The sequence below is a fragment of the Natator depressus genome, chromosome 11 (genome assembly GCF_965152275.1).
Source record: "Natator depressus isolate rNatDep1 chromosome 11, rNatDep2.hap1, whole genome shotgun sequence".
Taxonomy (NCBI): Eukaryota; Metazoa; Chordata; order Testudines; family Cheloniidae; genus Natator; species Natator depressus.
Window position 1 is genome coordinate 18,908,088 of NC_134244.1, and position 144,179 is coordinate 19,052,266.

General features: G+C 41.2%; 2 protein-coding genes and 1 long non-coding RNA gene across 3 annotated transcripts; all 3 read right to left on the reverse strand.

The window, feature by feature from the left end:
* Positions 1-1,071: 1,071 nt before the first annotated feature.
* Positions 1,072-69,164, reverse strand: DARS1 (aspartyl-tRNA synthetase 1). Its single transcript, XM_074967284.1, has 16 exons — positions 68,870-69,164; positions 67,241-67,298; positions 58,211-58,303; positions 50,174-50,276; positions 32,267-32,369; positions 30,820-30,900; positions 29,891-29,950; positions 12,557-12,668; positions 10,500-10,634; positions 9,340-9,487; positions 8,194-8,340; positions 7,129-7,171; positions 5,593-5,673; positions 4,752-4,863; positions 3,444-3,515; positions 1,072-1,707 (listed from the first exon to the last, which is right to left on the reverse strand). The coding sequence occupies exons 1-16, from the start codon at positions 68,933-68,935 to the stop codon at positions 1,616-1,618; spliced, it is 1,506 nt and encodes a 501-aa protein (XP_074823385.1). The 5' UTR covers positions 68,936-69,164; the 3' UTR covers positions 1,072-1,615.
* Positions 69,165-99,702: 30,538 nt separating this feature from the next.
* Positions 99,703-101,310, reverse strand: LOC141995657 (uncharacterized). The gene is made up of 3 exons (XR_012641382.1): positions 101,080-101,310; positions 99,842-99,963; positions 99,703-99,766 (listed from the first exon to the last, which is right to left on the reverse strand). It is a non-coding gene; the product is annotated as an uncharacterized LOC141995657 (long non-coding RNA).
* A 7,995-nt stretch (positions 101,311-109,305) lies between these two features.
* On the reverse strand, positions 109,306-116,372 carry LOC141995816 (uncharacterized). Its single transcript, XM_074967234.1, has 5 exons — positions 116,273-116,372; positions 115,768-116,176; positions 114,910-115,188; positions 110,069-110,120; positions 109,306-109,360 (listed from the first exon to the last, which is right to left on the reverse strand). Exons 1-5 carry the CDS (start codon positions 116,348-116,350, stop codon positions 109,306-109,308), a joined length of 873 nt encoding a protein of 290 aa, XP_074823335.1. The 5' UTR covers positions 116,351-116,372.
* Between the last annotated feature and the right edge of the window lie 27,807 nt (positions 116,373-144,179).

Below are 144,179 nucleotides of genomic sequence, written 5' to 3' on the forward strand. Positions count from 1 at the left end.
ATATAGTTTTTCAGTTCTATGTATCAGAGATGCAAAACAGTGGCGGAATGCTCAGTTCGTCCTGCTCATGGGAGTTATAATTAACAGAACACAATATTTATTGGCTCACATTATTCTCCTGTCTTAAAATGGTGTAAATATGTTAAAAACTTTCTCCCTCTTTTACTAACTATTCCATAAGGACCAGACACTAAGAAACCACCTCATGGGAATCTCTTTTTAAAATTCATTTTCTATGCATTCCTCTTGAAATGTTTTTGCTGATTTCTCCTCAGATATTCCTGTTTCGTATGTTGTCAGAGGCTTTACCTTTAGAGCACCCCTTTCTGGGTGCTTCTTTTGCCCCAACACCTTTCTCTTGCAGCAGGATTTGCTATAGTGTTGGTCCAAAGAGGGGGCTGTGTCCCCTGAGTTGTAAATATCAGGGAAGCAGTTCCTTCCTCCCTCCCTGTACAGTTCTGTAACTCACAAAAAGTCCAGCTTTGCCCTATTCTCCTTGCAAGGCAATGGGGTCAGTTGTCAGGGCTGGGTTTCTAACCCCTTGTCAGGCTGAGGGACCAGGCTGAGTTTCCTGGGCTCTAAGTAAAAGAAGAAAATAAACAAGGTAAACAAGGTCTATCTACTTATCCAGAGGGTCCAGGCAGCAGAGAATCTTAAACGTCTTTTCTAGTCAGCAGTCCCTGCTCTGTGGGTTTAGGGAGTTCTGTGAACTAGCTCTGCATCCCCCTTACTGGGTTTAGATACTCACTTTTAAGGAGCTGGCCTTCTCCTGGTGGAGCAGGCCTCACAGGTGTGTGGGGTTGGAGCTGACTGCCCAGAGTAGGTCTTTAACCCCTTCCTGACAGGGACGGGGCAGGTTCCTACCACATACATGGGTAATACACACACTATCTTAAAACCAAGAGTGGTCCCATTGTCTTTATATTACTTTCTGAAGGAGTTATATACAAAAAGAAAAAAAAATAAACCAGTTAAACTTCAGGTGGTTGTAGCATCTCTTTCCAAACAACTTCTGTATGCTCAGGATTATTTTATATTAACCCAAAGAAAAAAAGACAGATACGGTACAGATAATTTACTTTGAGTTTTACTGCAATCTATTTTTACAATTTAGTATGAACACTTTTAGTTAAGAAAGTTCAACTTTTCAAGGGCATTTCATAATACTCAGTTTATCATGCAAATTAGTTAGCAACTTGCTACTTTCTGCCTGCTTTTTAGGTTACCATTGTCTACAGTTATTGTTTAAACTTCAATCAAATACTGCACTATAGGATATACAGTCTTTTTGCTGTAAGTTAAAAATTCATATATTTGTAATCTTTATTGCACAAACAATTTATTAAAACTGAAGTGTTTAGAAACTTACTAAGTAATGCATTAGTATAACGTTAACTGAACGTAAGTATTACATAAAAAATGTACACACACCTATTGCAAAGAGTCCAGATTTATTAAAATACTTCCCTTTAAACAGATGGTAGTGAAGGATTCAAAATGTTATTGTCGTGGCACTTCAGTAGATTTGACTTCCTTATTTTAGTGCATATTACAAGTAGTCAGAGTATAGGCTGATCAATAGCAGGGGACTGGAGGAAGCTTTCAGACAGATGTCTTAAGGAGTTAGTCGTTTGGGATCCCGAGGGAACATGGAGGTTTGACGAACATTGCTCAGTCCCAGATAGAGCATAGTTACTCTTTCCAATCCTGCAAAAATTAAATCCAGTCTAGTCACTCATTAGTTTCTAACTCTTGACAACATGAACACACAGTTAACAATTCTAGCAAGCTTTATACACAGCAGAGTAAGGACCACCACACAATAGGGCATACAACTGCTCTGAGGTATCAGTATAACTGACTACAAAATGGAACTAGCACCAGAAAAAATGAAAGTTTCCCAACACCACACACATTCTGCCATGTGTTACTCTGCCTCATAAAATTAGTTACTGTGTACCTGGATTGGGCTATGCACACTAAGTAGGTGAGCACTAAAGGACAAAATGGAGCCCCAACTTCATTGGGAGCCTCTAGGTGCTACAATAAATAAATAAATAATAATAATAAAGATGGAGAAGAGAGAAAAAAAATGAGGAAGACAGGAGTGCTGTCTTAAGAACATAGTAGATGCCAGTACACATCTGAGCAGTCTCTGACAGTGTCTAGTACCAAATATTTCAGGGCAAAGTGTCAGAAACTTTAGTAGACAACTATGGAATAACCTATGCTGAGGGGAAGTTTCTTCCTTATACCGTAGTGGTTATAGGCAATTTAGAACTCATACCTACTACTGGATGTAGCTGAAATTATTATTCCTTCCAGTGTGCAGTATTGTGTATTTATAAACGCTGAATTTTATGTGCCATCATGCTGCCCATTCACCTAGCTTTTTTAGGTCTCTCTAAAGTTCCTCACAGTCTTCTCTAGAGATAATTATTATGTTGGTCAGGACATCAGCAAATGCTGCCACTTCACTGTTCAAGCTGCCTTTCCAGCTCACTGACAGCTGCATCTTACATAAAGCCCTCTCTGCAATGGGTTGCTTACAAATTTCTTATAAATCTAATTACTGAGGAAAATATCTAATTTAGAAATTTTTCTGAAAATTTGTTTAGAATTTTCTAAATTCATTTTACAAAGATAAGACACCCATGCAAAGAGAGACCGGAACAAAGAGCATTGGTTTCGGGCACTTATTGTGTTTAGGACACATATAGAACTCTATTTCAAAACGCATGAATAGGTTACACTTTGCTGCTGAGACCAGTGTGTGCAATTGCAAATTGCTGTGCTTAACATGCATTTTAAAATTTAATGCTATACACTTCGAAAAATTCTCTCATTTTTGTTCACTTTAATATTTAAAATGCTCACACATAGGAAGCCCCTAAACCTCAGTATCTTTGCTGAACAAGTAGCTGCAGCCAAAGCTGATCAATGAGATTCAGCTGAGTAACTTCACCATGAATAAAATAAAAGCAGTAACTGGTTTTTCCTGACTTCAGAATGGCTTCATCAAAAGCAATGAGGGGCCTAGAGCCTCCACTATCTTTATTCACTTTAAGTCAGTTATAATAAATCATACGAAGTAGAGTATTTCTTTATTAAAGTTGGAAATAAGAATGATCAATGTGACTAACAAGTGATTTATTCTTGTGCTCATGTTTCTTTGAACCTTGGCAGATTGTTCCCTCAATATTTTCCATTTTATGAAATTACTAATGCTCACAATTTAAGCTTTTTTCCTTAAATATTCTTAGATAAGGAGCTTACGACGTTGCTCACCAAGGCTACACCATACATCCAGGTTAACTTTTTGAATTTTATTCTGAACACTTGATTGATTACTGTAATCATAAATAAAGTTACTTGAGACTGACCATCTGAAGTTAAACTTGGGCTGGAATCTAGCAAAAATAAAATCAAGGCAGATACATTACCTATCCCACCACCTGCATGGGGAGGTGCACCATAACGGAAGGAATCAATGTAAGCCTTTATTTTCTCCAAGTCTAGAGAAGAAAATAATTTTTATTTTCATGCAGAACTAATGTTTTATCTTACTAATATACTCAAAGAAGCGCAAAGACTAAATGCTTGGATGTGTCTATAATGATTCTACAAAACAAAAACTGGGCAATGAAGCTGTGAAACCAGATGTCAGTCTGTAGCCATCAAACAGATGTAAATAATGAAGCACTGTCTGGAAGCTATGACTTTATATGGAATATTCTCTTTAATTTATGAAACTCCATGAAGTCCCCTGATGTGATTTACTTGGGGAATGCCTTTTATAGTGGAATGACAGCTAGGCCTCTAGTGTACATCATGGCGATCTTAACCCTTACAGAGCTGAGGAATATAATGGAACATTCATGCTGGTACACTATACTGAGGAGCTGAAGCTCAATGTACCCTCTTCAGCTTCTCTGTCTCCTCACAGCCACCAGCAGGAGACCTCTCCCAGCTGCTGTTCCTTACCTCCAAGATAGATGCACTACCACCCTACTTGCTACCCTTCACAAAGTAGCCCGACTCAATACTCACCTCACCTCTGCTGATTCACTTCTGTTTTCCATGCATTCTCTTCTGTCTCCCTCTATTATTCAGGCTGCATCCATGCTGATTCCCTCCCCAGTTCCACTGATGGATGTTCCCTACATGACCCATTTCCCCTCTTACTGGTTCAAAGCCCAAGGGTCACCAACAGTGGGGAGTTGCACTGAAAGTGGTATACCAGAAATCAGCATGACTTCACAGCTGCAGGTAACCATGCTAGGGTGGGACTTGCTCTGGTAAGAGTGCCCTGTCTGTTGCTGCAGAAGGCCTTCCTACTTCCTGTACTCTCTACAGCTCTTAGAAAATAGTTTATACGTTTTTCATAAGGATTAACAATATAATGGATTAAAAATGGTTAAATTAGAAATAAATTAGTTAATGTTGTGCAAGAGTCAGTATTACTATTGCAATATTGCACCAGATTATGATATCAAACTGTCCCAAAATCTTTCTTGAAAGGTATAAAAAAACATTCAGAACTCCCTTGATGCAAATGATTCAGACAAGGAGTATGCCTGTCATGCCTGAAACTAAAGACAGAAATAGAGAAAAAGGTTTTGATTTCATGCTTCAATTTTGAACTGTTCTCTCCCTCATTACCAATGCTTTGCACAGATTTTGGAAGTCATATGAAAAAACAAATTCTATCTCACAATTTATAATCTTTTGAAGTTTAAACATTTTATTACCAATGCCATGATGCTGGGCTCTTTCTGTCAGCAGCTGAGGATTGTGAATTCTCTGAGCCCCAGATAAAATCTCTTCCCCTCTCATGAACATATCATAGGAGTTGGAGTTTTTCTGGAAAGGAAAAGTTTGCATTTCATTAGTGATTGAAGTTGGAGAGAAGGGTGCATTTCCCACTGACACCTGCTCAGCCTGCAACCAGCCAACATGCACTTTTCAGTAACTTCACCTATGATACTTGATGCGGCGAGATGACGGTGTGAAGTACTGTGGGCTGCAGCAGCATCAGTAAGTAAATTCAGCTCTGCTTCCTGTCATCACATTCAGACAAACTTGATTTATGAACGTGAATTCTTCCACCTCCCTCTTTGCAGAATCACAACATTTATATCTGGAGTTTCAGCAAATGTAAATGTAAAAACGCAGAGCCCATTCTGGCAACAATTTGGGGACTCCATACAAAAACTAAAGAAAACATAGCTTCCTCTACAGCTTTTATTCCCCTGTAAGAATAGTTTTGCTCTCCATGCATTAGTGACTACAGAAACAGCAGTACTCTATTAGACAAGGACTCTGCTGGGAAGTTTTCTCCTACGGGTTTCTAATATTTACAGCTCTGTTTTCTTTCTGGCAGATTTTTACTAGTAAATGTAACTGTAATACATGTATAGCCCATCAGACATTGGTTTACTCCTAATACCAATGTGAATAACAAATCTTATTGGAACTGCAGATCACATAAGAAAAAGTTTTTAACTCAGCTGTGCTTTGTCAGATTAGGTTTTCATAGCTAGATTAAAACTTTGCTTTTTCACACTGACAACACTACACAACTTTACTTACGGGATTTCCTGGGTCCGGCATTGTATAGAAAGGCCTCACAGCCAGAGGATATTTGTCAAGAATATAGAAGTCTGTATCATACTGTAAGAAGACCAAATATTTTAATAAAGTGAATACTAGATCAAGTGGGGTGAGGTGAGGGTTACATAGAGGAAGCCACAATCAATGATTGTTTTAAATCTAAACAAAAGGTCTGTTAGTTTAAAACCTCATCTTTTTATTAACTTTTGCACAATTTAAGAAAAGGAGAAACAGTTGGTCCATTTATTTCACCATATCTTAGCTTGAAAAACAATAGTTAAAAAGGGGTACTACTATACTATCTTTACTAGATTTTTGGACACTGCATTTGTAATGAGCTCTAGCATTCTTGAATATAAAGTCCTTGTCCCAATAAATGTGGTGGTGTTTTTTTTAAATTTGCCAAACACAGATTTTCCCTTCTCCCACCATTCCTAATGGAAGCCAAACTAAAGGGCTATATTTTATTTATGTTCTTAGTGCACCAGGTTGAATATACTCAGAATGATGTTTGTCAGTGAACTAGTTACTGCAAAACTACCAGGAGAAACTCACATTGTGTTTTGGTTAGAGCAACTAAAAATCTTTTCTGGGAAGAGTAGTTTTTTAAAGCATTATCATTTTGGAATTTACAATCTATGAGATGGTAAAAAATAAATATTAAAAAAGCCAATAAAAAGATATTCAAATATTTACTTTATAGTTTGCTTTTAAGAACAATTATTCATGTGAAAGAAAATAAACTGTCAATAGATTGATGAATAGTAAAAAAAAAAACCCTCTCACACATATCTAGAACAGAGGTCCCCAAACTGTGGGGCGCACCCCCCCTCGAAAGGTGTGTAGAAACGTTTGGGGGGGGGCCACAGCAACCCCATGGGGGGGCAGGGAGGGAGCACCACCCAGCCCCAGCCCTGCACTGGCCCTATCCCCAGCTTTGGTGCGGCTCCACACCCAGCCGGGGGCTTGGCACCCCAGCTACAGCTCCACTCCTGGCCCCACCTCCGCCCCCAGCTGCAGCTCTCTTCCAGGCCGGGGCCAGGACCGGCGGTGCACCTGGCCGTGGATCAGGCTGCAGGCCCCCACCATGGCCAGCTGCAGCTCTACTCCCGCCCCTAGCCTCGGCCCCTTGCTGCAACTGTGTTCCCAACCTCACTCCTGGCCCCAGACCCACCCCCATCTGCGACTCCAACCTCAGCCCTCTTACCCCATCCACATTCCCACTCCCCCATCCAGACTTGCAGCCCCGCTCCCAGCCCCAAGGGGTACGGACAGGGGTAAGCGGGGGGCACGCCCCTCAAAAGTTTGGGGATGACTGATTAGAATAATCATTGAGGAAGTCTTATGTCAATCATAGAATGCTGCCCAAATGACTCTGGTCTGTTCTGAAAACAGCCTGAATTAGAGATGCAAAAAGCTGTTTTGTACAAAACAGACATTTCTCTCTAGTTTTCTATGTTGAGATTAACCTTCAGTTTTAATAAAGAGAGTAATTTATTCTGAAGTGATAGTTACCTTCTCTTTCACCAGACGACCCAGAAGCTTTTCATTTGGTGTGCTGAAAAGAAATATTCTCACCATCAGAATATATCAACTTAGACCTTTACCAGACATACACCTCAAAGAACTAAACAGATTTATATCTGATGGGTTCCCCCACACCCTCCTTTGGAAAACATACAAATAGTTCCTGAATATTTTTAGATCCTACAACTCAGAATTTTAAAAACATTAATCACATTTCTTTGTGTTCTTAAATGAAGTGTGGTAGTGTCCTACAACATCCCACTTTGCAGACATATAACCCCCCTGAATTAATATCTACATATGTGCTTGCTATTACCTTGCTAGTTCTTCTCACATTATTTTGATTAGTGAAAGACTATGGGCCTGATTCCCCACTGCCTTGCACCTTGCACAGTCATTGACACTTGTGTAAAATGGGTGTAAAATGCTACCACTTAGATATGGAAATAAGCATTTTGCAATATTGTGCCCTTAGACTGCAACCTTTTGGGGGCAGAGATCTGTTATTTTTATTTACCTGTAGAGTAACACACACCTCTATGTTGTTGTACATATGTGAAAGAACAGAAATGTTTTAATGTGGTAAATGTACTTGGAAGCTGTTGTGAACCCACAGGGCCTTTATCCAACTTCCACTGATATCAATGGGAATTAGATCAGGACCAACGTTAAACAGGAAAAAATGTATAGCCAATTTCCATGGTAGAAGGAGCGATCAATAAACAAGATTTTTGACTGGAGAGTTTTTGAACTAAAATCACGCACAGATTCCTGCCACTGCTACGCAGAAAAGTGTTTTATTCTTAAAAGGAGTTCCACCCTCTTCGTACTTTTAGTTTGTTTTGTGTTGGGTCCCAGGGCTTTCTAAGGTATAAAATCTACAGTAAAAAAAATAATTATTTTCACATTCAGTCACTTTAATTTTTTAACAGATATGGTCTAGTTTATTCTTCATTTCAAAACTTGTGATGTGCTCTCATGCTCTTTGGTCACACAATGCAAAATTGACACCTTAACAACAGATGGTGCTAGATGCCAACAATATGTATGTACCTTAGATCGTCTTCATCCCCCATCTCTACTCCAGCTTCCCTGAGCATAGCCAGAGCTTCACGGTACTCCAACCTCAGAGTTGGCTCCAAAAACTTAAATGGTTCACAAGGAAACTGTTTGTTCACTGTCAGAATTTCAGTTTGAAACCTGTATACATTGCGGAGGGAGGAGGGGCGGAGAGGAGAGGTATTTAATTTGCAGTGGAGCAATAAGCTTACAATTGCAGTGCATATTTTTGCCACAAGAAGTCACTCTTGCAACACACAAAAACTAATTTGAAACAGTTTCTAGGAGAGTTCTATATAATCAAAACTGAATGTTATCCAAGATAATGCAATCCCCATTTAAATATTACAGAAGTTAAATATTTTAACACTACTCTTGCTGCTTCATTCCTCTCTCAAGAAGTAACTGACTGACCAGATTATTCCTCATAATCATTGCTCTTAAAAAACAAAACAAAAAACCCAACCCTCTTTACTAGCTCTACTCCTTTGAAATTAAGTATTACGTAAATCCAACATTAAAAAAAACAGATTTCCTTTTGGTCAGGTAATAAGATCTGTGTTTCTGGCAGCAAGATACTGTATAATCTGGAAATGGATGTTAGATTTCCTCCCAGAACTTGATGAACTAGATTTGTCATGTGGGGTATGTAGCAAAAAATGGAATACACTGTTCTTGGCTTTCATAGCAGATAATGCTGACTACTACAATAAATAGGATTCTAAAAAAATTTCTATAAGAGCAACTATATAGCTCAACATCAAAATAAGGACAAAGAGTTTGTATGTGCACAAAAGTAAGGACATTTAAATTTGAGGACAGATAATTTCTGTTAGGAGGCCATTCCAATAGAAGAACAGTGAGTTTTCTTATAATGCCCTCTGACATACCCTAGGAATTACAGCCCCAGGTAGAAAAAGATCATTTCCTGTCCTGATTCTTCAGTGAATTCCAAAATCTAAGATGCATAGGGCAAGTCAAGCAGAGTAAGAGCTTTAATTCTGAAGCACTCTCGGTATAAATCAGGTTCCTAGCAGTTATTTGACAGAGCGAGGATGGAGCGCCCACTACTTTCCTGCGAGGACCCTAGAGATCTCAAGCAGACGAAGCTGTTCACAGAATGAAAAATGCTCTGTTTACCTTTCTTGAAGTCCCTTGAATATCTGTACTAAGGTGTCCGCAATCTCATCAACGACTTCATGATAGTGGTAATTAAAAGCCATTTCAATATCCAGACCAACAAACTCAGTTAGGTGTCTGTGTGTATTGGAGTCCTCAGCTCTAAACACTGTAAAATCAGAGTACAAATTCTGAATGATCTTGTATCCTAAAGAAAATGACTACAGTAGTATTTGATTTACAAAAAATAACTCAGACAATCACATCATGTCTTGCATCAATCATGCATTGCTGTATGTGAGCATGACAATTCCTTTTACCTAAAACCACATACAACTCTTCCTGTAGAAGCAGCTTAATTTTGCTTCTTTGCTCCTCTTCCTGTCCCCAGAGCTTAATTTTGGTAATGAGCAAGACTTATAACATTTGGTACCTTTAGAAATCTTTAGTTCTCTTACGTTAGAAGTTGTTCTGCCAATTTAGAAATAAATCACTAGTTACCAATTTTAAATGTACTAGTTTTACAGTTCTGAGAAAGATATATGTTAGTGCTCAGCAGACACGATTTCTGTTTTTCAAAAGCTTTTGAGGAAAGGGAGATTGGAAATCAAGGCCTAGGGTTCTTTGCTCTAAATCCAATTTACATTGGGGGTGTTGTTTAAATGAAGTTGTTGGTAGACATACAACACAGGATGGGTGCATTTTAGGAATTAAAATAAATTTAAAGAATGTAAAAAACTATGCATATTTTTAACTGCTTGGTATTGGACAAGTGAAGAATGTTCATCAAGAATCATCAGCTTCTGGCATCATAGAGTTAGTAGATACTTTGCTAGCTTGTTTTAGCTCATCATTGAATTACTGACTTCCATTCCAGTCCTCCCTCTTTTTCATCCCTGGGCCTGGAATATTACATAGCAACATCTGCTAGAGAACACCAGTGCTTTCTATCAATGCATCTGACTTGAGCATTGCACTTTTATTCCATCAGCTTACCCCTTAAACACTGTCATGATGTCAGTCCAATTAGTAGCCCTTCCTTGAAGCTTTTGTTCAGTATGTAGAGAAAGCAGCAAAAGGAATCAAACGTTCAGTGTGTGCACATCATCCCATTTGTCACAGGCTTGCTCTAAGCCATCACTGCAGCATGAAAAACTCTGATAAAACAAAGTTATTCTGACCTGGTCCAATGCAGAAAACCTTTTCGAAGTCAGCACAAATACACATCTGCTTGTACAGTTGTGGGGACTGAGCCAGGTAGGCACTGCTTTTGAAGTAGGATACAGTAAACACATTGGCTCCTCCTTCACTGGGAGCTGAAAAAGCAAGTGTTCACAGCAATTAAAATATAAACTTACAAAATCTGAGGTTGATCTATTCAAGTACCTTTGGGTTCGTATGTAAAGTTTAGGATGAGATATTTCAAAACCAATTAGGAGAATATACATACAGCAACCATTAATTTCAAAGGGAATTGTATGTCTAAATCCTTTACTCAGTTTAGGGGTGTAACACGCTGGGCATAACAAGTTATCCTGAGAAAGCAAGAGCGTGTGCACTAGCGTGCAAAGTCATAAGGAGCCAAGAACTCCTGCATTCTAATCCCACAACTGAAACCGACTCCCTTCTGTGCCCTCAGGTGAGTCACTTTACTGTTCTATTTCTCTGTCTATAATATGACAAAAATACTTTCCTACCTAGCTAACAAAGGATGTTGTGAGGAATTGTTAGCTAATGTTCTTAAAGAGTTTTGAAGATGAGAGAGTACTATGTAAATACTGAAAGATTACATCTCTTCCACGAAGATGAGCTTCTCTCTTTTACCAATACCCTCTCTCCTCAAACTCATGCACAAAAATTGTTATGCCATTTGAGTTGCAACACAACTTTCCCCCACAAAGATCTCAGATTTTCAGCAGCTATTTTTGCACATTCTCAGTAGAAATGGCTTAATTTAAGTAAATACGGTAACATAATTATTCTTGAGCATGGAGCAACAACTTTTGAAATCTCAAAGACTGAAAACAGCTAGGATATGAAAATTAGCATAGACTGTACCTACTTTACTTAACGATTTTGCATAAACATAACCTCACTGAAACAAATAGGATGTTTGCACTATTGGTATGCAACACAGTAAGAATGGCACACTTCCTGGTGGGTCATATGCAGAGAGACCCTGTGAGCCATTTGTACTACAGCATCATTTCATAGTTTTATAACACAGAGACATCTAACATGAAGGTGGTGAACTGTTGCATTCAGTGAGATTTTGTGTAGTAAGACAATTGCTTACATATATTAAGTTATAAAAAGGCTGCTGTTACAGTCTCAGCTGACAACTGGTTTCATAAAATGAGAATTACAAAATCCACTTCTAAGAAAGATGTCTGGGTAAGGCACATCCAAGAAAGAATACCACCACTAATACTTTGCCCTGATACAGCACCTTCCATCAGAGAACTGCCATATACCTTAGCAACATCACTGATGCCTCGCATACCTGACAGGCACATACCATCTCCCAATTTACAGATGGGAGAAGTGAGGCACTGAGCCGTTAACTGACTTGCTCAAAGTCACACAGCAAATCAGTGGCAGAGCCAGGAACAGAATCTACATTTCCCAGCTCCCAGTCATGTGCATTAGCCATTAGGCCATGCTTCTATGCAAAGCTATGTTAGCAGCTTCAAATAACCTTATTTTGCTCTCTATAGATCTGACAACTTGCAATATTTTCTACCATGGAATGATCTTATGTTCAGTATCAAGGGAGAGAAGACTCTTCTGTGGGGAAGCTGCATTTAAGTTAAGTTAGAAAACTACATACAAGTCTCCTCTTGTTTATGTAACCAGGTGCATCTGACTTTAGATTGGTGGAACCCAACATTCAAGAGTGTTCAGGTTCAAGAGCAATCTTTGTTTAACTTAACAGAATTTTTACATGCCCATGAGAGACTGCAAGTCAGCTAAGAATAATCCTTTCTTGTCAGGAGTACTAACACTAAAAGGTGCAAGCAATGGGCCAACTACTAACATCTAGGGATAGGAGAACAACAGAACACACTGTTTTTCCTTTCTAGAAGATGCTATTCTAAACTTAAAAGATAGTAATTTATTGCTTGTTAAAAAGAAAAAAAATCATCATTTTTCAGCCCCCCAAATAACAATCCAGTATCGCTGTGCTAAGTAAATGCCACCCCTCAGATTTGTAGTTGGTAATTAAACCACACAGTACCTGAGATGATTTTGGGAGTCTGAATTTCCACAAACCCCTTGTGAATGAGAGTTTCTCGAAAGAGCTGACAGATACCAGACTGAAGGTGGAATACAGCTTGACTAGTACAGGTCTATAAGAAAGGAAATAAAATAATGAATCCTGAATTAGTTTTACTTGCTGAACTTTATTACTTTTGTCATGACCATGGAATGTTTAAGCTATTCTCTCAGGAGTGCTTATCCCATATTCCCAATGGCCTGAAAAGAGAGAAGTCTGAACTGAGAATTACTGATTACCCGAAAACAGTAATAGCAAAGGTAACAAAAGTGAAACCCTTTTACTTCACTTTACAATGCATACAGTTACAAGAAGGCACTAATGTGAATTTTACGCCCTCTTAAAGAACCACTAAGTTGTGAGATACATCATGCTTCTCCAAGATGAGATTTACAGTACGATAACACTGTAAAAGCTATATCTACTAGGAAGCTTTCATTGCATTGAACCAAAACAGATGCAGAAATATATAATGAATTAGTTTTAAATGAATACAAGATAAAAACAATGACCTTGGTAAAACACATAAGGGAGAAAAAATTGTTTAGTCCTGTTAAAGAGATCACTGAAATACAGGGCCTTTGGAGGTGATATAAGATGTACGTATAGACATAAAACCCCCCAAAACGAGACATAAAAGCATTTAAAATTTCCCACAAACACTGGTCAAGTAAACTGCCTTTTGTTCAGTCTTTCCCATGTTTGCTGCAAAATGTAAATCACCTTTTAAAGTGAAAACCTTAAAAAAAACGGTTATAAGAATATTGCTTTTCATGTGTGCAACAGTTAACGCACTTGTACATCTAAGTGCACTAAATATTCCTGTAACGCTTTTTGGAGCTCTGGTGTGAAAAAAGTAAGTCAATGCTGAAAAATACTTCAATACGTCAACACTGAACCCACATCTGATTTCATGCATATACAGCATGAAACCTGACAGTTAGTGATCTACAGCTGTATATAAATATATCAGATCTTTCAGTTGCTTGCAGGAGTTAACATTTTTTTCAAAAAAATATGATCTGCGTCATAGCACTGTTTACTTCTTCTTTCTGCAATGTATCTGACTTTTCAGTTAGGTGAGGAGAGACTTGTGGTTTTTCACATGACATGCCACCAAACCACATATACCCATAAACCAATCAAAACAAATCACAATCATCCAAGTTTAGACAGACAGCATACTGAATGCTTGGAAACAAACCTAGGCTCAGCTCCATCGGAAGATGAAAATTTCACTCAACTCAAAAAGCAAAATAGAAAGCTATAAAATATTGTGGCCTTGTAATAAAATGCCAATAAACTCTAAATTATCAGTCTGATTACATGTTTTGGTGTATGAGTGAGACTCTCTTCATAGTTGCTGGAGTTTTCACAGACTGATGTCTTAACCACAACTGTACTCCCAATACTTTCAGAATGTGGAAACTAAGGTTTTGAACAACAGTTAAGAAATGAGTCCTCTCTACCTTTTTTCAACCCCTGCCCTGCTCAGTTTCCAAAATATATTCACTCCAAGAGGCAAGCACAGACGCCAAGACAACAAATTGACCCCAAGCCTTGTGGGCTTAGGCATTGCAGTATAGAGTGCTATATCCAGACCATGGGAATGATCCAGAGGGATATTTTTCTGTTTTGCAATTTAATACTGAAAAGTTGGAAGATATTGTCCACCAGATGATGACCATCCAAGCCATCAGATTTGGGACCTAAATTGTCAGTGCCTTATATCTGATTAGGAAGGAGATATGTGCTACTATATGATATGCCACTATCAAAATGCTCACAAAGGCAAGTTCCTAGAGTATTCCTTTTAGGTGGCAGAGTAATAATGCCTCTTCCATATGTTTGATGGACTACCATTAATTCTATGAGAGAGAGAATTCCTGGGCTACAAAATCATGAAAAAGAAAAAGAAATGGGATTTTGCTATACCTCTTCCTTCCCAATCTGAAAGCAATTATTTGTTCTGCAGCCTAAAGCTGTACACAGTAATACAGCCAGCTGAGATCTAACCACTCTCTTTTATAAGTAGTTTCCCCAAGAATTCCTCTTCTATTTCTTTAGCAAGAGCAAAGAGCAAAGACCATGGCTTCTTATTCCCACATACAGTACTAAGTTCTCTTTAAAAAAAAAAAAAAAAAAAAAAAAAAAAAAGTGAGTATTTGTGAAAGTTGTCAGATTGACAGGCCTAGAGATTGATGCTTTTATTTAGTTACATAATGGGTACAGCACAAGCAGTGACAATGCAACCCTCTCCAAAGTGCCTCAATGCTGACCTGATAGGACCACCTCCAAAGGTGATATGGTAGTTGATTTTCAATGCTCATTCAATCATTGGCTTCTCTGTGGAGACTGCCAAGAAGGGTACCTATTTAAAGTCCATTGTGATGTGGAAAACCTATTCAGCGGGAATTAGACAGGCCACCAACTCATTTCACACAGGCTGCTAAAGAGCCATCACTACCAATGTAAAACAAATTCAAACTGCTGACCTAGAAGTGAAAAGCTCTGTATCCTATTACCAGTTTCCTGAGCCAGCCAGTCCTGAACTGAAGATGTGACAGATTATTCCCTGTCAATATGAAGCAACACCTCTCTCATTTAAACATTTTCACTGCATTAAAATAAGCCTTAGGACAACACAGATCTAAACTGAACTGGCTAAAGAAAGGAATTCAAGCTGTCACCCTATCCTTAACTATCTCAGCTGATGTATCTAGTATTGTGGGGTTTTACAGTGGTATGCAATGCTGTTACCCATGTGCTACAATACCTAAGTACAAAAGACCAAATTAAACAGTTACAAGCTCTGACTGTGAATAATTTTTACTATTGCCTTTAAAAAAGTTACACCACCACTATTATTATTCCTACAACACAAAACCTTCCACTGATATATTGGCAAATTACGTTGTCCGTGTCCATTCCACTGTCTGTGAAGATTCCTTCACGGAATTAAACGGGAAATGGAAACAAACACATGCTACTTATATGTTATACCCATTGCAGTATTAATGTTCCAAGTAGGTCTTCTGATTTGGTTTCATATGCCAGCTCATCTGGCCTCTGTCACAAACAATGAAAGAAATACTGCTAACAATTTGAATCTTATGCTTTCTTGGTCATAATCTCTTCCCATTTTCAGCTATCAACTACTCTTTTTTGGCCATTTTAATAATACAAAGTAGAATTAAAAATAAGATACATTTTAAAGATATAATTAAGCTTGTAAATATATAGTGAGCACATTTCAGTCAAAAGGGGCTGTCTACAATAGAGTGACTGTAGCCATACAAAATACCTAGACAGAGAAAAAAGTCGTTCCAATGGAATTGAGGGCACTTAGCACCTTGCAGGACTGAGTTATAAGAGAGTAGCAATTTGAGCTCAGACGGGCAGAGCCAGGAACTATGAGTACAGCTAAGATTTTGTCATGGATATTTTTAGTAAAAGTCACGGACAGGTCACAGACAATAAAGAAAAATTCACAGAAGCCTGTGCCCTGTCCCTGACTTTTACAAAAACGAGCCATGATAAAATGGGAAGGGGCTGGGCAGCTGTGGGGTGGCTAAAAGCTCCAGGGCCCCCACCACCCATGGGGGCTCAGAGCTCCAGGGTCCCTCTGACCCCCATGGTGGCAGGGAGCTGCAGGGTCCCCCTGCCACATCCTCAGTGGCAGGGAGCTGCGGGGATCCCAACAATTGCTGAAGAGGTGTTTATGCTCAACCAAACTATTTTTTTTTAAATGGTGTGCAAAAGGAGTAAGCATTCTTTATATTTATTCTGCAATGAACGAAAAGTCAGTGCCTATTGCAGGCTCAGAACTATTAGTTTAAAGCATTTGTCACTAACGTGTGAAAGAATATTTTCATCCATGTAAAAACAGTTTCTTTGTATTACTAGTGAAGTAGTCAGAACAACCAGGTTTCAGAGTAGCAGTCGTGTTAGTCTGTATCCGCAAAAAGAACAGGAATACTTGTGGTACCTTAGAGACTAACAAATTTATTTGAGCATAAGTTTTCGTGAGCTACTGCATGCATCCGATGAAGTGAGCTGTAGCTCACGAAAGCTTATGCTCAAATAAATTGGTTAGTCTCTAAGGTGCCACAAGTACTCCTGTTCTTTTTTCAGAACTACCACTTACTTAAAAGTAGTACTCCATACATTTAAAATCGGCATCAACACACTGGAAATGGCCTTTGCTGGATATATGTATTAGGAATTTTGACAAATCCAAACTATTCATAACTTTAAAAGAAGACTAAATTTTTACATCTTGCTTTTTACAACCTATACCCATTTAAATATACACAGAAGCAGAAAACAATTCATAAAAGGAATTCTGAAGCATTTACTGCTGCTTTCTGCCTGCTATAACTGACTGACCCCCAACTATTACAAGAATCACTAAACAGCAAAATTAAAAAGGGAGAAATAATGCAATTTCTCATTCTCAACATCTAGATTAAAGTTTGCAATTTAAAGTTCTTGTCTGGTAATAAAACATGCTTTTAAAAATGCATCTGGTCTCAATCTCCAAAAAAGGTTTGAAATAAACTGTGTTATATTCAAATGTCAGTGTTATTTTATAGTAGCAATAATAAAATGTGAGTTTGAACTTTGTTTTCAAAATGCTAGAGACCGTATTACACTTTCCCTCCCAAATAATCTCCAGTAGGATAAAAGAAAATACACACCTGCTTCCTCATTCCTGCTTAAGAGTCACTTTCATGAAAACTTACAGCTATTTTCTGCAATAAGGAAACTGAATGCATCATATACTGAAGTCAGGCTTGAAGCCATTGAATATTTTGAAAGAACCATATTTAGATAGTGCACACTTTGGACTGTCAAATAATTTGTTCTAATGTTTATATCCTACTACAGGTTCCAAGCTTAATGGCTGTACACTGCTTTGAAAAAACCCCCCAAAAACACTAAAGTGTAATTGGTTCTGTGGATCAGACTTAATGCAGTTCTGCACAGGCACATTGTATGTGTGTGATCAGACCTAACTGCAGAAGCAGAGCTGATAAATGCTCTGCGTGATCTGAGCCAAATCTTTTGTTCAAGCAAGACTCCTGTTGAAGTTAATGGGAGTTTTGCCGGAGTAAGGACTCTAGGATTTAGTCCATCATTAAACTATGGTGAACTTGATTTGATATTCCATTCCCCAGACAGACACTCCAGGAAGCAAAACTCTGAATCTGTTTTTCATCTGTTTATACTCCTCTTTTTATTTAACCATTCTTGACATACGGCTGTGAAATACTGGGGAACAATTCAGACTAGTGGGGGGCTCTGTTATCCCTGCCCTGAAACTGTGGCTGCCTAATGCCTTGCTTAAGTAGCTCCTACCTGGGCTGCTCATAAACAGCCTTCCAGCATCCAAATCATGCCCTGAGTGTCTGTATGTAACTGGAGCCTGCCAGCTATACCCTGGCTCTCACCAGCCTTGATTATACTGCAGGGTGACCCAAAAACCCCCCACTCCTGGATCTTCCCCCAGAAATGCATGTCCTGTACTGCCCAGCCCACTCTGGGACCATACAAGTATATTAGTTCATTATTCTTTGAGGGAATGTCGTCATCTTATCTTAAATAGTTACCCAGACAGTTCAACTTAAATACACTGGATTAGATAAAACAGTACATAGTTAATAAACTTGAAGAGATAGATTTTGAGTATAAGTAATGAGGCATAACATTTGGAAATGGTTATAAGAAATAAAACGCTTACTAGTATCTACTTAAACTATCTTAGTTGCAAACTTCCTCACCACATGCTCCAGCAGATTACTGACCAAGCTTTCAGGTCAGGACCCTGCACTCCCACTCTGAGTCCAACAGCTATTTTCCTTTGTCTTCTTTGGTACGATGCCAGAAAGAGGAAAGGTGTCTGCCCCTTCTTTTTATAACTCTGTCCCCCACTTTGAGAAGCCATTTCAGCTATGAGCAAGGCAACACACAATCTAGTAAAAAAAGGAAACTCCAAGCTATTTCTTTGCTAAGAGCCTAGAGGTAGATTTTTGTCCCTGACCACTTCCTTGCCAAAGAATGGCCATCTAGCAGGTAATGGTCTATCAGCCTTGTTGACACCTGGCTGAGGTGTCAGCTTGCCCTTTGTCTCTGAGAAATTGACTTAGCCACTCCCCAGACTTATCTGGGAAACATGTTCATAACTTTACATATAATGTTGCTATGTGCATTTTAGCATGATATTACTGCTCAGCAATTTATGAATTTTTAAATGATACCTCACAAGGCATACCCTGTACACATTATTACAATAGTGTGTAGTTTCTGAACACAGGGGCATATTCTGTCACAATGCGCCTTTTGTTTTAGCAGTTTTGGCCATAATACTTATGAAAACAAAAGGCATGTATGTCTCTGAATAGCATATTTAAGTGCAAGCCTACAGGAGAGATACAGGGATGAAAAGGAAGGAAGAGTCCCTTACCAGCCTATTCTTCTGACTCCAATTCAGGAGTAGTGAACCAAATGTTGATTCGATATTTTGAATCCTATAATGGTAACACAAAATTGATACCTTTTGTATCAGTCCAACCTGGAATATATTGTTTCTCAATTCACCTCCCACTAGCCTTTCAAATGAATTTTATCGTGCTCAGAGCAGCTCATGGCTGTCTATGAAAGTGGATATTTTAGAAAGCAATGCCAGAATCTGAAGCTTTTAAATGATTTTCTTCCTTGATACACACCACAATTTTAAAATGATGAAAGTGGCAAAGCTGACATTTACAGAAAGCCAAGGATCATAATTTAAAAATAGTACCTAAGTTCACTGTTATCAAGGTCTTTTGCTACCTGTCCTGTTGCAGAGTCCATTTTGCCACACAGCACTTCCTGTTAATTTGTAAGAGAGAGTGCTTCATAGGATAATGTGCATGCTGAGTGCAGCATGTCAGACAGACCTCCAGAGATAGCACAAAGGAACTCAACTTTTTTTTTTTATTGTGCCGTCTAATCTTTCAAACTTCTTTTTCTGAACTAGACAAATGGTTTAAGTGTTGAACTGCTACATAGGGCTTTTGTTTTTTAAATAGAAAGACCCTGACCTCGTGGTTAACCTAAACTTCCTTTTTGCTGAACATATAGAAGAGATATCGTCAGCATCAGATTCACTGAGTTTTCTCTTATTAGCTGTGACCCATGAATGAAGGGAAGCCAAGGTAGGAGCAGAGGCAGTGGTTATAAAGAGTCCTGGGTCTGAAGATATCCCCCCAGCTATAGATTTTTCTCAGTCACTAGATCATATCGGAGATTAAGGCCTAGCAGAATCCTACTTAGATTATATGGTCGCTTAATCCTCCAAAGTAATTTTCCCCACACTCATATCTTTGTTCCCTAAGTAGCCTGGGCTGAACCTCTATTTATTTTGCTTATGTATCAGGGGTTTCATCCCCATCTGCTCTTTAAAAGAATCTTAAAAACCAAATGTTCATCCCTAGACTTCCATAAATTTAGAACAAACAAACATACATTTGAAATGTAAAAGGTCTAGGTGGTAATCTTAGTCTATTTATCCAGTGCACAATTGTTCTATACAATGTTTTCTACTGCTCAGTGTATTTTCAACTGCATCCAGGAATTTTTTTTGCCATTTAATTTAGGAGGCTATTCCTCACTACGATCTGACCGTCAAGATATTTTTCTCACAATATTTATCTTAAAATTTCTCTTCTGTAATTCTCTCTCATTATTCCTAATTATGCCTCTTGTATCATACCATGTCTCTCTCCTTGAATTTTTTATTCTTCAGAATATATACACTTCTGCCCTGCTTCCCCACTGGCCATGTCTACTCTGGGATTAAGACCTGGTTCTAAACACAGTTCAGAATAAATTCAGGCTAATTTGTTTTAGCATACCATTGTGGATGAGGCCAAACCGAGTTTGGAAACCACATTTCCCTAATCTAGAACGTAGTTTCTAGACTTCGTTTAAGTGTGATTTGGCTCCAGCCACACTGGCTGGTTAAATTGTGTTTAAAATGAGGTCACCTGTGCTAATATAAAGTAAATGTAGTTAAATGGTCAGCAAACACAATTTTAGACCTGGTGCAAGGACTATTTTAGTTGTGGTCTAGCCAAGCTGTATGTATTTAGTTCTTTCAGTCTTTCCTAATAAACCAACAGCTCCAGTTCCCTAATGATTTTTGTTGCTCATCTCTGAATTCTCCCATTCCTCTACATTTTTCCAATAATGAGGTACCCAGAATGAAATGCTATATTCTTGGTGTGATCTCACCACACCCTCATGGGGTGGGATTATGATTGTATCTTCATTAGGATTATTTTGCTAACATTTCCTGTCATTGCTATCAATGGTTCAGATTCATCAATAGGAGCAACAGTGGGACAGCTAGTGTAAAAAGGGCTTCAGCTGACTCCTGGCATTTTAAGCACCCTGCCATCTAACCCCTGCTCAGACCACATCTACATGAATAGAGCTCTTGAAACATTGGTGGCTGACTGGAGTCCTGTCTGTTCTAGCGCTCCCAACACTGCTACCACCAGAGAAACCAAACCATTGAAAGCAATGATACATTTTTTTAGGATGAAGTTGCTTAGTACAGACAAGGCCTATTGGTCTCTCTGCTCTGTAATGGGATTCCTCTACATAAAATCATATGCCTATACATAAACACACACTTAGACAAAAAGGCACCAGAGTGTGGGAAACTCTCTCTTCCACTCTCTGTATTCTGGAACAGAAATTCAGGGTCAGGTTCATGCATAGCCAATTTGGTATCCTCTGTTGTAAAGTGAAGCTCCTGCAGAACACTGAAAGCCAGCTTATGAATAGACATGAGCATGACGCAGTGTTTTTGTTCCGGAACACAGAGGGAAGTAGTGGTACTCAAAATGGCAACTGAAGGGGCAGGCAGAAAGGTGCAGAGTAGAGAGAAACTGCCCAAGTGTTAGGTGAAAGAAGGCCAAATAAGCACCTAACTTCAATCAACTGGAAGTTGAGGCCGGGTTGCTGATTACTGCAAGGGGTGTGGGTGGAGAAGAGATCAAAATTTAACCTCTGACCCTTCTGTCAGAATTCACTAAAATATTAAACAATCTTACCAGATTTCAGCTACTCTTCTGAACTACTCTCTTGAAACATCCATTTAAGATGAGCCAACACCATCTCTCCCTTTACACAACCACCAATTCTTCTTAACTAGCAGGGGAAAGGGAAGAACATGGCTTCTGTTAAAGACAGAGGTGGGATTTAGAAAGCAGTCAGATGGAAATTGGGAGCCCAAGAGTTTCTGTGGCATTTGGGGAATTGACAATAGCGAGGACATCTGAGGCGGAAAGAGATGCAAGAGAGTCCATCCTCCTGAAGATCACCAGTTGCATATCATGGGCATTAAGACAAGAAAATTGTCTGAAGTAACAGGCTAGTAGGATTTTCCCTAGAATTTTGAAGAATTTAACATGCCTCTAAGCTAGAGATGAGTGAGGTCACAGTTACTCCACACTAGGTTCACCTCATCTCTTTCATCTCTGTCCGTTATGTTTGTTTTGGCATTTCAGCCTTTCTGGTTTCTCTCTCACTGTGTAAGTCTGCTACAGGTTTTTTCTCCCCAGACGCATTAGCTTGCATTATGACCAAGTCCAATCTCAATTTGTTATTTCCTGCCAATATTTCTAACTTTAGGTACCTTCATATTATTTCTCCGTCCTCCTTGGAGTTCACAGCCATTTCCAGTATCTCCAGTGGATTTCATTAGCATGCTGCTTCGTCCCTCTGCCAGATCATCAAAAGATATTAAATAAAAATGGACTCCACAGTACTCCACCAGACTTCTGCTTACAATTTCACACACTGCCTTTACCACTACCCTTTTTTTTTTTTATAGTCTTTCAATCAACGTTCACATGACAGCATTAGTTCACAAGCAACCTAGTTTTGAGTAAGATTCTGAGACCCTATCAAATGCTTTATTAAAATAAGGTACTAATGAAGGGACTAATTCAATGAGATGCTGCTGAGTACCTCCAGAGAAGTGAGAGAGAGTGGAGGGTGCTCAGTATCCTACAGCAATTAATCTTGCTGCAAATAAAAACTCCTACTGTGATAATAATCCAAATTAATCTTAGTTGCTGAGAGGAGGAGATCCAGTGTTCATACAAATCTCCAATTAACTTGATACCAGCACTTTCAATGAAATGAATGACCACTGATTGTTGGCTTTCCATTCTCTCGCATTTGTTTATTGAGAACCTGTGTCATTATTACTTATTACATTAGCAGTTCCAAAGAGGGTGCTACACATCTCCCAACACAGATAAAAAGACACTATCCTTATCCTGAGGAGTTCATACAAATACAATTTCAGTGGGGAGTCTGGGAAAATAAAAGGGAGGAGCAGTGAAGGAAGAACAGGGCCATATCAGTAGATCACACTGTTACTTAGTAAAGGCAAATGCATGATGTGCAGCAGAACGGTGGCTGTGTTTTGTTTTGTTAAAGAGAGGTTAATAAAAACAGGTAGGTGATTTAGCCAGTCAATTTCTTAAAGCTGATATAGTAGTAGGTATTTGGGAGGAACCTGAATCATCAGAGGACAGCGGCTCTGTAGATTAGCTTGGGAAAGGTGTTATATGTGTGAGAAGAAAGCACAGGCAATGTTGTGGGAAAACTGGACAAACAGTGTCCTTAGGATGGCATTGCTACCTAATATAATGCTGCATGTGAGACATGTATTATAGTACCTAAATTATTCATCAAATTATGTGCCATATTCAAAGCTTCCGTCTTATATTTCAAAATTGAGGTCTTATTAAGCTTCTTGAGTTCAAAACATTATATGTGAAAGGAATGCTATTTTTTACATTCTCTGAGTTATCCCTATTCAGTCATCTTGGTATTTCATTAATAAAAAAGGGTCCTAGCTGTACATGGCCATTTTCCAGATCCTAAATGTTCACCTCCAAACTATTATTGCTCACCATTTTGTGAATTTCAGGAAGGGCCTGTACAATATCTAATTCCTGCTTTATTATTATTTATCTGTATACATGTAAATAAAGATGCCTCCCACACTCTCAAAATTGAAAAATAAGTTAATAGTTTTTCCTCTGGTTAGGAAACAGAGCTCTCATCAAGACCATTGCCACAGCTGCTTTGTCGATCAGTCAAAGACTGCTTCATCACCCCTTTAATTTTCATCTCACAACTGGTATTTTTTTTCTTTTCTTTTTTTTTTTCAGTAAATGAATGAATTTAGTACTCATGAATGAGAGATACTAATAGTTCTGCACAAAGACAAACATATAAAAGACAACAATCACTCTGCAAGTCCCCCCACAGAGCACTGCAAATGCACCTCAACCTTAACATGCAGCACCCTTATTATTCCAACACTGGCCTTCTTTTGAGAAGCTTATCAGCACCAAATTGCCTGATGGTGATATATACTACTAAAAATTAAGATACTAAACTATTTTCACTTGTGAATTAAAATAAATGCTAGAATTTGAATTTTATCTCAAAGTGAAAGTTTCATACTTTATTTTAGTTGTACAGTACTGATTACTTACAGTCAATTACAAGAACATAGAATCATAGAACTGGAACGGACCTTGGTCATCTAGTCCAGTCCCCTGCACTCAGGACACGACTAAGTATTATCTAGACCATTCCTGACAGGTATTTGTCTAACCTGCTCTTAAAAATCACCAATAATGGAGATTCCGCAACCCCCCTAGGCAATTTATTCCAGTGCTTAACCACCCTGATAGTTAGGAAGTTTTTCCTAATGTCCAACGTAAACCTCCCTTGCGGCAATTTAAGCCCATTGCTTCTTGTCCTATCCTCAGAGCTTAAGAAAAACAGTTTTTCTCCCTCCTCCTTGTAACAACCTTTTACGTACTTGAAAACTGGTATCATGTCCCCTCTCAGTCTTTTCTTTTCCAGACTATACAAACCCAGTTTTTTCCATCTTCCCTCCTAGGTCATGTTTTCTAGACCTTTAATCATTTTTGTAGCTCTTCTCTGGGCTCTCTCCAATTTGTCCACATCTTTCCTGAAATATGGTGCCCAGAACTGGACAAAATACTCCAGCTGAGGTCTAATCAGCGCGGAGTAGAGCAGACGAATTATCGTACATACTCGATCATAAACCGGTTCGTTTATAAGCCGACCCCCACAAGATGGATGAGTAAAAATGGAAAAATTTTATGACCCATTCATAAGCCGACCCTATAATTCAGGGGTCGGCAAACTTTGGCTCCCGGGCCATCAGGATAAGCCGCTGGCGGCCGAGATGGTTTGTTTACTCGAGCGTCCGCAGGCACGGAGGTAAACCTAAGTAAATAAAGTGTCCCGGCGTGCCAGCTGCTTACCCCGACGGGCCAGGACAGCAACTGGTGGGGAAATTTTTTTTGGGGGGGGGGGGGTGAGGGGAGAAGCTGGGGGTTAGGGGAGTAACCCCTGTGACCACCCCCCACATGACCCCACCCCTAGCCTGGGACCCCCTCACTCTTCCCATCCCATCCCTTCCCACCTTATCTGGGGAGGACCAGGGGAGGATGTGTCTGGCCTGGCTGGAGATGCTCCAGCACACTGGGCAGCGCGGCCAAAGTGTGCTCCGACAGGCTGGACCGGGCAGTGCGGCTGCAGCGTGTTCCAGCAGGCTGGGCCGGGCGGCACAGCCACAGCATGCTCCAGTGGGCGGGGCCAAGCGGCATGGCTGCAGCCTGCCAGCCCTGGCACTGCAGCTGCTTCGGAGGCTGGGGGGAGAGCAGCATGGCCAGAAGCAGAGAGACTCTGGCCCCGCCTCTTCCCTTCTGGCTCTGCTGCCTCTCCTTGCTCCTTCTGTTGGGGGGAGGGGCTGTGTCCCACCTCTCCTGCTCTATACCCGTTCATAAGCCGACCCCCTTCTCTGATGCTTCCCTTTTTTACTAAAAAAATTAGGTTTATGAACGAGTATATAAGGTACTTCTCGTGTCTTGCTTACAACGCTCCTGCTAATACATCCCAGAACAATGTTTGCCTTTTTTTGCAACAGTGTTACACTATTGACTCGTATTTAGCTTGTGGTACACTATGACTCCCAGATCCCTTTCTGCAGTACTCCTTCCCACGCAGTCATTTCCCATTTTGTTTGTGTGCAACTCATTGTTACTTCCTAAGTGGAGTACTTTGCATTTGTCCTTATTGAATTTCATCATATTTACTTTAGACCATTTCTCCAATTTGTCCAGATCACTTTGAATTATAATCCAATACTCCAAAGCAGTTGCAATCCATCCAAGCTTGGTATCATCCACAAACTTTATAAGTGTACTCTCTATGCCATTATCTAAATCACTGATAAATATATTGAACAGAACCAGACCCAGAACTGATGACTACGGGACCCCACTCATTATGCCCTTCCAGCATTACTGTGAGCCACTCATAACTACTCTCTGGGAACCGTTTTCCAACCAGTTATACCCCACCTTATAGTAGCTCCATCTAGGTTGTTTATCGGAAGGTCATGCTAGACAGTATCAAAAGTTTTACTAAAGTGAAGATACACCACGTCAACGCTTCCCCTCTATCCACAAGGCTTATTACCCTGTCAAAGACAGCTATCAGGTTGGTTTGACACAATTTGTTCTTGACAAATTCATGCTGACTGTTACTTATCACTAGGGCTGCCAATTACAGTTAATCGCAGTTTTAATCACACAGTTAAACAAGAGAATACCAATTGAAATTTATTAAATATTTTGGATGCTATTCTACATTTTCATATATCTTGTATTCTGTGTTGTAACTGAAATCAAAGTATATATTTTAATTACAAATATTTGCACAGTAAAAATGATAAACTGAAGAAATAGTATTTTTCAATTCACTTCATACAAGTATCGTAGTGCAATCTCTTTGTCCTGAAAGTGCTATTTAGAAATGTAGATTTTTTTTGTTACATAACTGCACTCAAAAACAAAACAATGTAAAACTTCATAGCCTACAAGTCAACTCAGTCCTACTTCTTGTTCAGCCAATCGCTAAAACAAACAAGTTTGTTTACATTTACAGGAGATAATGTTGTCCTCCTCTTATTTACAATGTCACCGCAAAGCGAGAACAGGCATTTGCATGGCACTTTTGTAGTCAGCACTGCAAGGTATTTACGTGCCAGATATGCTAAACATTCGTATGCCCCTTCATGCTTCACCCACCATTCCAGAGGACATGCTTCCATGCTGATGACGCTTGTTAAAAAAAATGTGCTAATTAAATTTGTGACTGAACTCCTTGGGGGAGAATTGTACATCCCCTGCTGTTTTACCCGCATTCTGTCATATATTTCATGTTATAGCAGTCTCGGATGATGACGCAGCACATGTTTTTCATTTTAAGAACACTTTACTGCAGATTTGACAAAACGCAAAGAAGGTACCAATGTGAGATTTCTAAAGATAGCTAACGCACTCGACCCAAGATTTAAGAATCTGAAGTGCCTTCCAAAATGTGATCGGGACTGGTGTGGAGCATGCTTTCAGAAGTCTTAAAAGAGCAACACTCCAATGCGGAAACTACAGAACCTAAACCACCAAAAGAGAAAAGCAACCTTCTGCTGGTGGCATATGACTCAAATAAAAAAAATGAACATGCGTCGGTCTGCACTGCTTTGGACTGTTATCGAGCAGAACCCGTCATCAGCATGGACGCATGTCCCCTGGAATGGTGGCTGAAGCATGAAGGGACATGTCAAGGTTCCTTCCCCACTCTGAACTCTAGGGTACAGATGTGGGGACCTGCATGAAATCCTCCTAAGCTTATTTTTACCAGCTTAGGTTAAAACTTCCCCAAGGTACAAACTATTTTACCTTTTGCCCTTGGACTTTATCGCTGCCACCACCAAACATCTAACAGGTATATAACTAGGAAAGAGTCCATTTGGAAACTTCTTTCCCCCCAAAATCCTCCCAAACCTTACACCCCCTTTCCTGGGGAAGGTTTGATAAAAATCCCCACCAATTTGCATAGGTGAACACAGACCCAAACCCTTGGATCTTAAGAACAATGAAAAAGCAATCAGATTCTTAAAAGAAGAATTTTAATAAAAGAAAAAGTAAAAAGAATCACGTCTGTAAAATCAGGATGGTAAACACCTTACAGGGTAATTAGATTAAAAACATAGAGAATCCCTTCAGGCAAAACCTTAAGTTACAAAAAGACACAAAAACAGGAATCTACATTCCATTCAGCACAGCTTATTTTATCAGCCATTTAAAGAAATCAGAATCTAACGCATATCTAGCTGGATTATTTACTAAGTTCTAAGACTCCATTCCTGTTCTGTCCCCGGCAAAAGCATCACACAGACAGAGAGAGAGAGGCTTTGTTCCTCCCTCCCCCCCAGCTTTTGAAAGTATCTTGTCTCCTCATTGGTCATTTTGGTCAGGTGCCAGCGAGGTTATCCTAGCTTCTTAACCCTTTACAGGTGAAAGGGTTTTTCCTCTGACCAGGAGGGATTTTAAAGGTGTTTACCCTTCCCTTTATATTTATGACAGGACATATGAACCTTTAGCACATCTGGCACATAAAAATCTTTAGCGCATCTAGCAAGTAAATGGCCGGCTACAACAGTGCCATGAGAATGCCTGTTCTCACTTTCAGGTGACATTGTAAACAAGAAATGGGCAGCATTATCTCCTGCAAACGTAAACAAACTAGTTTGTCTGAGCAATTGGCTGAACAAGAAGTAGGACTGAGTGGACTTGCAAGCTCTAAAATTTTACAGTTTTATTTTTGAATGCAGTTTTTTTGTACATAATTCTATATTTGTAAGTTCAACTTTCATGATAAAGAGATTGCATTACAGTACTTGTATTAGGTGAATTGAAAAATACTATTTCTTTTGTCTTTTTACAGTGCAAACACTGGTAATCAAAATAAATATAAAGTGAGCACTGTATACTTTGTATTGTGTTGTAACTGAAATCAATATATTTGAAAATGTAGAAAACATCCAAAAATATTTAAATAAATGGTATTCTATTATTAACAGTGTGATTAATCACGATTAATATTTCTGATCCCTTGACAGCCCTATTTATCAATTTATCATCTTCTAGATGTTTGCAAATTGATTGCTTAATTATTTGTTCCATTATCTTTCCGGGTACAGAAGTTAAGCTGACTGGTTTGTAATTCCCTGGGTTGTCCTTATTTCCCTTTTTACCGATGGGCATTATATTTGCCCTTTTCCAGTCTTCTGGAAATCTCTCCCATCTTCCATGATTTTTCAAAGATAATTGCTGATGGCTCAGATGTCAACTCCTTGAGTATTCTAGGATGCATTTCATCAGGCCCTGGTGACCTGAAGACATCTAATTCATCTAAGTAATTTTTAACTTGTTCTTTCCCTATTTTAGCCTCTTCTGATCCAACCTCATTTTCACGTCCAATCACTGCCAACCCTCCTGGTGAAAACCAAAACAAAAAAGTCATTAAGCACCTCTGCCATTTCCACATTTTCTGTTATTGTTTCCCCCCCTTCATGGTGTTTGTCTCAAAGACTGTATAATCTAAATAACTACCATCATTTTTTTCTTGGACTGTTTGTAAACAAAAGCCATCGGCTCTTCAGAGCAAAACTTTGCATTTGAGTTCTGTTTGACCTTAAGGGTTTCTTAGAAAATTTTACATGGGATCCTGGTCACTTAAATGATGTAACAAACAGGAATGACAATTTTTCTGAAGGAGCACTGATGAATATATAGTACAATTCTCAGAGGTTTGTGCTTTTTCTATTTCCAGTATGGCTGCCCATGCTTTTCAGACATATACAATTGAGGATTAGTTGCACAATGGATCTAACCTTTCATGTCTGGGAGCTTGAATTCAAATCTTGACCAAGAACTCAAATTAAAATGAGCTCACTGAGCCAAATACATCTCTGACTTACATCCCAAAAAGCTTTTGAGTCCTTATTGTGTCATCTAGTATCTCTCTCCTGTATCCATAGAGCACTTTTTTACCTGAATCCTTGGAATTCTACGTCAATCAGACATCTAAGAGGACATGGACACTGTTTAAAATCTATGTACCTTTATATCATGAAATACTGAAATCTTGGTAGGAGTTCAATTCAAGTGCATATGTTTAGCACAATTATTACTAGTGCAATATTTTTTTCCCCAATGTTATTTATAATGATCAGTTAACATGAGCTCAAAACCATTAACTCAAATCCTGGGGTTCTCATGGATATTTAAGCTCTAAATTGCTGCAGTTAACCATGTAACATAACCAGTTCCTTACCCTCAGATCAATTACTCTGTTGTCCAGCCGTGTATCTTGGTTTACAGTAGCTCTTCCCTCCTAAACAGTTGTACAAAACATATGTAATGAAAACATATACACACAAAGAAATACATTCCATAGAGTTCAGAGTAGCAGCCGTATTAGTCTGTATCCGCAAAAAGAAAAGAATACTTGTGGCACCTTAGAGACTAACAAATATATTTGAGCATAAGCTTTCGTGAGCTACAGCTCACTTCATCGGATGCACTTTAAGGTGCCACAAGTACTCGATTTCTTATTCCATAGAGTGAAACACACTTTGGTTATAAAACATTTGCAAATTCAGTGGAAGGACTTCTAATACTATTTTGAGGGGCTTAGTAGAACAATTCAAAAAAGGATTGTGGTGGATTCTCCATCTCTGGCAATTTTTTAAATCAAGATTGAATTTTTTTAAATTATATGCTCTAGTTCAAAAGCCATTATTTTGGGGGAACTTCCATGACCGTTGTGATACAGGAGGTGAGATTAGATTATCACAATGTTCCCTTCTGGCCTTGCAATCTATGACCAGTTCTTTGTTCCTCCAATGTGATCATAAGCGTTTAAAATGTGGCCTTTCACAATGGATACAACGCATAAACTAGCCTTGAGGACTGCCAAAAACCTGAAACATGCACAAGTACTTGTTTCAGAATGAAGTCCTGTAACACTAATTGGTACAACAGAACAGTATCTGCAAATTATGTAGCTCTGACTATCCACTGTACCACAGCAAGTATCACATAGATGAGAAGGTTTCAGGGAACACACACAATCTGGATGTAAAGGAAGTTAAATAAAAGTCAAAAAGCAAAAATCACTGCATAAAGAAGTGCTTTCAAGTTTTTACTCAACTACAAATACAATGAAAATTCACAGGTGTGTTAAGGACAAAAAGTTTTCACCTCCTCTCCTTCCACCTCAGCTCGAACAGCATCATCCAGCTGCAAAGGCAGTCGAGGCTCAGCCAAACTGATCACATAGATCTGAAAGTGAGACAGTAACAGAAATAGCATAAAACCCAGCTCAGAACAAAAGGGTGATTTACAAAAAGGTATTTCTGGCATAACCATGAAACAGTGTTTGCATAAATCGTTAACTGGAAGCATGCGATTTTACTCAAAAAGTCAAAAGAGGGAGATGTTTATTTGGCTTTATTCTCATGGCTGTACTGGGAACACTTAGTATCATTTCTTTCCTCCACAAAATCAAGAAACAATGCATTTTATATCTTTTTTGGAATAAGCACATCAAGGAGACACAGCCTGAAGGTGCCAGCCTAATGATTCATAACTGGGCTTTTGGAACCTAAGAGATCACATCAGTCCTTTTCCCTTCTGAGGAAGATAAACAGAAGTCCATGTGGTATTAAAGTATTATTATATTGACAATATGGTAGTATCTAGAAGCCCTGATTAAGAGCCCGTTGGGCTAGAAGCTGCACAAACACAGATTAAAAGACAGTCCCTTAGCTTACTCTCTAAATGTACGGTGAGGCATGTGTGGACACTTTCATAAAAATCTACAGCCTGCCTGATTTGCATGATTATTAAAACAAATTTCATGGAACTTTGAGTAAGTCTAGGGGCTTTCCTCAATATCCTTGGCTAAAATATACCTCCCCTCTACACCTGTGTAATGTGTTATACATTGGCTGGCTACTGAACTCCACCCCCAAGATGACTACATATCAGTAGTTTGTACGGGTATAGTTTGTGAAGTGTTTAAGCGTCCTTTTGGTGAAAGACGCCATATAAATGTTAAATACTAATTGTATCAAACTGCACTTCCCCAGCCCCAATATACAAACTATGGGGAATTTATGTACTCTCTTAAATGTATTTCACAGAACTTTAGAGGGGACACATATTATGCATAGCTCCTCTGCATCATAGTGAAGACATATGCATCTTTCTGTACTAAAACAAACATCTAAAAAAATTCTTGGCTTCTGAGTACAAAGAAAGAGGCAGATCTGTATGGACAGAATTTGCTATTGACAAGAATCAGAACTGGAATTAAAAGCCAATCCTAGCCAAAGCGTTCCAGCTATTAACTTCAAAATACGGTTCCGAATGAGGAATTTATTTATTTATTTATTTATTTTTTAAAAGAGTAGATGGAAACCACAAATTCCTAAAATTGCATGTGTGCGTGAGTACAAAACCAAATCCAAAACCCACAAAAGTGCTTCATGTTTACTGTATTAAACATTTAAGTTTGTGTTTTAATGAGGTTTACTGTAAGACCAGTCTACAAATCTTATGAACTTTTACTGAAAACATAAATCTGTATAAAAAAGGGTGTCAGAAATAATTACCCAGGTGCACTATTTGCTTAAAAACACGTTACCCTTTGAACGTGCAGCTCAACATCTTGCTGAGTACAGCCTCCAATTTTCTGATGTACTTTCCTCACAACGCCTTCAACATCCACAATGCTCTCTTTGTTGATGCTGTCAATAGAGATAGCCAGTTTAATAATTTCAACACACTTAAGTACTAATTTGGATATCACCCACCGAGAAGACTATGTTTTGCACGTAATGCAGGAACAATATAACAGACTAGAGCATTTTAGGTAAAGTCATTGTTTATTTATATACAAGTATTGAGCTAGCGAGAGGTCTTTGCTAAAAAAAATGTCACAGCTGCAATAAATGAACATTGGGGTGAAGGATTGGGTAGAAAAGTGGTAATAATTAAAGAAATTTCTTCAACATTTCAGATTTGATTATTACTACTTCTGTCTGGGAATTTCTTTTTCTTTCTTTCTTTCAACACAAAAAAGAAAAAGGTTGCTCTGTGTATTTGCAACTGAATGAGGTAGTAACAGAGTACAGAGTCAAACATCTTTTAGGAACAGATTTCAAGGGAGGGTGCACTTTTTGCAGGCTGTGGAGTCTAAAATAGTGGTCCCTCAAATTACAGGAACACTAAGGTGAGAACTAAATCAATCACCTGCAGGTTTGTTTGTGTTTTGCTGGTGAGCTCCAACAGGAAGCTCATTTAAGCTACAACTTAAGATACAAATCCATGTTAATATTATGGTTGTGTGTGTGTACTTTTGGTAAAAAAATTAAATTTATACACAGATAGGGAGGCAGATACTAGCCTTCAGAGTAAAAAATTGGGGTACTCAAAAGAAGCTAGTTTGCCAAGCCGATAAGTGCATTCTTCATCTCTAGATTTCTTGGTCTGCCTTTCGTTGCTTCTGTGATCACCTTCCCTCTGTTATAGATGATAGATAACATATATTCTTGTGCTATAACTGGCCTATTTTCAGGTACAGGTAAGCTGTGCTAAATGCTCATTTAAATCCAAAGACACACACCTTTGCTTAAATTGTTTGTATTTGTCTTTTTTTACTACTGTAATGCCCGCGCCAAGAAAAAAATATACTCTTCCTTTCCTTCCAATGCCTGTCCTAGATTAAATAAACTTGTCTCAGAAAGGAAGGTAGTTTAGATCCAATTGGGCTATAGTAATTTATCTGCCATTTAATTGGAAGAATCATCTCAAATTGCCAGTTCACTTTTTTCCTGGGGTGTAGGCCAACAGTTCTGTTTTTATTCTGTTCAGTGCTGGTTCTCATCAGCAATATAACTTAAATCTAACCAGAAGTTTCTGGATCAATACAAGATGATGGTTCCATTTGCTTCAGAAGAGATGTAGCTAAATTTTATATTACCTAAGTGGCTTCTAAGAAGTCTACCAAAAGAGGGGATTCAGAACTAGGAAAATATACAGATATTTCCTAGTTAGTTCTCTGAAGTTCAGATTCTTCATCTTTATTTTCTAGTGTCATCATACTATGGACAAGTATACTTACAATATTTAATAAACCATATCCAAAAGGATAACTAATTCCACTCTACACACCAAATAATATACAATGGGTAATGTGGAAAACAGGTTCTCTGCCATCTAAAAGAACCTGACAATTACCAATTAAAACAACTCAACCTTGAAAAACACATGCCCTCCCCTTATACCTGCCAAACTACTCCACACAATAAACAAACAAAATATTTCTTAATGTTCTCTGCTGGTTGTCAGTATTTTAAAGTCAGTGGTATAGAACAGGAGACAGCAAAATGCCTTGTTTTCTTTTTCATGTGTCTTTAAAAAGAAACAACACCACCACCAACCAAAAAGCAGCATTAAGCCATATAGAAAATAAATCCACAGCACTTGGTAGCAGTACTCATGGCCATTTCTTAGTCACTTTATATAGACTACTGTAGGTTTTGTCTCGTCCATCCAGTTCTTCAGCTATTTGTGGCAGCAATGGATGTAAAAAGCAAAGCAAGACCAATGCTGAGCTTTTTTAAACATTCCACCCTATACATTTTTTTTTTTATAACTTTTTTCTAAAACTGAAGCCCAGCTGCTGAGGAGAAGAGAAATTAAGAATACACAAAGAAATTACCTATTCAGATGAGATTTTACATGAGATGAACCATCCATGAAGAGATGACAGATTCAGAAAGACTGTTGTAAAGAACAGGAGCAACAAAAGAGAAAAGGCTTTTCCACTGGGGTGGCAAGAGTATGTAGAAGAACAGAAGTCAATGCTAGATGAACAGAAGGAGCAGGGAGGAAATAAAGAATGAGGAGCAGGGTGAGATATGCTGAAGAAAATCTATGGAGATTACATAGACCAGGAGAGCAATTTTAAATGGGATACTTAAATGAATGGGAAGTCAATGGTGTTTTTACAGGCTGAGAGAGTAATTTTTCTTTCTACATGGGAGAAGGGAGGCAGTAACATTCTGGACATGCTAGAGTTTTACGAGCTGTGATTTGAGGAGAATGCTACAACACAGTCAAACTGAAAGGAAAGAGATGAAGACACAAATGAGGATTCAGAAGGTCTACCCACAGAAAAGGCTGTAGATGAAATGACAGACCTGTAAATTTGCCCAGATGGCAGAAGGGAGGGAGAAATGAGCAAATTTAGAGATATATAATGGAAGCAAATGGATGGTCTGAGTAGAGATATGGGAGGGATATGGAGTTATATTAGGCATCTCCTCTTGCCCAAGAAAAGTACTTCTGTGTTGGAGTCATTTAAATGGAGGAAACTGAGATGAAGTCACAAGTTTGCTTCGGCAACACAAGCAGAGAATGTGGATATGGAGAAGTCATTAAAGAGAACTAAAAAATCCCTGGTCCTTGTATTTCTACTCCTCCCTTTTTGAAATATCGTTTTACAAAGCACAAAACACACTTGTTACTAGAGCCAGGTATATGTGGGCATCTCAATGACATCAGACACAAGCAAGTTTATTTTAATGAACAAAAAGGCCTAGCTTTTATGTTACCATAAACATTCACATTATATAAATGAGTATTCATGGTTTCAATTGAAGGCTTCAATACATATAATGTGGATTCCAGTCAAGACTGGAATTACACAGAATCTGAATATTTTAAACTCAAACTTAATATAGTTGAAAAATCAAACAGCTAACAGTTGTGTTTCAGGTGACATGAATGACAAATTAGAGAGTGTGATTAATGTCTGAATTCTTGGCTGTCCGTTGAACCATCTTCTGTGTAAATTAAAGATTACCATTAAGATCCTTTCTTATCTAAATGAATCAGTCATTTCTTGGTCTGAGAGAGTCCAGGTGACGCAGACATTCAGTAAGTTTCCATCAAAGCACTATCTATTTTAATGTTGTATAGAATTAAGTTCAAGATTAAAGAAACAGTCAAAGATTTCTTTTAAACAGACTAATTAAAAACTCCTCAATTTTCTAACCGCATCCCCAGACATTTTTAAAATTCCTTTTTTATAACGTTTTACACAGATCATTCTTTACGTTTTTGTTGATATGACTGTTTCAAGCAGGGGAGCAAGAGCCGGTCTGAAACTCAAACACGTCCAGCCTCACGCCTCCACTCTTTCCACAACCTACTGCTGAGGCATCTTCCCTGTTAACTTTCATTCAGCATTCCAACATGCTACTTTCCAACTCCCTATGGATGAAGCTGGGAAGGGGATTGCCACTGTTCTTCTGAGCTCAAGCACTGCTGCAGAGAGAGCCACACCAGAGATGGGGAATCCCCACTGCCTTTCAGCTCTCTAGAAGTGGAGACTCTCTCTTGGCTTCCTGGCTCCTGAGACAGGAGATACAACTGCTATCCAGGTCCCACACTTCTCCTGACCCTACTTCTATGGAGGCATCTGGTGAGTTGAACAGAGGACTCCCTCCAGGATCTTGCACCTCTTGGCTCTGCTCCACTTCTAGCTCTATGGAGGAAAAGGGGGAAGAGGCTGGTTGACCCTTGGCTCTTTTGGTCCTATTTTGGGGGAGGGCATCCTTTCGCTCTCTCGGTCTCTCTTTCCCCCCCAATGGTTTGTTTGTCCCTGCTGCCACCAGGTGTTTTCTGTTCTGTGGCCTGCAGAGTGAAGAAGTTGGATCCCATGCTCATGGTGCTCCTCAAGCCAGTGAAAGGGCTCCCACAGCCTCAACATCAGACTCCCAGTGCTCCCTGACACACATAGAACCAGAGAAATGAAAGGGAGACTAGTTCCAATTCCCCCACTCCTAATGCTGCACCTCAGATTTGTTGAGAGGCCCAGAGAAAAGGAGTCACTCTGGACCCAAAATCACATACAGCAGCAGCTGTACTGCTGTGTTACTGGTAACACACTTGCAGAGCCTGGGATCTACCCTCAGAACAAAAGTACAAGGGTCTCATGCTAGTGCATGAAACAGGAAGTTCACCTGACCATTAGGAGAACAGTGAAATGGACCACCCACAAAGTGGTGTCAAATGCACAAAGTTAATATAGAGAAAGGACCAATAAATATTTTTTTATTTCTTTCATTTTTTGCAATATTAGGGATTACTTGTAACAAGAGTAGGTATAATTTTTTCATACAAGTATGATTTTCAAATTTGACTTTTTAACAGCTGTCAAACTAAAATTTAAAATGGAGGATAACTAAATAATGTAAAATTATTACTTCCATTTGAATTTATCACTCCAGAATACTTTTTAAAGCAACAAATCTAGAAGGAGAAGGGGAAGGAAGAGGGGAACAGGAAAGAATGGGGCACACAGGACTCCTGGTTATGGGAGAGATTGGGGGATCCTGGTATGGCAGAAGAGGGGTGCACACAGCCTCTAATAGGAGGGAGGGAGGGAAGGGGGAGTCCCTATTTAGATCGAAGATCTTAATATTTTGCCATCATTAGCAGATATCCAGTTTGCACTGGTGTATCTGCCACACATAGCAGCTGATGCAATAGTCTGAAGATTAACTCTAACCAACAGAATAACAAACTGAAGGAAAGTCCATTAGCTGGTAAGGAAAAACAAAACTGACTGAACTTGTTTAAACTGCATGACTTGTTACTGAAAGAGGGAACATGCTTGTGATTCATTAGCAAAACAACACAAACTGCAACCTAACTCCTTTCACTGAAAGTCAATAAAAGATATATTGTATAGCTTTGTAACATTTTGAACATTTCTCAACAATATGACCTAAAGCATGTGTGTTATCAGCAATCAAAGCTCTGAGGTGAAGAACAATAATGAAAGAGACACTGGTGAACATGACAATTAACTTATCTAAATAATTATCTCATATAGTAGATTTTACAATAATAATTTCACCCATCTAGTTATATGGACATTTTATACAATTTACCTCTGATGCAATGTAAAGCTGAGATAAATTTTCACTCTGTGTACCATTGCTAGCTAGCTGATAGAAGGTGACGGATTGGGAAGGGTGGTTTTTTCATGTTTCTGTCCTATGAAAGTATAAACAGTGCAACTATTACAACTAATGTTATTTTGTACTAATCACAACTTCCTTCAAGGATCTAAAGGCTAGTCTACAATACAAAGGCTATACAACTATATTGGCAAAAACTCCTTGTGACTATAGTGTACACCAGTAAGACGAGTTCTTTTTGTAGTATAGTTAAACCATCTCCATGAATGACATAGGCTATACCTACAAAAGAACTGTTTTTGCCTGTATAAGCTGCACCTACGTGTGTGGGAGGGGGCTGCAGGCAAAGCTATGTGAGTTAGGGATGTGGTTTTTTTCACACTACTGAACAACACAGCTATGCCAGCAAAACTTTGTAGTGAAGATCTGGTTTTCAAACACTTTACAAACATTATTTAAGGTAAGCCTCACAAACGCTTGTTAAGTAGGTAAGCAGTTGCCCCATTATTCAGATGCAGAAACTGACAGGTGAAAGTCACTTAGCTCAACAGAAGAGCTGGGAATAGAACCCACAAGTCCTGGCTCTCAGGTCTTTCCTCTTTCAATTAAACCAACACATGAATCCCATAGGAATTAAAAGTTAATCTTCATATGCACCCATATTTGTTTAAAAAATCATCATTCCCTTGTATTGTTTATTTAATGAGGGCACTCCTATTTAAATAGTGCAGTCTGCCCTTTTGATTAGCATGGAATTGGAAGATACTGTTGCAGAGAAAGGTTGTGTTCTGTACTCCACATGCAACTTACTTCACACTCAGGTTGGTCCATTGTGGTTTTACGTAAAAGCGATAAATTCTATGAAAAACTAATGACTGCAAAGTAACACTGGCAAGTTCCAGCATTATAATTCTCCAAGCTTAAGGTTAGCATCAAAAGAATTACAACTAGCTAAAGGCAAAAATGGGTCAGTTTTAACATCTTAGTTAATTATATGACTTAATTAATAATGATACACAAGAACAGCCATACACTGGGTCAGACCAATGGTCCATCTAGCCCAGGATCCTGTCTTCCGACAGAGGCCAAGGCCAGGTTCTTCAAATGGAATGAACAGAACAGGCAATCATTGAATGAGCAATCACCTTTTGTCCACTCCCAGCTTCTGGCAGTCTGAAACTAGGGACACCCAGAGCATGGGGTTGCATCCCCGGCCATCTTGGCTAACAGCCATTGATGGACCTATCCTCCAGGAACTTATCTAGTTCTTTTTTGAACCCCATTATAGTTCTGGCCCTCACAACATCCCCTGGTGATGAGTTCCACATGTTGACTCTGCATTGAGTGAAGTAGTACTTTCCTTTTGTTTTAAGCCTGCTGCCTAATAACCTCATTGGGTGACCGACCCCTGGTTCTTGTGTTATGTGAAGGAGTAAATAACACTTCCTTATTCATTTTCTCAATATCATTTGTGATTTTATAGACCTCTAGCATAACCACCCCCTTAGCAGACTCTTTCCCAAGCTGAAAAGTCCCAGTCTTTTAACCTCCCCTCATATGAAAGCTATTCCATAGGCTTAATAATTTTTGTTGCCCCTCTCCGTACCTTTAATTCTTTTTTTTTTTTTTTTTTTTTTTTTTTAAGATGGAGCAACCAGTATTCAAGGTGTGAGCATACCATGGATTTAATATAGTAGCATTCTGATATTTTCTGTCTTCTGATTTATCCCCTTCCTAATGGTTCCTAACATTCTATAGCTTTTTTGACTGCCACTGCACATTTACCAAATGTTTTTAGAGAACTATCCGCAATGACTCCAAGATCTTTCATGAGTGGCAACAGCTAATTTAAATCCCATCATTTTGTATATATTTAGTTGGGACTAATATGTCAAGGTGACAAAGAACTCTAATCGTAACCCAACATAGCACTGTCCATGCCAGTGCTTTTGTCTGTGAAACTTATGTCGGTCACGTGTACGTTTTTTTCACACCCAACCGACAAAAGTTTTGACGACAAAAGTGCTAGTGTAGACAAAGCCTTAGCAAATGTACAATAATTCCAATTATTCTTTATTGAAATTAAATGTATATGCACACACATGAATTTCTATATGTATAATAAATTATTTTTGTAACCTATGATACCAGTTGATTCTCACTTAGTACATACATAAGTAACACCACAGTATAGAATTTGAATGAAAAATACCTAGCATTGGATGTACCACTAAGGCAGCAAACATCAATATTTAAGAGTTTGGAAACTCCAAGAGTGAGGTTTACTGACCACATTGTACATCCTCTACATTTCATGCTTTGTATTAACAATAATGTCTAAATACAGGTTAAAAGGAAAATATTTATAGAATATATGTGAAATACAACCAATTTAACATTTAATTGGTTGGTTTTTTAGCTCTAATGTTGCTTTTTAGCTATTTACCTAGCACAACTTACAAACTCTGCAGTCTGATAAAAGAGTTTGCAGGTTCCTTGCTGTGAACAAATGGTTAGTTACAAAAGTGCTGTAAAGCTTCTTAGTTTGGAGCCACTTTAAAAGCTCCACTACCCATTACTTTAAAGCCATTAAGTCTGTCAATCCTACAGTCTCCTTCTGCTTTAGCAGCTTTGCTCTAACCCAACAGCTGTGCAATTAACCGGGTGTGCATACAGAGGCACCACATCCATCAAGCTTAATGGAGTTTTCTCCTGCATGTGCTCAGCCTTTCATTTACAAATGTTCATAACTTACTTTAAAATCAATTTACTTTTGTAACTACAAATCATGTTCTTATTCATTTATGCCAGACTTCAAATCTAGCATGCAAGTAAAAACTCAGGTCCTGAGCTGCGGCTGAGTTGTACTCAGCACAGTTGAGGAGGGAATGGATCAAAGATGACTTTAAGGCCTGGTCTACACTAAAAGTTAGGTTGTGAGAAATCCACATCCTTGAGCAATGTAGTTAAGCCAACCTACCCCCCAAGTTAAATGGTAGGTTGACTGAAAAATTCTTCCATCCACCTAGCTACTCCCTCTCGTAAAGGTGGATTACCTATGCCAATCAGAGAACCCCTCATGTTGACGCATGTAGTGTCTACACTGAAGTGTGACAGCATTTCAAGTGTAGACAAGTCCCATGTTATTTCTCTGATCTGGGGTTGTGTGACACACAGTGCCAATTAGAACAATCTCAAAGAGGCTCTATTTTAAGAGTGTTGCTAAAAGTCCCAATGGGCAGTTCCAGCATGCAGAGATCACTGTTCAATAGAAATAGCTATAGTTTAAGTTAAACAGGTATCAGTATGTTTAATTAACAAATGTGGTATTACTACTGAAAGCAGCTTAAAACTTGTCTATGGCAGAGGTCCCCCTGATCAGGTGGGAACTTTTTGGTAAAATTCCTTAGTATGCACACTGCTTACCTGAATCAGCTACACAAACACTGACCAAAACTGTAACTACTTCTATTAAACCCAACAATATTTATGCACATTACATCAGCAGTTAATTCAGTTAAGTTACAAGATGTGAGAGCATCTGAACTAGAATACAAAGCAAAACACTGATTTACACAGGATTCACAATCTTTAGTCTTTATGTCTATATAAAGCTGTTCTACAGATAACAGGACCTCTGTATGACAACCTACTCCCTTACTCTACACCAGTGGCTCTCAACCTTTCATACCTCTTTCTGGATTCTGATTTGTCTTGCGTACCCCCAAGTTACATCTCACTTAAAAACTACTTGGTTACAAAATCAGGCACAAAAATACAAAAGTGTCACAGCACACAATTACTGAATAATTGCTTACTTTCTCATTTTACCATATAATTATAAAATAAATCAACTGGAATATAAATACTGTACTTACATTTCAGTGTATAGTATATAGAGCAGTATAAACAAGTCATTGGCTGTATGAAATTTTAGTTTGTACTGACTTCATTTCTGCTGTAGACTGTTGTAAAACTAGGCAAATATCTAGATGAGTTGATGTACCCCCAGGAAGACCTCTGCGTACCCCTGGTTGAGAACCACTGCTCTACACTGTAACTTTCTTTCCTCAAAGCTGACAAAGTTGAGTTGCTACAATGGCCACTAAATGTCTTAGATTTCTCTTTGTTATCTGTACGTCTATTAATCTATACTTTCTATTTTAACCACATGACTGCATTATGGCAGTCACTGCATGATAACATCTTTCACCAATAGCTTGAGATGGCAAGCAAAAACCCACAATAGCCACTTCGCAGTGAATCACTTTCTCTTAGCTGCTGTTTTGAACAATGGTCTCGTGAACTAACTGTAAGAAGCTAGTTTACTGAATAGTTTACTTTAGATAGAAAACAAAATATTTTTAAATGTAAATATTTATATATACTTATATATTGTTCTGTTCCTTTGTTTCCATCACTACCAAAACTATTGTGTTTAGTGTAAAGTGGTTGGGAAAACTAGATATTTGAATTATTATTTACTAAATTATAAAAATATAAAAGTCCACCTTTAAATTAGACCCAAGAAAATGCAATTGAGATATTTAAAACTGTCATGTACCTGACTGTTAGTGATGATTCAAAGATACAGTTCATTTGCAGGATAGATGTGTTCAATATACAGTGCACATTTTAACCAGTTGAAAGTATGAAAATTTCTTCACCCAATAAAATATTGGCTAATCGCAAGAATAAAATGATGTAAAATGGATTTATAAACTATTTGCTATGTTCAGACATTGCACAAATACAATTTTTAACCATAGCTGAGCCTCTGAATCCAAGTTTAGCAGGAAAGTTCATTCAGATTCTCAGGATTTTAAGGCCGAAGGGGCCATTATAATAGTCTCATCTGATCTGCATAACACAGGCCACAGAATTTCACCAAGTATTTCCTGCATCAAGCCCACAACTTCTTAGTAAAACAGAGCATATCTTTTACAGTCATCTGATCTAGTTTTAAAGACTTCAAATGAATCAACCACATCCATAGGTAAGTTGTTCCAATGGTTAATAACTCTCACTATTAAAATTTGCACCTTATTTCTAGTCTGAATTTGTTTAGCTTAGCTTCCCATCATTGCATATACTATCAAAAATCTTCTCCCCATGTAGGTACTAACAGAGCATGATAAAGTCACCTCTTACCATCCTTTTGGATAAACTAGACTGAGCTTCTTTAGTCTGTCACTGTATGACAGGCTTTCCAGACATTAAATCATTCTTGTAGCTCTTTTCTGAATTTTCTAATTTGTCAGTGTCCTTTTTGAAATGCAAACACCAAAACTAGACATAACAGTATTCCAGGAATAATCTCACCAATGCCATTTACAGTGGTAATACCACCTCCCTAATTCTACTCAGTGGTCCCTTGCTTATAAATCCAAGGTTTGTGTTAGCTTTCTTAGTCACTACATTGCACTGGAAACGCATGTTCAGCTGGTTATTTGTCATGACCCCAAGTCCCTTTCAGAGTCACTGCTCTCCTGGACACAATCCCTGATCCTATATGTGTGACCTACATTCTTTGTTCCTGGATGTATGACCTTGCATTTGACAGTGCTCAAGTAAGCCAGTTTACCATGTGGTCCACACTGCTCTGTAAAACTGACCTGTCCTTATTACTTATCACTACAATTTTTGTGTCATCTGCAAACTTTACCAGCAATTTTATATTTTCTTCCAGCGCATTGATAAAGATATTGAATATCAGTGAGCCAAGAACAGATCCCTGCAGGACCTAACAAGAAACATGCTAGTCAGATGATGGTTCCCCATAAATAATTACTTTAAGAGGTCTAGCAGTTAGCTAATTTTTAACTCATTTAATATGTACTGCATTAATTTGTTAATATCAGCCTCATGGAAAGAAGTATGAACTATTCCATAAAGAAAAACTATACTATAGTTAAGGTTTCGATCTTAAGGGCATTCTAAAATCAAAAAGTGGCAAAGTTAAAGTTGCACACACATCATTAACTATGTATGTTCTTTCCCTATTACCACCTTTATTTAAATGATCAGATAGAGTATAGTTTTTTTCTACAAACTGATATACGAACTTATATAATGTATTTTTTTATTCTTTCTGCTTTAACAAATTTCATTGTCATAATGGTCCAGACTAATTTTAATGACTTAATATTTTATATGAGGACTTCTTTTCTCTATGTTATTTACTTTAATATTTTATTAGCATCCACAAATTGTATATTTTCATTTCCGTTATCACCTTTGATGCAATTTAGGCAATGGGGAAAAACACTACTAAGTTAATTTCCCTGAACACATTAGGTACAATTCAAGGAGTGAAAGTTAATTATGCTTAATTAACATACATAAATACATACGTGGTCTGTGAATGCCAGCAGATTTTCACTCCATATTTTTACTTAATTTTCAGCATTTTTAAAGTATTGGGTATTTTCCATTTAGCTGACTTTTATAGATTCACTTTGTCTTCTATACACAATAATAGTGTATTGCACACTTGCAAAATACAATTTTCAGAGATTTATAAATCACACAATCAGGGACCAATGTAACTCCCACTGAAGTCAACAGGAGTCTTTTCATTGACTTTAATGGAAACTGAATCAAGTCTATAATATTCAAGGAGAGTTTTCACTGGAACACTCAAAAGACATTTTTGCTCAGTGAGGACTCTTCCTAGGCCACATTTAAATTGTATTTCTAGCCACTTCAGAGCTACAGATATTCAAAATAAAGTTGCAAGAATTTTCTGTGAAATGTTTTCACCCCATTCTAATCATATTCAAAACAACCAAACTGTTGTTGCTCAGATGTGGAAAAAAATTGACCTTCAGGGAGAGGCCAATCCTGGAAATTTTCAGCAAATTACACGTGGCTGAACATGGTATTAGAATGGAAATTCTTATGCAACCTTAACTATATTTGTTCCTGATGGCCTGCTATAATACTAAACTACAATTTACAATAACCAAATCTAACCAACTTTCCTGGAATTGGAGTCAATACCTCATTTATGATAAGGCAGCAGTAAATGCTGATACAGAACCTTTGATTGCGATGCCACTGAGGATTGCTGCACCATCAGTTTTAATCATGCTGATAAAGTCAGAGGGGAAAAATAGTCATCACCAGTAGTTTTATACTCTCATTAGCTCATTCAAACATGCAAGGTGTGCAACCCTTTCATTATGATGGATAGAGCACAACCAAATTCACAGTCCATTTTGGTCAATTTCACGGTCATACGATCTTAAAAATAGTACATTTCAGGATTTCAGATATTTAAATCTGAAATTTCAAGGTGTTGTAATTGTAGGGGTCCTGATCCAAAAAGGAGTTGGGGGGGGGGGTTCCCACAACGTTATCAGGGGGAGGGGAGGGGTTGCAGTACTGCTACCCCTACTTCTGCACTGCTGCTGGTGGCACTGCCGTCAGAGCTGGGCAACCGGAGAGCGGCATCAGCTGGCCAGAAGCCCAGCTCTGAAGGCAGTGCCACCACCAGCAGCAGTAGGGATGGCATAGTATGGTTGTGACACTACGCCCCATATTCTTCATAGAGATATTATGATGATATGATTATGGCATAACTATGATGCATTTTATGCAAGATAGATCATGTGAGATATTGAAAAGGTTATGATTTACTGAATATGATTATCCTATTTGTATGCATGTATCATTTTGGTATCTGAAGTTAGGAATATTGTCTATGCATCTATTACAAATGTGTTTACACCTGGGGAACGCCGACTAGGCAGAATGTCATCAGTCTAGAAAGCTGGCTGGAATGTCATCAGTCTAGAAAGCATTAGAGAGAACAATAGGTCTTAGAAGAAGATAATCTCCCACCGGGGAGCCTACCTGAGAATGCTACAAAGAGCCTTCAAGTCATGGCTGCTGTGACCCTACAGGGATATGTGACCAAGTCACCTGGTACTGGACTCCATCTTGGAATACCAGGGTTTTTCCACTGACCAGGCATGGGAACCAAGCTTGGACACAAAAGGTTCCCGCCATATGCGAAAGCTATTTAAGGCAGGGGAGTGACCTCATCGTGGTTCTTCACTGACTCCCCGCCCACAGAGACTCTGGGAAAGAGCAGAGGAACAAGGACTGAACTGGGAGAAAGTGCTGGACCCAGACTAGTGGGGGATGGCCTGTGAAAGGAATACCTGGGGTTTTTAAGCTGCAAGCAACGGAAGCTGGCCCCTTAAGAATCTCTGCAACTGGCTTAAATCATCATTTAGGGTAAGAAGTTGCTATTCATATCCAATCTCTTTAGTATATTAAGCTCAGATTGCATTTTTATTTATTTGCTAGGTAATCTGCTTTGATCTGTTTGCTATCCCTTATAATCACTTAAAATCTATCTTTTGTAGTTAATAAATTTGTTTTTGCTTTATCACAAACCAGTGTGTGGGAGTTATAACTTGGGGCAAAAAGCTGTTGTATATTCCCTCTCCACATTGAGGGAGGGTGCGAATTTCATGAGTGTACGCTTTACAGATCACTGTGCAGCACAAGACTGTATAATTTTGGGTTTACTCTCCAGAGCAGGGTGTTTGTTCACTTGAGTAGCTGGGCAGTTCCTTAGCTGAAGCCTTCCCATGCAGAACTGTTCTCAGCATCTCTACATAGCTGCAGCTGGGTGTGTCCCTACCTGTATGTGTGCTGGAGGGAGCTTGAGGGCCTGTCACATCAGTGCAGTGTAAAGGGAGCCCAGGCTGGTGGGTCAGGCGGGCTCAGTGGTACCCCAGTTCCAAGTGGCACCTTGGGGGAAACCCATCACAATGGTATTTCCACCCTTATTTCTGCGCTGCTGCCTTCAGAGCTGGGCCTTGGTCAGCAGTCACCACCTCTGGCCGCCCAGCTCTGAAGGCAGCAATGCAGAAGTATGGGTGGCATAGTATGCTATTGCCACCCTTACTTCTGCACTGCTGCTGGCTGGGCGCCCGGCCAACAGCCACTGCTCTCCAGCTGCCTAGCTCCGAAGGCAGCACAGAGGTAAGGCTGGCAATACTGTGACCTCCTTAAAATAACCTTGTGACCGCCCTGCAATTCACTTTTGGGTCAGGACCCCCAATTTGAGAAACACTGGTCTCCCCCATGAAATCTGTATAGTATAGGGTAAAAGCACACAAAAGACCAGATTTCACAGGCCATGACATGTTTTTCATGGCCATGAACTTGGTGGGGCCTTAATGATGGACATAGGAGCAATGCTGAAGAAGAGACCTTTCCCCTGTAGTGGTCAAAGAATAGATGATAATGAATGATGTAAAATGTTTCTAATTCCATTTTGAATGCATGTGATTTATTTACCCAGCTAAACTCAGCTCAGTTGCATCATTTAATTCCCAGCAAGATTTTTTTTAACCCATTTTTCTGGCTGGTTGACTGAAACAGAGGGGAGCCAACTTACTTGACCAGGGTTACACCAGGTCAGTAGCTCATTTTAAAATTAGAACCTAGAGTCTTTTTTATTTCCCCACTGCTAGACCACATGGCCTCCTGTGGTACAAACTGAGAAGTAGGGAAAAGCCCAGCAAAGGATTAAAACAAAACAAACAAAAAAATCACCACCACCTCCTACACCCTATACCTTCTGGGAAAAATAATTCGCAAAATATTTTGACTACAAATTTTAACAAATTACTAATTGCACTGGTTAACACCCTTGTTGGCAGCAAGAAGCTTCTAATGGAAATGGCAAGGAGACAAGTACCCTCCTTCTACAGAGGGTCCACTCCAGAAATGGACTAAGTCTTTTTGGTGGGGAAGTTAGGGGAAGCTTGAACTGATATTGCCCATGGCACTGTGTATTCTCTGGACTTCAATTCCAGGGCTGTTAATCCAGCATCTTTTACAGACACTACATTGTTTTAGCAATTTGTTTATTTTTTAAAAAAATTAAAAGCAGAAGTGTATCATAGCTCAATTTACAGTTGTTCAATCTCTTTTCAAAAGCGAAGATTAGATAGTCTCTCTCTAAACCAAGGGAATAATACTGCATGAAAGCTGAAGCATTTAGAATATATTATATTAACAGTATGTTAACACTGTTAGACCACAGCAGATTACAAAAGTTCTCATTTTTCACATGTCAATACCAAAAAGAGGAACTAGTATGTTTACTGCTTGTGAGAATTTTTACAAGAATCTCGTTAATCTGATATTAGATTATTTTTGTAAACCACAGATGTATCGTGTCACCAGATGTTTAAAACAGTTCTTGGACATATGCAAGCTTGCAGACACGGGACGCAAGGCAACTCAGAGTCAAGAGTTATGGGTATTCTTTCATATATGTGAAAGTACTACATGAATGCTGAGGTCTACATGCTGCCACAGGGGAAAAGGTCAATTTAAATCTTAAATATTTTATGAGGTAAAAGACATTTCCTCAATTCATATTTGGGTAGGATGAGACAAGTTGAAGGGAAGGAAAAAGACATCAAGAAAGGCAAGGAAGCAATATCATTATTATTAATAACGATACATGTACATTTGCAAAAGGTAATGGTCACTGGCCCAAAACAATCTTAGCTGGCACAAGACAATGAAAACAACAGTTGAAGTAAGGTAAGATAAAAAGGGATTACTGGGAGGAGAGCAAGGTATGAAGGAGTCCTGGAATGAGTTTAGCAGGGCTTGTGGGAAGGAGACTAGGAGTAGAAATGGGGATTGGAATTGATGGAGAGGAAATGGCAGACTCTTTGAAGCATAGGGAGCAGTATGAATGAAGAAGACGACAAAACAATAAGCAACAAGGAGCAGGTAGAGCATAGGAAGAAATTAATAAAGTGATGACGGTAAGATTATGTATGACCTTGAAGGTGAGGAAAGGTGCTTGAATTTCGTGTGGGAAGGCTGTGTGGGATTAAAGAGATGAGAGGAGAACAGTAAGAAAGTTACACCAATCAAAACAAGTGACTGCCAGGGCATAGGTAAAATGGTTTTGAACATAGGGATAGTGAGGAAAATGCAGACAGTGCTAAGAGGAAGAAGTGTCAGGATTTAGCATGAGAATGCACACGGGGGAAGGAGTAGAGTGAAAAATCAAAAATGATACAGCATTCTGAGCCTGGGCAATGGTAAGAATAGTGGAGCTGTATCTATGGTGATTAGAAAGAAGAGGAAGACAAAAATTGGGAGGAAAATAAGAAATTCAGTTTTATAAAGACTGAATATGAGATAATAGCAGGACATCCAACCGGAGATGCCTGAGACAGAGCTGAAGATGCTGGGCTAGAAGGGTTCATGCAGGATTCATTGGCATAAAGTAAGCCACGGAGTGGAGATGATTATATAGACAGAATGCAGGAGAGAAAGCCCTTTTTCTTTCAAAGTATCTATTAAGTACTGGGAAGAAACTAAACACAGACTGTCACATGGAGACACAGAACACTTCACTTTGGCTCCTCAACACCTGTAAACATCATGTATCCTGCTGGTAGTGCCAACACTAAGTGCCGCCAAACAACAAACACTGCTGGCTCTGTTTTCCCGTTGCCTTGCATCTAATCACCAGAAGCACTGTTCTAACCTTCTAACTCTGCTTCTGGGAGTCTATGGTATAACGAATCCCCCTCCCCCCTTTCCCTAACACATCAAAGGCTTTCACACTCTTACAGCTAATTACTGGGGGCTACATTCCCAGTCACATGGGTAGTGCCAAGAACTGAACAGAAGCACCTCAAGTGCCACATGTTAAACATATTACTGATTGGTTCTATATCTTAACCTGTGGACATTCAGCTAAAAGACTTGTAAGTTCAAAAACTTCCATTATAAAATCACCTTTTCCACACAGACATATAAAGTAGCAGATGACCCAAAACTTGAAAGTCCAGTCAGGCTTAAGAAAGGAGTGCAAGGAGAAAAGACCCCTTTAACTCACATTCATCATTTTAGCCTTAATATACAAGCCAAATAACTAAATGTAAACAGCTATAACATACTTGTTAATTGGAAACAAGTCTAATCATTGCCAAAAAAATTTAAAAAAATTAAAAGCACAGCTTGAAAGGGACAACAATAAAGAGTAAATTAGACCAATTAGGTTCATAAAAGCAACTCTCAACTTCCGCCTACTCACTAATCAATTTGCAACATGGAATTTCTTCCAAATAAAATGTAATTCAGAGCTTATATTTATTCTAGTTAAAAAACATTCTACTAGGCTGCAGATCTGCTACTTAAGGAAGATAAAGACTGAGCATGTGTGCACATCCCTGCCCCTCCCCCACAACACAACATAAAAAAAGTGACCCACTATGCTAACCCTGGCAGGCTTTTTGTTAGCTGGCTTGGAAGTAAACGTAGGTTGTCTGTGAAGAAAGAATGCTGCTTCAGCAGTTCAGAATGAATTTCAAGCCTCTGTTCTATTTTATCTTTTGTAAGTGTAATGTATTCAACGCAATAGTGAACTGACAATTTAAATAACTACATTTTAAAACAAACGAAGCATTGATGTTAATGTGTGAAAATGGTCCCAACCCCTTGGAGTCATGGTTCCCACCATTGTTTACTTTGACAACAGGATATAATTGCTTACTTACTTGGCAGCAAACTTTACCATCTGCTTGCTTGCATGGTCTCCCACAGCCACAAGAGCCTGGACATTAAACTGCTGCTGACGTAGGACTAAAAAACACTGCTTCCCTGAATAAAAGGAGAAAAAAAATGCAGGTGTATTAAGGCCAAGTTACTCAGGATCTTTGTGAATGAGAAATGTTTTACTACTTTAAAATTAAGCTTGAGTTTTAAACACAAACAAAACAAGGTACATATGCACGTGCATCCGAAATTTCAGATAAGACAGAATGATCTTATCTCTAATGGATGAAAAAAAAATGTTTTTTCTATAAATAACAATCTTTTTTTAAAGCAACTTGAGTAAGATCACTGATATTTATACAAGATAGAAAGCTGGGACTGAAAACTACAAAACACGAGGTCAGAATGGGGTTGTATGAATAACTACAGAGCATATCAGTATTCACTGATCTTTGATAAAGTTACCCTTTTTAATTTTCTGACACTTTCCAAACAATTTATTTGTGAGAATGGTCCTACTGTTACAGTTGCAGCTGTCTTTTGACACTGCTTCTAAATCTTAATTATTTTTAAATACTACAAGTTTATTCATAAGTTTTACTTTTCCTGAAGTTTCTCCCACTTTTATTCCCCAAGATTTCACTTTACATGAACTGCAGATAAACCAGGAGTCTTCTCTAATCTATATCACTTTAGAATAAGTCAGTCAGCCAAACAGTCTCTCTGTCCCTCCCCTCATCCTAAATTTATTCAGTTACTGCCAAAATTAAAGAATAAATGAAGTGAAAGGCATCTAGGTCACTACAGACTTGCTCTGACAATCACTGAGAGCAAAAAAGTCTTGATTTTACATCATAGGGACTAAACATCAGCGTGTACACACACACACACACAAAACGAGAAACAATATTGATTCTGGAGGCGGACAAGAACCTAAACAGTTAAAAACCTGAGGGAAATTCCAGAAGATCAATTTATTAAATCTGTAATTTAGGGAATAGATAGCAAGACAATGGTAGTCGTTTTCACAGAGTACAACAATGCAGTTTGTTGACTTCTGAAATATCTCTCTCTCACTCAGTGAGGTGAACCCCACCTCAAACCTATTTAATTGACAGTTACAACAACCTGGCATTTCTTTTCACACTTCTAATGAAAATTTACTGAATTTAATTTGCAGCAAAGTTTATGATTTTAATTGCATTTTGTTCAGACAGAGTGTTAATAACATACATTCCATTGTTTTAACATCCCTTGACAAGATGCGTCAACGCCCTTTTAATATTCAGCTCTGATTCATAATGATACAGCAATATTTCCATTAAATTGTTAAGAGTGCACCTGCAAAAAGCCAGATGCTTCCCTAAAAATTATCATTGTCCAGTTTGTTAGTTGCCTACACTGCAGAACACTAAAATCAACACATTGTCTATATGTAAGGGGGTTTTATGGTTTGCTGTATCCCTAAGGGCAGCTAATCAACAATAGGAACCCTTACCGGTGTCCCTCTGCTTTCGCCACCGTAGGTTTCAACTGTCTGGATTCTTAGCCGCTAACTGGTGGTGCTTTCACCTAACTGTTTATGATAGTCCAGAACCTACCTTACTTTCCTGTATGGTTTCAACTATCTCCAACCAGGTACTTATCCCTATGACTAGTCTGATACCTGGTGAATACACTATTCTGACACCTCCGTCACGGATGAACCCACAATCAAGGTACACTTTATTTACAAGGGGAAATAGAGGAAGCATATAAACGGAAGGGGAAGACTGATTTGAAGTGGGTACATCTGATTTGCATTGCATACTCCAATATTCTCAGTTCAAATTATGCATTAAAGGACTTCAGAATTAGAACTGCAGATTTAATTTGCAATAACGTAGCTCTGACATGCAGCTGCAGACAATTTAAACAAGTCTCAATAGATAAATGGAGAGCATCTGATACACATTTTGTTTGAAAGAAACAAAGCAGACAATGCAAATATGAAAATGAAACGAGCACCAAACAGTACTTAAAAAGTTAACATCGCAATGATGTGAACACTAAAGACGTTTTATCCTGTTAGGTTGACCACAGAAGTTCTACTCAACGTACTTGAGATTTTCAGAAAACAGATCACAAAAAAATTCCATACCTCAGTGACAGGAGGCGAAAACAAAGGAGACAAGTAGGTATGTAGGGATGAGCTTACGCAAACAACATTAAGAGACTGATGTAAATTAAAGTTTTCACAGCTTTACAGTTAAACAGAGCACTGCAGAGGTAAATGTACTGTAGTTTTTGTTTATAACATATGCCTCCGCAAACTAACAGTACAAAGACAAATCTGCTTCTTTTCAGTGATATATCTATTAAAGATAATCTTCCACAGATAAATTATCCTTATCCCACATCCATCAAATATCAGTGTTTTGTAAGTGTTAATTTTTAGTAAAAAAAAGAACACACCAATATGGAGTTGCAAACAAAGAAAGGTGATCAGATAGAACAGATATTGAGCAATGCTGTTTTCGGGTTTAAGAAAAACACACAATTCAGAACGGATATATAGTAATCATACTAGTAAATATTCGAGGAGAAGATGGCAAACTAAATAGGAGGACATTGATTTGCACAAGTTAGAAACAAAAATTTAGCAGTTTTACTAAAATCAAAAGTGAAAAGTTGTTTGCTACAGACTGATGGGAGGCTGCATTACAAAATGATTCCAATATTTTTGTCACAAGTAATGTTGGTTTGGCTTGTTCTTATACTCCACAAAATGTTCTCTTTTCTCATATCAACTATTTCTAATCATGCAAATGATAAGTGATCAAACAAATTTCATGCTGGGGATTATTAAAACAGCACAGTTAAGAGAAAATAGGAAAAATCTGAACTTCTTCCAAAGGACTAAACCGTGTGAAACAAAATATCAAAGAGGAGCCGTGATCATATCTAGTTCAAGATTAGATGCCTTTTGAGATGAGACAAAGGGAAAAGGAAAGCACCAGGATGCAAGAAAAATATTTAGGTTTATAGTTCTTTTCATGTATCAAAATCTTTTGATGTTCCTTAAAACTTAGAGCTTTAACAACCTACATTCAATCACTTTCACATGTCAAAATAAGGTTTGTCCCATAATAAGAAAGTCAGTGTTCAAATCGGATACTGTTATAGCCAAGAAAAAGCCTCACTAAAAATATGGGTAAAAAATAATACAGGGAAGCCCAGTGCAAGAGATCCTACACAAGGAAAAAGGTTTGTTTTGAACACTTGTTAGTTGGTTGCAGGAGGGGAGAGCTTAGGATTTACCTCAGCTAGCTAAAACCTATTACCTGCCCTGTCTACACTAGGATTTTAAAACATGTTAAAAACATATCTTTTTTCCTAGTGAAAATAAGGCCTTAATATCTAAGCTTTTTCCCATGTAAGATGTCTTGCAATAAGCTGCGCCAAAAAATCTGGTTTCAATCTTCTAAGGTGTCATATTTTCTTATAAGCTTCTATATAATTATTGCATCTATCAAAATAGAACAAGGGCTGCAAAAAAAAATTAAATATTTTCTATTAAAAAAACTGAATTTTTGTTTGTTTAATGTCCACCCTACCCATTCTCCATTGGGGGAAAAAATGAGAAAAGGAAGGGGGAAGCAGAACCAAAAGAATTGACAACTGACAATTTTTAATTTTGTTTTGATGAAAAATTTCAGACAATTTCCACGTTGTTCGAAAAGCCATTTTTCTTTTTAAAAAAGCTTTTTGATTATAAAAATTTGACCAACTCTAAATGTAACATTGTATTCATTTGTGGATATAAAAAGACAAATAATAAATTATTCTTCTTTTCACTTGTGTTCTTCAACTTTAAGGACCCAGGACTAAGGGGACAGTTATGTCGGTGTAGCGAAGTTGGCATAACCCCATAATGTAGATGCAGCCAACACCAATGGAATGGGTTTTTCTGTTAGTATAGGAACTCTACATCCCTAAGCGAAGTTAGCTATGTTGACATACTACATCTACACTGGGGGTTAGGTGGCAATGTTATCATGGTCAGGCATGTGTTTTCACACCCCTGACTGACATAGCTATATTGACTTAAATTTTAAGTATGAACACTTGATTTGCCTGATATTCTGTGCCACTGGTAGCTCTTACAGCTTTAAGATGGCTTCAAAGTGAGGCTCAGAAGAAGGCCTGAGCACTTGATTTTTAGAACAGCTCACAGACTCCCCCAAACACCTCTGTTCTTCACACATCCTCGGCATTTCACCTCATTTCCATCAAGCCACTTGGATGACTCCTTACTGTGTGAAGGATGTGGTTTCTGAAACCATTCCTCCAAGACATTCAGTTGTCAAAACAACAAAACAGGGCTGGATAGAGGAATTGTCACTTATATAAGTATCAAACCCAAGCTTCAGAGAAAAAAATTAAGCTATTTATTGTAACATTCTCCTGCTTTGCGACATGGTAGGAATAATGCCCCCATAAGAATGAGAAGGTTTCATGTTACACTTTACTGACAAAAGCTAGCTCTTCTCATAACCCTCCCTCTTCTCCAAAAGCCTAGGTAAATGAATGAGCCTCACAGCATGCCTTGTAAGTCAATAAATTGTTACCATTTCAGATCCAAGGGGAAGAGGAAGAGAAGATTAAGCTCCAACATTGAGAGCACTTCCTGGTAAAAACCCTACTGGCAATTCCTGCTTGTGTGACAGTCCTGCCAAGAAGCATTCTCTTTTCATCTAGCCAACAATGATCTTGCCTGAGGTAAAAGGTGAAGGAAGGGAAAGAACAAACAACCAATTCTACATATATTGGGGAGTCAGACATGCACTCTTGAACAAAGTACCACCATGCATACATTAAAGAAACTCTTGAATCATCGTAATAGACTGAAATACACAAGAATAGAGTTTGACCCTTTTTATTTCATATTACAGAACTCTGTATTTGCATTCTCCTTGCCCACAACACCTCCTTTGTGTTTCCAATTTAAATTAGCTAATTGCCCAGTTAACACCTCATTAAGATGCACACCTACACACTGATCAAAAGTTCTCTGAGGACTCCTATTTTTAACTTTTGGATAAAATGTTGGTAATAATAATAAATAAAGATAATAAGAGCAGCCCTCTATCTCACATTGGTACTTTGGGGCTTAATGTTCGTAAATCCTACCAGCAATCTGAATTTACCCTCCCATTTGTAAAGTCATTGCCTATGCAGTATCTATCCTGTGAATAAAATTTTAATAAAGAATAATAACTTACATATATAATGTCTTCTGTCTGAGGAGCTCACAGTGGTGCACAAATCATGAGGTCACCCTCAATACATGTTTTTTTTGAGATAGGCAGTATCCCAGTGTCCTATATGTAAAAATCTACATACTGAGAGGCTAAATAACTCCTACGCAAGAAGTCTGTGGCAAAGCCAATTACTACTCCTAGGGAAATTCTGCACCATTGTGCATGCGCAGAATTCATGTCCCCAGCAGATTTCTTTGCTTTCCTGTCAGAAAGTCATTTTTCTGCAGGGAAGCTGCAAGAGCAGTCATGCACCACTCACTGGCTGAACAGGTACATTGTTTCAGGCACCTGGAGCAGCTGGCAGAGAGGTAAATCACCACAGGGCTGGGGACACCCCAGCCAGTGGCTCCTACCTGGAGCGAGAATCAGCCACTAGTCCCAGCTGGGCTGGAGAGGGCGGGACTTCCCCTTCCCCTGCAAGGAGTGGCTGGGGCTGCGTCAGACCCACCCCCAGAAACCTCCCCCAACTGAAGGAAGCTCAGCATCCTTCCCTGCTTCCTGCCCCCATCACTCCTCAGCTGCAGGGGGGAGGAGGTCACTGTACAGGGAACTGCTCCCCTATCTGCCCAACCCCCATGCATCCGGAACTCCCATACCCACTCCAAGCCTCACCCTGTACACCCAGAACCACCCTCACCCTCCATACCCGAACCCCACTGCACTGAACCTCAACCCCTGCATCTGGAGCCCCCTGCACACAGACCCCCTGCCTCCAGACCCCTCCCTTGCACCCAAACCACCCCCCACTGAGCTCCCTGGACTCAAACCCCCCATTCTGACAAGCTCCAGCCCCTTGCACCACCCTGATCCCCCACATCCAGACCCCCCTATGCCACTGACTCCAATTAGCTGCACCCGGACCCCCAACCCACCAAGCCCCACTCCCCCAGCACCCAGATCCCCCTCTGAGACCTCCACCGAGCCCCAACCACTTTCACCTAGAAGCCCCTAAAGAGTTCCATTGCTCCTGCACCAGGAACCCCTCTAACGAGCCTATGCATCCAGATCCTCCCACACCTAGACCCAGCACTGAGCTGTCTGCACCCAGACTGTCCCGCACAGAACCCTCTCACCCCACACCTGGATCCCTCCACACTGGGCCCCTCCACACTTGGATCCTCCCTGGTTGAGCCTGCCTGCCCCACACCTGATATACCTGACGCAGAGCCCCAGGGTGTTATGGGGCAGGCCCAGGCCTTGTGCTGTATCAGAGTTGGGTGCAGCCTCACCGCTGAGTCCATGTCCAGGGGGTGGGGAGGCTGCAAGGTGATCTCCCACCTGCATGCAGCCCTTCCCCATTGCCATGCTGAAGCCTCTGCATTTATTTATTGACAAATAAAACTTGCAGAATTTTAAAATATCGTGTGCAGAAATTTCAATTTTTTGTTGCAGAAGGCACTCAGGAGTACAATTACAGAACTCAAGACAGATCTCCCTAAATTTAACGTTTTTAAATGAGAACAAATTAAAACTTTTAAAAATTATATAAAGAGAGTAATTGTCTTAAGGTTATTTTCTGATCTGAGGGTAGGAATCTGACAAAGCAAGAGGGATTTTCTATTGGAAAACAATAGAACAAGAACAAGCTCTCTCTCCCATTCTCTCTCGCTCTCCTTTTTTTTTTATCTCCACAGAAAGATTAACTAAACTGGTTTCTCAGGGAATTTCTTGGACTGAACTCTTCTCCCCTCTTTGCCTTCTGCATTTTTTCCTGTTCTCAGATTACTATCATGTGTAATTTCTGAGGACCATTTTCTTTATGTTCTTTTCTCCCGAAATCTGGGGAGGACTATCAACTCTCAACAGAATAGACAAAAACAACTGAAATCGGCCCAACAGTTGTCAGTGTCTGATGTAACCTGAAAGGCCAAAGCCTATTTCAGCTTGCACATTGCAAACGGATCTCAAGGGAGAACTTCTGGTTCCAGTGAAGAAAAATGGCTGTCAGCCTTGTATAAAAGCCCACAGTCCTCAGGACCTATAGAGGACTTTCCCTGTCTCTCAGTTGAGAAAGGTGCTTTTTTCGTTTTAATTTGAAGTTTTTTGGTAATCAAACTAAAATGGTTTTGTTTCCTTTACAGGACAAGATGGCAACAAAAACTAAGCCACAAGTTAATTATTCAGCTTGCAGAGTGATTTTGGTCTGTCCAGCGATTTGGAATGCGATTCAGTTTTACTTAGAAATCTGAATGTTTATGTAGCCGTGAAAGTATGCTTTAAAACAAACCTCTAAAGTTCAACTAGAATAGAATGACTAAGATTGTCTTTTTTTAAAACTCTTGGATACCTTTTGCCTATGAAGTAAAATAGTAAAAGCAATGCTACATTCACAAAATGTGTTATTTCAACACAGATTCCAGTTTAACAAAGAACAACCTCAGAGTCTCTCTTCTCCCAAAGATTATACAGAGGGGTGGTGAGGGGGAGAGGGAGAGAGAGGGAGAGACTGCTACTGTCTCAAATTATCACACATGGCAGCAAGATGGCAGCTCCAATACTCTAATTTGTATTGTTTTTACGATAACTAAAATTTAATTGTGAAATAAATGCCAGTAATTGTTTTGAAAAAGGATAGTGAAATTCTGGAAGTAAACTGGTATTTTCTTGTGACACACACATAAGTAGTGGAACTTTTATAATGTTGCTTCTCTCTGGTGAAGGACACATTGTAAGAAAAATACAAAATACTCAGTTTATTGTAATATCAAAACAAGAAAAAACTTGAATGCATCTCACCTTTAGCTCTGCTTGTATGAATCCTGCCACGAACCCAAACCACTTCATCAGCTTTCTCTACTGTCAAGTCATTTATTCGAACCAAAACTCGATCTGTATCAAATGAAAGTTATTTTGGTATGTTGATCTTAATATAAATATTTTTTGTCATTGCATTCTAAACACTGTACTTCTCTACAGCACTTGTACATCTTTGTATGATAAAACCAAAACCATTACTAATTATTTACAGCATACTGGGTTTAAAAAGCATTAAAAATACCACAATCCCATTTGCAACATGCTATGAATTGTTTTGATCAACTAGCTTTAAGCTGGTTCAGGCTAGTTTATAGGTTGACTTGTAATTGTCACTGGGGACAAGGTCTAAATGAGTTTAGAGATTAGAAGTAATGTAGGTAGAAAGTCATGCTGGACATCAGTTTCTAAACTCTGTTAATTAATTAATGCATTTACAGCCCTTTGGAGACATAAAACCTTATAAGAGGTAAATCATTTTGCAGGTAGGTGTACCTGCAAAAAAGCATGAACCAGAAACACTACAGAGCTATGGATCCATAAAAAATTCTACATGAGCAAATCCAACCTTATATAACTCCATACTGACACAGAGGGCCTAAATAACTTTAAAAATATGGTCCAGGGTGCTGTGGAAGAACAGGGCTTATGCTTTGAAAGTGCAATCTCTGTGTAACAGACAGTCTTTTACAGGTCTGACAATGATTGCTTTGAGTCAGAATTCCCACATTATACTTTGGGAGTTAGTCTCTTGGTCCTTTCGAAAACCCCACTAGACATGTTTCTGCATCTTTAGCTGCTTAAGTATCCAAGGAGGCTGGATTTTTAAAGGTATGTCTACACAGCCCATGGGAGTGAGCCTCCAAGCCTAGGCTGACAGACTTGAGCTAGCATGGCTAATGCTTGCACTGTAAAAATAGCTGTATAGACAGCACTTTGAAGTTGCAGCTCAGGCTCTTGAGCCTAAGGAAGGGGTGGGCTTCAGAGCCAGAGCGTCAGCGCAAACCACACATTCAAAGCACTGAATGTACAGCTATTTTTACAGTGCTAGCCAACCTGAGCTCGCTCCCATAGGCTGTGCAGACATAACCTCCAAGCCTAGAAATTTGTATACCATCTTTGGGCTGGTACTGAAGTGCCATGTTATATTAACTATAGCCAAATGGAGACTGGGAAATAGAAAGGAAAAAATTCCAAGAATGAAGGAAGTGACACTAGAAAACCAAAAGCCATTCTGAAAATAAGGCTTCGTCTAGATTAGGATATAAAGATGTGGTGTTAGATCATGTTAGCAAACATATGCTAACTAACATTATAAAAGTCCAAGTTCCTCCTAGGCTTTACCAGCTTGCTAAGTGCTATACAGTGCACTGTCTACACTAGACTTCATAATGTATTCACTAACGTGGTCTAACGATACAAAGGACATTTATAAAGATAGTGGTTTAAGTGTCTTGATTAAAGTGCAATTTTGGAAGCAATGAATATTGCTTTTAAGTTTTAAGACATCACTAATTTGGAATGAAGAATGGAAAGTCAGTTAAGAATGAGAACTTCACTTACTACATGCTTCTGTGCATCTCAAAAATCTAAAGACCACATTTATTTATTTTTTAAATTCCTATAAATGGGAAATATGTGTGGCCAGTCAAGGGCAGAATATGGCCCATAAAGTAGTATATTAAAGCATTGGAGAAAATATTTGTAAAATAAGTCCACAGTTAAAGGGATTAACTAACCAGACAACTGACATTTCACACTGTTGCTAACAGTTAATACGGTAACTCCACGAGAGTAGATTTATTTCTACCTGTCTCCTCAATTGCACTTCTTCCTAATTTCTTGGCTGTAATTTTTCTGAATATTGAGCACTCACTTTTATTTTTAAACAGTATCTAATGTTCAGTTACAGTATAAGTAACATTTTATAACCCACAAATTCTAGCAACATCTAATCATTCATAGTTGATATGTGGTGAAACCACTACTCATTAAAAGGAATAATATTTTTTTCTTTACAAGAGATATGTAATACCGGCAATCTAAGGTAACACAGAGCTCCATCCCTGCGTCTAGGCTTCTCCATTCAGTGGGATCCACCTTTTCCAAATACCAAATTTAATTTCCCCGACTAGAAACCCGATCACCCCTACTCCGAGCTTCCCTTTCCATCAAAACTCTCCCAAAGCTTGCCCACTCCAGATTACCGTCTGCCATTCTGAACTCCTTTCTGCCTTTGAATGCCTTTCAAATCTTGCCCTGCAATGGTATTATTCTCTATTGGGTTGGGATTTAATTTCTGGGAATTTAGTTTTTGGTTTGGAAAATTCTTTTTTCTTTTTGACAACGACGTGAGTACATTAAGATAGTTCTGGGTAATACATCCATCATTTCACCCAAAATTCTGTTAGCAACACATTCATAGTTGATTTGCAATTAGCACTACTCCTCCAAATAGGAAAGAGCTAGTCATTCCTTTGCAAATAACAGACACTAGAAACAAAAAGCTACAAAATGGAAGTACGCAGAAGACTCAAACAAAAAAATCTACCCAACTGGAAAGGGTGATATCCGACAACAGCTCCCTATCTTCGAATTTCAGCATTGCTATTGCAAATATGCAAATGGTACAACCTCTAGTTTCCAGCAGCTCTAAAAGTTCGATATTTAGGCAGAACTAGAATTACCTTAATTTAAAACTGCAATGTTTCAAAGCTACAAATTTTTCCAGGGGCTAACGAAGACAGACTGATGTGTCACTCTTTTTACGAATCTCTAACGCATTAGACATGACCAGCAATCTGCATTAAATTAACATTTCTAAAAGTTTACTGTACACAATGGTCCAGCTTTCATCAGACAACTCACATTTTGCTATGAATTTTTATAAAATTCAAATTTCTTTTTAAACTATTTCACCTTACATAGAAAGGGTAATAAAAGCAGCTCCAAAGAGAGGAATAATAAATAAAACTATTTTTCCAGAAGTAAACAGCTACTTTTGTAGCTTGTTGCTTCTCTAACATTTCTAAAATTCATCCTTCTGTCCTCTCTCTGCTGACATGCTGATTGTTCATGCCAAGATTTGTTCTTGCCTTGAACGACTGTAACCCTGACCCTCATCTCTCTTCAAGGCACCCAACAAGTTGCAGCTAAAACAATCCTCCCTTCATGCTGTTCCAACTATGTCCCCTCTCCCAGGAGTCCCTTTAATGGCTATCTTTTCCCAGATCAAACTCAAGCTCCAAGTCCTCACCTTCAAGGTGCTACCCATTTTTGCTTCTGCCTACATGTCAACCTTTATTTCTATCTACTGTCCTGTTCACTACGTAAGTTGTGCCCATTCTTTTCACCTTGTTGTTCCCTCTGTCTCTTCCTCCCACTTGTGCATCTATACCTTTTTTCTTTACTGTGCACTACACCCAAAACAGCCACTTCCTTTTAGGGTGACAAAAATCCTCACCTGCTGTTCAAAACACACTATTAAATTACCTATTATCCACTAACTCCACTCCAGCTTCTCTTGTGCCTGACCTTATTCTAAACAAGGAAAAATTTAACCAATAAAACAAGCTGTATCAACTGTACAAGTCAATCTTTATTGTAAACCAAGCTCTTTCATTCCCTCCCCTAAATCTTTGTCTTTATCAGTGTTTGTCCAATTTCGATTGTACATTCCTCGAGGCAGGGTCTCTGCCTTCTGATATTCCTATGGTGCTGCATAAATAAAAAAGGCAGATGACTTATGTAGGTTGAGCAAAAAGAGCTGAAACTCAAAAGCTGTAAAGATGCAAATAGTTACAGCAAGGGGAAATGGGCTAAAAGGAGGGAAAGTCAATTGGGGTTTAATTAGCAATCACAGCCTGAAGCAGACAGGAAAGATTCTAAAGACATGATTTAATGGGACGTGAGAACATCAGGGTTGCCAACATTAGCAGAAGAGAGACTGAATTTATAGTTACAAACAGGCCATGACTGAAGGAGGAAATGGGTTTGAAATCAGTGTAGTAGGGAGGAGTACCTATGAAAATGTTGTGTGAAGTAGCCCAACAATTTTGACTTAGGTTTGGGGAGAAACAGGAATCCATGAATATAGTGGGATGATAATGGTCCTGCTTCGTAGACTGGGAGAATAAATTGGCTGTATTATTCTGTACTTTTCAGCCTAATTATCAAGTGACTAATGATTTTGGGTACTCAACTAAGATGTCTCAAAATGTGGGCACTAAAAAACTGAAGTATTCAAAATCACTAATCAGTTCTGAAAATTTATGCTACTAAATTTGAGAAGCAATTTCATTAAACAAGTTGCGAAGTGACTGAGGATCAAAGAAGGATGTCTTCTAGCAATGTTCCAAGATAAGGAACAAATTTAGAGATGCAATATGGGGAAAAAATACGTTTGGGGTCAAGGGAGCTAAGTAAAAATCCCAGTCACAAACATCCAAAGACACAAGCCAAAAAGGACTTTTTATCCAGGTGAACAGACAGTTAGTTTCAAAAGCTAAAGTTGGAGTGGGAAGTTAGTGTGGAGTTAGAAGCCAATGGATAATACAGACAAAAAGAAAGGACTTCACCTAAAAGTGATAAGTCAAGGTTAAAGATGACACCACCCCCTCAAGAGGAGATGGCCAATTTATTTGGATCTTGACATCAACCTAAAGGCACTTCATAGGGAAAAGTGAAATGAGAGACAGTAGAAAGCAAGTATTCAAAGAGGAATGTGCTGGATAAATAGCATGAGCAACAGTATTCAATTACACATCCTACTTGATCTCAGTATGACAAGACTAATCCATAATGAGAGGCAATGAGATGTTTTTATCCTGTGAACTTTCGACACACAGTGATCACCACTTTCTTTAAAGTACAAAAGCTTTTAGCAGGGAAGTGACTATATGGTTAGACTGTAGGGAGAATACAGCAACTACAATTGTAAGGACTTGTGAGAAGATCTGAGCAGCAGAACATGTAGACAAGAAAGTACTTTTCCACTGTTTTTCTTTTAAACTAATATTGTTTCTCCTTATAAATCCCAACTTTTCTCAGGCATGTTGGTTCTGTGGACCTTGTAATCTGAAGAAAACATTTTCAGATAAGTATAGAGAAAATGTCTTATTTTTCAGTAAGGCAAAATCCACAAATCCTCAGACTGGGATTTTAAAAGTAAGAGAATTTCTGGGGGTGAGGGTGTTAATTTTGATGAACTAAACAAAGTTTTCTTTTTTCCTTCTTGAACTCACCTATTGAAGAACTACAGCACCGGGCACTCTCCTGCCAAAGCATGGGTTGATAACCATATGGCCCAATTACAGATGGGTCTGTTAGACTCTTTTGGGCAAGAACATGGCTATTGACCTTAAGGAGTTTGCTCTAATTTATGACAGAGGAACCCTATTACATGGTTTGTATGTCTTCAATATACATCATTTAATCCACCTGGAAATTGATGGTTTTGCAACTCTTGTCACTCTCTGAAGGATCATATAGGAAATCTAGGTTTATGGGTCTGCAATCTCTTCTTGTGTAATGTAGGACAATCTGTCCCTTATGTCACGCTTTGTTTATTATGATCCCTGAAAAATCTGTTTCTCTGTAGAACAGTCTATACTTCTTCCTGTGCTGTCCAGTCATCATCTTTTTTTTTTCTTTGCTTCTGTTAGTGTGCTGCCACAATTTTACCCAATTTCTAGAAGCTGTTGAGAACTCTATGATGATTTTCCACATGTAAATCCACATGTGCCTACATATAGCATGTTGTAATTCATGACTCTGGTTGAGAAGGGGAGTGTGTCCATATGGACGTCAGAGAAGAACAGTTAATATAAACTTTTTCCAGAAGGACGCACCCAAATTATGGACTCTCTTGTCTTGAGTGGTAGTTCCTCCAAGACTGTCAATCCAAGCAGGATACCTTGGGGTAGATATTGCTGATGCTGTTAGGGACAAACCAAACTCATAATTTCCTTTAAGCAATAAGACCATTCTTCTGTCAGTGGAGTCCTTTGGTAAGAGGCCTCCTTTCCTATGTTGCCACACACTCAATTAAGAATGAGAAAGTGGCATCTACCTTGGTCTTAGATTTGTGTACCTGCCCCCAGTATCCATGCTCCCCAGCTGCCACCCTGCCCACATCCCCTACTCCCCACCGAAAACCTGGGCATCCAGGTTCCAGTTCCCTATCCGCAGGCAGTTTTGCAGGGCCTTCAGCCAGGGAAGGCACATCCCAGCACTTCTTTCCCTGGCTGCAGCCCCACAAACCTGCCTTCTCTTATTGGCAACTGCTGCACAATGGCAACTTTTTGCTAGTAACCAAGAGGTTGCTAATAAGCAGAATCTATTGAATTTCCCACGGCTGATGCACTTTCCCCCTTCACAGCATTTCTGGTGGCGTTTCTTTGGATTTGAGATCTCTGGTGCAGGGTCCTCCCTGATAGGCAAAGAAGAAGGGTACTGCGCTTTATCAAGATAAGGAGGTCCACAGGGCTGCTTGGTGGAAGGTCTGAAACTAGCAGAAGGGAACTGTTCTTGGGACTCCACTGTGGTGCAAATCTCCAAACCAAGAAGTTCTGGAACACCAGATCTGCTTGCTGGGGTAGTCAGTGTCCCCTTGGAGAAAGGCATAGGGGGAAAAGCACCTTGGGCAACCCTTGAAGAATGGAAAGGAGGGTTAGATGAACAGTCTGCGGTTGGCCCATAAACGCATATCATATTTTCTTTGTTAGTACATCTTGACATGTCAGTTCCTTATCCTTCTGTGGCCCGATATAGTTTGTGCAGAGCTGCAATCACCAGTAATGGCTATGGATGTAGTATCCAGCAGCTTCCTACAGCCTTTAGATTCTCTGGCCTGTAAACAGCAGCAGCACAGGTTAGCCACCCCCAGTACGCACCCACGGGTTTCAGGCAGGTTTGTACATGGGATGATTAGCCTGTGCTGCTGCTCCTACTTCCTGTTGTACTGCAGCTACAGTATTATTTTTATTGTGCTAGTTCAGATGAGAGCTAGCGCAAGCATGTGTACACAAGCTGCGAGTCAACCTCCCAGCTCATAATGTAGATGAAGCCATTCATCTATTTTAGGGAGGCACTGCTTTCTGCTACTCCTGTGCCTCTTTCTCCTCCTCCCCTCATTTGCTTGCCTTGCTCTGCATTTCCCTGAGGAGAACCCACACAATCCCTTTCTTGGAGAGGCAGCAACTGCCAAGTCTTGGTCTTCTTGCAGAAGAGGCAGAGATCTCCCTTTACACATTCCATTATGGAGGATGCGTAAAAGGGGCAGGTTTTTCCTTTAGTTTTACTATTTTCTGCCATGGTTTCTTGCTTCTAAGGCTATGAGCAGAGACTAGTCCAGTGGTTAAGGTGCTGGATCACAGGAGACCTGGGTTCAATTCCTCATTCTGTCACAGACTTTGTGACACCTTGGGCAAGTCACTTAGTCTCTTTGTACTTCAGAACCGAATCTGTAAAATGTGAATACTTCCCCATTTCACAGTGAGGATAAAAATCCATGTTTGTTAGGTGTTCATGTACTGCGATGAGAGCCATAAGTACATATATAGTTACATGGCTAGACAGCTGCTGCAATATCTCAGAGTGCTTACTCCAAACCAAGGGAACAAATGCTTTCCATGTCCTAGGACTTGCTGAACTAATTTAAATGTTAGTAAATCAGTTTTAGAACGGTAACATTGTACATGGCAACTTTATTTTAATCCTGAGAAAGAGTCAAGCCTGCAGTGGGGGACAAAGACAAAACTCTTGGTTCTTCAGGGGACATTTAGGTCGCTTCAGTGACTGAAAGGTCTGTCTCTACTTCCAGTACTGCCAACAAGCTGAAGAGGCAGCGTGAGGAACTGTAGATCTTTCCCAGCTGAAGAATGAATATTTTAACAAATTAGGCCATGTCTACACTGCAGGGACAATAGCAGCATAGCTATGGTGCTGTAGCTCTGCAAACATAACCCTGTAGCACAGGGGTGGGCAAACTTTTTGGCCCGAGGGCCACATCGGGGTTGCGAAACTCTATGGAGGGCTGGGTAGGGAAGGCTGTGCCTCCCCAAACAGCCTGCCCTTCCCGCCCTGACTGCCCCCCTCAGAACTGCTGACCCATCCAACCCCATTGCTCCTTGTCCCCTGACTGCCCCCTCCCAGGATCCCACGCCCCTAACGGCCCCCTGGGACCTCACCACATTCCCCTGACTGCCCCTCCAGAACCTCTGCCCCTTATCCAACCCCCCCCCCCCCCCCACACACACACACACACACACTCCCTTCCCCCTTACCATGCCGCTCAGAGCAGCAAGACTGGCAGCCGCACCACCTGGCCGGAGCCAGCCGCGCTGCCTGCATGGCGGCGTGGCTGCAGGGGAGTGGGGACAGCAGGGAAGGGGCCAGGGGCTAGCCTCCCCAGCCAGGAGCTCAAGGGCCGGGCAGGACAGTCCCGCGGGCCGGATGTGACCCATGGGCCGTAGTTTGCCCACCTCTGCTGTAGCAGATGCAGCCTGCAGTAATGGAAAGGGTTTTTCTATTTCTGCAGGAACACCATGTCCCTGAGTGATAGAAGCTAGGTCGACAGAAGCATTCTTCCATCAACCTAGCTGCATCTACACCAAGGATTAGGTCAGCATAGCTTCAGCACTTGGGATTGGATTTTTTCATACCCCTGAGCGTTGTAGCTATGTTGACCTACATTTTAAGTGTAGATCTGGCCTAAGTGACATCCATATTTTATTGCCTAATATTTCATCAGCTGTCTTTGCAGATCAATGCAAATGCTTTCAGAGCCTTTAAACATTTCAAAGCAGTAATTCTGGAGTAACAATTAGAATTAATTTTTTTTTCAAACACCTGTGATCTAGTAGTATAAATGGACACAGATAGGGAGACAAGTAGTGACAAGGGAGACAGAAAAACAGTCTAGCAAAGAAGTGTTCTAGATCAAAACTGGAACCACAAGTATCCAACATAGTATAAATTGTTTTAGAAGTTTGTTTTGTTTTTGTAACTGACCTGATTTCTCTTGTGATTGTATCAGTGGTAACACGCCATATCTCTCCTTAGCATAATCCTAAAAGGTGTTGGAAGGGACAAACAAAAATTATTTTTGTCAAAGAAATCTATACAAAAGCACGGAAAAAATAATTACGTAGTCAACTGGCCCATGTCAGGACAACAGGGTAATCTAAAATAATTATAGCATTATTCCCTATAAGCTTCCCTATGTGTTACTACGATAGCCAAGACGAGCTGATGTATCATTGACAACTGCTACAAGATTAAATGCACGGGAACAGGGCATTATAAATGGAGGGATCCCAATCCTTGAATCCATTTTCTCTCTTAGTCCCCTGGAGCCCAAGTCTGCAGTGAACAAAGTAAAGTTCATCAATTTACTCAGGTGTGTGCCTGACAAGTGAACAGATTTGGCATTTTTCTTATTCTATTAGAATATTTTGGCAGTTGTGTACATTTACTGGCAGCTAATAGAGGCTTACCAGTTTCTATTATTTTTAGTGAAGCCATCTCTGCCCAGAATTAATTATGAAGGGTTCATTTTTCACATTTTAAAATTAAACAAGTCCGCTCCCTGGGCACGTGTTATTGATGTTTGTTCCACACGCCATTACTAAGGCTATGTCTACACTACTGCGGTAAGTTGACCTACACTACACAACTTCACCTTCCTGAATAACGTAGCTGGAGTAGATGTATCTTAGGTCGCGTTACCGTGGGGTCTACACCGCGGGGCGGGGGGGTTGACAGGAGACTTTCTCACATCGACTTTTGTGGGGAGCGGGGGGGTGTAGAATACAGGGGTAAACTGGAGAGTGATCTGCTGTCAGCTTGGCCGGTCTTCACTAGACCCACTAAAGCGGCCACCGGTGGATAGATCTCAGAGCCTGGATCCGGCTGTAGTGTAGATAGAAAAGGAGTACTTGTGGCAGCTTAGAGACTAACCAATTTATTTGAGCATAAGCTTTCATGAGCTACAGCTCACGTAACCTAAGGTAATGTTTTCTTTATCTGCAAAAAGACTTCGGTTTTCCACTTTTTCAGCTTTGACCTGTGATCTCAAAGTGTAAGACACAGACGCTTCCCAGGCCACCAGTTATACTCAGGCCGTAACTCCTATTTCGGCGCAGTGACGCTGAGGTGTTGATCTGGCACCTGACTGCCCCATGAGAATAACTGGAGTGTTTCTCATTGCTCGTGTGGGGACCCCGGTCGCGCACACACCTACGACACAACCCCACGAAGGATAAAACGCCATTAGTTTCTTGGGGGCTCAGACACGAGACTGAGAGGGGCCGCATCAGCACAGATATGGCCACACAGAGGTGCAGCTGCCCCCTTTGGGAGAGGGGGGAGGAGCCCCTGTGACAGGCCAACTCCCGAGGCTGGGCACAGGTCCTCTGGGAGCCCGGGGGAGCGGGACGCGAGCACGAAGCCATCTCCCGTGGTGTGGGCACTGCCTCCCTCTGCCCTGCCCTGGGGGGGAACCTTAGGGACACCTGCCTCCCCTCCCCCAGGGCCTCCTCTCCAGCCAGCAGCCCCCGAAGGCCCGCCCGTCCCTCGCGGCAGCCCACACACCCCTCCACCCGGTCCCGGTGCTTTCTCCCTCACACCGCCCGGACCCACATCGGCAGGCGGCGGCTCCATGCTAGCTCGGTCGCGCTCCTGGCTCTTGCGGGCGGCGCTGGGCATCTGGCCGGTTCCTGCAGCGGCGTCTGCCCCTCGGCGGCTCCCGTACAGGACGTGGCGAACCCGCTCCCTCCCCCAACTCCTCGGCTCTAGCCGCACACACTACTCAGTCCGCTGTGCCGCGTGGCCGCACAGCTTCCGGGCGCGCAACGCTCGCGAGAGTGGCTGTCGGCAACGGGAGAACATCTATCGGTGGCCGTGCCCGCCTGGGCAGACGCGCAGAGAGGTCCGTTCTCTCGCGAGAAGTGGCCAGCCTGCTCGCGGCGTTCCTTTTCCCCCGTCCCCACAATGGCATCTCCTCTCGCTCAGGCTCCTCCCCGCCCCCTGGGAGACTGGGGAGCACCCGCCCCCCGGCACGAGCTGGGGCCTTGTCCAGCGGCCTGGCTCTGGGCGTCCAGCCCCGCTCCCCAGCCCCCGCCTGTGTACCCGGTGCCTGGGGAATAGCACGCGCTGAGGCAAACCCAGGTGCTTCCGCCTGTATAGGTGCCAGCGCCCAGCTGATGCCAGAAGGGGAGGTTGTGCCCAGCTGCTTGGTGCCGTGGCTGCTTCTCCTCCCCTGCCCCCCAAGACTGGGGGGGGGGGCTGGTTAGCACAAGAGTCCAGCTTAAATTGGAGTTTCGAGTGTCTGCGTTTGGCCTCACAAATCTCTTGCTGTATGACTGGCGTTCCCCACTCCCTGCCCTGCTGTGTAGTATTCTGTGCTGGCTCTAGTCCAGCTTCGCGGCCTGCTCGAGTCCCTGTGGTAATTTCCCCTTCTAGCTCCATCTCATAGAGCTATGCACTGTAGCAGCCATGGACTCACATACATCACGCAAGACAAAACCTCTTCCTCGCCCCCTGAATTGCAGCATGCAGTTGGAAGGCATCAGCAAAAGGCACAAAATCTGCTTTGTATGCAGTGTTGCTGTAGCCCTGTTGGTTCCAGGATATTAGAAAGATACGGTGGGTGGGGTCATATCTTTTACTGGAGCAATTTCTGTTGGTGAAAGAGCCAAGTTTTCAAGCTACACTGTCCTCTTCTTCAGGTCTGGGAAAGGTACTGAGCGTCATAGCTAAATGCAAGGGGAAACAGATTGTTTAGCATAAGCAGGTTTCGGAGTAGCAACTGTGTTAGTCTGTATTCGCAAAAAGAAAAGGAGTACTTGTGGCACCTTAGAGACTAACCAATTTATTTGAGCATAAGCTTTCATGAGCTACAGCTCACTTCATTGGATGTATTCAATGGAAAATACAGTGAGGAGATTTATATACACACAGAACATGAAAAAATGGGTGTTTATCATGCACACTGTAAGGAGAGTGATCACTTAAGATTGACAGAGCCAGAAGAGTACCCAGAAGTCACCTACTACAGGACAGGCCCAACAAAGAAAATAACAGAACGCCACTAGCCGTCACCTTCAGCCCCCAACTAAAACCTCTCCAACACATCATCAAGGATCTACAACCTATCCTGAAGGACGACCCATCACTCTCACAGACCTTGGGAGACAGGCCAGTCCTTGCTTACAGACAGCCCCCCAACCTGAAGCAAATACTCACCAGCAGCCACACACCACACAACAGAACCACTAACCCAGGAACCTATCCTTGCAACAAAGCCCGTTGCCAACTGTGTCCACATATCTATTCAGGGGACACCATCATAGGGCCTAATCACATCAGCCACACTATCAGAGGCTCGTTCACCTGCACATCTACCAATGTGATATATGCCATCATGTGCCAGCAATGCCCCTCTGCCATGTACATTGGTCAAACTGGACAGTCTCTACGTAAAAGAATAAATGGACACAAATCAGATATCAAGAATTATAACATTCGTAAACCAGTCGGAGAACACTTCAATCTCTCTGGTCACTCAATTTCTGACCTAAAAGTGGCAATTCTTCAACAAAAAGACTTCAAAAACAGACTCCAATGAGAGACTGCTGAATTGGAATTAATTTGCAAACTGGATACAATTAACTTAGGGTTGAATAAAGACTGGGAGTGGCTGAGTCATTACACAAAGTAAAACTATTTCCCCTTGTTTATTCTTCCCCCGCCCCCGTTCCTCAGACGTTCTTGTTAACTGCTGGAAATGGCCCACCTTGATTATCACTACAAAGGGTTTTCTCTCCCCACCCCCCACTCTCCTGCTGGTAATAGCTCATCTTAAGTGATCACTCTCCTTGCAGTGTGCATGATAAACACCCATTTTTTCATGTTCTGTGTGTATATAAATCTCCTCACTGTATTTTCCACTGAATGCATCCGATGAAGTGAGCTGTAGCTCACGAAAGCTTATGCTCAAATAAATTGGTTAGTCTCTAAGGTGCCACAAGTACTCCTTTTCTTTTAGCATAAGCACTTACCACACGTTCTAAGACCTGAAGAAGAGCTTGAAAGCTTGTCTCTCTCACCAACAGAAGATGGTCTAATAAAAGAGATTACCTCACCCATCTTGTCTCTAAAATCCGGTTTGAGAGCAATGTTCCCTCTAATTTTTTACAGGTTTCAGAGTAGCAGCCGTGTTAGTCTGTATTCGCAAAAAGAAAAGGAGTACTTGTGGCACCTTAGAGACTAACCAATTTATTTGAGCATAAGCTTTCGTGAGCTACAGCTCACTTCCTCGGATGCATTCAGTGGAACAGCCACGTGCGGAATGAATTTTGTTATGAGCACCAATATGGAGGTGATGTTTGGCAGGGGTGGGGCTGAGGGGTTCAGAGTGTGGGAGAGGGCTCAGGGTTGGGGCAGAGGATTGGGTGTGAGGGCTCTGGCTGGGGGTGCAGGCTCTGGGGTGGGGTTGGGAATGAGGGGTTTGGGGTGTAGGCTGCGGCAGGGAGAGAGGACACCCCCCAGCCCTCTCTCGCCGCATCGGGCCAGGGGAGAAGTGCCTCTTCCCGGCCACGGCAGTTCCTATGCCAGGGAAGAGGCGTCTCTCCCCCGGCGACGGCAGCTCTGCCGGAGCAGAGGCACATCTCCCCCGGCCACAGCCCTTAGTCTGCTGCACAGACGTGCAACTTAGAGGGAACGTAGTTTGAGAGTCTTTGTGATACCTCTCCAGCACACAGAGGAAAGTAAGTTTAGATAGCATATTGATAGTTGTATTATTATTTAACAGTAATATAAGAGCATCAAAAAAAATTAGGCTTTCAAGAGGTGTCAGATTTCTCTTTCCTAGTTCTTACTGCTGCACTTAATGACAGCAAATGCAAATCCTGTGCCTCACCACTAGATAAAAGGTGCATTTGCTGCTATACTGGAAAGGCTCATTGCTCTCTGGAATTCCACTACCACTAAATTTGCTGCAGAATTGGCTTTTTCATTTAAAAAAAAAAAAAGTTTTTGTGACAGAACCTTCCAAATACAAACTGATGCAGTGATGTTTGCCTATGTCTGCAAACAGCTTGAAGCAATAGCTCTAAGTGAACTACCTTATTAAACAGGATAGTAACTCTGAATCCTAACGGTGGGGGTTTAAAGAGCAGCATTAACTGTTTCATTGCTGGTCCATTTACAAAAAACATCTATCTAATGTGCTTTTTCCACAGTCCAAACCACATCTCATGCCTCCCCATGTGTCATGATCTCCAACTATCCAAAAATCTCATCTTCCCCATGCAATACAGAAGTGCATTTTCAGTACAGAATTAGACAGCACACTGAAAATAAAAAAATCATAAATTAAAATATGACAACTGTACTAATTGTATTTATTCTTATATTTGATTAAATACAAAACTCAATTTTATGTGTATTTAAAGCTGCTGTAGGATTTCCAAGCAGTTGCCCCAGAGTGCCGCAGAGTCCAGGCCCCTTGGCACAAAATTCAGGTCAAGCTTGCTGAAGAGTAGAAGGGGCATTGTTTAAAGGTAAACAATAGCTCATCTGCTGCACCTTCTGTTATGAAAAATGGTTGACATTCATTGAGGCAATTTTATTGAAAACCATTTAATTCACCTGCAGTGAACCCAAGAGTGATGAGTAGGAGTAAACCTGTTATTAGGCACAGACCTGTAAAAAAGGCGCTAAGAACTCTGCCTAGAATGGGCTGGCTATTCCCTGTGGATTCTCTCGGGATTACCAAATGGGGATAACATCACCAGCAGCCAATCAGACGGTCCTCTTGAGTATACATGGATGAAAGGCATATTACACTTAAGTAACAAGACATGACAGACCATGTGTCAGTGCTAAATAATTTATGCCTCAGTCACATAATTAACCACAAAGCCAAGATGAGACCTGGTCAGCAATTTGGGGTTTAAATTAAAACTAGCTTCTCTGTCTGAAAGATAGTTAGCAAGTGTTATGATTAGAAGTGCAATGTAGAATTCCCAGTTGCTCTGTTTAGAAAAGACAGGCCCAGGTTTGGTTTGGTTTTTCTGGCAGACATTTAACCATTTTACAGTTCTGTCCTACCAACATTTTTTTCATTGACTCCATTGCATTTCTGTGGTGCTAAAGGTACATCCCTTATTTATATGTCTCTGTGTCCCTATGGAAAGGTTTAACATTTATTTAATGGACTTCAGTTTTTAAAGTCAGCATTCCATATTACAGACAGAGTTGATCTTTAGGCATAAATGCTAGTGTTTAGATGTTGATATTCTTGATATTTAAAATACTAGCATTTTCATCCTCAGCGCATAGCTGACGCATAGCATAGGTCAAGTGCCCCACCAGATTTCTGCTTGGCCTGCCGAGGGGGGAGGGAGAGGGGCTCTATCCTTCTCCCGCTGCATCTATCCCCTGGCATGATTGGCTCCTGTCCCTGGCAGTCGGGCCCAGGTGGGGAGTGGAAGGGGCAGGACCAACCACTTTTCACGCTGACTGCTCCGGGTCACTGCTTTGTGCAGTGCGGCATGTTGGGCCCCTGCCCCTGGCAGCTGTGCCCAGGGCACAGAGCAGGATGGAGCCGCTTCTCATGCAGCTGAGGGGACAGGGGCTGAGTGAGCCAGAGTACCCCCTCGCTCCCGGCACATTTCCGGCTCGTTCGGCCCCTGTGCCCAGCAGCTGGGCTTGGGTGGGGAGCGGAGAGGGCAGGCTGCCGCTGCCACCTCTCCAGCTGAGCTCTCTCTCAGGCAGCTGCCGCGCTGCATGAGAAGCGGCTCTATCCTGCTCCATGCCCTGGGCACAGCTGTCAGGGGCCGAACTTGCCGGGAGGAAGCACACCAGGAGAAGGACAGAGCTCCCACCCCATTGGCAGGTAACTCTTGGGGTGGGAAGAGCATGGCAGGCCCCGGGCTGGGCGCAGGATAGGAAGGTGCCAGAAGCAGGTTCCCTGGCCTCTGCTCAGCCAGGGCTGAAGCTGGCCCCAGCTGGGCCCAGAAGCACATGCTTCCCACTCCTGTGGTCTCATCCCCCCAGGAGCTGGAGGGATTGGCTGCCCTGGCCCAGGGAGGTGAGGCTGGAAGTTTCTCCCAGAGGAGACACATGGCACAATCCTGCGTCCTCCCCTTTACATTGTACCCCCTTTCCCCAGTATTAGGAGGCATAAATGGTCTATGTGGGAGGCTGGCCTAATGCTCATGTTGATATCAATATCACAAAAACTATTAAAATACAGTGCTGATTGTACTTAAGAGCTTGATCCAGCAAGATGTGGAGCAGTCACATAGCCCATTGAAGTCAGGATGATTTGAGGGTGCTTAGCACTTCACATGATCAATCCCTGTCTATGTAACAATCTATAAAACTGTATCAGATACCCTATAATCTCCCAACATGCACTTCAATTAATCAGAAATGGAGAGTTAAATATAAAATGTGGTTTGGGGAAGGAGCTTAGGCATTTGATTTTAAATCCGTTTAGGATCAAAAATCAAAAAGTCATCTGATTTGTGATATAGGGGTTCCCAGTATACATCTCCCCTTATCCGCTGTTTTGGATATCCATCACTCATCAGTAAGGGAACGTGTTCCAATTTATGTTGTTCCTGATCCACATATCCGTCGTTTGCACGGATCGGGATTGACGTGAATTGGAACACGTTTCCCTATTGTACGGTACAGTACTGTACTTGCATCCGCTGGCCACATTCAAGACTTATTACCTAGAAAGGACATTCTCCATGCTGATTAAGGAGACTGCAGGTGAAGGAAAGCCTAGTGTAAAGGAGTTTTGGAAGTCCTACAACATCTTGAACGGCGTGGAAAACATTGATATGTCGTGGGAAGAGGTCACTTCGCAACGTATGAATGACATTTGGCGCCGTACATGGCCAAATGCTGTCCACAGCTTCGTGGGATTTGATGCTGTTCCTGCTCTCGAGCAAGAAATTGTCAAGTTCGTGAAGTATGTCAGCTTCGAGGAGGTGGAGGAGGAGGATGTACAGGAGTTCTTGGAGTCTCACACTGAGACTAACAAAGGATATCCAAAGAAAGCAAGGATGATGATGACAATGACATAGGGCAGGAAGTCAGGAGTCTGACAACAAAGAACCTCTCCCGTTTCTTTGGATTGCTGGATGAGATGATGGCAATCATACAGAGTGGTGATCCTTTTCATGAACGGTCTGCCAAAGTCTCCAGGGCTATCAGTGATGCAGTGGCTTGCTACAGGGAGCTCGATCATTCACAGATTCATGCAGGAGAGCAAATGCTGATAAAACCTTTTTTTAAGACTTCCGCAACCAAAAAGCCAGCCATGGAAAAGCCAGCCCAAGAAAACCCATCCCTACCTAAGTTTAGTGTAATTTACACTGTTTTGTACTGTATTACTGTACTGTATTTACTGAATTAAAGTGTTTGAACGGTGTTAGTAGGGTTCTACATTACTTTATTCAATGTTTTATGTGTAAAACGTGTAGTGTATAACCTGTCATAAAAAGGTACACTGTTTAGGCGAAAAATTCCCCAGTATACTTTGGTTCGGTATCCATGGACCTTTTCAAGAATGCAACCCCAATGTATGCTCTGACTACAAAGAGACTATGATTTTAGCTAATCATATCTTGGAAGTTTTTGAACTCATGTACAGAATTAAAATGTATTTGTGAAAGAACAAAAATTGGGGTGGCTCGGAAAGGCCTCAGAGAGCTCAACTTTATTGCCAACTAGTGCACTTTTTAGTGTGCAATTACTGTTTGTCAAGGAAAGGGATTTTAAAGTGTTTCTCCTATTTTGCATACTGCAGAACGTGTTTCAATGGGGTAAAAAGTTGCATTTGTATTTTTCTCCCAAAATTCATCTATCTAGATACTATACTTATATGACCCACATCAGCTCAGTGCCTGAGTGCTCCTACAAGTAATTAAAAGCAACCAAATACAAACATAAATTCTCCCTGCAGCACCTGTAAAAGAAAACTTGAAATAGTATTTGATTAAAAAAAAAAAGAGTTCAGAGTGTGTGTGTGTGTGTGTGTGAGAGAGAGAGAGAGAGAGAGGCATAGAGAGAAAGCTAAGTTATTTTTATAACTTTCAAATTTTGGCAAGTATGTAGTTTGTAATTTATCAAAAAAATTCACAAACTTCTGTAAAATGAATAACAAAGGCTTTGCATCCAAATTTGAGTAGGAACTGGATTTGGCAAATCCAAATCCTTCCTGGATTCTCCCAACTCCACTTCCTTTAGGAAGTTTTTAGTCAATGGGAAACAAAGCCTTATTCAAAGGATTAAAGCCACAACTATTCTCTTTGTTTTACAGCTTCAGTCATGGTTTTCCTCTAACAAACAACATTTGCAATTAATAAAACTTCTACAAAACAGGAACTTTGGAGACATACGTGCTTAGATAAGAAGCAAGGGGTATTTCTTTTAACAGAACCTCATACCACGTTTTGTGACCTTTTTTCATTAAGATGTTGATAATTGAGTTTCTCAATTAGTTTTGGAACAGTTCTTAATAATAAAACAACATGTACTGTGATCTGTGATGGATGGTACATTAAACAGGAGAAAAATCTTGTTGGCACTTCATCTGTAATGGGTCCCAGGGTGATTTCAAATAGCTGAGAGGAAACAACTCAAATTTCATATGATGCATAGTTAATCACTGCTTATAACAGTGAAAAAACTGCTGCCAACTGGGATTTAATACTTCACAGTTTTACAAAAATGTGGTTCTGTATTACTTCTGTCATACAGATATTTGAAGTTGAATTCAGATTCTGTAATTATCAGTGCTTTTGTAAAAAAAATTCAGAATATCTTATCCTAATATTTTACCCCCATTGTTTTTATGCCAAGAGATATTTGATGGATACTTTCATATTTACATCCATTGTGTTTTTCTCATTGGTTTTATGTACTGAGTCCTAATTAATTATCTATTGCTACAGATACATCGAGGGCTGTATTGTGGCTTTTAACTACAGCCCTCTGTTGAGGGCAGGGAGAAGCTGCACAAACTCAGCAGGCTTGACCAGTGACCCCATGGCCTGATCCTATGGAGATTATGAGGCAAGATTAATTTATATATCAGTGACAATAATACTGTTAGTACTTATAAGTGATTTACATATAGTTGAAATAGAAGTAGAGAAACACATAAAATAGTAAATAGTATCAAGATAAGATTTAGGGTTGACAATTTTGGTTAGACATATTCCGGGAGGTTTCATCACATGACATACTTTTTAATTAAAGATTAATCTTTAATTCCTAGAGACTTCAGGACAATTCTGGAGAGTTGGCAACCCTAATAAGGTTGGCAAAAGGTTGAGGCCTGAGGCTTAGTAATTATTGGACTTAACACAAGTGCTTCACGTAAGGTCATAAGATTTAGCTGAAACTCATCAAAGAGGGTCCCAAACGTGTGGGGATAGACTGGGAAAAGTTGTGTAAAGACAGTGTTTGCCTAACCTTAGTTGGACACAACAGGATTGACTAGGCTGGTGTAAACTGGAACGTCGCCTCTCACTTATGGTGTACTCCACTGACTACCTTCTTCTATCTGTGTTTTCCACAGTCTCCAGGAGTTTGTGAGTATGACAGCACTAGGGACTTTTCTGTTGTATGTATCTGTTTTTGGTTCAGTTGCATTAATGCTCGTATTTATTTGGATTTTAAATAAAGTTTTCATGTCTATGTGATTATACTTATGTCATTCACCAAACTTGTTTATTATAGTTTATGTAGCTGCTGAGTGGGTGGGTGAGATTCTGTGGCCTGCGTTGTGCAGGAGGTCAGACTAGACGATCATAATGGTCCCTTCTGACCTTAAAGTCTATGATTCTATGAAAAACTTGTTATCTGTGACAGGTGGATTTGCACCCTGAATTAATTCTAAGGCTACAGCAGGATTACTGGAAGGCATTGTGCCTCAGAGAGCCTTCCAGTTTGCAGGAAGAGCACTACCACGGTGTACCCCCTGGCTTCCTCCCCCCTCCTGCCTGTTTTGGGGTGGCTTGTGTCTAATAGGGTGCTGGCAGGAAGCAGTCCAGAAAACAAAGAGTCTGAACTGTGTTAGGGTTGCCAGCCCTCCAGGAATTAAAGATCAATTTTTAATTAAAGATTATGTCATGTGATGAAATCTCCAGGAATACATCCAACCAAAACTGGCAACCCTAAACTGTGGCAGGCCCTTTCGTGGGGATAGAGAGGGTGCAGTTACTAGAAAGATCCCTTGAAATTTTCCCCTGTGTGCACTTCTTGTAGGGATTGCTTACTGTAATTAAAGTTTCCATTATTTGCGCTTTTATCAGTGCTTCAGTAGTTTGTATAAGTATCTCTGAAAGCATACAACACATTATATGACAGGAATACCTCATTTATGCATATAGATCTGTATCTTTTTTTAATTGTGTGCTTATTATAAAACATGAAACATATATCAATAAAAACTGTATTTGCTCACTTACTAAATTATTATTTATAAATGCAAAGACTTTGTTTATAAATCTGTGTGCTTTTTTGAGCTGGTTTCCAAACCCATTGCCTTCTCCTCTTTTAAATCCTTCCTGAAGACCCACTTTCATAAAGCATACAACAAATTTGTTGATTAGGTCTTCTACTTATTCAGACTATTTATTTTATCGTCTTAAAAAAATTCTCTGCTCCATCCTGCCGTGCACTAGCCTTCGCTGAACAACCATGTAATCTTACTGATGTGAATGCTGTTCTTTCTCCATTGTGCATTGTGACAATTTTTGTTGTGTCATGTCTGAAATTAGTTTTTTAAGATCTGCACTGCAGTGATCCTGTCTTATTTTTTTCTGTACTGAGTAGTACTTTGTATATTTTTGGGCCGCATCAATCAGGATCCTGTACCCTAGGAAGATAGTTCTGATGTAGATGATCTAATACTTTATCTTTATAATTGTTTCCAAACAGCAAAGACAACTGTTGTCCATTTTAGACTAATTGAAAACACAGTGTTATTTAAAAATGCCATTTCTGAGTTATAGAAACATAACAAGCATCTTAAGTCACCTTCTATTTATTTTTTTAATACTTGTAACCCAGATATAGATATAGATTTATTTTCTTTTAGATTTTGGCAGCTAAATTTGCTTTTGCCTTGAGACTTTGTCTGCTAAATTTCAACCTGGAATAAACTTTTTCAGTCAAGTTATAAACCCCTTGAAATAGAAGGTTACAATGGAAATGCTGAATCAAGCCTCAGGTACAGTGGCAGGAAAATTGTTACTCTGTTAGTAAAATATGAGTCAGGAACCAACACTAAATGTGATCCTTGAGCTCATCCATTAAGAGTAAATGTTCTTTGTCCCTGTCTAAAATAAGCAAGGCACTCAGAAGAGTAAGTGATTATATGTAATAAAAAGGATTTAATATACAGTTCTTACATTTTTCTACAGAAATGATACGACTTATCTGTAAACAAAGTCTGCTATTAATTAAGGGAACTACAACAGACCTTTTTACATGTACACATTGAATCAGACCCCAAGATGTTAGTCACACAGTGGAAGTGTGGAAGTGGACTGAGTGATTCCTAGAGGAAATAAACGCTAGCATGAGAACAACAGCTGAACTAAAATCCCATAAGCCAGGAAAAACAGCTACACAATTACACTAACAGGTGGTTGGTTTCAAAACAAATTTCAAGGTCTGACAGCTCAATGCACCTGCTTTAGGCTGATTTCTTTTAAGGGTGTGTGTTTGGCATGAACTATTGATAAAAACTGTAATTATTTGTGCTTTAGAAAAGTCATTATTACCATATAGTGAAGATAAACTACTAGAGCTTGCAAGAAGCAGTACTTAGCCATCAGGTAATATGATTCATTCTGCAATCTCTTTCATTACATTTGAAACCTTTCAGTGCCAGACCTAGTCAGACAAATACACCTGGGGCCAAAATCATCTTGGTGTGAACAAGGTTACTCAACTGAGTTCACTAGATTAATGCCACTTATACCAGAGCTCAATTTGGTCCCTGGTCTTCCCGATGATCAGAGAATAAAATCTCATCTCATCTGATCTCATCTCATCTCAATAGATAAAGTTGAACAATATTTTTTATGTTAAATGTCCTTATGACTTTGTTAAATTTTTATCTTTTGGGATAAAGCTCATGAACAATTATTTTTAAGTTTGAGCAAAAAAAGGTTAGCCATCAAGGAGTGTGGAAATACGTACTTTTACCCTTCAAATTTGAATGCTTGTGACCTTTCTTTGAACAGCTCCAGTGTTTTAGCAGTACATGTTATAAACTTGAAATTTGACAGAGACATAATCCCCGTTCAGATGTCTGCCTTTTGGTGGTCTAGTGAAAATTGGTTTTGATTTGATCAGTTTACAGGGTTTAGGGTAAAATTTTCAAAGAAACCTAAGTGATTTTGAAATTCAAGTCCCACTAACTTTTAATTGAAGTCAGTGGGACTACTTGCAATGCATAAAGTTAACCATGTATTTAAGCCTTTGTAGGATCTGCACCTTAATTTGGACAGTTCTTGGTTTTTGAATGCTTTCACCTTGCAACCTTAATGTATTTTTATTTAGTATTTTGTATGCAGTAATTTTGTAGTTTTGTAGATGTTCCTGGTATCGTCTGAAGGGAACACAAAGACAGTGACACAATTTACAGTATCATATTTTAACTCTATTCAGAAAACTTGAATGATTAAATAATATGTTTAGTAATCATACACAGTCTGTACATAGACTGGGAGGATAACTTTGACAAACACATAAGTGGTAACACACACTATGTATTGCCTTAGTTAAAACATTGCAAACTGAACATTAGGTGCTTGCTTTTCAAGTACCACAGGAAAGATTTCATTCTTTAAAATTGGCCTCTGCTGTACCATGAAAGTAACTCTGCAAATATCAGGAAATTTATAATCTATATTTCTAGTCTAACTCTTTAGAGATTTTGTACTATTATGGGTTTTTGAATGAGACTTTAAAAAAAAAAGATTTTGTCTGCAAATCTTAAATATTCCATGGCACTTTTTGTAGCAACAAGAGTTTTCCCTGTTGTCTTTAGTTAAATTCCCCTTCATCCAGTTGTACTGGTTGGTTTCTACCACTTTCCCAGAGATGGCAGCATTTCAGTAGGACTGTATGTATATAATTTGCAAAGTGCCTTTGGATCCCAAGAGTATTATTGTTATTAGTTGTAATACTATAGGGAACCATCAATGCTGAAATATATGAAACACCAGACTGGGGGTTGTGCTGTGTGTCAGATTCATTGCTCCCTAGGCCATTGAGGTTGAGAGCATGTACATAACTTTTGTGGGAAGGTGAGCACTTTGTGAAGTGACTCCATTCCCTCCTCAGATCAACACACAAGCATCATTCAGATTTCCTCTGCTGGAGAATTAGCTTTCTTGATACAAAGTGCTGGAGGGGAGAGTGGGGTAAATAAACTGAGCAAACGGGGAACAGGGATCCCAGGGAAACTTATGCAAGATGTATGCCTGATACCACAGAGAGCAGCTGCTTCCTAATGCTACCCCTTCTGTCCCCCCAGTTGCTGTAGAGCACCATCCACAGGCATTTGAAACCTCTGCACTGTTTGGTGTTCTAGGGAGCATATGGTGAGTTGCTGGTTTTATTCTTCATCAACACTATGCTTCCCTCTACAGCAGATAAAAAAGATGAGGTTGTGGCCCAATGTCTGTAGTAGGGAAACTAAGTTGAACCGAATGTAACTGATTATCATTTAATCAATTTTTTCACAAATGAAACTATATAAATGCTACACTACCCTTTTTTTGTTGTTGCTCTTTCAGATTTAGTAAATTCTTTACCTGACCACAGTGTTGCTTGTAGAAACTTGTGCACGCCACACATTAGAATGACATCTTTTTTTGATTCATTGCGGACATTCCTGCTAATTCACTATGCATGGCTTCTCTGTCTGAATTAACCATGGAGGATATGGAACAGTAAATCAATGAATATTTCTTTACTAAATATGTTCTTATGATTACTTTTCAGCCCCTCTATGCTCTCTGGATTTGAACCCTCTCTAATTGCAAAAAGTGGATGAGAATAATGTCATGGAGGATATTTAAATAAAGTATATCTTTCCTGCTTTGTTGGAAGCTGTCAATTATCCAAACATTTAATTCATTAATTTAAAATCTTACTGTTTGTTTCTGTAAAACACAAGTCTAATTAATCTATCTTTCTGTGCTATATGCAAATGATTTGCATTCCATACATTTACAGAAATGTTTGTTGGTCAGTGTGACAACTGACTCATGAAGAGCTGGGTTTTTATAATGTCTTAGAGGGCCAAGTGGGGTTTTTTTGTTTGTTTGTTTTCTTGAATTTAGTGATTGTGAAAAGTGCTGTCTCATCAGTTCTGGTGACTGACGTCCTGTATTTAGTCATACAACTTGTGTTTCCCCTACTCTGTCCTACCTACATGACTCAATCTTGATCAGTCTTCATGCCCTTTTAGTCCTTGGCCTTTTACAGTGAAACTATGATTAAAGATGCCAATAACATGCAGTAAGGACCACTTTCTCCTCTTTTTGAAATTGAGCAATTGTTCTTTAAATTAAATTGTCCTTTAAATTTAAAAAAATCATATAACTTTACTTGCTTCCTGAAGAATTTAGATTATGCAATGGTATAACGCAAGAGCCTGTGCTACTGCCGGAGAAAACCATCATATCGCAAAACCCACTATTCACAATTGGCAGTCTCAGGGGAGAAGGCATGGATTGAATGGACATGTGGATTGAACTACCCTCCTGCTACCCACTAAAGACAGAATAGTTCCACTTAAGACAGTGTTGTTCCTTGAATGCATGAGTGAGGCACATTGGTGGGGCAACACAGAGAAGCTTGTACTGCCACTGTGCTGTACCTACTCAGTCAATGTAGAGAGGATGCCAGTTTCCTAGGTTACCAATTTAACATTGTTACCAGCTCTAAATGAATTAAACCAAAATCTCAGTTGTATTCCTCTGGAATAAAACATATCATAAAGCTCAAAACTAACTGCATGAAATCCAGGGACAAAGTGTTCTCAGTCAAGGGGATCCAGCAGTGAAATGAACTTCCAGAGAAGATAAGATGAATCAAAAAGTCTGAGCACCTTTAGGAATATCTGCTAAAGCTTCCCCTTTGGTAAAACGTCCCCCTATTAGCAGAAAACATTCACAACTATTTTCATCCTATGTCACTTTACTCCTAAAGTAAATGATCCAAAGCCGAACTTCCTGTGCAAAACAAAACAAGAAAACAAATAAGCAAACAAAACCTGTGAAAAGGGAGAAATCCACTTGGAGCTTTGCTATTGCCAATCTTATTAATGTGGAAATGCTCAAATATTACAGGGTGGGGCACAGAATCTCAAGATAGATGGTTAGAGATAAATTTCTGTTCTATAAAACAAGTTCTTGAGAAAGTATATCTTCCAGGAGATGCTAAATGTCTAGTAGACAGGCAAGAGTAGTCAAAAGGTAACTTTTCAAAAACATACAGCTTATATTTTGGTGTATAAACAGCAACATGAAAAATCCTTCAAACTAACCTTTGATCTGTTATCATAATTTTTTAAGGATTTTATGTTGTTCCTGTCACATGGCCTCTAAACACCAAATGAAACTAGATATCTATCAATTACTTTTGAAGAGTCAGATTTAAATAAAACAATGGGAGTGTAAATGTAATTGGGAAATGACATATTTTCAGCCTCTTAAGGAGTATAAGCCAAATTTACCCCGGTGTAACCACATTCACTTAACTGGTGTTACTCACTGAGTTAATTTCAGAAGATTTGGATCTCGCTGAGTTTCTGTGCCCAGGTGGACCAGAACTCTATTAGCTATAGCTATGTTGTTGCTAGTAGAACTCTAGCAGAATCTCCCTTTCCAAGGTGGACAGAGTTTTTTGTCTGAAGACTGATTGAGAGTTATGTTGTAAAATGACTGTGTAGAGTACATCTGAGGGGAAGGGAAGTAGGGCCTAGTTCTGCTCTCACACCAGTGTCAATCAGGAATAATCTACTAAAGTCAGTGGAGGTACTCCAGTGTAAAACCAATGTAAGTCAGCAGAGACTCAGGGCTTGCCTCCACTACCAGTGGGATTGATGCTGCGGCAATTGATCCACCGGGGGTTGATTTAGCAAATCTAGTGAAGACCCGCTAAATCGACCACCGATCACTCTCCCATTGACTCCAGTACTCCACTGAAATGAGAAGAGTTAACCGGAGAGTTTCTCCCGTCCACCCAGCACGGTGTGGACCCTGCAGTAAGTAGATCTAAGTTATGTTGACTTGAGTTACGCTACTAATGTAACTCAAATTGCATAGTTTAGATCGACCTTTTCCTGTAGTGTAGACCTGCCCTCAGGGCTGTAACATTTGGTTGGCTAGCTGAGTTTTCAGAAAAATATTCTTGTCACCCTGATCAGGGAAACTGTGCTAGAACTTTGCCATTCAAATATGGTTGTAGCAAGCTAATATCTGATCCCAACATAAACAGAGTTTTAGTTTTCAGTTTGCTGTGATTTATAGATTCTAAGGCCAGATGGTACCACTGTGGTCATCTAGTCTGACCTCCTGTATAACACAAGCCACAGAACTTTTCTAAAACGATTCCTGTTCGAACTAGAGCATATCTTACAGAAAAACATCCAATTCTGATTTTAAAATTGCTGATGGAGAATCAACCACAACCCTTGGTTAATTGTTCCAATAATAAATTGCCCTCACTGTTAAAAATGTTCACCTTATTTCCAGTCTGAATTTGTCTAGCTTTAACTTCCAGCCTTTGGGTCTTACACTTTTGTCTGTGGGATTGAAGAGCCCGTTATCAGATGGGCCTACACCAATACATTTGAATCTGGATTTGAACTTTCTAAAAGTTTAACAGGTTACATGTTCAGACTTGGCTTTGAGTTTAGGTCCACCTCTATTCAGATTGCTTACATTTTATATGGAATGATATGGCCTGGTTTGGAAAGGAAGTAGAATAAATAGAACTGGAAGTGGCAAGGTCACCTTTAATAGCATATGAACTACTTCTTAACAAGCTTTACAATTGCTTTGTTTCTTCCTCCTCTAGTGCTATAAACAGGCATAGTCAAAGAAAGCCCTTTAAAAACAACATAAGGAAGCTGCGAAAGATGTTAAGAAAGCACAAGAGCTGCCAGACTGGTTAGTATTAAACACAACATTGTCCAACAATTGTATTGTGTCACAGTGTCCAGAAGGCGAAAACTTTTTTTTTTTTTGAGGAAGGACTTATATTGTCCTGAATTCCTGTGTTGTAAATAAGACATAAACAGCATTAGAGTTGGAGGATTTCACTGATATGTGGTGTGTATCCAGTTTGTGGTTTTCATTGGTACATTTGCTGTTGCCTTTAAATAACACATTTTGGTTGAATGGCATAGGTTTATAAACTGTAAGCCTGATCCTGCAGACTTTGCTCATATGCATAGTCCCACTGGCTTAAATGGCTGGAGGACCAGCCAATGTGACTTTTCAGAAGTATCATTACAGTTGTGCAAAATATAATGGAAATGTTTAACAATGAGTGAAAAGTGAATGGATCTAAGTTTTAAGTATAGGTACTTGAAAATTTCTCTCAGTGTGAAAGTGTTTAAGGAGCCTCACTCTTTATGTCTGATGACAATATACTATTTATACCCTGCACTGCTATAGCACCTTTCATCTGAGGATCTCAAAGCATTTTACAGACCAGTAACTAATTGCGATTTGCCTCCGTGTTCCATGCCTTTGTCACCTTAAGACTATACTACAGCAATGAGATTCTTCATTATAGCCTTCCCAGAAACTAGTTTGTGCAGAATGCAACAGCCAACCTGTTAAGGAGCACATCTGTCCAGGAACACAGGACACCAGTGCTCCATGTGTTGACTGCCTGTGGATTTTTATATGGAGTATAAGGGGTTGATTTTGACTTTTTAAACCCTAAATAATTTAAGATTTGTCTGCTTGAGAAACTGCCTCTCCCCCTGCAGTTGCAATCAGTAGAGGCACTCAGTGTGGAATTAGCTCATTTTAAAAACTCCTTGCAGGACATTTTCTGTGAGGGGCCTTGCTCCCTGCCCTAGTCCAAAGTAGCCTGAATTTCTTACCTTCAGAGGAACCTGAAAACTTCATATATTTTTGTGGGCTCAGGAGGATGTAGAGATACGAGGGCTGGTACACGTGAATGGTGTGGGGTATTGTTTGGGTTTGATTTTCATTTTTTATTGCTTATTTTCCACATTTGGAGATGAGGAGAGGCTTCTGGGGTTTTTTTCTGTGTCGTGTTTTAACATGCAAAAAACACTTGGATCCTTCGATAGGAATTTTTTTATATTATAAACTGAAAAGTAAATTAATTAATTATTGTTTATTTTAACTTTACAGTATCTCTGTGAGGGTGAGAAGCATTATTCAATTGCACAGATGAGAAATTTGAGGCACAAAGACTTTAAGTGATTTGCTCAATGCCATGGAGCAAGTGAGTAGCATATCCAGGAACAGAACTCTGCCCATTCTCTTGCTCTAACCACTGCACATGCTTTCTCTTTGGCCTTAACTGATAATAATGGTTTGATATCCAGTGATATCTTTGCACCAGTTGAGGCCTGTAATTTTTGGTGGATGTAATAGCTGTGCTTTGTCCTTTTCCTTCCAATGTTAATGTCTCATGTTATTAAGAGATCAGCCACTATGTAGGTTGGTAGAAGTTATTTTTTCCTGAAACTTTCTCATTAGCATAAGTATCTACAATGACTATGTACTTTGAAATTCCTGAGTCCGAAGACAATAGTCATACACAGAATAAGAGGAAAATATGGCACAGTACATCACTGATTACGTGTGAACTATTGCTAGTCCTGTTTTTCAAAACCACAAACCCTGACAAAATGCTGTTAGTGGGAGCTATTCAATTGGTCATCTGAATAGTTCTTGCAAGAGATCTAAAACACTGCCTTCTTTTTAGAATAAAAAGACATTTAAATTAGCGTGCCTCTGAAAAAGCCATGAGAGGCAATGAAGTAGAGGAACTACGCAAAACGGATGCTCAGTGGGCAGTTACTACCACCTGCTGCAGTTTAGTCACTTTTTTCACAATTACTGTATTGATTTGTGGCACTACAGACAATGTGGATCTGATTTACCCTTGGGCACAAATTGTGGCACATAGTTAGTACTGTTTTGTGATTAAATACTTCCATAATGGCACCTCATATCAAACAATTGTGATTTCTAGTAACTATTCCAAACCCCCACAACTTTGTTTAAAATACCAATTTAAGTTCCTCCCTGACAAGAATGCATTTACATGCAATATACAAAATCATAGAATTGTGGGCTGGAAGGGACCTCAAGAAGTCATCAAGTCCAGCCTCCTGTGCTGAGGCAGGAACAAATAAACCTAGACCACACCTGACAGGTGTTTATCCAACCTGTTCCTAAAAACCTCCAGTCATGGGAATTCCACACCTCCCTTGGAAGTCTATTCCAGAGCTTACCTACCCTTATAGTTAGATAGTTTTTCCTAATATATAACCTAATCGCCCTTGCTGCAGATTAAGCCCATTACTTCTTGTCCTACCTTCAGTGAACATGGAGAACAATTAATGACAGTTGTCTTTATAAGAGCCCGTAACATATTTGAAGACTGTTTCTGGGTCCTCCCCCTGCTTTCTTTTCTTTTCTCAATACTAAACATGCCCAGATTTTTTAACCTTTCTGCATTGATCAGGTTTTGTTGACCTTTTATCACTTTTGTTGCTCTCATAGACTCATAAATATTAAGGTCAGAAGGGACCATTATGATCATCTAGTCTGACCTCCTGCACAATGCAGGCCACAGAATCTCACCCACCCACTTCTGCGATAAACCTCTCACCTATGTCTGAGCTATTGAAGTCCCCAAATCATGGTTTAAAGACTTCAAGTGCAGAGAATCCTCCAGCAAGTGACCCATGCGCCATGCTACAGAGGAAGGCGAAAAACCCCCAGGGCCTCTTCCAATCTGCCCTGGAGGAAAATTCCTTCCCAACCCCAAATATGGTGATCAGCTGAACCCTGAGCATGTGGGCAAGATTCACCAGCCAGATACCCAGGAAAGAATTCTCTGTAGTAACTCAGATCCCACCCCATCTGACATCCCATCACAGGCTATTGGGCCTATTTACCATGAATATTTAAAGATCAATTAATTGCCAAAATCATGTTATCCCATCATACCATCTCCCCCATAAACTTATCGAGTTTAATCTTGAAGCCAGATAGGTCTTTTGCCCCCACTGCTTCCCTTGGAAAGCTATTCCAGAACTTCACTCCTCTGATGGTTAGAAACCTTCGTCTAATTTCAAGTCTAAACTTCCCGATGGCCAGTTTATATCCATTTGTTCTTGTGTCCACATTGGTACTGAGCTTAAATAATTCCTCTCCCTCTCCGGTATTTATCCCTCTGATATATTTATAGAGAGCAATCATATCTCCCCTCAACGTTCTTTTGGTTAGGCTAAACAAGCCAAGCTCCTTGAGTCTCCTTTCATAAGACAGGTTTTCCATTCCTCGGATCATCCTAGTAGCCCTTCTCTATACGTGTTCCAGTTTGAATTCATCCTTCTTAAACATGGGAGACCAGAACTGCACACAGTATTCAAGATGAGGTCTCACCAGTGCCTTGTATAAGGGTACTAACACCTCCTTCTCTCTACTGGAAATACCTCGCCTGATGCATCCCAAGACCGCATTAGCTTTTTTCACGGCCATATCACATTGGCGGCTCATAGTCATCCTGTGGTCAACCAATACTCCAAGGTCCTTCTCCTCCTCCGTTACTTCTAATTGATGCGTCCCCAGCTTGTAACTAAAATTCTTGTTATTAACCCCTAAATGCCTGACTCTTTCCAGTTTGTCCACCTCTTTCTTAAAGTATGATGCCCAAAACTGGATACAGTACTCCAGGTGAGGCCTCCAGTGCTGAGTAGAGTGGGACAGTTACCTCCTGTGTCTTACATACAACAGTCCTGTTAATACACCGCAGAATGACATTAATTTTTTTCCCACCTGCATCACACTGATGCTCATATTCAATTTGTGACCCACTATAACCACCAGATGCTTTTCAGCAGTACTACCACCTAGCCCGTTATTCCCCATTTTGTAGTTGTGAATTTGATTTTTCCTTCCTAAATGAAGTATTTTGCACTTGTCTTTATTGAATTTCATCTTGCTGATTTCAGACCAATTCTCTAATTTGTCAAGATCATTTTGAATTCTAATCCTGTCCTCCAAAGTGCTTGCAACACTTCCCACCTTGGTGTCATCCACAAATTTTATAAGCATATTCTCTACTCCATTATCAAGCTATTAATGAAAACATTGAATAGAACAGGACCAAAGACTGGCCCCTGTGAAACCCCACTAGATACATCCTCCCAGTTTGATAGTGAACCATTGATAACTAGTCTTTGAGTGTGGTCTTTCAATTGAAGTCTATGGCAAAAAAATAAAACTCCCATTAAAATCAATAGGAACAGGATTGGATCCCAAATTACCCACAACAAAAATCATTAATACATTTGGTTAATTACAACATACTTACTTTACACAGAGACAGTGCATGAGTTGTCTAGGAGATTCAAGTATGTGTAAAGTTTGAAGGTGGTGTAACAAACCATTTTTGAGTGACATAGAAACATTAGACAAAAGATACAATTTCAAATCAGAGTAATTTTTAATGACCTGTAGTAGAAAAGAGGTTTGACCACACTTTCTCCCCTCCCCCAAGAATTCTTTTGCATTCAGAGTAAATCTGGAAATTTGCAGGCCAAAGCAAATTTTCCAAACCATTTATAAAGGAGCTAAACTGGGGTTTAATAACAGAAGCTGGTTACAGCTTTAACTGTTGAGAGGGAACCATTTCACAGTTGTCTTGGATCACATACTTCTGGGAAGCAGGTACAGGGCACTTGGCTACTGGTGTGAGAGCAGCTTTTGCTTTATTTAAATACTGTGCAATAGGGGGTTAGGTTAGGTTCTGTTTGCTTGTCTTCCTAAATCCTTGCTGCATGGATAGTTGCTTTTCAGAGACTATTGAATAGAAAGGTTGAAGGTGAAAGGAATGGTTGAATACATCTTTCTTCAGTAAGAGAATATTTAGCTACATGGGCTTCAGTTTAAGGGACCTACAGCCATTTACTCAGCCTGGCAGCATAGAAGTTCACAAGATAGGAAGTGCTTAGGAAGGTGGGTGTATAACTGGTTGAAAAACCAAAGAACAGTTATCAGTGGTTCACAGTAATGCTGGAAGGGCATAATGACTGGGGTCCCGCAATGATCAGTGCTGGGTCCAGTTCTGTTCAATATATTCATCAATGATTTACATAATGGTATAGAGTGTACACTTATAAAGTTTGCAGACAATACCAAGCTGGGAGGGGTTGCAAGTGCATTGGAGGATCGGATTATAATTCAAAATGATCTGGACAAACTGGAGAAATGGTCTGAAGTAAATAGGATGAAATTCAATAAGGACAAATGCAAAGTACTCCACTTAGGAAGAAACAATCAGTTACACACATACAAATTGGAAAATGACTGCCTAGTACTGTACTGTACTGTAGAAAGGGATCTGGGGGTCATAGTGGACCACAAGCTAAATATGAGTCAACAGTGTAACACTGTTGCAAAAAAAGCAAACATCATTCTGGGATGTATTAGCAGGCATGTTGTAAGCATGACACGAGAAGTAATTCATCTGCTCTACTCCGCACTGATTAGGCCTCAACTGGAGAATTGTGTCCAGTTCTGGGTGCCACATTTCAGGAAAGATATGGACAAATTGAAGAAAGTCCAGAAAAGAGCAACAAATATGATTAAAGGTCTAGAAAATGTGACCCTATGAGGGAAGATTGAAAAAATTGGGTTTGTTTAGTCTGGAGAAGAGAAGACTGAGGGGGGACATGATAGCAGTTTTCAAGTACATAAAAGGTTGTTACAAGCAGGAGGGAGAAAAATTGTTCTTCCTCACCTTTAAGGATAGGACAAGAAGCAATGGGCTTAAATTGCAGCAAGGGAGGTTTAGGCTGGACATTAGGAAAAACTTCCTAACTGTCAGAGTGGTTAAGCACTGGAATAAATTGCCTTGGGAGGTTGTGGAATATCTATCATTGGAGATTTTAAGAGCAGGTTAGACAAACACCTGTCAGAGATGGTCTAGATAATACTTAGTCCTGCCGTGAGTGCAGGGGACTGGACTAGATGACCTCTCGAGGTCCCTTCCAGTCCTATGATTCTATGATTTTAAATTAAATAACTTATTTAGGTATTGGAGTTCTCAGCTATATCAGATGATTTTGCACTGTCCTTAGTTTTCTACCAATAGATGGCCCAGATGTTTTATTGCCGGCTGCACTGGATGTGTTCACTGTAGATGCTGCATTAATGAAGTGGTATTGCTAGAGCTCCTTGTGTAGCCACTTGGTACAGCTGAACTGGAGGATAGAAAGCATATTACACAACAAACATTTGTTTAAATCAAGGCACTGAAAACTTAAGATCAGGTAAAACCTCCTGTGTGTATCTAACAAACCCCACTCCACCCTTTTTAGCTTGTAAGATCTGAAATGATCTCGGGGCAAGTTTGTATGGTTGATAAATGCAGGCGGGCCCATATATATATTTAAAAATATATACCAGGTATTTTTAAGGCATTTATCACTATTGTATGTAATCTCTCATTGAAGTCTGTGAGACAGCATTGATGTAACTGAAGGCACCAATTCATCCTAAATAAGGACTTTCGCGGCCTAGTCTCCCCCCATGAGATATGGGTAATTCCCATCAGTGGGAGTTATTTGTCTCCTGCCTGGAGAGAAGCCTACCCCATGAATTGGTCCATAGATTTTAGGTTACTGAACTATATCTCACATCCTACAATTCATTGTATTTCTCTGGAAACATCCCATCAACTTTGTAAATTTGGGGACAGGAGGAAGGCTTGCCAGAATATTGTTACTGATTAAATGAGGCAAGCTGCAGCTTACAGTTACTCATGTAGGTAGGTTAATGGAGTTGCTTTTTAAAGAATTTTCAGGTGAGAGTGTTAGGATTTATTTTTTTAAAAATCTAAGTTCCATTTAAATACTTTGATTAAATGAGGGTGGTTTTTTAAATCTAGTCTACCCATTAAAGCATTTTGTATGAGACTCGAGAGAAGTGTAAATTCTGATAGGATCTGAGCTGGTACCAAATGAGGTGGAACTAGATGTCACATGCATGCACAGCAGGAATTAAAGGAAGTAATTCCATATGAAAGACTCTAGCAAATGTAAGGAGCAGAGGAGGATGGGTCTTCTGCAAGGTGAATGAGTTGGGGAAACTTATGAGGAGAAAACAAATAAATAACAAAGGGATAAGAAGATAAAACTAGTTATACTCGCTGTACTGAACTGGTTAAAATTATCTTTGTAACTTCTGTTCTACTGTCCTTAGGCTCTTATTCAAAGTACATTAAAAATAAAGAGGGGAAAATGCTTAATCAACCAATCCTGACTATGGAAGTCTGAGCTGTAAAATGTCTTTGTTTCATGTACTATTTGTTTTTTGATACAATCATGAAGTGTTGACTGATTTCTTCCTGCAGAACACCCATTTGCTATGACAAAAGGGAAGGCTACCGCACTCAGTCTTTTGACTTTTAAGTCAGTATGTAAACTGTGAAGGTAAAAGGGACAGATTGCCCACTTTATTGATCTGACCATCCAAGTGGTTATGAACTTCTGCATCAGACTGTCTGCCTTTATGGTAAGTCAGAGGTGCCAAGCTGAATTAAGTTTGTAATTAGTGCCTGTGGGTCAAAATTAAGGCTATAAACCACCATTGAGATAGAGCAGAATTGTACCCCTATGCTGCTCTAACTCACTCTAGGGTTGGCAGAGGTTGGCCCACAGAATAGGGGAGCCATAACCAATTGCTTGATGGTCCCCCCACTCTCTTGTGATGAGCAGCTCTTGGTGCAGGAGAGAATTGGTCCCAGTGCTGCATTTCACCAGCTGATTAGGACAGGTCCAACTGTAGGTTGCTGTCTACAGGTTCCCAGACATCTCTGGAACTTCAAAAACCCTAACTGTTCAAAACCCAGACATTTCTCCCCTACCAAGATATGGCTCTGGAGGCTTCTGGCCCCATCTGATTCCAGGCGATCTTCTCTGTGAAATAAATTGAAAACTGCACAGTGAGAAGCCCTCGAGTCCATAAACGAATGGAGACAACTAGACTGTTCACCATCCAGATTAACATAGATCAGAACTCTGTGGATGCTAAGGTGGAGAAACCTTCTATGGCCTCCACCACAGTCATGGTATAAAATAGAGAGTTTCCTATATGTTTCTCCCTGTCATGGTGTCCACTCACTGCTTGGACAGCTCCTCCTGGCTGCTTTGGGGATTAATTAGGTCCTTCCAGGTCTGACACCCACTTCTGATACTTGTTCAATCACACCCTGCCGCCTCTCTCTGTCTCTGTGACTCAGGGAACTCTTTCTTCACCTCTTGCTCTTTGTGGCTTGGCTATTTGCTCTTTGTGATTTAGCCCTCCTGCAAGGGCATTATGTGTTTTTCCCCTTCTGGGGTATCAAAGTGTCTACATACAAATGGTCTCAGGGAGTCTTCCTATTCACTGCCCAGACAGGGCCACTTCCCCACTGGCTGGTAGGGTAACTTGGGCCCGCCCTGGACTCCAGGAGTTCCAGCTCAGGGACCCTCTGATCCAGGGGTGGCCAACCTGTGGCTCCGGAGCCACATGCGGTTCTTCAGAAGTTAATATGTGGCTCCTTGTATAGGCACCAACGCCAGAGCTGGAGCTACAAGCGCCAACTTTCCAGTGTGCCAGGGGGTGCTCACTGCTCAACCCCTGGCTCTGCCACAGACCCTTCCCACCCCCTCCCATCAGCCTGCAGTGCCCTCGCTCCTCCCCCCGCCACACACACATAGAGCCTCCTGCATGCCACAAAACAGCTGATCTGGAGGTGTGGGGAGAGAGGGGGAGGTGCTGATCTGCGGGGCTGCTTGTGGGTGGGAGGCGCTGGGGTGGGGGGAGCTAATGGGGGACTCCTGACGTATTACTTCGGCTCTTTGGCAATGTACATTGATACATTCTGGCTCCTTCTCAGGCTCAGGTTAGCCACCCCTGCTCTAATCAGCAGCCAAGTTCTGCACCATCTTAAACCTTGCTACCATTTCCCTGGGCCTTTTCCTACCTATGTTTCCTTCCTTCCCTCTCCAATGTCCAGAGAGTGGCTATAGGCTCCCTAACTTCAGTCCTCTTCTGCTGCCAATTTCTTGGTTTTATACTAGCTCCGCCTAGTCCATCTCACCTGGGCTCCATCAACATTCAGGGATTACCTAGGCTACCCAATTCTCTTCAGCTGTAACCTGTCCAGTTCATTGGCCCCTTCTCCTCCTCACTAATCTCTTGTAGGCTAGTGTGGGGTGAATACCCCATCACACTTCCATTCCCATATGTTTCTCCCATTTGATTTAACTCAGAACAGGATTTCCACCATCAACACTCTTGCCTCCTTTTCTGTTTCATTTGTCACAAGTTGCTATACTCTAAGGTGACTGGTGAAGATAATGCAGTGGATGAAGATGTTTAGGGGCTGTGTTTCACTAGCTGAAGATGAAGTATAATAATGTCCAACTAGACATAACATAAGAACGGCCATACTGGGTAAGACCAAAGGTCCATTTAGCCCAGTATCCTGTCTTCCGACAGTGGTCAATGCCAGTTGCCCCAGAGGGAATGAACAGAACAGGTAATCATCAATGATCCATCCCCTGTCACCGTTCCCAGCTTCTAGCAAACAGAGGCTAGGGACACCACCCCTGTCCATCCTGGCTAATATCTACTGATGGACCTATCCTCCATGAGCTTATCTAGTTCTTTTTAGAACCATGTTATAGTCTTGGCCTTCACAACATCCTCTGGCAAGGAGTTCCACAGGTTGAATTGTGTTGTGTGAAAAAATACTTCCTTTTGTTTGTTTAAAACCGGCTGCCTATTAATTTCATTTGATGACCCCGAGTTCTTGTGTTATGAAACCACTGATAGAGTAGTCCACCAGCTGAACAGAGTCCTGCCTGGAGCCACCTGAAACCCTACTGCTCCCAGTAATCTTTGAGGTGGTCCAATAAAATAGATCCTGTGCTCCAAGGGGAGCAAAGGAGAGTCCTGACTCCAGATTAGAGGAGAAATTGGTCTCTCCATGCCAATGGATTCATCTTGATGCCCCTCCATCCAAAACCAACCTGAAACCAAGATCTAGATTGTGTCTAAGATTTAAGTTAGCTATTGCACTCAGTGTTTCATTTAACTATATTTTCCATTCACTGGCAAACATGTATGTGGAGCACTTAAAGACCCACCCTTTCCCCTTTTTTCTCTTTCTCCATTTTGGTCTCTTCAGTGTCTCTTTTTTCTGTCATGTTTATTTTTCCTTTCTCCTTTTTGCTCTTTGTCAGCGCTGCCCTTTCTTGTTTTTCTGCTTTTCCACCTTCCTGAATGTTTGGTCTTTGAGGCAGCAAAAATCCTTGACTCTATGGAGTGAAACTGACTAGCATTCTTCCAGTCATTTTCCCTAATAGACCCTTTCCTGTTTAAAGAGCAACTCCATCAACAATAGAGGGCTAGAGAAATTTTGTTTTTAATATACCAGCAACCTCAGTTAAATCAGTGGAGCTGTACAGGTGTAACTGATGGCAGAAGTGGGCCGCAGAAAGAAATTGACTAGGATCATGTAATTCATCTTCAAGTAGTGTACCCACATCTAAAGGATGTGGGCTGAAGAAACAACCCTCTGACCCCTCTCACAAAGGTAAGGAGAGAGCAGGAGGTCCCCAGAGTGAGCCTCAAGATAGCCATAAACGCTCTCTGGCATGCTCGATATCCTCAGTACCATCGGCACTGAGACCTTCTCAGATCAGTACCCATGGCTCATGGAAATCTTCAGTAGCAGGTACCATTGACAAGCTCATGGACCCGATGGGCACTGGCACCGAGTCATCGGCAGCGAGTGACAAGGACAAGAGTAAGCACTCTCCTAAAACTATATTTCCGGTAACTGATCCTATATCGGTACCATCATCGACACCTCATTCGGCCCCAGAGCGACTGGTATGGACAAGATCTCCAGTCCCCCCAGTAGCGCCAATGAGATCGAGTTGGTCGGTACCTACAGAGTTCCAATACTCTTGGGACCTCTGTGTATCGGAGGTACCAGAGTCCCCTCTTTTTGGTACCAGAACCTCTGCACTGAGTCTTCGATTAGCATGGGAGTCTTCCCGGCTGCCCTGTCATGCTCCCCTGCTCTCCAGTGAGGGCTCAGTTAGTGAACCTGAGGAGGTGGCATCAAGTACTCCTCCCAGTCTCCTTACAGTGGGAGGAATACTTGATGTCTTACCCTGCCCAATATCAGCAGGGTCCTCGAGCATAGCCTCAAATGGCTCCACCGCCACCATCTTGGTACGGCCATCCATGGGCACCACTACCAACCTCTATGCCACCACCACTCCAGTGGCCATACTGGGGCCATAGAGCTGCATATCAGCACCATGCCTCTCATGCTTCTAGCCCCACCCAAGAACCCTCAAGGCACACCCCTTTGGCCATGGCTTTCCGAATTTCAGAACCTCTGGAAGAAATCATGGAGGAACATGAGGGTGCTGTTGAGGAAGAAGTGACCCCAAGGACCATATCCTCCTCCTCCCCCGCCCCAGATGAGGCCATCTTGCCTCCACTGTCGTCTCTCGTGGATGACTTTCCCCTCTTCCAGGACATCCCGAAGAGAGTCCAAATACTTTCCAAATACCACTAGAGGAAGTCAAGGACACCCACCATTGTCTCCTTGACAGACTCCACTCATCCTCTTCCTCAAAGATTGCCCTACTAATTAACAAGGCCACTCTGGACCTGGCAAGAACCATCTGGCAGACCCCAGCATCGGTGGCACCTACCAGCAAGTGGGAAGACAAAAAATATAATGTCTCAGTATGGGAGACTGAGTTCCTCTTCTCCCACACTCCACCCAAGTCCATCATGATGGATGCTGTTAATTCCTGCAGCCATCAACAACGGCTGAAGTCCACTCCATATGCTAGGGAGTAGAAGTGTTTGGACCTTTTTGTGAGGAAGGCATAACTCCTCAGCTACACTTCAGTTTTGAATCACCAACTATCAAGCCCTGATGGCAAAATACGACTATATAAATCATTCAAAACTGCATGAGTTTATTGAGCAACTGCTTGAGTCACATCATGACCAATTCAAGGCCATTATTCAGGAGGGACAGTCAATAGCAAAAACAGCGCTACAATCTGCCCTGGACGCAGTCAACATAGTGGCCAGGTCCATCTCCATGGCAGCAGTGATGCAACAGGTGTCATGGCTCCATCTCTTGGGCTTCCCGAAGGAGGTACAGTCAACCATCAAAGACCTTCCTTTTAAAGGCACTAAACTCTTCATGGAAAAGACTGATGCCTCTCTTCACACCCTGAAGAATTCTCTAGCCACTCTCCATTTGCTGGGCATCTACACACCAAGACAAAAGAGGAAGGTTAGCCCACAGCCCCAGCACAAACCACGCACCTCCCTATATCCAGCTCACAAGCCACAGAGGAAAAGTAATAAATTTTCAAGGCATAAACCATCTGGCCTGCAACCTTCCTCAGCCCAGCTGTCTTCCAGTTTTGATGTGTTGGCTGAGGCGCCAATAGACGACTCCCCCAACTGCTACAGCTGATCACAGCTATCCACCCATTTGGCTGCTGGTTGGCAGCATTCTGCAGCACCTGGAAATGCATAACATCAGACCAATGGGTCCTAGAGATCATTTGCAATGGGTACTCTATCCATTTAACCTCTCTAATCCCTCCACAACAACCTTCCCCATCTCTCTTCAGGGACCCTTCTCACGAGAGTTTACTATGACAAGAAGTAGATTATCTCCTCCAGGTAGGAGCCAGAGAACCAGTACCTCAACTTCTATGAGGCAAAGGGTTCTACTCTTGCTATTTCCTAATACCCAAGAGGAGGGTAGGTTGGAGACCCATACTGGACCTCAGAGCTCTCAGCAAGTTTGTCAAAGCTCCAAAATTAGAGATGGTCACTCTAGCAATGATCATTCCAGCTTTGGAACAGGGAGACTGATTTTCGGTCCTCGACCTTCAGGACACCTATTTTCATATTTCAGTCCTACTGACTCTCAGATGATTTCTCAGATTCACTTTAGGACAAGACCACTACCAGTACAGGGTGCTGCCCTTCGAGCTATCATCAGCCCCAAGAGTATTTTCCAAGGTTCTCTCAGTAATGGCCACACTTCTGCGCTCCCAAGGGATCATGATTTACCCTTATCTGGATGATTGCCTCCTCAGAGCCCAATCTCTCCAAGAGGCTCACCACGTCACCAAAGCTGCAATGCACATGTTTACAGACCTGGGCCTACAGATCAACACCCAGAAATCAACCCTCGCTCCAGTGCAACATCTAAAATTCATAGGGGCCGACCTCGACTCAGTACAGGCCAGAGCTCTCCTACCTCAACACAGATTTCTCTCCCTGGCCACACTCATAGAGACCATTCAAAATAGCCCACATATATCAGACACTGCCTCCAACTCTTGGGGCATATGGCATCAGGCACAGTAGTAATACATGCCAGGCTTTAATTGCGATGCCTCCAGATGTGGTTCAGCTCAGTTTACAGACCAAACAGGGACAGACTAGACAAACCTCTCTCCCTACCCACCAGGATCAAGAACTCCTTAGACTGGTGGAAAAAGACCCAGCCAATGTTTGCAAAGGGATCCCCTTTTGCAAACCCCAGACCCCACGTCGTTGCTTCTCACTACCAACGCATCGCTCATAGGATGGAGGGCACATCTAAACGACCTCACTACACAAGGCAAGTGGTCACCCAAAGAGATATCTCTTCACAACAACTTCCTGGAGCTAAAGGCTGCCAGGAATGCATGCATGTGCCCACTTCCTCCCACTGATCAAAGGATCGCACACAAGAGTCCTAATAGACAACGTAGCCTATATGTACTACATAAATTGACAAGGAGGAGCCAGGTCGCTTTCCCTCTCTGCAGAGGCAATAAGACTATGGAACTGGTACATCTCCCACAACATCACACTGTCAGCAGTTTATCTCCCAGGCACACAAAACCCCATAGTGGACAGTCTCAGTCACAAATTCCCATACGACCATGAGTGGGAGCTAGATCCACTAGTACTTCACAATCTATTCAGACAGTGCGGGACACTGACCACAGACCTGTTTGCCACTTACCTGAACAAGAAATGTCCATGCTACTGCTCCAAAGCAGGGATAGGACAACATTCCCTGGCCAATGCTCTCCTCCTCCCCTCTTGGGATGGGGATCTCTGTGCCTTTTTCCCCTTTCCCCTACTGTCAAAAGTGCTGCTGAAAATAAAAAGAGATGGAACACACATCATATTGATCACTCTCACTTAGCCAAGACAAACCTGGTATCCTTACCTGGCACAGCTCACAACGTGCCCGCTGATCTTCCAGTCACTCATATCTCTTCTCAGAGAACAGAGGTCATACCCTACATCCCAACATGGAATCTCTCCTTCTTGGTTCCAACACCTAGAAACCTGTTTGACAGAAGTGCAAGAAGTATTATTACACAGTAGAAATTCCTTGACAAGTATATTTACCTGCAAAAAATGGTCCAGGTTTTGGATTTGGCGTACTTCCCAACAAATCTCCCCGACATCGGCAACTCTTCCACACATCTTAGCCTATACACTGACCCTAAAAAGATCGGGACTCTCTCTAAGCTCTCTCAGAGTCCACCTAGCAGCTATAACAGCCATCAACCAACCGGTAGGGGGTACTCAATGGTGTCACACATGACCACTAAAAGATTCCTCAAGGGTATAGTAAACCTCTTCCCACAACCTCGACTTTCTACTCCCACATGGGACCTAAACCTGGTACTGAAAGGACTGACTAGGTCTCCCTTCGAACCCACGGCCACCTGTTCACTTACATACCTTTCAATGAAAACAGTCTTCCTGGTAGTGATTACCTCAGCTAGGATAATAGGAGAAATAGCGGCTCTGATGGCACATCCCTCTTACACGGTATTCTTTCAGGACAAAATTACTCTCAGACAACACCCAAAATTCACTCCCATGGTAACCTCCCCATTTCATATGAATCAATTGATTCACCTTCCAACCTTTTACTCAAGCCTCATTGAGACAACAGGAAGGCTATACTACACGCTTTAGATGTCAGGAGAGCCCTAGCCTTCTACCTGGACAGGACAAAGGTTTTCACAAAATCCCCGAGACTTTTCCTCTCCATTGCAGAAAGATCCAAGGGCTCAGCAATATCAGCCCAGAGACTCTCCAAGTGGGTCTCGAATTGCATTAGCTGATGTTATCAAGTTCGCAGTATAAAACCCCCCTCCCCGATACTGTTCGTACATACTGCACAAGGTTGCTCTCTTCATCCGTCACCTTTTTCAAGAATGGCCCTGTCTTGGAGATCTGTGGAGCAGCAACATGAACATCAGTCCACACTTTCCCAGAACATTATGCAATCACTGGGGACTCCACTTCCGATGTCATATTTGGCTCCATGGTGCTGTCATCTCTAACTGACCTGACTCCAAAGTTCTGGCTCTCCAGTGGGGATATTGCTTGGGAGACACTTACAATGGAGCACCCATAGGGACATTACTTAAAGAAAAAATTACTTACTTGTGCAGTAAGGAAGGTTCTTTGAGATGTGTGTTCCATGGGTGCTCCACAACTCACCCTCCTCTCCTCTTCTTCAGAGTCCTTGTCAATGATTCTGTGGTAGAGAAGGAACTGAGGGAGGCTAGCCTCCTGGTGGGGCACAAGGGGAGACAGCGCATGTGCGGGCCAGACAGACATTGCTACCGAAGTTCTCCAATCAGCAGCACAGGGATGCAAGCACACCTACAGTGGAACACCCATAGGGACACACATCTCAAAGAGCCATCATTGCTCTACTGAATGCATAACTTCTTCTTCTGGTCTGTTTCCCTTTCCAGAAGCAACGAGCTAGGTACCGAAGGAAACTAATGAATCTTAGTTTCCCTCTAAGTGCCGAGCTATTTAAACATGTATTGAACAAGAGGAATGGGCTAGGATTAGTCTGTTTCCCTTTGAAGACAGCTGCATGTTCCCAGTGCAAAAGAACTGGAGCATTATTTCACTTGCTGCTTGCTGGCAGTGGGCCAAATTGTAGTGTCATCTTAAATTGATGCAGGAGCCAGAGGAATCCATAAACTAGGATGAATCTGACAGTGGGCCAGGAGTTCAATATCCATGTGATAGATTGTTTTGTGCCTTTGCAGATAAAGGTCTGTTTGGTAAAGGAGCACAGGAATTATATTCAGTGGTATCGCCAACCCCAGTATCAACTTCTGGAGTTCTTTCTTTTATTTTATTTTTTAAGGTTAACTACAAATGGGATAGGCAATTAGACTTCATTGCAAGAATCAGATTGTGTATTTTGTTATTGTTGTTGTTGTCTTAGTGTTACTGGTCTGTGTTTTTGAGAGGATAGACTTCCATGCCATTCCACCGGGTATGATGTGTGTGAAGCTTGAGGTACTGTGCAATGCCAAATGATATATATGTGAGACACATGCAAATACTAATATTTTGCGTTCAAATAGCATCTTTCATTCCAGAGGATCCCAAAACACTTCATAAACTATATGTTGACTTCACAGTCCTAGACTGAACACCATGGTTTCTTGCTTCTCACAATAGCAGGAACAGAAGTCACATTATTTGCTCCAAAAGAACAGGACCCTACCACTTTAGCTACTTTGCTAGCAGTATAAGAACAGTGGCACACAGATGAGCAATTCTGATTGTGTTCAGTAGAAGACAATGGTATACAAATGCACTCTTTGCAATGTGTACACTTTTAACTGATACACAGCATGCCCTATAATCAATATGGGGAAAAGTTGGAAATTCTGGCTGGGACCCCACCTCTTACATAAAGCTCTATGGGATCTTTAATATGTGTATGAAGCATACAGGGCCTTACCTAACTGCATTGTCTCTGTGGATTACAGTTGTCTTGGAGAGTTGTGCATGAAGATTCTTGATTGTGTCTGAGGTAGCCATGTGCGAACTCATTTCGGGACTTGTAGGTTAGGACTGGGACTTCAAACTTGGTATAAAAGTGAAAGGTGAGTCAGTGGAATGCACATAGCATTGCAGCAATATTGGACTGCTTCATGCCCTGTAGCTTTCTCTCTGTCCACATGCATCGCCGGTAGAGTGAGCCTGCTGCAATCTGTAATGGAGGTGACAGCAGCATGGATTACACAGCATTTACCATCAGCAACCCACATATTAAAATCATACCAATAAAAGAATGTACGGAACCAATGCAGAACTGGGCCTTTAAAATAATTTTTTTTATGATACTCTTGTCTCTAATAGGAAGTGAGGGATTATGGGATATGGAATAGAGATGAGTTCAAACTAGAAAATCTGGACCCAGATATCCCTGAACTTTGAGAAGGTTTGGCAAACATCTCTAAATGGATGGACACAATGTTGACTTCTCCTGGGGCTGGGGAAAATCCTGCTGGCTGTTCTTTGTCTTGGGGAAGACATGATGAAAGGAGAGAAAGTGAGGGAGACTATGCTTGCATGCCTGAAAAGGCACCATGGTAATAAAAACAGGAGAAAAAGAATCAGGTAGGAAAAGATTATGAATGAATGGCTGTGGGAATTTACATGCAAAGTTATCCTTAACTGAGAGTTAAGAGAAAGCTTAACAGATCTCCATAAGTACTATTATTTCAGCCAAAAGCTAACAGAAAATTGGCAGGGATCTGCAATGCACAATGAACAGTTCCAAATGCATGCGAGCGGACTAATCGTGCGTGACTTCTGGGGGCCCTGGGTTGCAAGAGGATTCACCCAATCAGGAGAGTGGGGGGAAAACAAACAAACAAAAATAATGCAAATAATTCAATACTCCCTCTCCCGCCACATTTGGAGATGTCCCCTTTTGTACTTAATACAAGGGAGGCAGAAATTAGGCCACAGCATCACTGGAACAGACGGCCACACTCTGTCTGTGCAAGGGCAGCATGCGCTCTCTTTCAGAGAGTTGCTTGGCAACGGAATGCTGTCTGCCCAAGTAACTGCAGGAGCCCATTGAAATTGACAGAGGGAGAGAAAGGGAAAAGGAAAGGGAGGGAGAGAGTGAGCTCACCAATTTAGAAATTTCTGGCCGCTGAGCAGGGACGCTAAGGAAGAAAGAGAAAGGAACTGAAGGAAAATGGGAAAAATACAGCTATATAAGGAGAAATGTCTTTATAGATAGAGGACTAGATTCTGATCTCAGACTTGTTGTACATAGGTGTAATACCCTTGACTTTGTTAAAAATTAAAAGAGGATCAGGTCCACAGGATTTATTAATTTGTTTGATGTGGAACATGCACTCTTTTGAAAAGCTTAGGGTGCCATGTGAAACACACACAACTGTACCACGTCTTTTGAAGTGGATAACAAAGGCCATTTCCATATAGCAAACTTTTCCCTTAATTACTCTCAGGGTGAGATAAAAGATGTGCTTTCTGTGATGCAGGCCAATAAATTCAGGCCAGGCCTACACTACAAAGTTTTGCCGGCATAGCTACATCAGTTAGCAGTGTGAAAAAAATCACACCTCTAATCAACATAGTTATGCTGGCAAGCAAAGCTCTCTGTGTAGACACAGCTTATACCAGAAAAGAGGCCTTTTGTTGGTATAGCTTATGCTTTTGTTGTTCAGTGAAGTGGTTTAACTGCAGTGACAAAATAACTCTTTTTGCCAGTATACACTGGATCTCCACTAGGGGTCTTTGTTGATAGTGTAGACTAGTCCTCAGCCTATGTCAGCTCAACAGAGTGAGTAAGCTCCTTAGCATGGCGTCATTAAGTGCTGTGTTGACTGGATGTCTGCACTAAAGAGATCAACAACTAAATAGGTAATAGTAGCATCAGCGTGCTGAGTGACTATTTTCTATTAATATAGATGTTTGCATTTCTCTCAAGGAAATTCAGTGGGACCTGAGCACCAAACTCTTAGGCTGGAATTTTCAAAAAGCCTAAACTATTATTTATTGTACAACTCCCGTCTTTTTCATTTGATGCAAATGAGGTATCCATACTTTCATGAAAATTTTTCGTTTACAGAACATTCAGTTATTTGCATCTTTGAAACTCACAGACCTTACTCCTACGGAATAACTTCTCAAATGAAACTAACCACACCAGATAAACAACATTAGCTGGATATTTCTACTAAATGATCATTAAATAAAAGTTACTAATGCTGACATAATGTCTGGTTTCAGAGTTAGCTGCTCACTGAGATGAATGAGGTTAGTAACCTCAACTCTTTTAGAGCTGATGTTCCGGTTTGTGAGTCTACAGATTCAGGAAGAGAGCAGTGAATCAGTTTACATTGAGAAGGTTTTGTTTTGGCCAATCAGAGAGGCTAGAGGAACATAAATTTGTAAATGAAAGCTTAATTTCAGCAGAAAATATTGTGACAACCAAAAATCCCAGGAGAACTCTAAAAAGGAGATACTATCACAGATCAGACCATGGTCCATCTAGCTCAGTATCCTGTCTTTGACAGTAATTAGTACCAGAGGAAGATGAAATCAACCCCATCCTGAATAATTATGGAATAACCTAACAAACAGGAGCAGCATATGGGAGTTTTGCGAGGGTGTTCTCCGGGTGAAGGAAGAGAGACTATGTGACCCTTGGGGAGAGTTTGTCTGTTTGTTTGTTGTGTGCTTGCTTGTTTGCTGTGTGCTTGCTTGATTAAAGTGTATAGTGTGGTCTGTTATGGGGGCTCTGTACTGAGCCAAGCAGTCTGCCAGGCTAGGCTGAGAGCTTACTAATGAGGCTGTACCCTGCTATTCTTTGATTGTTAACCCCATTAGGATCCTTTGACAAGAGGGTGGGGCACTCAGGAAGAACAGGGTTTTAAAGAGCCAGCTCCTAAGTGACCAGAGGAGCTAGCAAACAAGAGCAGCACACAGGAGAGTTTAGAGAGGGAGTGTAAGAGGCAGATACACCTAACAATCACACTCTAAACTTAGGCCTAAACTCCCCTCCCACTCTCCAAACCAAAAACTAACAGCCAATTTTTGTAAAGTACATGAAAAGCAGGAAATCTGCCAAACAGTCAGTGGGGCCACTGGATGATCAAGATGCTAAAGGAGCACTCAAGGAAGACAAGGCTGTTGTTGAGAAGCTAAATTAATTCTGTGCCTCGGTTTTCACTGCAGACGATATGGGAGAGATTCTCACACTCAAGACATTCTTTTTAGATGACAAATCTGAGGAACTGCCCCAGATTGAGGTGTCAGTAGCGGGGTCTTGGAACAAATTGATAAACTAAACAGAAATAAGTTAGCAGAACCAGATAATATTCACCAAAGTGTTCTGAAGGAACTCAGATACGAAATTGCAGAACTACTGACTATGGTATAACCTATTGCTCAGAGGTGGGCAAACTTCGGCCTGCGGGCCACATCCGGCCTGCGGGACCCTCCTGCCCAGCCCCTGAGCTCCTGGCCCAGGAGGCTCGCCCCTGGCTCCTCTCCTGCTGTTCCCTCTCCCCCGCAGCCTCAGCGCACCACACTGCGCCACATTCTGGGCAGCCGGGCAGCGCAGTTGCAGAGCCACGGCCTGACCCGCTGCTCTGGGCAGCGCAACTGTAGTGCTGCCAGCCACCAGTGCTCCAGGCAGCCCGGTAAAAGGGCAGGGGGGGTTGGATAGAGGGCAGGAGAGTTTGGGGTGTGGTCAGAGGTCGGGGGTGTGGATAGGGGTCGGGGAGAGTCAGAGGGTGGGGAACAGGGGGGTTGGATGGGGCAGGGGTCCCGGGGAGGCAGTCAGGAATGACAGGGGGGGTTTTGGATGGGGCGGCAGGGGGCAGTCAGGGGTGGGGGAGTCCGGGGGTCGTCAGGGGACAGGGAGCAGGGCTGGTGGATGGGGCAGGAGTCCCGGGGGAGCCATCAGAAGGCGAGAAGTGGGGGGTTGGATAGGAGGCGGGGGCCAGGCCACACCTGGCTGTTTGGGGAGACACAGCCTCCCCTAACCGGCCCTCCATACAGTTTTGGAAACCTGATGTGGCCCTCAGGCCAAAAAGTTTGCCTGCCCCTGCTATTGCTTCTTAACTCATCCTATGTATCAGATGACTGGAGGGTAGCTAATGTAACACTGATTTTTTTAAAAAGGCTCCAGAAGCAATCATGGCTGGTAAGCCTAACTTCAAATTGTTTGAAACTGTAGTAAAGAACAGAATTATCAGACACACAGATGAATGTGATGTGTTGGGGAAGAGTCAACATGGCTTTTGTAAAGGGAAATCATGCCTCACCAATCTATTAGAATTCTGTGAGGGAGTGAACAACTTTGTGGACAAGGGTGATCCAGTCAATATAGTTTACTTGGACTTTCAAAAAGCCATGGGTGCTGTGTATCATAGGCTGGGGGAGGCTGTGCTTCCCCAAACAGCCTGGCATGCCCCCGTCCACACTGCGCCTCCAGGGCCCCTGCAGTTTCTGGTGCTCTGCCCTGGCCCAGGCTGGCTGGGGCTGGGGTGGGAGCTGGCTGGCCTGCCGCGGGGACTCAGGGTGCCTTGTGCTGGGGCCATGCTGCCCGCCCAGCACTTGGACTGTGTCACCCAGTGCACCAGGGCTGGGGGCCGCGGTGTGGGTGCTCTGGGCTCCTGAGCGAGGAGGAGAAAGGAAGGGGGAAGGGTGGGGCCTCGGGCAGAAGGGGAGGAGCTGGGGGCTAGCCTCCCCCAACACCCGGGTCACCGGTCGCCCATGCAAAAAACCTTTGACAGGGTCCCTTACCAAAGGCTCTTAAGCAAAGTAAGCAGTCATGGGATAAGAGATAATATCCTTGCATGGATCGGTAACTGATTAAAAGATAGGAAACAGGGTAAGAATAAATGGTAATTTTTCACAGTGGAGAGAGGTAAATAGTGGGATCCCCCAAGGATCTGTAGTGGGATCTGTGCTGTTCAACATATTCATAAATCAGGAGTTCTCAGGGGATCATGAGGTTATTACTTGGGGATCGCGAGGTGTCAGCCTCCACCCCAAATACCACTTCGCCGCCAGCATTTATAATAGGGTTAAATATAAAACAATGTATTTTTAATTTATAAGGGGGGGTCACACTCAGAGGCTTGCTGTGTGAAAGGGGTCACCAATACAAAAGTTTGAGAATCACTGTCATAAATGATCTGGGAAAAGGGATGAACAGTGTGGTGGCAAAGTCTGTAAATGGTACAAAATTACTCAAGATAGTTAAACCCAAAGCTGACTGTGAAGAGTTACAAAGGGATCTCACTAAACTGGGTGACAAAATGGCAGATGAAATTCAATGTTGATCAGTGCAAAGTAATGCACATTGGAAAAAATAATCCCAACTATGCATACAAAATCATGGGGTCTAAATTAGCTGCTACACTCAAGAAAGAGATCTTGGAGTCATCATGGATAGTTCTATGAAAATATCTGCTCAATGTGAAGCGGCAGTCAAAAAAGCTAAAATATTAGGAACTATTAGGAAAGGGACAGTTAATAAAACAGATAATATCATAATGCCACTGTATAAATCCATGGTACACCCACAACTTGAATCCTGCATGAAGTTCTGGTCATCGCATCTCAAAAAGATATGTTAGAATTGGAAAACGTGCAAAAGAAGGGCAATGAAAATGATTACAGGAATGGAACAACTTCCATATGAGGAGAGATTAAAAAGACTGGGACTGTTCATCTTAGAAAAGAAACCATTAAAGGGGGCTATGACAGAGGTTTATAAAATCATGGATAGCATGGAGATAATGAATATGGAAGTGCTGTTTACTCCTTCACATAACGCAAGAACTACGGGTTACCCAATGAAATTAATAGGCAGCAAGTTTAAAAAAACACAAGGAAGTACTACTTCACACAGTGTGCAGTAAAGCTGTGGAATTCATTGCCAGGTGATATTGTGTAGGTCAAAACTATAACTGGGTTAGCTAAGTTCATGGAGGGTAGGTCCATCAATGGCTATTAGCCAAGATGGTCAGGGATGCAAACCCCTGGTTCCAGTATCCCAAAACTTCCAACTGCCAGAAACTGGGACTGGATAACAGGGGATGGATCCCTGAGAATTGTTCATTTTCTGAAACATCTGGCAGTGACCACTGCCAAAGACAGGATACTGGGCTAGATGGACCATTGGTCTGACCCAGTACAGCCTTTCTTATGTTCTTAACCTGCCCAAAGGGGAAATTTCTTCCTAACCCTCATCTCTAGTGGTTGGCCTGTATCCTTAAGGATGAGGATTTATATTCTCTGGAAAAAAGGAAATCCTATCTAATGTAACTAGGTGTTCTAATTAGTCATAATACAAATATTAATATGTTATAAATTTGTGTTCCAGTGCAGAATTTCTGTGGTGCATGCTCCCAGTAGCCCTACTCACCATCAATATCAAATTGTTCTTTCTATGCTTGTTTTGCTCCAATTATAGGGATCCATTAACAAATATAAATGCCCTTTATTCACTAAAATTAAGAAACAAGATCTGGCTAGTGATTCCTCCTCCACACTGGGATTTTAATCTGAGATCCATTCGAGAGTTGATCTTGTCCTATCAGGGCCTTAGAGTGCTGTGGAGGCAATGGCCAAACTCTCTTCTTGGGAGAGGAGGCACTGAATGTTATTTTGTAGCAGCCATGCCCAGACAATTTCAGGAGCAGCAGTGAGGGGCTTGGGTGGAAACAGCATCCAGCTTTTATCAACTGGACAGATGGTTGGCCTGACACAGGATTGGGGGGGTGGGCGGGAGGAATTCCAAAAAAAAAATTCCAAAAGGTCACAGCTATCTTCTCTCATTATCTCTGATGAATGCATCTAATCATACTGGAGAAATGTTATTAGCTCACACAGTGGAAGATTAGAAGAGAAGCTGTAGCAAAACAGAAGGAAATGAAAAAATGTTTATCCTTTTAGAAGGTTACTAAAATTAAAACAAACACCACATTTGGGTTCAGTAATGTGATTTTTGTTTTAGTTCTCCCTAGAGAAATAAGCTTAAAATGACTGAGGAGAATGAACTGCCACTGCATGCATCCGATGAAGTGAGCTGTAGCTCATGAAAGTTTATGCTCAAATAAATTTGTTAGTCTCTAAGGTGCCACAAGTACTCCATTTCTTTTTGCCCAAAGAATGTGATAGTCACAGCTGTAAATTGTGGGGCAATTGAGAGAAGCAAATCATCTTGGATCAAATCTTGTGTGCGCAGCCTAATCTATGATGGAGATAGTTTTATTCAAAAGTGGATTTTAACTTGCTGGGGAATTTTTTAGGTAGTATGTGTCGCTGCTGTCATCAAGCATATCATTCCAGTTCTTCTCAGTTGAGTGGTTTGTGCAAAAAACATTTTTCCTCTTGATGCCCAGGAAATGAGCCATGCTGACTGTCCATCAGAGGGGAGAGATGCCTGAAGGTTAGCATTTTGTTTAACTCTCTCATGATGACAGAGAATGCTCTTTAATCAAAAACCTGTCTGTCTGTTCCATGTCAGAAAGTATGATCATATCTGTCAGAAATTACCAAGTTTTCCCGGGTATATGGGTATCTCAACCATTCTGATCTGCAAGGAAACTCATTTTACCTTCCCAGTGTGGGCTTGACCTTTGCTTTTCTCTTATCAGGTTTGCCATGCCCTACAATACAATAAACACACAAAACAATGTTAAAATAATGTTAAGGAAGGAAAGGAAGGAAATTCTGAATTATTGCTTTCACTCAAGCCTTCACTCAGCAGGACTTAGTGTTATCAAATGATCAAGGATCTGGAGCTGAGAAGCTCTTTAGAGACCCTATAGATTGTACCAATATACTGTGAGCCTATTATACAAATTGTGCACCAAGTAATTGTAAATACTTTCAAAGAGATATGTAAGTTCATTGCTCAGCGTTCTGCTGCTACCTGATAATACCAAAGTACAGTAGGGATGAATTAAAGTTGCTGCAGCAGCATTTAACTTACACCTTCCATTTCTCTGTGGATTTGCTTCCTTTTGGCATCTAGAGACAAGTTTTCAAACCCGAGAGCCTATGTTAAGTATTAAGATCCTACACTTGTGAACCTTATCTAAGCATCCTAAAAACCCATTTTAAGTGCTTAGGTGCCATGCTAAGGACCTAGTGCAGAGTTCGGTTCTCACATTTGAAGATTGGGCTCCCCATATGCATATATAATTGTCACTGTGACATAGTACTTCATTTTCTACAGATTCACATTTACCTTGTTTAATTTTGTACATGGTAACAAGATCTAGGCATGAATTTCGAGACAGATTTGTGTTTGCACTCTTGTTGTAGCTGTGTTGTTCCCAAGATATGAGAGACACAAGGTGGGTGTGGTAATATCTTTTATTGGTCCAACTTCCGGTGGTGAAAGAGACAAGCTTTTGACTTTACACAGAGCTCTTCTTCAGGCAGATTTATTTCATATCATCTGAACATCATAAATATGGTCTGCATTGACTTTTAGGGTATGTCTACACTACAGAATAAGGTCGAATTTATAGAAGTCGGTTTTTTAGAAATCGGTTTTATATATTCGAGTGTGTGTGTCCCCACAGGCGTGCATTAAGTGCATTAACTCGGCGGAGTGCTTCCACAGTACCGAGGCTAGAGTCGACTTCTGGAGCGTTGCACTGTGGGTAGCTATCCCACAGTTCCTGCAGTCTCCGCTGCCCATTGGAATTCTGGGTTGAGATCCCAATGCCTGATGGGGCTGAAACATTGTCGCGGGTGGTTCTGGGTACATATCGTCAGTCCCCCCCTTCCCTCCCTCCCTCCGTGAAAGCAAGGGCAGACAATTGTTTCGCGCCTTTTTTCCTGAGTTACCTGTGCGGACGCCATACCACCGCAAGCATGGAGCCCGCTCAGGTAACCGTCACCGTATGTCTCCTGGGTGCTGGCAGACGTGGCACGGCATTGCTACACAGTAGCAGCAACCCATTGCCTTGTGGCAGCAGACGGTACAATACGACTGGTAGCCGTCCTCGTCATGTCCGAGGTGTTCCTGGTCGCCTGTGTGAGGTCGATTAGGAGCGCCTGGGCAGACATGGGCGCAGGGACTAAATTTTTAGTGACTTGACCAGGTCATTTTTTTTAGTCCGGCAGTCAGTCCTATTGAACCGTCTTATGGTGAGCAGGCAGGCAATATGGATTGCTAGCAGTCCTATTGCACCGTCTTCTGCCGAGCAGCCATGAGATGTGGATGGCATGCAGTCCTTCTGCACCGTCTGCTGCTAGCCAAAGATGTAAAAGATAGATGGAGTGGATCAAAACAAGAAATAGACCAGATTTGTTTTGTACTCATTTGCCTTCTCCCCTGTCTAGGGGACTCATTCCTCTAGGTCACACTGCAGTCACGCACAGAGAAGGCGCAGCGAGGTAGATCTAGCCATGTATCAATCAGAGGCCAGGCTAACCTCCTTGTTCCAATAAGAACAATAACTTAGGTGCACCATTTCTTATTGGAACCCTCCGTGAACTCTACCCTTGTAAGCCGTGTCCTCAGTCGCCCCTCCCTGCGTCAGAGCAACGGCAAACAATCGTGCATCTGAGTTGAGAGTGCTGTCCAGAGCAGCCCAATGGAGCACTCTGATTGGGCTAAAACATTGTCGCGGGTGGTTCTGGGTACATATTGTCCGGCCCCCGTTCCCTCCCTCCCTCCGTGAAGGCAAGGGCAGACAATTGTTTCGCGCCTTTTTTCCTGAGTTACCTGTGCGGACGCCATACCACCGCAAGCATGGAGCCCGCTCAGGTAACCGTCACCGTATGTCTCCTGGGTGCTGGCAGACGCGGTACGGCATTGCTACACAGTAGCAGCAACCCATTGCCTTCTGGCAGCAGACGGTGCAGTATGACTGGTACCCGTCCTCGTCATGTCCGAGGTGCTCCTGGCCACGTCGGCTGGGAGCGCCTGGGCAGACATGGGCGCAGGGACTAAATTTTTGGTGACTTGACCAGGTCATTCTCTTTAGTCCTGCAGTCAGTCGTATTGAACCGTCTAATGGTGAGCAGGCAGGCAATACGGATTGCTAGCAGTCGTATTGTACCATCTTCTGCCGGGCAGGCAAGAGATGACGATGGCTAGCAATCGTATTGTACCATCTTCTGCCGGGCAGGCAAGAGATGAGGATGGCTAGCAGTCGTACTGTGCCATCTTCTGCCGAGCAGCCATGAGATGTGGATGGCTTGCAGTCCTTCTGCACCGTCTGCTGCCAGCCAAAGATGTAAAAGATAGATGGAGTGGATCAAAACAAGAAATAGACCAGATTTGTTTTGTACTCATTTGCCTCCTGCCCTGTCTAGGGGACTCATTCCTCTAGGTCACACTGCAGTCACTCACAGAGAAGGTGCTGCGAGGTAGATCTAGCCATGTATCAATCAGAGGCCAGGCTAACCTCCTTGTTCCAATAAGAACAATAACTTAGGTGCACCATTTCTTATTGGAACCCTCCGTGAAGTCCTGCCTGAACTACTCCTTGATGTAAAGCCACCCCCTTTGTGGATTTTAGCCTCCTGAAGCCAACCCTGTAAGCCGTGTCGTCAGTCGCCCCTCCCTCCGTCAGAGCAACGGCAGACAATCATTCCGCGCCTTTTTTCTGTGCGGACGCCATACCAAGGCAAGCATGGAGTCCGCTCAGCTCACTTTGGCAATTAGGAGCACATTAAACACCACACGCATTATCCAGCAGTATATGCAGCACCAGAACCTGGCAAAGCGCTACCGGGCGAGGAGGCGACGTCAGCGCGGTCACGTGAGTGATCAGGACATGGACACAGATTTCTCTGAAAGCATGGGCCCTGCCAATGCATGCATAATGGTGCTAATGGGGCAGGTTCATGCTGTGGAACGCCGATTCTGGGCTCGGGAAACAAGCACAGACTGGTGGGACCGCATAGTGTTGCAGGTCTGGGACGATTCCCAGTGGCTGCGAAACTTTCGCACGCGTAAGGGCACTTTCATGGAACTTTGTGACTTGCTTTCCCCTGCCCTGAAGCGCATGAATACCAAGATGAGAGCAGCCCTCACAGTTGAGAAACGAGTGGCGATAGCCCTGTGGAAGCTTGCAACGCCAGACAGCTACCGGTCAGTTGGGAATCAATTTGGAGTGGGCAAATCTACTGTGGGGGCTGCTGTGATGCAAGTAGCCCACGCAATCAAAGATCTGCTGATATCAAGGGTAGTGACCTTGGGAAATGTGCAGGTCATAGTGGATGGCTTTGCTGCAATGGGATTCCCTAACTGTGGTGGGGCCATAGACGGAACCCATATCCCTATCTTGGCACCGGAGCACCAAGCCGGCGAGTACATAAACCGCAAGGGGTACTTTTCAATAGTGCTGCAAGCTCTGGTGGATCACAAGGGACGTTTCACCAACATCAACGTGGGATGGCCGGGAAAGGTACATGACGCTCGCATCTTCAGGAACTCTGGTCTGTTTCAAAAGCTTCAAGAAGGGACTTTATTCCCAGACCAGAAAATAACTGTTGGTGATGTTGAAATGCCTATATGTATCCTTGGGGACCCAGCCTACCCCTTAATGCCATGGCTCATGAAGCCGTACACAGGCAGCCTGGACAGCAGTCAGGAGCTGTTCAACTACAGGCTGAGCAAGTGCAGAATGGTGGTAGAATGTGCATTTGGATGTTTAAAGGCGCGCTGGCGCAGTTTACTGACTCGGTTAGACCTCAGCGAAACCAATATTCCCACTGTTATTACTGCTTGCTGTGTGCTCCACAATATCTGTGAGAGTAAGGGGGAGACGTTTATGGCGGGGTGGGAGGTTGAGGCAAATCGCCTGGCTGCTGGTTACGCGCAGCCAGACACCAGGGCGGTTAGAAGAGCACAGGAGGGTGCGGTACGCATCAGAGAGGCTTTGAAAACCAGTTTCATGACTGGCCAGGCTACGGTGTGAAAGTTCTGTTTGTTTCTCCTTGATGAAACCCCCCGCCCCTTGGTTCACTCTACTTCCTTGTAAGCTAACCACCCTCCCCTCCTCCCTTTGATCACCTCTTGCAGAGGCAATAAAGTCATTGTTGCTTCACATTCATGCATTCTTTATTCATTCATCACACAAATAGGGGGATGACTACCAAGGTAGCCCAGGAGGGGTGGTGGAGGAGGGAAGGAAAATGCCACACAGCACTTCAAAAGTTTACAACTTTAAAATTTATTGAATGACAGCCTTCTATTTTTGGGGCAATCCTCTGTGGTGGAGTGGCTGGTTGGCCGGTGGCCCCCCCACCGCGTTCTTGGGCGTCTGGGTGTGGAGGCTATGGAACTTGGGGAGGAGGGCGGTTGGTTACACAGGGGCTGTAGTGGCAGTCTGTGCTCCAGCTGCCTTTGCTGCAGCTCAACCATACACTGGAGCATACTGGTTTGGTCCTCCAGCAGCCTCAGCATTGAATCCTGCCTCCTCTCATCACGCTGTCGCCACATTCGAGCTTCAGCCCTCTCTTCAGCCCGCCACTTACTCTCTTCAGCCCGCCACTTACTCTCTTCAGCCCGCCACCTCTCCTCCTGGTCATTTTGTGCTTTCCTGCAGTCTGACATTATTTGCCTCCACGCATTCGTCTGTGCTCTGTCAGTGTGGGAGGACAGCATGAGCTCGGAGAACATTTCATCTCGAGTGCGTTTTTTTTTCTTTCTAATCTTCACTAGCCTCTGGGAAGGAGAAGATCCTGTGATCATTGAAACACATGCAGCTGGTGGAGAAAAGAAAAGGGACAGCGGTATTTAAAAAGACACATTTTATAAAACACTGGCTACACTCTTTCAGGGTAAACCTTGCTGTTAACATTACATACATAGCACATGTGCTTTCGTTACAAGGTCGCATTTTGCCTCCCCCCACCGCGTGGCTACCCCCTCAACCCTCCCCCCTCCCTGTGGCTAACAGCGGGGAACATTTCTATTCAGCCGCAGGCAAACAGCCCAGCAGGAATGGGCTCCTCTGAGTGTCCCCTGAAGAAAAGCACCCTATTTCAACCAGGTGACCATGGATTATATCTCACTCTCCTGAGGATAACACATGAACGGATGTTGCTTGAACGCCAGCAAACATACACTGCAATGCTTTGTTGTACAATGATTCCCGAGTACGTGTTACTGGCCTGGAGTGGTATAGTGTCCTACCATGAAGGACGCAATAAGTCTGCCCTCCCCAGAAACCTTTTGCAAAGGCTTTGGGAGTATATCCAGGAGAGCCGCGAATGCCAGGGCAGAGTAATCCTTTCACATGCTTGCTTTTAAACCATGTATAGTATTTTAAAAGGTACACTCACCGGAGGTCCCTTCTCCGCCTGCTGGGTCCAGGAGGCAGCCTTGGGTGGGTTCAGGGGGTACTGGCTCCAGGTCCAGGGTGAGAAACAGTTCCTGGCTGTCGGGAAAACCGGTTTCTCCGCTTGCTTGCTGTGAGCTATCTACAACCTCCTCCTCATCATCATCTTCTTCGTCCCCAAAACCTGCTTCCGTATTGCCTCCATCTCCATTGAAGGAGTCAAACAACACGGCTGGGGTAGTGGTGGCTGAACCCCCTAAAATGGCATGCAGCTCATCATAGAAGCGGCATGTTTGGGGCTCTGACCCGGAGCGGCCGTTCGCCTCTCTGGTTTTCTGGTAGGCTTGCCTCAGCTCCTTCAGTTTCACGCGGCACTGCTTCGGGTCCCTGTTATGGCCTCTGTCCTTCATGCCCTGGGAGATCTTGACAAAGGTTTTGGCATTTCGAAAACTGGAACGGAGTTCTGATAGCACGGATTCCTCTCCCCATACAGCGATCAGATCCCGTACCTCCCATTCGGTCCATGCTGGAGCTCTTTTGCGATTCTGAGACTCCATCATGGTCACCTCTGCTGATGAGCTCTGCATGGTCACCTGCAGCTTGCCACGCTGGCCAAACAGGAAATGAGATTCAAAAGTTCGCGGTTCTTTTCCTGTCTACCTGGCCAGTGCATCTGAGTTGAGAGTGCTGTCCAGAGCGGTCAAAATGGAGCACTCTGGGATAGCTCCTGGAGGTCAATACCGTCGAATTGTGTCCACAGTACCCCAAATTCGACCCGGCAAGGCTGATTTAAGCGCTAATCCGCTTGTCAGGGGTGGAGTAAGGAAATCGATTTTAAGAGCCCTTTAAGTCGAAATAAAGGGCTTCATCGTGTGGACGGGTGCAGGTTTACATCGATTTAATGCTGCTAAATTCGACCTAAAGTCCTAGTGTAGACCAGGGCTTAGTGACATAAACCTGTTTTATTTTGACCTGGCTTCCATAGATTTTTACTGAAACCATTTCACTCTGACAATTTAATGTTCTCTCTACAGACTCCCATCCTACAGACCCCCATTGATACTGATTGCTACCTTTCAGTTTGGCAAAGAAATGTCTCTGCAGAATTACTATGATCATTGTAACAATCACAAGGATGGCTTAAGGGGTTGTGGTGTTTCCCTGCACCTCTGCAAAGCCACACTCTTCTCTGATGTTCCTTTTGGAAAACCTCACTTTATCTGAAAGAATTTAAAACACTCAAATGCTGAACTGTTGTAACACATATAAGAGACCCTTCAGAATATGCATTCTCACCTGACATTTACTATTGAGAGTACATAGAATAATTGTCTGCCAATGACTGGATTATGAGAATACATACGCTCCCCAGGTTACGCAAGACCCGACTTATGCACATTTGCATTTATGGAAAAAGTTCCATAAGCCAGAAATAGGATTTTCAAGTTGTGGAAATTTTTGCGTGACGTACGGTTATACATTTCTGACTTATGCAAAATTCAAGTTACGCAAGGCTTTCCGGAACGGGACGATTGCGTAAGTCAGGGGGCGTCTGTAGTAAAATATAATGGGGACTAGCAATAAGTTTATATTTATATAAAATTTTGCTTCATTTTAATATGGAAATATGTCAGGTGAAGGGCACTGTTTGCCAATTCTACAGATGAGTTGAATGAAAAAGGATCAGGGCTACAGCAGAGTGAACAGCATGAAGGTGCTAAGCCTGTTGCAAATGGGCTGTGCCTTCTTCAGAGAGACCACACCAGTCACAAGGGACCTGAACAGAAACAGGGACAGAGCTCAGCTGCTTCAATGAGTCCACACCTGCTCTCAAGTACCTAAATATTATCAGAAGGGCATTAGTATTTGTACCAGAGGATTCAAGAGCCTGCCATGGTCACTGCTGTAATTTTGTACCATTATTTTGACATCGTGTTAGACTGTTTGGGAATGGGTGTAAAGCTATTAACACCTTTCCAGCCATGGTTAATTTGTGTGTAAAGTAACAGGGTCAGATTTATTCCTGGAGCAACTCTGTTGAGCTACATTAGAGATGAATTTGTCCTCTATGTTTTTATGAATACAATATATGAACAACATGAGACTCCAAGGGCAGGCAAGCAAAAAAATCAACGGTTTATTGTGTACCAATTGAATTACTTATAAAGGGTACAAATTGCTAAAGGATAGTCGTATGTTTCTGTACAACACTCTTATGTGTTTACTATTGCTTCATTGCACATGAGCTCATAACAATGTTAATTTTAGCATTTTCAGAAGTGAAGACAATGCTTGTGTAAAGTGTCAGCTAAGTTGACACTTATGGAGACAAAAGTTTTCTTTATCCATGTAAGAGTTGTGGGATGGGAGATGGCAAGGCAAGCTTCCTACCCTGCCCTTCCAATGTGCCTTGACACTGACATAACAGGCTGTAGGGTTGAGATGGTAGTTCAATATTCATGCACATTCAGTCTTTGGTATTTCTCCTAATATTGCCAACAAGGATGCCAGTTGTGATAGCAGTTTTTCATAGAATCATAGGACTGGAAATGATCTCGAGAGATCATCTAGTCCAGTCCCCTGCACTCATGGCAGAACTAAGTATTATCTAGACCATCCCTGACAGGTTTGTCTAACCTCCTCTTAAAAATCTCAAATGATGGAGATTCCACAAACTTCCCAAGGCAATTTATTCCAGTGCTTAAGCTTTAAGTTTTTCCTAATGTCCAACCTAAACCTTGCTGCAATGTTTGTGATGTTGACTCTTTTCTTCTGGACAGATACCAGAGCCATTTCTTGTAGGTCACCAAACACTCAAAATGTGGTGGTGATTTTTGGTTACTACTCACACATATTCTGAGTTAGCTATCAGAATTTGCAATGTGCTATAGTGGTGGTATATGAAGACCATCCCTTCCCCAGGAGCATTTCCTTTTCTGTCTGCCTAATCCCTCTACTAACGCTTCCTGACACAGAGTCATTCTCTTACAGGAACTTTTTCCCAGAAAGCCTTCCTGGGGCCTGACCCTTTAAATATGGCAGAGACACAAAGCTGCAGTCCTAAGGTGGCCATTTTGTAACTTGCTGCTGCTCACTACATCTCCCTCTTTGCCAGCTGGTAAGTATCCTTAGCCCCTGTGATGTTTTCTCCTACTTTCTTCTTTCTGGTTTTTGAGATGACATATTCTCATGTGCACCATATGCCAAAGATTTGTTGGCACTGTAGAAAACAATGAAAAAAGGAGAGTGCAAAAAAAAAAACTTGGTTAAATAAGCTATTTCTGTGGAATGCTGTTTTAGCTTTGGGTCATCCTGTATTTTCAAACAGAACCCTGGAATATATTTCTGGCTGGTAATACACGTCAAAAAGTCCTTCATTGCTGAAAGTTTACAAAATTGTGAAAGGGATTGATACAAACCATCGAGATACATTTTTCTTTTTTAAAAAGAACAATCTAAACAATCGTAAAACTATTTAGGGAACTCAAGCAGAGCTATCATATGAAAAGAGTAATAGACATAGCTGCTGTCTACACTGAGAATGGAGACATGTTTGGAAGAAAAACATGGCTCCTTTTAAAATATTTTCTAATATGTTTTTGGCTCTTTGGGGTGGGTAGGGCCAAGCTATGTTAAAACAGTGTTCAAAAGTCATATTCAAGACTGGAACTGAGATCCCTGACCCTGTGTAACCCACACACCTACTAGATGTGGTGTTCTGTCCCATCTAGTGGCACTGAGACCACTTAGAGAGAGAGAGATTAATGAGTCTGCTCTACAGCCTTAACTAAGGGTCATATGCCTTCTAGCTCATGCAGTAGCAGCTCATGCACTAAGCTCCAGAGGCCCCAGGTTCAATTCCGCCCACCCACCCATGGCTAGGGTCTGTCAGCATTACACCCACTCTGAGCTTTTTATGCTGGGTAAAAGGGCTGGAGCGGCATAAATGGACTCTGAAAGACTTGTATCTGATCAGGTAAGAATTTCCCTGGTGCAGGCACTGAGAAAGACAGACATATGGTTGTCCTCCAAGGACCCCTCATAAAACTTGGTGTAGGGGTATGCTAGGCATGTGGTGTGTGTCACGAAACATGCAGTGCTGCCAAGATTCTTGGCAGAGTTATGGCACATAGGGCAGCCTCAGGAGTTTGTCATAATTTATGCAGACCTCAGTGTTGTTCAAGTTATGATGAGGGCCTCTCACCTTAGCCTCCCCTGTCCCGATGCTGTGAGTTCTGTGCTACTCCTTTTATTGGTGTCTACACATGGAGTTATTCAGGAATAACTATTGTGCTTTAAGTTTATACACTACTTTAATTTGGATTTACTTTCAAGTGAAGACAAGCCCTGTGGGAGACTCAGCACAGAATCTCACTCTAGGATTCTACTTAGCTCTGTTCCAATGTATATGGGACCCTATAGTCTGTTGCTGAGGAAAGCTATGTAAGAAAAGAGAAGAACTGAGTTTAAAAGATATCTAGATTTCTTTCTGAAGAAAGAAAGGACTGAGGTATACAGTGAAAAGGCTGAAATGTGGGACTGAGGAGCATGAGAAACTGTATTTTTCTGATTATAATATTGATCGTGTTATTTTTTGTGCATGCATATTTTCATGCTCCAAAAAGCTTCTGTAATCTTCTGTTTCTCCTACCATTTTGTAGCACTCTTCTCTATTGTCTCCCTCTCCCTCTCCCACTCCATTTTATTATTCTTATCTCATGTGCTACAGAGTGAAGTCACAGAATTAACGACAGAAAAATTCTTTCTGAGTTGAAGGTAAAAGGCCAGGTTTGTCAGAGTGGTAACCAGCATTTATGCTTTAGTTATCATGAATTGGTGTTGAATGTATACTTCTAAAAATGAACACATTCTTGTTAGTACAATATATCTTGAAATGGGTTATCAATCCATCCAGTCTGATTTCACTTATTCGATACATTGGGGAGATCTATTGACTTTGATTGAACTACGACAATTTACACACCTGGGGACCCTCCACTGTATGAATAGATGTGTCCCATTGACTCAGCTATCATTTTCTTTATAGTTTTAGATTTTTCCTTTTAGTTTCACTCTCTCACATTTTCCTCTGCCCGTCTTTCTGGATGCTCCAGGAATATCAGTGTTTGGATGTCCTGTAAAGATGGTTTAATACAATATGTTCTGAATTTTGGCTTGGGATAAAATCTACATATATTTGTCAAAGCCGTGTCAAATGGGAACAAATCCTAAAGAGCTGCCCCTTGCTCGACCCAAAATCTTGTGCGTTATCAAAAGAGTAACATCAAAGCTGATTATTCTACCAAGAGGCACCACAAAGGGAAATCCTTTGATTTTCCCTTTTACTGCTTACACTCTCATATAAAGCTAATTAAAAATAAAATCTCTCCAGATCCTTTTTATTTGTATTTTTAGATATCCCAATATAAGGGATCACCTCCAAGTTCTTGGGTGTATTTTTTAAAAGTGTTTTTCTGCTGGACTAGAACAATTATCACGTGTACCTTCCTCACTTAAAAAATAGGAAAGTAGTGTAAAAAGGAGCCTGCATTATACAGCTATGTCATTGTATTTACATGATTCAGTATTGCAGCTGTTTGTTCTCTTTATTCTTTTCTCTGACAATAATTTAAAATAGATCTAGATAAAGTGAAACTACATTCCTGTTATTTGCCATGCTATAAAAATCCTTACAATATTTAGAGTGGCAACAGTTAACTGAATGTTTTGAGATTATGTTGAGAAGTCAATAGATGTGAGCAGATGGGTCCCCAGTTCCAATCTTCGTACTGGGTTATAGGGGAAGAAGTGTACTGCTGAGAACCAGCTTTTAAGTAATGACTGTGCCATATGTTGTAGACCAACACATTACGGGTTAGCAGAAACAGTCTGAGAGCATGTCTTGAATCATTCAAAATCTTGGTTTAAGTTTAACAATGTTATCTCAAAACACAGAACTGGAGATTTGAATTTAGCACAAATTCAGTAGTGCTAGCTCAGATTTACCTTTATATATCCTGGATGTGCTACATGGATAGTCAAGAAAGACTAGAAAACTGATAATACTATGTCAGATTAAGTCTTTTGCAAACCATTTAACTGGTCTGTCTTGAATATTTGTTTGATATGTGAGAATTTAACCATCTCACGCTGATTGTATTATGAATGCCGAAAGCAATGGTTGTCATGGGTCAGGATCCCATTAAAGCACATATTTGAATTAACATGTTAATACTGATAGACCTATTTCATTGGCAGAGAAAGAGCTTGAAGCACTGAACTATTAGAAGTTGTTATAATGTGAAGAATGCAATTCAGGCAAATATTTAAAGTAGTCTTTCATGTGTGAAATAAAAAATTTGAGAATGTACGTTTCGCCATGCATTAAGAGCAACTGTATACTTTTTGTGTGAATGCCTTTTTATTCTAGGTTTACAGGAAACAACAAAATAAGGTAGCACAAATGTAAACTCTCTGAGAGAACACAACAGTGCATCTTCACTGTAAAAAGCCGTATCCACTCTGCCTTGCAAAATGGCAGATGGAGACTCCTTAGACATATAAAGAACACAAAGTCTGTTGTATAGCTTACATATACCATAATATCAGCTGTAAGTGGTATTTTATTGAGGTAGGACTAAATCACTAAAACAACAAGGAGTCCGATGACACCTTAAAGACTAACAGATTTATTTGGGCATAAGCTTTCATGGATAACCCCCCCACACACACTTCTTCAGATGCATCTCTGTATCTGTGTGAGTTTTTTCATGAAGTTGATGAATTTCCACTTCATACAGCTAAATTCAGTGCCTTGCATGGTGCCAAGTATCAGGGGGTAGCTGTGTTAGTCTGTATCGACAAGAACAATGAGGAGTATGGTGGCACCTTAAAGACTAACAGATTTATTTGGACATAAGCTTTCATGGGTAAAAAAAACCCCACTTAACTTTAAAATGATGAAATTTTGGCTCCAAAAATATTTGCAAATAACTAGTCTAAATATTACAGCGTCTTTATCAAGCCGCGTTTTATGCAGTGTATCAGAGCTTTGGTCTTCAAACAGAGGAATTCCTCCCCACAGCCCCTACATTGTGGCAATCTTCTATGAGAGAAGAATGGAACTCCCTTGAGATTTCATCATAGTCACTCCAAAGTTGTGGCCACAGGGTTTGCTGAAGAGCATGTCAATGTAATCAGTAATGAAGCCTCAGGTCTACAGTGGGCTCTGCAGCCACCCTCTGTGCGCAAGGGGAAGGAATGGCTGATGGATCCACAAGACTAGAGACTGACAGGCCAGAAATTTACATCTTCACACAGATTTCATTGTTTGGTGCATAAGTTAGCAGACAGCAGCTTCCCTGGCATTGTCCTGTCTTTCTTGGGACTGTGGCGAGGACTGTTCACAGAGTCAGGTTCTATGTAAAGGGAGTGAGTAGGCCTGGGCTGAGAAGGGATGGACCAGGTGGGAGATGATACATTGTCTTCCCAACATTGTTCTCACAACAGCCCTCCATAGATTACCAGGAAAAGGGAGTACAGCTCCAGGTTCTGTAGATGTTATCTGGAACCCCCTTGCACTGGAGACCCCCCTTGCACTGACAGAATCCTGGGAGCAGCTGTGACTAGACCTGTGCTTTAGGGTCACATTGCAACAGAACTAGGGGGCCTCAGAGCCAGTGTGAAAACTCAGGGCTGCTGTGCAGAAAGCTCCTGTCCCTCAGCAGATCTACATAATCTGCTTGCATTACGGGGCATCTTCTGGGTTCTGGGGACAGCATTGCAGCTTATTCTGCCCATCTCTTTCCCTGCCATAAAATTTTACTATGTGAGAATGAGCTTAGTTTTCCTCCTCTCAGGCCAGCTCGCTAGGTATTTCAATGGGAGGGGAGGCTCTGGGCCTTAGTTTTTACTGAGTCCTTACTAGAGCAAAATCTTCCTTGAAATCAGCATAGTCGAAAACTTAGAAAGGACTTCAAGATTTAGTCCCTTATTTTTTATTTTCCAGTTCAATTTCATGGTGTGTGGGAGGTTACAGTATTTCTCAGAGCATAAAGTTCCGTAGGCCAGGTCTATACTATAAAGTTTTGTTGGAATAGCTCTGTCAGGGTGTGAAAAAACCTACTCAACAGGCAAAACCCTGATGTAGATGCAGCTACACTGACAGAAGAGTGCTTCTGTCAGAGTAACTAATTGTTGTTTGGGGTGATGGTGGTGTTACTGCGCCACCAGAAAACCTCCTTCTCTCAGCATATGCTGCACCCATGCTAGGGGGCTCTGCCAGCATAGCTATCCTGGTATAGCTGTATTGGCACACCCTGGGTAGTGTAGCCTAGCCTTTGGCATTGCTTACCAGCATAGATAAAGCATTACACTGTACCCGGCCTGTGACAGGGTAGCTAATGATCCAACCAGCGGACTAAATTCGGTGATGAATCCAGGTCATGTGCCACCTGAGGCCTGTTGCACACACACTAAGAAGTCTCCCCATAGGATGGATGGAACTATATGAGTATAAAGACGTTGATATCAGTAGAACTTATTTCTGTACAGGAAGGGGAGATTATTAATAATGGGTAAGATTTTCAAAGGCTCAAATGGCAGTTAGGCATCTAAATTTCATTGCTATTCACTGGAAGTTAGGCACCTAACTGGCCTTTATGCCTTTTGAAAATCTTCCCCGGTGTGTCACACTGCTATAGGTATGACTTGAACCAAAATCTTCAGCTTGCTTTGTTGCCATCGCTATTTCTCAAACATAAGACGATTCTGACTGCCAAAACTAAGTACAGAGAGACAGGACCAGTGAACTAACATATAAGAATGTAATAAAGGGAAGCAAGTAATGCAGTGATGGTACGAACACATTCCTGGATAATGAAAGAAACTATAATAAAGGGAAACTTTAGCAGTTGTTTGTAAAGAAAAATGATCCGTCTAAATAGAGTTTGAATGTTATCTCTATGAAACAGATCAGAATTGTGCTCTTGTATGTAATTACAAAGTACTCCCATCAACTTCATTGACGTCTTGTAGGCATACCTCAGGGCAGAATTTGTGCCATAGCATCTTTAATAGACTCTATTTTATATCTGTAGTGTAATTGTTTTCACATTTGTATGCACGTTTGTAAGCTAGGCCTTTTCTCTTTATTCTTGTGTTACCTGAACTTGAATGTTTTCCTACTTGCAAGTGTGATACGTGTGTTCTTCTATTTGGTGAGAGAGTCGAAGCAGCTCAGACAGGTTGTGTAGCATTGTCCCTTATCAAATGAAAGCAGATAAATCTGTAGTTTGAAAGCAAATCCTAGAAGCAGTTCTAGTGAAAACAAATCACATTAACTGTAACCATTTTTCTATTTAGAGTACCTTTTTTCCTCTGCTTGCTCGTTGCCACTGTTTTTTCTTCTGCTGGTCTTTCTAACAAACAAAAATAAAACAAAACCTGCTTTGGTTTTGATTATAGCATAGTGACAAAAGTTCTGATTAGCTAATATCACATGGAATGTGGAAGACATTTTTTTCTTTTTATGAAGATGCAGTTATCTGAACTCTTCAGAAGGCATTTGGCAATATTCATTACTTTTTCTCTCATAACAAAGTTGTTTGAAATTATTTCAAAGGAGCATATCAGAAGTGAAACTTCAAAAGAATTTTGAGAGTTGGAGTTCCATAAAGTGTTTTTAGTAGACAACATGGTTCTCAAACAAGCTTTCATTGTCAAATGCCTTTGCTAGTGATTGTAATTTTGTTTTTAAATAGTGATGAATGTAACTGTCTATAAAGCTGCCCTATATGTCTAATAAGTTTCCCTACCAAAATCAAAACTGCACTGCACGTGCAATTCTCTCTCTGGGGGAGAGGATGAGAGAGAGAACAAACCACATGTGACAGATGTAAGTCACATTGCTTGATGCACTACTGGAATGCACTCTGATACCATGGTGATGGGGGTGGTATAAGACCCTATATAAAAAAATATGATGTGCAAAATATTTGACTAACTACTGAAGAAAAAGCAAGCAGCTATTTATGCGCAAAAAAACCCAAAACAAACTGACAAAACAACCCTCCTCCAAAAGTTATGGCTCACTGTACATACACTGTGTATTTTTCTTATAGAATTCAGGTACTTGTCTAATTTGTGAATGAATCTTACAATAAAGGGCCAAGCATTCAAACTGGCAGGTTTGCAAATTCGCTCCTGCAACTATTTGTGAATGAAGTGCACATACAACCCCATCCCACACAAAAAAAAAACTTGTGTGTGCAAACAGCAGCTGTCCATAGAGATCAGGTAGGTAAATATTCAAGTATGTGGCTTGTATGCACAATTCCTCCTTTTAAGAACTGACACTGCTAAGGTAGGAGTGAAATGGATATTATCCTGGCTTATGCATCTTCAATTGGATTGTTAACTAATGGCCTCTGATTTGAAGAGGTGCAGAAGTCAATATGATCTTCGAATCATAGAATAATAGAATCATAGAACTGGAAATGACCTCGAGAGGTCATCTAGTCCAGTCCCCTGCACTCAAGGCAGGACTGAGTATTATCTAGACCATTCCTGACAGGTGTCTGTCCAACCTGCTCTTAAAAATCCCCGATGATGAAGATTCTATAACCTCACTAGGCAATTTATTCCAGTGCTTAACCACCCTGACAGTTAGGAAGTTTTTCCTAATGTCCAACCTAAACTTCCTTTGCTGCAATTTAAGCCCATTGCTTCTTGTCCTATGCTCAGCGGTTAAGAAGAACAATTTTTCTGCCTCCTCCTGGTAACAACCTTGTATGTATTTGAAAACTGTTATCATGTCCCCCCTCAGTCTTTTCTTCTCAGATTAAACAAACCCAGTTTTCTCAATCTTTCCTCATAGGGTCATGTTTTCTAGACCTTTAATCATTTTTGTTGCTCTTCTCTCCGGACTTTCTCCAATTTGTCCACATCTTTCCTGAAATGTGGCACCCAGAACTGGACACAGTACTCCAGTTGAGGCCTAATCAGTGCGGAGTAGAGCAGAAGAATGACTTCTCGTGTCTTGCTTACAATACTCCTGCTAATACATCCCAGAATGATGTTTGCTTTTTTTGCAGCAGTGTTACACTGTTGACTCATATTTAGCTTCTGATCCACTATGACCCCCAGATCCCTTTCCGCAATACTCCTTTCTAGGCAGTCATTTCCCATTTTGTATGTGTGCAGCTGATTGTTCCTTCCTAAGTGGAGTACTTTGCATTTGTCCTTATTGAATTTCATCCTATTTACTTCAGACCATTTCTCCAGTTTGTCCAGATCATTTTAAATTTTAATCCTATCCACCGAAGCACTTTCAACTCCTCCCAGCTTGGTATCGTCCGCAAACTTTATAAGTATACTCTCTATGCCATTATCTAAATCATTCATGGAGGTATTGAACAGAACCGGACCCAGAACCGATCCCTGCGGGACCCCACTCATTATGCCCTTTCAGCATGACTGTGAACCACTGATAACTACTCTCTGGGAACGATTTTCCAACCAGTTATACGCCCACCTTTTAGTAGCTCCATCAGGTTGTATTTCCCTAGTTTGTTTATGAGAAGGTCACGTGAGACAGTATCAAAAGCCTTACTAAATTCAAGATATACCACATCTACAATTTCACTCCTATCCACAAGGCTTGTTACCCTGTGAAAGAAAGCTATCGGGTTGGTTTGACACAATTTGTTCTTGACAAATCCATGCTGACTGTTACTTATCATCTCATCTTGACCTACAAGAGCTGAGCACGTAGGAGGCAATGGATTTGCATAGCTAACTGGGAGCAGATATAGGCCAGTAGAATCTTGTGCTGGTGTCGATCTCCTCCCACTCCCCCCAAGACGAAATAAAACAAAAACCTCAAAAGACCCAAAATAAAACAAAAACCTCAAAAAACTTTCACAACCCAGGCTGAATTGGTAGTACTTACAGTTTGAAAATTATCTAATTTTGTACTTGTAAACTAAGCACCTTTGCTCTTCAGTGTTATGAGCAACAATAAAGACACAGCCCAACTTAATCAGTTTTACAGAGACAACTTTCATAGTAGAACTTTTGCTTTCAGTGAAAATCTTTGACTTTTTCATGGGGAAACAAACATTTTCTCACCAACTTTACTTACGTGGCATTATTCCAGTGTTTTGGGTGATGACCACAGAATATTGCAGCATTTTGTTATGGGTAATATATATGAGAATGCAGGTTTTACTTTAATAGCTCTTGTCAGCGTCTGACACCTATAAATATGGACATATGATGAGAAAAGGAGGAATAAAACTTTTAACTCCCTTGAAATATACTGGAGCAAGGGGGGCTGGTTTACACTATAGAATTTTACCATGTTTGAACACAGTTGTGGAGAATCAAGTTAACTGAAAGTCATCACCTTTGCAGTCAGTGTAGACTAGGCCAAATTGTGTCAGTTACTCATGTTAAACTTGGAGGGCTTGAGAGTTTAACCATGATTATTTCACATAGTGCTGAGTGTGTCTACACTGACCACAAAGTTCTGATCCTGTGGTCACAGCCATGTTCAAATAGTGAAGACAAGTCCAGATTAATTTTTATGAAGGAGCAGAATAGAGGGGCTTGGGCTTCAGTTTTGGCCCCCCACCCCAACCGGAGCACGTGCAGGCTCAGGCTTTCATCCACCCTCGTGGGGTCATGTAGTAATTTTTGTTGTCAGAAGAGGGTTGTGGTGCAATGAAGTTTGAGAACCCCTGTTGTAGGATTTAGGTAGCTCTAACCTGGCTGATGCATTCTTTGTAAATAGCTGTACAAGTCTTTGAAAATGGATTGTATGATAAATTCCCAAATTCAGAACAGGGATGTTTCACTTCCTGATGCAACCCAATGGCTGATCTCCTCTTTTCTCTTCCTAGCCTATCCCCTGAGGAGATTTTCATGGACTTGCATTCGCATGTTGCTCAGTGCCCCAACTTCCATTTAAGGAAACAAATAAACCAAAGTTATCATAGTCCCCAGCCCTGATGCACTTTAATGGGAGTTGAAGACTCTCAATGCTTCTAGGCTCAACAACTTATACATTGCACCCCATGTCACTTAACTTTGCTTTTAACTACTCTGGACCATGGTTGTCCCTATTATGTTGCTCTTGCCTCCCTCTCCATCTGACTCCTTTCTTTCAGGCCTTGTCTTCACTACAGTGACGGTAATGTGTTCTTACTCGAGCTGGCTAACTCAAGTTAGCTAACTGGCAGTAAAACCCTAGTGAAGACAAGGCTGTAGTAGTTTTCACACAAGTTAGGTTAAACTAAAGCCTATGTGGGAGTCTAGTCTTTAACTTGACTTGCTAAATCATGTGAAAACTATAACCGCCTGGTCTTCACTAGAACATTACCTCGCGTTAGTTAATTTGAATTGGCTATCTTGATTAAGAACACACTTTTTTTCTTTCAAGGCCTCGATCTTTTGTGCCAGACTTGTGCCTCTCCATGAGCTCCACGAGTAGAACTTTTATACATCATTATGCATGATGCATTACCAAGACACAACATTAGAAATCCCTTCATATTCTGCAGCTACTGTTAACTAATGAGAGCTACTTCTCTTTGCAGTGGAAGTACACTACTGTCACAAAGATGTTGCTACAATAAGATTTTAATTCTCTTGATACTGGTAGTAAGGAACATTCTTTCATTTGAAGGATGGTTGACAAGATGATCTAATAGGTCTTTTCCAGCCCTAACTTTTATAATTCTGTACTAAATGTGTGTGAGGCACACATTTAGTACATAAATTAGCTTAGTAATTTGTTTGAAGAGCGACATGTTTCCACTAGCCACTAAAAAATATTCAGATATTGGATATTCACAAGTGCATGCATGAAACCTAGGTTAGAGGCTTGGGGGAAATTTCTAAGTCTCTTCAGAGCACTGCAGCCAATTGGTGACTGAACTTAGACTCGCAGTTAGGTAATCTATGCAGTGCAGGCATATGCAGTATTCCTCCTTCATAATGGATGTTGTTGGCTTGAAAAAATTGCTGCTGTCAGAGCTGCAGGATAAAAACAATCTCATTGAATTCTTACTTATCAAATTTACACACCCATATGAAGTTTCATCTAATTGCATCCTATCTGACTGTCAGGGAAGGAAATGGTTAGATAATCTTGTCTCTGGCCCATAATGAAATAAAATCAGACAAAAACCAAAACCAAAATTCTCTTTTCTCTTGTCTGCTGGAGTTGTGATGCTGCCCTTACTGCTAGCCACTCCCATTTGCTGCTGCTGCTGTGTGTACTGACCCTCCGCTGCTTGCTTCGTAGTACAGTGCTTCTATAGTGCTTCATCTTCCTCCAATTGGCTCCTCTGTGCCGCCCTGCCCAGCTGGGGTTTCCTGCATCTGTCTGATAATTATGCTAAAAGGACCTAATGAAGGGCTCAGTATTTAACAGACACCCATAATACAACATTCCGGAACAATACATCTCTCCTCTCTCCTTGCTCGCCAGTTCCTGCTGCTTTTCTTGGTCCCTTGTCCAACATAGTTCGGTTGTAGCCCCATTATTTCTATTATATGTTTTCCTGAATCTGTGTATCCTCCCACTATGATCCATATAACAGAACTATCTAAATACAATTATCAGCCTTTTCATCCATCCTTACTTGTACTAATCATCTTGATGTGCTTATTCACAGGCCAATACCCAGAGTACTGTTCCTGATTATTACTATTTCACAGAGGAGCTGGAGTCCAAGCTTTGCATCTAACTTGGAGGGTCAGGTGTTCTTGCATGCATGCAAAATTCTATTCTTTTTGATTTGCCCTGATAATAGAAGAGCCTGCAGCTGCAAAAAATGGCTTAACATCATAAACAGAAAGAGTTGATAATATCTCTATCGGATTTCTGAAGCTGCTGCCTTTGTCTTCTTACTGCCTCTAATCTCACTTGTATTAGCATGTGTCACTGTTCTAACTTTTTTTATGCAAAACAGCTAATTATGGGCTCGCTTTCCTTTTTCCATCTGCACACTCAGATCTAAAGTTTTCACGGTCACAAGTGTAACCAATTGTTTTCGACACTTTGATCACAAACTCCAAACAGCACCTAATCTCCCATAAACTTGTTTGTAGGAAGAGCTGTAAGAATAATTTCTTGGAGATTTCCACATTGTAGAAGGAAAATAATAATAAAAACATTAATTCTGAGTTAACTGTATCATGTTTTGCTGGTGCTGTGGTGTGCAATTTGTATCCTACTAGGTGAAATGCTTTCTTTTTACAGGTCTCTGAGTCTGCCACTGCTCTTAGTTGCTCAACCCTTTAGTTTGATCCCAACAACTTACATATTGGAATTTACCTTGCTCTCCCCAAACTCACTTTCACTTCTTCTTGGTCAGCCTGTCTGTCACCACCTCCAGAACACTGCCAGAATTCACCAGAATGCGCCCTGCTGCTGTTATGATCAGTACTCATCCATTAGTCACATCCGTCTCGACTATTGCAATTGAATCTTCTTTGGTGTCCCAAAATCCCTAACCCTAACTTTTCAAAAGGGGTGTCCAACTTCAGACAGCGTCTAGAAGGGGTATGATCAGCACTTCTGAAAGACATACACCTTTAACATGTCCCAAGTCAGACACCACAAATAACTAGTTGTTTAAAAAAAGAAAGAAGAAAATAGGGCCGAATCACCAAACTTTAGGAAGTCCAAAATGCTGTGACCAGACTATTTGCTCAGTGTTTGAATACAGATTGTTTCACTGTCAGTCTCTGTCAACTTCATTAGCTTCCCATCTGGTCTGGGAAACTGACTTGGAGCTTCCCATCTCCCTCCAAATCAGATTCAGTATTGCTCTCCTGATTTTCAGATCTCACATTCACCCGCTCTCCTACCTTCACTGTTCCAATCATGACCTCCCCTCTGAATCCTCCATGCAGCTTTCTGCTCTTGGGAGTTGCTCTTTCACTTGCCTTGCCTTGCTTTGTCTAGCTAGAGTTTCTCTTTTCAGGGGTTCCATCCTGTATGATACTGAGCATTCTGGCCTCAGTAACGAAGCATTTAATCATCTTATTGACTTGAATAGCACTACTCATATGTCTAAAATTCAGAATGTGCATAAGTGATTGGCTGAACAGGAGCCAGAGTGTTCAGCATCTTGCAAGTTTAAGCCCCCAAATAAGTGTTATTTAGTGGTCTTAGCAGATGTATGGGCCCTGAGAACTCCTGAGTTCTAATCCTGGTTTGACACTGCTCTCTCTTTTGCCTAGAGTAGAAACGTAAGCTTAAACTTTTAAAGGGGGCTTCTAATTTTACATGTCTTAGTTTGTGTGCCAAATTTGAGACACCATGAGCCTCCTTTTAAGAGGCCCTGAGCACTGAATTTGCGTATGTGCAGCATTTCTGGAAATCATGTCCTAAGTGTCTCAAGTTGAGCAATCAAATACTGAGATGCTAAAATTAGAGTCCACTTATTAAAATCTGATCCTTAATTTCTCTGCCTCAGTTTCCTCATTTGTGAAATGTGGGCAACACAAATGTTATCTACTTCTCAGTTATGTCACTAAAATACCATGGAGTCGGGTAGTATTAATACTGAGATAGATCAGCTTCCATATGAAGATAATTAATGCTATACAAATGCTAAGCAGTAGTATTATCTCATTTTAGAACTTCCCAATTTGTCCTCACCTACAGTTGGAGTTAAATCCCACTTACCTTTTCTTTATCCCATTACTTTACCCATATATTGTCTTCTCTCCCCTGTTAACAGCCTGCAAGGTTAATTGTTTGCTTCTTGACCAAGCAAACTTCTACTAGCTTTTTCTTCTATGATTGTGATTCGATACATTTTAGTTTTCCCTTTCTGTTTCTGAGTTGCTGTACCCAACTCTGTTCTGTTCTGCCTCTCACTATAAAGCATTTGGTAATACTGGTTATGATGGATGCTTTCTAAAAATTAGTTGTTATTGTACTGCAGAGTTAATATTTCCATCTGGGTGCAAAGGGAACACATTGTACATTCTTGCGGAGGCCTTCTTTTCAGGAAAATGTGGATTTGTCACTCATGAGGCGTCACAGGTGCTATTCTTGTGCTTCAGGGGAAGATGCAAGCTGCTTGATTCATTCTGTACTCCAGGCAAACCAGCGTGTGATGAGTATGTGATACAATAGCCGCTGAGGAGACAAATACCTTTTCAATATGATGAAGAATCAAATGCTGCAGCAACTGAACCCAGACGGGAAGCATGGGGTTAAGGGAAAGAAAAATTGGAGAAAAGTATTAATTATAAACAACTTTTCCGTTGCTCCTTTTTGAAAGACTTTTTTATCACATTTTAGAAACAGATAGCAGGATGCCTTAAAAATTTCACAAACATTTAATCTTCTGTGTTTTTTCCATTCATTCTTTCTTTTACTTTTTTTCTCTTTACCTTTCCCCTTTCGCTCATCATTCACCCCATGATTCCTTTACACCCAGCTTTTCCTCTTTTAGGCCAATTTTTTAAAATGGTGCCACCACCTCTAGTGCTTTATTGGCACTTTTGAAAGTCTTCCCCTTACTACCTACTTCCAGTTTCTGATTACAGATGCTAGGGAGGAAGATGAAGAGCTGTCAACAGTGGAAACGGATAAGCAACATTATATATCTGAAAATGTGAACATGTCTGTGATATTTTAGTTTACTTTCCTCATAGTTAAGGCAACTGAAAAAGGTTTTAGCATCAAAATAAGAAAGCCTGTCTGCAGTCTGATCTTGTACTGTCTCATTCGCAGCTTTGCAACAGCCATCAGCAAAGATGCCAATGACAGACCCAGATATCACTGCCAGGAAAAAATACTTTCCTGAACTTAACATCTGGGTCCTGCAGCTGAAAGGAGCAGAAGAAAAAGGGGAAACAGTACAGGCTGTCATCAAAAGGATGTGATGGTGCCAAATTAGCATGGAAATTACATACAGATGCCATTTTTGACTTCAGACAAATGGCTGGGCTATTTCAGAAAAACAAAAGTGCTTAGAAAGGAATGATTGGTGAATGAATGTTGATTTTTGTAGCTGTACAAAACAGGGTTATAACTAGTGACATGACGTTTTTGAAGTCCTAATGCCCAATTAGGTAATTTTTTAATTTGAGCAAACATATTAAAAAGCCAATACACAAAAGAAAAGAAAAGAAAAGATGGAGAAAACGAATGGTTCTTCTAATCATTGCATCACTTAAGCTGCCCAGGGCACAGTGTGACACTTCCTCTGAAAAGACCCTATTATCTGAAAAATCACAATTAATCAAAATTAGTCAGCTAGCTGGGGTTGTAGTAAAGGAAATTGGAAAGGCTACTGTACCAGAAACCCTGTTTTAGTGGCCCATTGAAGTCAGTGGGCATCTCCAGTTGGCATTGCATCAGGTTCTAGGCCAGAGTCTCTCCTTTTTGAAGGTTATACATCCAAGAGGAGAGAAGGGGTTGTTGGAGCTAGGATTCTTGAGCGCACTGAGATTTGAATGGGGAAATGGGTGCACTGGGTACACCTTTGTTTTTTTTTACAGATAACTGGAGGAAATGCAGTTTTTAAGTGTAAGAGATAAGCAAAAGGGAGATAACGCAACAGTGCTCTCACTGGAACATTTTTGCACTGTGAACTCAAAAGCCTGAGCATTAAAATTTCTTTGTTGGCCTGATAAAAAGTATAACACTATCTGCTTTGTTCTTAAAATCCTTCTCATACCAGAGGTGGTGGAACAATTTGTGCGGGGGGTGCTGAGAGTCATTGAACCAAACTGTAAACCCTACATATGATGGAAAACACTTAAAGCCAGGAGGTGCGGAAGTGCCCCCCCCCCCCCCGCACCCTTAGTTCCAGCATCTATGTCTCATATCATGCCTCTTCTTGTCATAACTGGATGGGTAACAGTATTTGCTTTTTATCTTCCAGTATAAAAACAAACTGAAGCCAGTGATTTAGGTGGTTGCTGCTCTTTATCTTTCATGACTACAGTTAGAGAATGTGTCACAAAGTAATAGACTATAAAACTAATTAAAAAAATTCTATGCATTTTAGAAGATCTTGTTTCCAATTTATTTATTTATTTTTTTACTGTTGTACCTGAAATTACTGTATACTAATGTGTAGGATACATTTCTGATAGTTGTTCATGTTCGAGTCAACAAAGAAGTTCGAGTAACTGCATCTGGTAAATATCTCAGTGGATAAAAAACATTGAATACATATATTTAATGAATAATTTATCAAGTTTTTTTCCAAGTAAAAAAATGGAAATGGAATTTTAGAGTTTGAGGAGGGAAACATTGAGGTGTTTGGCTAGCCATTATGAGCAGCTTCTGGGAAAGAGAGAGAATCAAGTCCCCCCCCCCCCCCCAACTCACAGTTCCTGCTGTCAGAATCATTACTCTTGTTGTGAATAGAACTGTATTGCATGCACCCTCCGCTGAAGGATTTCTGCACAATGAAGGCACGTTGGAAAATGAGAAGGCATGGCAATTTGATATGCTACAAATATAAGACTATCCACAACAGCTTTTAACTAGTGAGAGAAGATGGTAGGCACTATATAAATCTAAATAAATACATACAAAGGAATAGGAAAAAGGAAGACTGGTTGGCTCAGAGGTTCTGTAATGGGATACAGAACTTTTCCCTTTCAGATCCAAATCCAGCCTGTTTTGGAAATGGTTGAAAACCATCCGCCTGGTAGCTGTTTATTAGCCTATGTGAAACGAATTAGTGGTCTAAATCCAGTTCACAGTGGAAAGGTGTAATGTTGATTTTGTGATGTGGATAATTGGAATCAGCTGGCACCCTTATTGACAGTCTCAGCAGACAGGCTGTGGAATCCATGGTCCCTGAACACTGCACTATTTCCCCTCACCTATAGAGGTGTTTGCTCTAGAACAAGACTGAAGAACATTGAGAGGGCAGCGTAGGGGAAGCTTGCACAGCCACCTTTCCTGTAGATACATACAGGATGTCAGCCTCCAGCGCCATCAAGCTGAATCTTTCTCAGCACTAATTCACTTTAAATTTTTTAAAAAGATGGAGCAGTACTATGATGTAGGGTGGCCAGATTTTACAAACAGAAAATTAGGGCTCCTCTCTTAATATTACCATGCTGGAGCATGCCACAGGGTGATTTCAGTAGCTGAAAGGAGATTGCAAGAGAATTCATTAATTGGAAAGGCTGGTAGGAGAATGCTTACTGGGGCTGGGAGTATATGTTGGAAGGCTTTGGAGATTCTACCTACTCGAGTTTATCAGGGGAAGCAGTGTATTCTGGCAATGAGACGGGCCTTTCAGGTTCCGGGGGCACTTTACAGTATGTACTGCAAAATAAAACTAGAAAACCTGGAATCAAAAATAATCTTGTACAAAACAAATACCTTTAGTGTTTTGCTTGTAGTGGAGGTCTGTCTTGCTGCTAGTTAAAGCAGCATTGATGGTTCTTACTACCACTTGGGAAACCTGTGTATGTTTCAGTCACACATTGTTCTTGCAGGATTTCCTTAGGCTAAGCTGCAACATGTGAAAGAGTACCATTTAAGAAAGTCTGTGAATAACTAGGAAATGAGGATCAAACCAGGCATTATCATAAGCAGTGCAGGATCTCAGGGCCCTGGTATCATGGAGTCCCCGGGCGATGCTCTGGAACTGCTCCCTATGAAGCCAGTCAGGACTCTGGTGAAGCCTCCTTTCTGTGAGCAGTCTGTCTGCAGGGCAAACAGCTCTCACAGCTTCCACCTTCCTGGGTCTGACTTCAGAACATTAAGCATCCTCTGCCCCTCCGTGCGCTTCCCACAGCGAGTCTGCCCAGGTGGGGCTCCTGGGGAAGCCAGAGGGTCCTGCACCCCAACTTCGCAGTCAGACGTGACTCTCAGCCAGCCAGTAAACCAGAAGGTTTATTAGGCGACAGGAACATGGTCTAAAACAGACCTTGTAGGTACAGAGAACAGGTCCCCTCAGCCGGGTCCATTTTGGGGGGCAGTGAGCCAGACAACCACATCTGCACTTCACTCCAGGTCCCCAGCCAGCCCCAAACTGACTCCCCGTCCAGCCCCTCCTCCTCTGGGCTTTGTCCCTTTCCCGGGCCAGGAGGTCACCTGATTCCTTTGTTCTCCAACTCTTTAGCTATCACCTTGCAGGCGGGAAGGGCCCAGGCCATCAGTTGCCAGGAGACAGTGCATCAGCAATTTATGTACACTGGCCCTTTGCTCTGCAACAATTACACTCCCTTATCCCACCTAGAGACTTAAGAAATGCATAGGGGAAACTGAGGCACTCCTACAGTATTCAGAGGAAACATTAAGAACAGTCTGACTTCGTCACACCTGGTAACAGAATATCCTGCGCACCTACTCCTCAGGGCCTCCCCTCAGTCTATTTAATGCTTTTTGGAAGAGTGGGGGGAAAGAATTTCAGATTTTGCCCTGGGTCCCCAAAACCCTCTGCGCTGCCCTGCACTCACCCCATAGTGGCTGGGCCTGGCTCCCCTCTGTTAGCATTGTGACCCTGTGCACAGGGTCACAGCACCACTCAGCTTTGCCCCCAGCTGCCCCTCTCTCGTGACAGAGGGGCAGCCGGGCCAAATTTAAACAGCGTTGTGACTGCATGCGCTGAATTGCAGTGTCACTGACTGAAATTCCATGGATGTGGGAGCCCCTAGTCTTCCTTTTCATTCCTGGCACTAGGGGCCCTAACCAGGCAAAAAAACCACCTCTGCTGCATTAGGCACAGGCCAGCTCCTCAGGTCTCCTTGGATATACTACTGTGGAGGCAACTTTTGCTTGAGATGGGGATATACCTTCCCAGCAGTGGAAGCAGGTACAGTTTAAGGCATTATATGGCTCCCTGTAACGGCCCCATTTCAGAGTAGAGTCATTGGCTGTGTCTTCACTGCAAAAGAGGTGGGTTTTTTTACCATGGGATAACTACCATACATTAGCTATCCTGCTGTAAAATCGCAGTGGAGATAAGGCACTATAGTCTTACCATCAGCTAAGCTAGGTGAGGTCAGCCATGGGCCTTGTCTCTAGTTAGTATTTTACAGCAAGATAACTATCGTGCATTAGTTATCTAGCTTTTAAAAGCCACCTTTGGGCTCGTGGGCACTACCGCTTAAGTCAATGTATCTTACGTTGCTCAGGGGTGTGAAAAAGCCACCCCTCCCCCCCGGCGATATAAGTTACATAGACTTAAAGCACGGTCCACTTTGCGCTATGTCGGCAGGAGAGTGTCTCCGGCTGACATAGCTACTGCCTCTTGCTGAGGTGGAGTAATTACATTGACGGGAGAGCGCTCTCCTGTCGACATACTGCATCTTCATCAGACGCGCTACATGGGTGCAGATGCATTGATGCAGCTGTGCCGATGTAATATGGTAGTGAAGGCAAGCCCTTTGTTTCAGTGAAGACAAAGCCACAGGGCTTGTTTACATGGGCACTTTACAATGCGGCAACTTTCTCGCTCAGGGGTGTGAAAAAACACCCCGAGTGCAGCAAGTTTCAGCGCTGTAAAGCGCCAGTGTAGACGGTGCACCAGCACTGGGAGCTGCGCTCCCAGCACTGGTAGTTATGCCCCTCATGGAGATGGGGTTTTTTAGCGCGCTGGGGGAGCTCTCTCCCAGCGCTCTGGCACGACTACACAAGCCACGTTAAAGTGCTGCTGCGGCAGCGTTTTAACGTTGCTAGTGTAGACTAGCCCATAGTCTTTACTCTCTCTGGCCTGCAGTCAGGCTTAGGCATGTTGTGAGTGGGGGTGCATTGTAATACTGTGGGCTGGCAGTCTGCTGGGGAAGAAGTTTTAAAAGGGACTCCATTCAGGAGCCCAGACCGGGAGATGAATCCGGGGATCAATCAGGCCAAAGATTTCCTCCCACAACTGCAATTGATGAATGAGTGAGAGACAGAAGAGAAAAGTGGAGTGAGTCTTTTTGATTAAGGCCTTGTTTGCACATATGAGTTGTATGGATGTAGCTAAATTGGCTTAGAAACTGATTTAATTAAGTCAGTGCAACTCCCTTGTGTGGATGCTTTTAAATCAGTTCCTTAAAGGGGAAGTGACATTCCCAAGGAGCCACATGAGTATATCAGGGTAGAGCAGGGATTAGAATTCAGGAATTCCTGCTTCCCAGCCCTGTGCTCAGTCTCATAGACTGCATTTTGTCCATAAAATTAAGTAGGAAGAGAAGAGTTATAGTATTTCTATCACATGCTGCCAGCATAATTTGTATGCTTGTTTGTGGAATCTAATACACCGAGTATTCCCAAGTACTAAAGTTTGCATAGGAACATTTCATTACCAGATATTTGTGTAAAAAAAAAAAAAAACAAAAACAAAAACAAAAAAACAAGCATCTTCTGAGTGTCTGACTATCTGGGAAGGCTACAGAGAGTGAATTATTTCACCTACCATCAAGCATAATTTACACCTCTGAAACACACTTCATTTAAGTGAGCCCCAGATGGTAAAATAGGAGTAAATGGTGCGTTATTAATTATTATCATCAGTGTTTAGTATTTGTATTGTTATAGCACTAAGAGCCGTAGTCAAGGACCATTGTCCTAGTCACTATTCAAACACTGAACAAAAAGATTATCCTTGAACTACCATGTTGCTTTTTGAGCTGCAATTAACTCAAGACATGAGTAGATTTTGGAGTCAGTAGAAACCAGTCAGGTTATTGTTTTAGCCAGGAACAGATTGCACTTAAGTCTCCTTAAGTGTGCATATGCAAATCTAGTGGTATGGTATTTCAACCTTGCAGCATAGCATTTCTCCTCTGATATAAGATTAAAAAGAATTCATCTATGACAGCCAATAGATGGGCTAAATTTGAGTATTCTAGGTGGGTGCAGTAAATTTAATAAGGTAGAAAGGTAATGCAGCCTAGCACGTTTTAATATATATAGGGAAGGATCTAAAGCTTGCTTATCTAGAATCCAGTTTGGGTCATTATCTTAACTAACAATAAGGAATGTTAATAGAATCCACACTCAGGGAGCCAAGACTTAACTAGGATTTACCTCTGACTCTCACAGTGTCAATTGTTAACTAACAATTTGTCTTAACAGAGACAAAGTGGGTGAGGTAATATCTTTTATTTGACTACCTTCTGTCTCTCTCACCAACAGAACTTGGTCCAATAAAAGATATTATCTTTGCACCTTGTCTCTCCAATATCCTGGGACCGACAGGCCCACCATACCACTGCATGGTTGGTGTTAATCACGCGCAGGTAAACACTCAGATCTGCTCTTTTCATTTTTAAACCTTTCAGTCATAGATAAATCCTGCATTGATATCACAGTGGATTCTGTGTAAAGCTCCTTATTTTTAGACAGGTCAATTAAAGTTCAGTGTAGTCTAGTGCTCAGGTTGGCAGTCAGAGGCACTTTGAAGATGTCCTTGAGGCTCCATGATTTGGTTACCGCTAGCTGATTGGTCTTTGAAGACATCTGTGCAGCTCAGCAGGTTAAAACAAAGAATCCTTCAGTGAGTCTTGATTTGTGTATTTAGGTTTTTCTTTGTTAGTGTTGGTGGTGATGAGGGAAGGTTTAAAAGGTCTGTTTGCTTGCAAAAGGAGAGACGCTGAGTTTAGATATTTCTGACATTTGGACTGTTTAAAGCTTTCATTTTTTTCCCTTGTTTGTTTTTTCTTATATGTTAAGGTGGTTATTTTATTTACTTGAATTTACTTTTTTGGTTACTAACTTTTAAAGCAAAGTTTCAGTGGAGGAAATTCGATATCTATTGATTGTGGGGTTAATATTTGTGTTTTCTCTACCCATCAGGTATTTCTTTGTGCTTTGAAGTACACCAGCAACCTTGATTATCTAAAATTTTAAAGCATTTTGAAACTCTTTAGGGGTGTGATATACAGAGAGTGAATTAATATCTAGCATTTTCCAAGTATGTTTTTCAGTGGACAAATACTGTGTGTTTTTATTGTAGGGCCTAATCTGAGAAATAGTGATCTGATAAGTTTTGTTTGTTTATTTTTTAACAAAATCAATTTAACAGGGGAACTGTAATGGGATTAGACAGCTCAGCTTTACCTCTAGGCCCCTGATGTGAATTTGCCCAGGTTGGTAGTGACTGAAAGTTTTTGACATCTGATGGCTGTTGGTGGTTTATGTGAAATAAATTGGTCCAGCTGCTATTAGACAGGCATCTACAGCACATGGCAACCTTGCTGGCAGTCTGATTATAGAGGCCAAGGAGTGAATGGCAAGGGGTGTGAACACTCTCTTCATTTATAGAAGTGACCTCTCAAATCAGGATTGGGACAGTGTGAGGGAAACTTACATCAACATGGCTTGTGCTGTAGCGGTTCAGTTTCCAAGACTGTCAGACTGGCACCTTTCATGAGGATGCAATTCTTGAAGGAGAAACCTAGGTAAAACTGATACAGTGGAAAGAGAAAAGGAGGACTTGTGGCACCTTAGAGACTAACCAATTTATTTGAGCATAAGCTTTCGTGAGCTACAGCTCACTTCATTCATCTGGGGTTTGCATCCGATGAAGTGAGCTGTAGCTCACGAAAGCTTATGCTCAAATAAATTTGTTAGTCTCTAAGGTGCCACAAATACTCCTTTTCTTTTTGCGACTACAGACTAACACGGCTGTTACTCTGATACAGTAGAGAAATGTAATCTCAGGCCCTGTCTACATTAAGGAAACTCTCATTGGTGAAACAACGCTGGTGCAAACTCCTAATGTACGTGTGCTTAACTGATGTCATGCTGAAATAAGATGAACATGAATAAGCTTGGTGTTGTGCAGGTTCAGCACCATCCACATTGTGAGTTTGTTCTGATATAAATCTATGTAGTTGTACCAGTGTGAATTTCCTTAATGTAGAAAGGGCCCCAAATACCACTTAGGAAATTAGTGAAATAATTATAAGACTTAAACTGTGGAAGACTCCAGGTACAGATGGGATTGGGTCTGAAAAGTTAGAGGACCCAATGGTAAAGTTTTATCAGTTCTGAGATAAAAGGGATCCTTCCAAATATTTAGCCCTGTATTCATTTAATCCCTAGGAAAGCAGAGACACACATGACAGTGTGTGTGCTATAGATGCCTTTATGTAATTAATTTATAATTATATCCTTATCAAAATAGATCTGACCCTCAGTAGCCAATTATCGTCCATCTGGATCAAATGGTTCCAATATATGCAAGGTCTTTTACACACGTTATACTATTGGTTTCTATTAAATGCTTAAAACACCAGGACTAAAGAAACTGTATGAAGGATGTATCTGACTCATTTAACAGTCATATAAAATGAGTGCTCCTCAAGTCCTTGGTTTAGAAGAATCATTTAGGCCCTGATCCTCCGAAGACTCATGCATGTACTTAATATTATGAACCATGAGTCCTATTCATTTAAATGCAACTGCTCAAACTGCATGAAGTTAAACAATTTAGCAAAGCTTTGTGATTTGTTTTTATACATCTTTCCAAAATATAATTAAAAAACCTATACTTTCTCTTCCGTGGAGTTCAGTTAAAAGAAGGCCTCCTTTAATGAAAGTGTGTTTTTAGTTATGGGGAGGAGAAGGGGTGAATTTGGGAGGCTGTGGTGAGAAAAAGGGAATAGAAGTTTACCTATCGAGACATTATTTCTGCTAAGTTTGCTACCTATCTTTATAGTTGTTTCTGGGGTTTACTTTATTTTTGATCAATGCAACACCATAAAAGTCTCCCCTTCTAACTAGTCATTGGTGTGTGTTAGTCCTCAGGCTTAACTTAGTGAAAAATCTTACAAGGACTTTGAATACCTGGGTCATTCTTAATGCCTCCCTCCCTCCCTTTGATACTAGTTTATATTTTGTTTATTTCTCTCTGGTACTATGAATTTATCAATCTTATACATTAGGTTTTCACTGCACCAATTTTTATTAATTGTCCATTCTGAAAAAGTAATATAGGATACAGTACCACAAAAAATCCATGTATGAATCTTTTAGAGGAACATAAGTTACTAGCACCCAGTGGTGCTGGAACTAGGGGTGCTCAGGGTACTGCCACACCCTTGGCTTGAAGTAGTAATACCAAATACATGGTTTCCATCATCAGCACCTCTACTATAAAAATCGTTCTAGGGGACGTAAACCCCTGCCAGCACCTGCTCAGTCTTCTCAACTACCTTTTTTATTGGGAATGAATCCATGACGTATTGTATGTGGAGTTGTGTGAATCCCAATAGTAAAGACAAAAATGGTTGAGCAGTGTGACAATTCCAGTGTGTTAGAACTAGCTGTACACCTTTTCCAGATCATAAACAATTAAATGTTTCATTGTCAGAAACCATGAATATTTATTGTCATACTCTGGAACAAATAAGAGCATCTGGAAAGAATAGTCATTACAATTAAATTAGTCTTTCCAATTAGAGAAAATGGCAGGCCTTCTCCATGATTTAGAGCTGGATAATCATCAGTAATTTGATTTAAAACGGGCTTATGGTTGCATTTATACAATTGGGAGGCATTAGCCATGACATAACCTCCTAGGTATCTAAGGAAATTAGGAGCTCACAAAGGTAGGAACATATCATTAAGTCCTGAACGGACAGCATTTTTGATCTCCACTGACCTTTGGTTGGATTAACTCCACTCTTTATAAAATAATTTCATTTGCAGCAGCTCAGGTCCATTATCAGGTTTTGCTGATTCAGGATTAAAAATACCTTCGTGGCTGAAGAGCTGTTAACGTGAGCTGTCCATCTACTTGTGGAGTTTTGTGGAAGGGAGAGGGAAGATGCTGTATGGTTCAATAATTTTCTGGTGCATGGGCTGAATTTGTGTGCAGACATTTTTCTGCCCTTCTCAGTTATTTACTTGATGTTTATATTCAAACATACAGTATCTTGGCGGGGGGCGGCGAGCTGCATTTCTTCAAAGCAGAGGCCCTTCTGGCTAGTTATGAACTGTATGTGAGATCTTGAGCCTGATTTTCCACTGCCGTGCAGTTTGTATAGTCATTTGTATCTGTGCACAGTGGGTTTGAAATGCTGCATGATCTGGTGGTGGTTTACACTTACTTTGTATGGGGGTGTATATCCTCATGAGGTGCAAAGGAGTGGAAAATCAAGCCCAATATTTTTATCTTAAATTGACAACCATTTTGTCAGTAAGCAAAATCACTTGCAGCAGTATCAGGTCCAGTGTTGCATACGTTAGACACTGTACACTAACAATGAGGCTGGTATGCTGTTGACATGTTATGGAACTATTGGTAGGTATGTGAAAAATTCTATTATTTGGCACCAAGACAAGTGAAACCTGTGTCAGGACAAATGACATATAACAGCTTATTGCCTGCTGGAGAAGCAGCTGATCTGCACTTAAACATCCTGCCTGCACTGAGTGACCTGAGTTCATTGAGGACTTAATGGAGAAAATGATAACTG

Coding starts and splice junctions, on each gene's coding strand:
- LOC141995816 (XM_074967234.1), bottom strand. CDS start 116,350: ATGCAGAGCTCATCAGCAGAGGTGACCATGATGGAGTCTCAGAATCGC. Junction 115,189..115,767: donor AGGCGGAGAAGGGACCTCCG/GTGAGTGTACCT, acceptor TTTCTCCACCAG/CTGCATGTGTTTCAATGATC. Junction 110,121..114,909: donor AGCTCGAATGTGGCGACAGC/GTGATGAGAGGA, acceptor ATTGTATTGTAG/GGCATGGCAAACCTGATAAG.
- DARS1 (XM_074967284.1), bottom strand. CDS start 68,935: ATGCCCAGCGCCGCCCGCAAGAGCCAGGAGCGCGACCGAGCTAGCATG. Junction 30,901..32,266: donor TTGAGCTGCACGTTCAAAGG/GTAACGTGTTTT, acceptor TCTCACTTTCAG/ATCTATGTGATCAGTTTGGC. Junction 1,708..3,443: donor CCATGCAGGTGGTGGGATAG/GTAATGTATCTG, acceptor TAATTTTTGCAG/GATTGGAAAGAGTAACTATG.